Source organism: Astyanax mexicanus, chromosome 11, assembly GCF_023375975.1.
Source record: "Astyanax mexicanus isolate ESR-SI-001 chromosome 11, AstMex3_surface, whole genome shotgun sequence".
In the NCBI taxonomy this organism is placed as follows: domain Eukaryota; kingdom Metazoa; phylum Chordata; class Actinopteri; order Characiformes; family Acestrorhamphidae; genus Astyanax; species Astyanax mexicanus.
Genome location: NC_064418.1, coordinates 15,918,296 through 16,048,679, shown reverse-complemented (window position 1 = coordinate 16,048,679; position 130,384 = coordinate 15,918,296). Strand labels below are relative to the sequence as shown.

General features: G+C 37.7%; 5 protein-coding genes across 9 annotated transcripts; 3 read left to right on the top strand and 2 right to left on the bottom strand.

Moving 5' to 3' along the window:
- Window positions 1-9,013: 9,013 nt before the first annotated feature.
- acmsd (aminocarboxymuconate semialdehyde decarboxylase) lies at window positions 9,014-24,044 on the top strand. The gene is made up of 12 exons (XM_007232418.4): window positions 9,014-9,100; window positions 10,464-10,614; window positions 11,479-11,623; window positions 12,506-12,550; window positions 17,531-17,627; window positions 19,458-19,507; window positions 19,920-20,156; window positions 20,625-20,718; window positions 21,064-21,159; window positions 21,314-21,486; window positions 22,398-22,496; window positions 23,866-24,044. The coding sequence occupies exons 3-12, from the start codon at window positions 11,567-11,569 to the stop codon at window positions 23,926-23,928; spliced, it is 1,011 nt and encodes a 336-aa protein (XP_007232480.3). The 5' UTR covers window positions 9,014-9,100; window positions 10,464-10,614; window positions 11,479-11,566; the 3' UTR covers window positions 23,929-24,044.
- Window positions 24,045-25,532: 1,488 nt separating this feature from the next.
- Window positions 25,533-35,199, top strand: ccnt2a (cyclin T2a). 3 transcript variants are annotated; one of them, XM_007232416.4, is made up of 10 exons: window positions 25,539-25,756; window positions 26,872-26,953; window positions 27,057-27,185; window positions 28,284-28,344; window positions 29,623-29,685; window positions 29,894-29,939; window positions 32,095-32,258; window positions 32,881-32,951; window positions 33,060-34,122; window positions 34,230-35,199. In XM_007232416.4, the coding sequence occupies exons 1-10, from the start codon at window positions 25,599-25,601 to the stop codon at window positions 34,295-34,297; spliced, it is 1,905 nt and encodes a 634-aa protein (XP_007232478.2). In that variant the 5' UTR covers window positions 25,539-25,598; the 3' UTR covers window positions 34,298-35,199. The 3 variants fall into 3 exon arrangements, 2 of the variants coding, with proteins under 2 accessions (XP_007232478.2, XP_007232477.2); XM_007232415.4 differs by having other exon boundaries at window positions 33,060-35,199; XR_453012.4 differs by lacking the exons at window positions 32,881-32,951; window positions 33,060-34,122; window positions 34,230-35,199 and having other exon boundaries at window positions 25,533-25,756; window positions 29,894-30,306; window positions 32,095-32,220.
- A 3,058-nt stretch (window positions 35,200-38,257) lies between these two features.
- On the bottom strand, window positions 38,258-67,726 carry map3k19 (mitogen-activated protein kinase kinase kinase 19). 2 transcript variants are annotated; one of them, XM_049484744.1, is made up of 14 exons: window positions 67,569-67,726; window positions 61,967-62,137; window positions 57,276-57,467; window positions 55,582-55,739; window positions 55,082-55,197; window positions 52,338-52,420; window positions 51,154-51,205; window positions 49,146-49,230; window positions 46,787-47,040; window positions 46,638-46,687; window positions 43,854-45,827; window positions 43,047-43,172; window positions 41,848-42,545; window positions 38,258-39,274 (listed from the first exon to the last, which is right to left on the bottom strand). In XM_049484744.1, the coding sequence occupies exons 2-14, from the start codon at window positions 62,132-62,134 to the stop codon at window positions 39,163-39,165; spliced, it is 4,068 nt and encodes a 1,355-aa protein (XP_049340701.1). In that variant the 5' UTR covers window positions 62,135-62,137; window positions 67,569-67,726; the 3' UTR covers window positions 38,258-39,162. The 2 variants fall into 2 exon arrangements, with proteins under 2 accessions (XP_049340701.1, XP_049340702.1); XM_049484745.1 differs by lacking the exon at window positions 67,569-67,726 and adding an exon at window positions 64,075-64,315.
- A 1,488-nt stretch (window positions 67,727-69,214) lies between these two features.
- On the bottom strand, window positions 69,215-105,151 carry LOC103021980 (protein mono-ADP-ribosyltransferase PARP14-like). Of its 2 annotated transcripts, none has more exons than XM_049484973.1 (26): window positions 104,953-105,151; window positions 101,698-101,885; window positions 100,146-100,170; window positions 99,307-99,465; window positions 98,654-98,890; window positions 97,221-97,457; window positions 93,639-95,716; window positions 93,449-93,545; window positions 91,933-92,037; window positions 90,855-90,917; window positions 88,762-88,938; window positions 85,845-86,011; window positions 85,689-85,740; window positions 85,448-85,552; window positions 84,073-84,135; window positions 83,160-83,336; window positions 82,019-82,200; window positions 79,264-79,414; window positions 78,919-79,038; window positions 78,776-78,838; window positions 77,154-77,330; window positions 76,184-76,366; window positions 73,494-74,129; window positions 72,672-72,823; window positions 71,131-71,305; window positions 69,215-69,944 (listed from the first exon to the last, which is right to left on the bottom strand). In XM_049484973.1, the coding sequence occupies exons 1-26, from the start codon at window positions 105,149-105,151 to the stop codon at window positions 69,649-69,651; spliced, it is 6,264 nt and encodes a 2,087-aa protein (XP_049340930.1). In that variant the 3' UTR covers window positions 69,215-69,648. The 2 variants fall into 2 exon arrangements, with proteins under 2 accessions (XP_049340930.1, XP_007232471.3); XM_007232409.4 differs by having other exon boundaries at window positions 79,264-79,411.
- On the top strand, window positions 104,881-121,070 carry nmi (N-myc (and STAT) interactor). The gene is made up of 10 exons (XM_007232410.4): window positions 104,881-105,191; window positions 105,338-105,534; window positions 108,075-108,122; window positions 108,230-108,388; window positions 109,672-109,788; window positions 110,066-110,237; window positions 111,417-111,523; window positions 111,639-111,825; window positions 118,040-118,143; window positions 119,383-121,070. The coding sequence occupies exons 2-10, from the start codon at window positions 105,502-105,504 to the stop codon at window positions 119,584-119,586; spliced, it is 1,131 nt and encodes a 376-aa protein (XP_007232472.3). The 5' UTR covers window positions 104,881-105,191; window positions 105,338-105,501; the 3' UTR covers window positions 119,587-121,070.
- The last annotated feature ends 9,314 nt before the right edge of the window (window positions 121,071-130,384 follow it).

Below are 130,384 nucleotides of genomic sequence, written 5' to 3'. Positions count from 1 at the left end.
AGTCAGTATACGAACATGAACTCATGGGCCTTTATTGTCTGCAATAATTTCACTCCTATTCTTCAAACATCAGTGTCTTTTATATTTATATTTAAAAGATGAACAAAAGATATTTACAAAAGTTTGAGGTATGTGTGTGTGTGTGTGTGCTTGTAAGCATATGTGCATATGTGTGTGTGTAAGTCGAATGATTCCTATGCAGGCGCAGTAGATAATCTTGCCAATAGAGGGCAGAAGTGTGGCAAAAATTGTCTTGCAAAAGTATTCATGCCTCTTGAACTTTTTAACATTTCTCACCTTACAGCCACAAACATAAACGTATTTTATTGAGATTTAAGTGATAAACCAACACAAATTAGCACATTATTTCAAATGGAACAAAAATGATACACGCTTTTCAACATTTCAATCAAATTATAATCTGAAAAATGTAATGTAAAAGTTTACAAATGAAACTGAAACTCCTAAAATAAAATCCAGAGCAATCAATTGCCTTCAGAAGTCTCTTTCTTTTTTAATTTCTAATTTATCCCATCTCTCCTCAATTACCCAACCCACTCATTAGGACTCCCCCTATCACTAGTGATGCCCCAACACACCAGGAAGTTAAAGACTAGCACATGCCACCTCCGATACATGTGAAGTCATGATTACGTGATTGGTCAGTACAACTAGGCCGCAGCAGGTATAGACCACTGCAGTCATGCATCATTTTGTAATCCATGTGTGCCCATATTTGAGTTTCCATGTCTAAGCTGCATTCTACAAATGACTTAAACAAGCAATATTGTTACTCCAGAACCACAACTTTAAACACTGTGGCACACTTTACCAGTGTAGCTGAAAGGAGTGGTTGTAATCTGTTAGTCTGTTTAATTAGAGGTCCCTGAAATGCCTCACATGCGCACATTGATACGTGTGGAAGTTATATATACAGTCATATGAAAAAGTTTGGGCACCCCTATTATGCATTTTTAGTTGTAAATATTTGGGTGTTTGCAACAGCCATTTCAGTTTGATATATCTGATAACTGATGGACACAGTAATATTTCAGGATTGAAATGAGGTTTATTGTACTAACAGAAAATGTGCAATATGCATTAAACCAAAATTTATAATTTTATTGATTTGAATACTCCTAACTACTTTTTACTGATTTACTGAAGCACAAAATTGGTTTGCTAACCTCATTGAGCTTTGAACGTCATAGCCAGGTGTATCTAGTTATGAGAAAAGGTATTTAAGGTGGCCAATTGCAGGTTGTTCTCCTATTTGAATCTCTTCTGAAGAGTGGCATCATGGGCTCATCAAAACAACCCTCAAATTATCTAAAAACAGAGATTGTTCAACATAGTTGTTCAGGGAAAAGTTGTCTCAGTTTCCACTGTGAGGAACATAGTAAGGTACTGGAAGACCATAGGGACAGAATGATGTTCTTTATCGCATTAATTCTATCTAAAACAAAGGCAAATGTACAGCAGTGAAACTGGGATACTTTGCTATATAATGTTGTAGCAAAAAAAGGGGAAATGAAACTTATAGGCAGAGTTAAAAATATCAAGAATTAACAGTGTGGCGGAAAAAATAAACTGTTGTTGAGGACAAAAGTTGTGAGTCTCTGATAAATCACAGTATTGATATACACTTTATTTGTACCTTAATGTGTATTGTATGTAAACTCCACCAGAAGCATGATAGGAAATAATCTCAGAAAGAATCTAGTTGCAGTCTTGCAGTTAGTGAACCCCCGTCTTAGCAAAATCTTAGCCTGTGACTATTCTGTGACTAAAAAGCCTGTGACGAGTTTTTAGATGTGAGAGGGTGTCAGACTGAAGTCTTTTCAAAGTCGTGTAGTGTATGGACAGCTTAAGCTAACTACTGGTATAGTGCCAAGTCATGTAGCAGGAGGGGTTTTGTATTTACCCCACCTAAATTTCTCTTAACAATAATGATGTGCAGCCGCCGCCGACTGATCGCCAATTAAATATTTTTGCATGCTAGATATCTGACACAGTCGAATGGAGAAAGAGAGAAGCACGGCTCCAAAATGCACCCCCTGCAGTACCAGAGTCGTTTATAGAGTCTGAAAACTTTCTGTCCCCCCTGTAAATGGGGTGAATACAGACATCCCAAGTTGCAAAAGTTGATTTCAGGGAGGTTACTTAGAGTATTCTGAGGTGAAATTAGTTTTATGTTTTTTTCTTTTTGGAAGGCCCTGCCTCTGCTTTCCTTTTCTTTTCTTTTTTTTGAAAAAAAAAAGCCTTTATTTGACAAAAATTGACAGTTACAAAATCATCATTCATATCATTACAATAATTATTAATATTGCCTCCGCCATGATCTGCTTTCTCTTACTCACTGAACAAATCTGAGGGGGGAAAAACACTGCCCACCCACACTAAAAACTGATTGGCTGTCTCACAGACTCTTTGCAGAGAACAGGCCAATCAGAACCCTCTCTGTTTTCTCTCTCTCCTTCCCACACGCAATTAACACAACAATAAACAATAAAACAATAAAACATCTGTGGTACTGAAACATTTAATATAGTTTTATGTTGAGGACATAAGTACATATTTCAGTATGAAACTGATCAGACGTTTATAAACTCTGATTTTGCTCAGTTGCTTCATATTAACCCGTTCATGCTGGACTCACTCCAATAGGTTATTCTCCTCTGTAGAGATTTTCTCTGGCAGGGAACCGCTAGTTCTGCTGTACATTTAGTTCAGTTGTGTTCTCGTGACGAAACGAGTTACTGGAGAGTCAGCTATTTCCCACAGTGAGAAACTGTGTAATTTGTGACCTCGTGTCACCAATCAGTGCTGCAGTGTGAAAGTCTCAGTAACTGAAAGAATTATGATTACAGCACAACCATAGAAGTCATAGTAGTGTGAACAGCACAATGACTGACGATTAAAAAAGTTATGAAGTGTGAACCTGGTATACAGTGCCAGGACTGCAGTGGTGTATTCCTGCTGCGGCCAAGTTGTACTGACCAATCACGTAAAAGGAAAATAATTACAACACCACATGTACAGCTTGTGCACCCGCTGCACATTTTCATGCATAATAACTTTTAGTTTGCAATATAAATTTCTCCTAGGGGTGGAATGTATAAAACACATGTTGTATAATGTGTTTTATACAACAGTTAGTTCTGACCTCAAAATCTGATTGGTTAAGAAGTGTTCTAAATGATACAGACAGGTAGAAATGCTCAAAAATGCGCAGCTTTCACATGAAGACGACTCTGCGGAGCAAGAGAATAAAGGTTACAAGGCTGTTATAAGGTCCTAACGTTTACTAACCCCCTTAATCCCCTAGTTTGATTTCAAGCTAACATATAAACCATACGGCATTTTATAGCTACAGTTCTGTTACAGTTCACTTGTTGTGGAACTACTTTTTGGCGGAAGGCACAGTCTGTATTACAGCATATTCATTATACATTTTTTGAGGGTCTTTTATTTTCTTTTCTTTTTCTTATTATGATTCAACTTAAAAAAATTAAAAAAAACTGTTGTACAAAAGCAATAGAATACTCGCGGTAACACAGTCTCTCTTGTGTTCTATTACTTAACCCTTGTGTGGTGTTCGGGTCTGTGGGACCCGTTTTCATTTTTCATCAAATGATACTAAAAATATATTTTTTTCTAACTCAAACTCATTGGCATTGGCTCATTTTTTGTGAAAAACATATATCAAAACACATTTTTGATAAACACACACTGTACACCCCCCCCCACACACACACACACATTTATATTACATACAGTATGTTTGGACAAGGGCTAATAAACATTGCTTCATTTGTAAATTTGAAACTAAACAAATTTTCTACTCATATCTTGAGTTAAATTCATTTTCTTTTACATTTTATTAAAAAACGAATAAAAAAAGAGTAGCACTTTTTGAAAGAAATGTAACATAAGAAAGGTAAAGGGCAAATATTAACCATGTAAGCTGTTTATATTGCTTGCAATTTAGGTGAAGCAAGCATGTGTAAAGCATTTTAATGTAAAATTGCTTAATTTTGCTGAATTAAATACAAGTAACAAAGTAAACGAGTAACAAAAATATGAACACCACACAAGGGTTAAATATTTAAGTTTCCAATAGTCTAATGGTTATTTTGAGCAAATGAAAAAGCCATATTTATCCACATGAAAGTGACTCAAATCTGGTTAGAAAAAAAAAAAAACGTTTTTGGCATGTTTACTCACACCCATAAAAAATCAGATCTAAAGCACTACTTGTTCTAAGTATTTTAGAAAGTAGAATTATGAATTTCATTATAAAACAAAGAAAACATAATGTGTATTTCAGTTCATCTACAGAAAACAGGTTTTACACTGTAAAGCACTAGTATTACTGCTAATGTGTGCTGTATCAGGCTAAAAACTGATAAAATGATCAAAAAAGTGATCAAATATTATTAGGTATGAAACATTTAATATAGCTGTGTTGAGGACATAAGCAAACTGGACAAACTGCTAGTTCTGCTGTACAATTAGTTCTGGCGTGTTCTCGTGACGAAATGAGTTACTGGAGAGTCAGCAATTTCCCACAGCAAGAAATTGCGTAATTTGTAACCCCGTGCCACCGATTAGTCCTGTACTGTGAAAGTCTCAATAACTGAAGGACTCACGATTACAGCACAACTATCCACTATCCCAGGGCTTTCCTGTCCCGCACTTCTGGGCGGGCAGCATTCAGCACAGTTAAGTTAGCTTGACTTTTGAATCGCTGCCTAACAAGGTATCTGTGGTTACCAGGTTACGTTACAATCTGATAGTGTGGCTTAAATAAACTCATCACCATGTTCGCTTGCAACTTTGCAGACTTTTATCTTTATTGCTGTTTCACTGTGTTTCTGCTGGTGCAGTTTCACTTTCAGCTTCATGGCGGCACGAGACTGAGGCTAGTTCCTTATCTTACAACATGAATCTGGTGTTCTAATGTAATTCATTCACTTCTTAAGTAAGACATATCCTAAATAGAGAAGCTGATTTTATATTGTAAAATTGACTGCCAACATGGCACAACTGAGAAATTGTGCAATGAAATAAAAAAAAATTATAAAGCTGATGTTCCAGTGTAATTTTAAAAAGACTTTTTCATCTTGGGTCAGAGCAATTGCACATCACATGAAGAGACTTCTAGACTCCTACTGTCAGGAATGCCAGGCACGGAGACGTGGAGGCGGATGTAATCGCAGGTAAGAGATAAATTATAGATTTATTAAATAAATAACAGATAAAGAAATAAACAGAGAACAAAAAAACAAACAAAAACAAACGTGCGAAAATAAGAGATAAACTAACAAACAGAACTGAACAAGAAACAAACAAGTAGGCTAACGAAGGAAACTAATAACTATAACTAGATAAACAAAACTAAACAGGGGTGGGTTTCCCGAAAGCTTCGTAACGCTAAGAACTTCGTTAACTCGTACTTAAGATTGATCGTTAATTAAAGAGTGTTTCCCAAACCGGTGCGTAACTAAAGTACTACGTAAACTCGCTCGCAGATTAACGAGTGCCCTGACCCAGTCGTTATTCTTAAGAGCTTCTTTAGGGGACCTCGACTTGCAGTTCAGCACCTTAAACACCAGGGACCGCCAATATTGAGGGAGAAAAAATATAATTTCCGTGGTTGAAGCAATTATATTATGTTACAATTAATTCTATAATTCTATAATTCTATAATTATTATATTATATTATATTACATTATATTATATTATATTATATTATATTATATTATATTATATTATATTATATTATATTATATTATATTATATTATATTATATTATATTATATTATATTATTTCCCGTGTCTGCGGGTGCTCCGGTTTCCTCCCACAGTCCAAAGACTTAAAAATTGCCCCTTAGGTGTGAGTGTGTGAGTGGAAGTGCCTGTGTGTATGTCTGCCCTGCGACGGATTGGCGGCCTGTCCAGGGTGTATACTGCCTTCCGCCCGATGCCGGCTGGTATAGACTCCAGCCCCCCCCCCTCCCCTCCCCTCCCCCGCGACCCTTAACAGATAAAGCGGTTGACGATGAGTGAGTAAGTGAGTGAATGATTTATTATATTATATTATATTATATTCTATTGTATTATATTATATTATAATGCCAACTTTGTCTGTGGCTTGTAATCTAACTGGGCACATTGGAATTGACCAATCAAACCCACGAATAAATAATTAAAATCCAGATTCCTGCGGATGATGTTCACGGTCTAAGCAAAGCTGCAAAGTCACCAAGTCTGTGGATTCTGTAATCAGGCTGTTACTGTGCCATACACACACTTATATACACTTCCAACCAGGGAATTACAGCACAACACAATATATTTCCATGATATTGGTAAAATTCCTGGTACTGTAGGTCCGGTGCAGGGGACGCCTGCGGTGTCTTTAATCACACCTACACATATTGTAAAGGGTATCGGTGAATGTGCAGGTAATTTAATATTATTCCTTAATCAGGTGCTTCTAACCAACATTGTGGCCGTTCATCTGGGCAAACTCTGGGGTGTGTCAGCTCATAAATACCAATCAAAAGTTGGACACATTCAATGTTTTTATTAATTTTTTTTTTATTGTCGATTAATATTAAAACCATGAAAACTATTAATTGACGCATATGGAATAATCTAGTAAACAAAAAGGTGCATGGCCTTCACAATCCCCTGACCTAAACCCAACTGAGATGGTGATTTAGGATGAGCTGGAGCTTTACAGAGTGTATAAAGTATAATAAAACATACTCCTTTTGGTTTTATATATATATATATATATATATATATATATATATATATATATATATATATATATATATATATATATATATTATTATATTATTTTTATATTATTAATAATTATAATAATAAATTAATATTACTATCAATATTACTATTAATAATATTAGTATAACATCTATTAATATAATATATATTAACAATAATATTTTTAAAAAAGTAAAAAAAAGTTTAATGTTTTAAAATAGATTAGATTTTCGAGTATTTATTTAGTCATATGTATCTTTAGGAGTATTTTATTAATGCCAAAGTACATCCTTTTGTAATTTAAATTTCAGAATATGTATAATGTTGATGATTACAACACATTTCTACGTTTTTATGGTGTAATAGTGAATAAATACTGCATATTGGCAGTGTTGAATCGATATTTGTGGATCGATTAAGTGCGCTGTTTCGGGGGAGGAGTCAACAAAGACGTTCTTTAACCTCCTTCGTTAATTTTCACTTTGCGAAGCTCTTTGGGAAACACTCGCAGAACTGGCTCGTTCTTTACTCACGTCATTCGTTAGTTCGTTCGTTATTCGCTAAGGTTGATCGTTTTCGGGAAACCCACCCCAGGGCAGGGATATATATACAAGGAAATACAAAGGAAACTAGAAAATAACAAGGATAAACAAGAAAATAAACAAGGAGGGATAAACACAGAAATAGACAAGGAATAAACAATGTCAATAGGTACGAGAAAGCGAACGCGGGAAAGACAAACAACAGGGGTTAGTGCAAAGACCGACGAGGACAAAGTGGCACAGGGGGACTATTTATACAAACAGGAAACACACACTGAACACTAACACTTGGGGAAAGGGCGGAGCTACAAATGAGACACAAGTGGTGGAAAATTACTGTGAAGAGACACAGAGGAGCACAGGTCACGTGGGGATAACACACAGAGACATGAGAAGGGACCAAAGACAGGGCCAGGACATGACACCTACTGTTAAGAAAATCTTGGCAGCTCAAGACAGGATAAGACTTTTCCTATGTACACAAAAGGCAATTTTCTCTCTAATTTTGTTCACAATTGGGTACAAACCTGTGTTAGTGAGCCCTTCTCTTTTGCTGAGATAAACCATTCACCAAGATGCTGATTAGACGCAGTGAATATTACACAATTGTACAGTTGCAAGAAATTATTAAGTATGTGAACCCTTTGGGATTATTTAGATTTCTGTATAAATTGGTCATTACATGCGTTCTGATCTTTATCTATGTCACAGCAATAGACAAACACAGTCTACATAAACTAATACCACACATAAATTATATGTTTGCATGGTTTTATTGAACACAACATGTTAACATTCACAGTGCAGGAACTCAACACATACTCGGAACTAACCAGACTCTTCAACAAGATAAAATCTGGGGTCAGCGAAGCTGCTGACTTCAGGATATTTCTGAACAGAATCTCAATGAAAGCAGAGATTGCTTTTGCTGTAGTGTAATTTTTGAGGGGACAAATCTAACTGTTTCTCATATTGGATGGGACACACATCCCCCCCACCCCCATTTGCCCTATTCCTAAGCCAATGGTAACTAGCATTATAGTATTTTAAAATATAAATACAGTATTGTATAAATGTATCAATACATATCAGCTTCATTCTGTCTTGGTCTGCCAAGATTCCAGTTAATTTTACAGTATAACATCAGCTCAAGCCAGGCTAATTCCAGGTTTTCCTTAAAGTAGGAGACTAGAGCTCTTCATCTCATATGTAATTGTTCTGACCCAAGATGAAAAAGCCCTTTAAAATTATTCTTTTTTTTGCACAATGGCTGTTATGCTATTTTGCAAGTTCATTTTACAATATTAAATTAGCTTCTTTCCATAAAGTAGAATATTGACCTCTATTAAGAATATGTCTCACTTAAGAATTTAATTAATTACACTAGAACAACAGATTTATGATGTAATTAAAACTGGAGAAAATACGTGATTGAACATTGTGTACAAAATATTATATTTAATGACAAATTGTACATTAAACAGCTCTACTGCTTTCCCTTATTATATCTAATTCAGTATTAGTCCATGAGGTGTTTATTTTAATCTGAGCAGCAGTTGCATTGGTGTGAACACTTCCTTTAGTTCATGGCCATTCAGTGAACCTGTAGCTGCAAAGAAGGAGCCAAATGAATGGAGGCTGTGAATAAGGAACTAACTTTAGCCTCGTGATAGCAGCTGTGTTGCTCCTCTGTAGCAGCGCACCATTGTCTGCTGTCTGCATTCTAACCCTTGCTGTGGGGAAAACTGCATGCTGTACGCTGGTAGGTATAGGAGATATATTAATTCTCAAATTAAATATTTTACATTTCTAGTTTTTGAGTATTTTATAGTTTTTTGTTTTTTTGCCCAGACTGGGCTGATTTATTTAAAGCTTCTCCCAGTGCTGCTGTTTTGTCTCCTTATTTTTTGTTTGTCTCTTAATTTTTAATTAATTTATTTATTTTTAATTAGGTTTGGGAATTTTGGTTAATCTTCTTTTGTTACATTTTCTTTCATGATTTTGAGTTTTCTCATTGACTAAGTTTTTTTTTTCTTTTACTTTCAGAATTTGTTTTCATTATAATTTGAGATTTTTTTTTTTTAACAATTTTGTGGGATTATTTTGATTTTGATGATAACTGCAGTCAGTCGGCTACATTCTCTTGATTTTCTTGTGTCTGGGTTGCTTTAGTAATTTGGTTGAAATTTGGTTATTTTTCTGTTCAGCGGAGCAGTTACGTGTGTGTGTTTGTGTTTTGTGTGTTTGTACAACGGTGTGGTAAAAAGGGGCTGCGAGAACTCAAGACTTTGAGTGAGATAAGTGCTTTTTCTCTTTTATAGAGAAAAATGCAGAATGTTCTATCTAACGAAAGATTTCTCAGCTGTGCTGATCGTTGCAGTCTATTTTCCTTCGAGCTCCAATAGCAACATCAGGAGTGAAGCACTGTATGAACTGTACCAGCACAATAGCCAACATCACCAAGTGCACTGATGATGTAATAGACCTCAGGACCATCACTGTTTGGGCTAATCAGAAGCCATGGCTGACAGGAGAGGTCTGCAGGAGCTGGGGTCCCCATCCCTATCATGAGCACCTTTTGCAGCGGGGCAATCGAGATCATCCTTCTGCTGGACCCTTCAGCGCATCGTGAGAGCAGCTGAGAAGATCGTTGGCACCTCTTTCACCTCCCTTGAAGACTTGTAATGCTCCCTCCTCAGGAGATCCCTCCCACCCACTACTCAGTTTATTCAGCCTGCGGAGTCTCGGGGCAAGAACCAGCAGACTGAGGGACAGCTTCATCCACTCGGCTGTGAGGATGCTCAACTCCCTCCCTACTTTGCCACCTTACACTTCTGCCCCCAGCGCACACATACTCAGCATTGTGACCAACTCAACAACACTTCCCTCCAATTGGCAATAGTTGTACTTTACTATTTTTGCTATAACTTTGGGTGGGAGAGTAACGCGATTTCAGTCCTATGTATGTCCATATGCAGTATTGACTATAAAACTACTTGACTTGACTTGGAAATAATTGTGTTTTTACATTTCAATATAGTTAAGGTAAAATAAAAGGTGATTGTTGGTCTCTCCCCTCCACCACCAGTTTTATTTTACTGCTTGTCTTTCTCTTGGCTGAATAGGAGCTGTTGGCTAAAGTGATAAACCTTTGGGTGTGGAATACCTTTCACCGTTCTGTAGTGTAGAGCACTTTGGTTTTTGAGATGTGCAGTGCAGTCACCGGTGGTGTGAAGTGTAGGTGACGTCTTTCTTCCCCTGCTTTCTTCTACCGTGGTAAGTCCTCAGCCTAGTTTCTTGCTATGTGTTTTAAATATATTATATTGTGCTAGTTGTCTTGTCACTTGTTGGTGTCAAAAGTGATTCTGGGTGTGCCATTTTAAAAAGACTAACTTTGCAGCAGACTTAGAGAAAGGTTTCTTTAGTGTAGGTGTTTTATTCAGGATTAGTTTGTGGATCATGTTTTAGATAGGGCTCTTCATATAGAGTTAAATCAGTTTGTCCACGGGCAGCTTACTGATACTGCTACTGCTTAAGGTGTGTAGGGAAGCCATTCAATGGAAGAGGGAGGTTGTACCAGGGGGTGCTAGCGGGTGTAGTTTTTCCCTGCCGACGGCTTATGATTCACAGTATGGTGTACAGTGAGGTTCCTGTCTGGCCTCTTCAGGTGTCTCTCACCCATCAGAATTGGGGAAGTAGAAGGAAATATTGAAGCATCAGCAAGAGCAGCTTAAACAGTTAACTTAAACTGTTGCTTCTCTGCAGACCTCCTCTTGGTCTAGTGAGCCCACTCACCAGGGACATGTGTAGGTGTAGTGTAGAAGATTTATTTCTTCTGCCATGGTAAGCCCCTAGCCTAGTTCCTTGCTATGAGTTTTAAATCTATTAAATTGTGCTGGTTTTCTTATTACTTGTTGGTGTCAAAAGTGATTCTGAGTGTAAAACATTTTCAAATAATTGCCAATAAACTTGCTTTTTTAGTTTGGAAACCACATCTCTGGTCTCAAAGTGTTTGGAACCTGTGTGTCTTTCTATGTTTGGCTATAATTCAAAGTCCCAGTTGTATTTGCCAAGGGTAAAATTCCCTTAGGTGGCGTAGTCGTGCTCTGTAACTTTTCTTCACTACTCTCTCTGGCACAGTTGCAAAGTTGCAAGGGTCAGTGTTGACGCATTGGACAGTCTGAGTCTGCTGTGCAACGTGCTGAAGCAGTTTTAATCAGTGATCAGGATGAAGATTGATATCCATACTCATATTCTGCCCAGGGAATGGCCCAATCTGAAAGAGGTAGGGTTAAGGAAAGTAATGAAATGCTTTACACAGTAGGGTATTGTACCGTTTTTGCTGTATTTAATGCACAAGAAAGGTTTAGTTGTATAATCTAACTGTATAATATCTGATCATGCTTTATTTCAAGCAAATCAGCATGGCTATATTCAACAGGCATTAGCTCTTAGTAATCTTAGTCTTCACTGACATTCTTACGCTTTTATTGTTTAATGTATTAATGATTAAAACAGACTAATTGCAGAGTGTAAAATTTACTCCTAAGTTCTCAGCACTAGTCAAACATTAATCTGAACCTTTGCCTCTCTTGTTTGTCTATCTGTGTCAACCGAACAAACCTGGGGTAATGATTCAACTGTAGACGTATAGCTTTCTGTACCATTAACATTACAATAAATTACACAGTCCAGTAAGAATATTATTATTGCATTCTTGTTTCTATTGACACTGTTCATTTTCAGCTCTACAAAAGTTTACAACTAGGCTATTTGTAAAGATTTATAAAGATTTGTTGGAATTGTGTTTTAGGTCTTTAGGCCCTATCTTACACCCTGCACACGGCACATTGTGATGCTCATTGCTATCTTGCAACCCAACAATACACTTCCGCCTGCACCAATTAAATAGTAATGACTATTTATTGTCTAAAATTAGTCTGTATAAACATATATCTGTGTATGTTCAAAGATTTGGCCCAAAAAGTCTCTCTTATTATAAACAATATCTACATTAAGCTACATTTTAATGAATGGTCAATATACATGGGTATTATGTATTGACCAGAAATGTAAAGTTTATCTCTTTTTAAGCAGTGTATGTTTTGTTATATAAAAGTAATCCAGCACACATTAATGACCTGTTTTTGATTCCTGCCCCCTCTAGAGGTATGGATATGATGGATTTGTCCAGCTGCACCACCACTGTAAAGTGAGTACGAATAATATCATATTTCCATATCCATATACTCATCATAGATGCACCCATGGAGTGATCACACTTTTTCTGGGTGAAGATGACCAACTAATGCATGTATGGAGACTTTGTGGTCTATGTTGTGAGGTTTAATTTGGTATGGTGCCAGATTACTTTTGTTCTTCAATACAAGCAACACTGTGAGCTCAACATTACATTAATGATGTTCCCAAACCAGTGACCCAACGTTTTTCAAATGCAGACTAAAATGCACTATTCCAACAGGACAATGCTTGTCCACATACTGCTGTTGTCTCAAGAGCTTGCCTTTAAGACGCAGATGCAAGAAATAGTATGTGAACCCTGGGATTACTTGGATTTCTGCATAAATTGGTCATTAAATGTGTTACAACAATAGACTACAGTCTGCTTGAACTAATACCACAGCTTCAGTTGGTGGACAGATGGTCTTAAGTTTTTCTGCAAAATGTCTTGGTAAACTTTCATTTTTCTGTTGATGACGGCAATCCGTCCAGACCCTAAGGCAGCAAAGCAGCCCCAAACCATGATGCCCCCTCCAACATATTTCACAGTTGGGATGAGGTTTTGATGATGGTTTGCTGTGCCTTTTTTCTCCACACATAGCGTTGTGTGTTCCTTCCAAAAACTCAATTTTGTTTTTATCTATCCACAGTATATTTAGCTGGTGCTCTTTTGCAAACTTCAAACATGCATATTTTTTTTTGTTGGACAGCAGTGACTTCCTCCATGGTGTCCTCCCATGAACTTCATTCTTGTTTAATGTTTTTCTTATAGTTGATTTGTCAACAAAAATGTTAGCATGTGCCAGAGATTTCTGTAAGTCTTTACCTGACACTCTAGGATTCTTCTTCACCTCATTGATCATTCTGCGCTGTGCTCTTGCAGTCATCTTTACAGCAGACTGTGTTTATCTATTGTTGTGACTTAGATGAAGATCAGAACACATTTAATGACCAATTTATGCAGAAATCCCAAATGGTTCACATACTTTTTCTTGCAACTAAAGTTTTAAACACCTTAGTTTTAAACACCTCAGTGTCAGTGCTTGCTGAAAACAGTCACCAACAGCATCCTGTGGGCAGTGTCTTATGAGCACTAGTGAAGGACTAGAGGATGACCAACCAATTTAAAACTTCTGTCTCTAATATCTACAAGGTCTACACCTCTGCATCAACAGGGTGGAGCAGCTGTAGGTAAGAGTGTCTAATAGAGTGAAGGACAGTGATTGAACACAGTGTTTAAAAACTTCAGCAGCAATGCTGTATCTGATCCACTCATACCAGCTCAGCACACACCTCAGACACCATTACCATGCTAATAAGTATCACTGCAGTGCTGGGTGATACAGTGCTGGTGGCAGTATAATCCAAATAATAAATAATTTAGGTTTTCTCTTCTATGGGATCCTGACCATCAAAGATCATGGTCAAATTAGATTAGCAGAGAAACAGATACATGACTACAGTCTGTAATTATATAAATACAGTGTGTATGTTTGTAAAAACAAGGAGGTGTTTATAATGTTATGCTTGATCAGTGTATGCACACACATATGTGTGTGTGTGTGTGTCTGTACAGTGTCTCAGCACAGTCACAGAAGCAGCTCCTCTGTAACATATTGCAATGAAATGGTCTAATGGTCAGCATGCAGAACGTATGGTGGATATGTAGTTGGATGGAGCGTGTGTTGGCTCTCGGATCTGCCCAGCTTCCCGAGAGCACACTGACCCCTATGAAGAATGAGTGGGCAGCACAGGAAAAGCAGGGTCTGACTGAGGCCAGCTAGGCTACTGGTCAGGATATCCAGCCAGATGATGATAGAAGATACAGAAGTTACAGCATTATTAGACCTTTCACCTGTTTCAGGCCGAAATTAGATCTTCTAGCTGATGTTTGAAAACTGGGGTCAAAACTACACAGGTTTTACTATACAATATATCCGTAACCCACATTCATTTAGCTTCTTCTGAAGTGTATTAGTAAGAGTATTAAACAATATTTATCCTCTACTGTCCAGGGAGAACTGTGTTCTCTGAAGTGATTTTAAATGGTATGAGTTGGGTAATTGGTGATGAAGTGGGGTGGTGATCATCCAACATCCAGACTCACTAATGCTCTTATTGCTGAATGCAATCAAATCCTCATAGCAATTCTCTCCAAAATCTACTAGAAAACCTTACCTACAGAGTAGAGACATTTACTTCAACAAAAGCAGGATAAACTACAGTGGTATGAAAAAGTTTGGGCACCCCTGATAATTGTTTTGATTTTCCTTTATAAATCATTGGTTGTTTGGATCAGCAATTTCAGATAAATATATTATATAGCAGATGAACACAGTGATATTTGAGAAATGAAATGAAGTTTATAGAATTAACAGAAAGTGTGCAATAATTCTTTAAACAAAATTAGGTAGGTGCTAAATTTGGGAACCCTTGTCGTTGTATTGATTTGAATACCTTTAGCACTAATTATTGGAACACAAAATTTGTTTGGTAAGCTCATTGACCTTTGACCTACATACACAGGTGAATCTAATTATGAGAAAGCGTTAAGGTGACCAATTGCACTTTTTTCTCCTCTTTGCATCTTCTCTGAAGAGTGGCAACATGGGAGCCTCAAAACAAAACTCTCAAATTACCTGAAAACAAAGATTGTTCAACATCTTGGTTTAGAGGAAGGATACAAAAAGCTATCTCAGAGATTTCAGCTGTCAGTTTCCACTGTGAGGAACATAGTAAGGAAATGAAAGACCACAGGCACAGTTCTAGTTGAGGCCTTGGACTTGGCAGACCAAGAAAAATCTCAGAAAAGCAGAGGAGAAGGATGGTGAGAAAAGTCATAGTGTCATGGCCATAGCGGTGTTTCCATCTTGCTGTGGGTCTTTGTGATCAGTACAGGTACTGGGAATCTTGTTTAAGTTGAGGGTGGCATGGATTTCAATCAAAAAAAACTTTTTCATACCACTGTTTTTTTAGTAGCCTTAATTTCAAAAGAAACAGAAGGAACAGTAAATGAGCAGGTGTCCCAATAGTTTTATCTATATAGTGTAGTTAATTAGCCACGTCAACCTCATAGCTCCAGAGCAAATCTTAGAAAACTAAACATGGCTGATTGACAACATTTTTAGCAATATATAGGGGAAACCTGTCTCACACAATGCTAAGAGGTGCTAATAGCGTTTCCTAGCTAATAATAAGGACATGTGAAGGCTTGTGTGCTGCTGCCACTCAACTGAACGTAATGCATAACTGTCAGAAAGTAACTTTTTGAAAAAAAAAAAAAAAACTCGCATATAAAAGCATGAATTCTGCCATTGGAGCTGATATTAGTGACAGTGAATCATCTCCAGCATGGGGAAGGTGTGCCAGCAGAGCAGAGAAGAAACGCAGGCCAAACGGAGATACAGTGAAGCCAACTCAGCCTGCCTGCAGCTCAGTCCCAAAACTGAGAGCACTTCTTACAAGGGCTTTATGTTAGTGAGCACCAGCAGTGCAGGGTGTGTGTGTGTGTGTGTGTGTGTGTGTGTGCGTGTGAGTAAGAGGGAGAACAGCAGGCCCTACCTGAGTCCTGCTGTGTGAACAGCCGCAGTGCTCACCATAGGGTATACCGTCACAGAACATCACCACACATACCTACACACATAAACTTAAACACACACACACACACACACACACACACTCCCATACACACTGCTCTAGCTATACTTGGTCCAGGAGTCCAGGATAAAGATACATAACTTGATTATACATTTAACCAAATACATGGCAATTCATTAACACCACCACCTTGTTTTTACACTCATTTTATCAGCTCCACTGATCATATAGGAACTATACTCTGTAGTTCTATAATAATTACAGAGTGTAGTTCTGTATCTGTTTCTCTGCACACAATTACTATGACCCCACAGGAGAGACCACCACAGAGCAGATATTATTATTTGAGTGGTGGATCATTTATTCTCAGCACTGAGTCAGTGATTAGCATGATGGTGGTGTATAACGTGTTAGTGTGTGGATCAGAGATACAGCAGTGCTGCTGGAGTTTTTAAGCACCTCATTGTCACAGCTGGACCGAGAACAGACCACCAACCAGAAATATCCAGTCAATAGTGTGCTGTGAGCAGGTCCTATGGGCAGCCTCCTGTGGGTAGAGGTCACTTGGGTGGTGTCTCGTGGGCAGCGCCCCCTGGGGAGCGTCCTATGAGTAAAGATCAGGTGGGCAGCATTCTGTGTGCTACATCCTGTGGGTTGAGGTCCTGTGGACTTGCATCCTGTGGGTATAGGTGCCATGGACGGCGTCTTGTGGGCAAAGGTCTCTTGGGCTGTGGGTATAGATGAGGTGGGCGGCATCCTGTGGGCAGCATCCTGTGGGTAGAGGTCTTGTGGGCGGCCTACCGTGGGTGCTAACACCTCATACACTATCACCATGCCAGTATCACTTTTTTCTGCTTCATCACATCAACTTTAAAAACTCCCAGTTCACTTTGTGCCTACTATGGTCCACCTCTCATGAGGTGCCACCAAAACCAGATCATCAGTGTTATTCATTTTAGCTGGTTTCAGTGGTTTTAATGATATGGTGGATCAATGTAGTAGTTCACAGAGTATTTATTCTGAAATGGCCCTTAACTTCGTTTCTCAGTATTAACATTTTTTTAGGTTAATGTCATCAGCATAATAAAAAGTCCACTGCACTTTCTGTTAAGCTTAGCTGCCCCCTTGTGTTTTTAAGTTGCAAAAGCAGCTTGAGTCTGACTGGAATTCTGTGCTGGTGGTATTTTGCCAGTGCAATTTTTGGCAAGAACACAAATCATATCTAACCTAGGATGGCACAGAGAATTTTAGTGTCAAACACAAATGTTTTCATTCTACAGCAGGAATAAAGGCATTGGCCTTGCACTGTATGTGTATATATATTGCCTTAAATCCCTGAATATATTTACTTTAGGGAGAAGCAAAAATGATGAAGGATGGGAAATTGTTCCGTGTGATTCAGGAGAACTGCTGGGATGCTGAAGCTCGGATACGGGACATGGATAAGCATGGTACAGACTATTTTTTTTATTTATTTTTATTTATTTTTTTACACTTTTCTTAGATATCCTAACTATATGAACATGTTTAGCTTCAATAGGAAGATGTATGTATGTATATGGTACCAGTTTGGATCTTCTCATTACTTTTTTATAGATTTTTCTACATTGTAAATGAATACTGAAGTACACCCAGACTATGAAGGAACACATAAGGAATCATGTAGTAACTTAACTGAGTTAAACAAAAAAACAAAAAAAAACTTGTACCACTTTAAAATAAGACTACCTTTATAAAGGGTTTATGAATGGTTTACAATTAGTTTATTAATGGGTACTAATTAGGTTGCAAATGCCTTAAAATCATTAATAATCAGTTATAACACATATGTAGAAAGGGCAACAATGACCTGTTGTTTGCCAAATAGTGAACCCACAGCCATCTATATTGTTAGCCTTTCTACATATGTCTTATAACTTATTATTAATGATTTTTAAGGCATTTACAGCCTAATTAGTAACCATTAATGAACTAATTGCAAACCATTTATAAACTCTTTATAAAGGTAGTCTTATTTTAAAGTGGTACCAAAAAACTAAACTAAAAAAAACTCTACCAAACCAAAATAAATGTCTATTCTCTGGGTAACTTGTGGTTTCTGAGGCTGGTAACTCTGATAAACTTATCCTGCACAACAAAGATTTTTTTTTGGTCTTCCTTTCCTGGGGTGCTCCTGATGAGAGCCAGTTTCATCATAATGTTTTTGGTGGTCTTTGTGACTGCACTTGAGGATAACTCTTGATAAGTTCAGCACAGCTGTTAACTGCAAGTCATTCCAGGTGACTCATAAAGCTGACTGAGAAAATCCAGCCAAGCTGGCCGAGAAAGCCCAACACACTGAAAAGAGCTGCAAAAGCACAAAACACATCCATCAAAATGACAACACAGGCGCTGCAAATAGAGAAACATGCTGCATATACAGCTACAACACAACAGAAGTGATTCCCCCCGGGGGACCCCAACAGATGCTGTACCCCTAAACTACGTCTTCATTAACGTTCGGTGAAGCAGCACTTTTAATATGCATACAACCGTGGCTATCACAATTACCTACATAACTGTTTTGTTGCCACTAATACATAATACAACAATACATGATAATGGTGTCGTTTACGGGGTACATCATCTTTTAGGGCCCCCCGGGGAAGTTCTGTTATGTTGTTGCTCTATTTGCAGCTTGTTTCTCTATTTGCAGTGCCTGTGTTGTCATTTGATGGATGTGTTTTGTTTGTTTTTGGGATCTTCCAGTTCTTTTCAATTTGCACTGCATTGGGCTTTCTCAGCCACCGTACCAAACCCTGGCTATGCCATTCTGTTGACTTCCTTGGTGTACTGCAGACAATTGGCAGCTGAAACATAGCAAAATATTGCTAAATACATGCTTAACTTAAACCCGCAGATTGAAGATGGCCTCCACCTTTAAACCATCTGTGCAGTGAACACACACACACACACACACACACACCCTGATTACACAGGATTTTTAATTCAATCCAGATTTAGTCAATCAGCCAAGACATGTTTGATATGAAATGTATGCTTCTTTTGTTTAAAATGCTAGGAGATGCTAGGCTAACATTAATAACAAACACTAGACTGTCACCACTCTCAACTAACAAATACTTAAATAAATGTTAATTTATTTGCTACAACATTTATTTAAAAGGAACTTTAGACTTTTTTTTACTATTTTGATGAAGTATTTCCTTAGTAAATATGACTTATAATTTAGAGCTAACACAGAAATTGTTTATTGTTCAATTGTTTGTTTGTTTTTTCAGGTGTAACAGTACAAGCCCTCTCTACAGTACCTGTAATGTTCAGTTATTGGGTAAGCAGGACCTCTAAAGCTCTTGTGTGTGATGGTGTGTATTGAGTGGATGCAGATCAGGAAAAAATTCTATAAAATTCTATAAAAATCTTCTTTAAAAACTCCTGTAAAAATACAGAGATGAAGAGGTGAGCCAGGGCACAGTTCACTTGGACTCGGGCATGGTATGCATGAAGTGTGAGCGCAATAATGTTAGCGATGCGATGTTCCTGTAAACAAACATTGCGGCCTTGTTTAAATTTCAGCACCGCAGTCAGAAAAAGCACTACCTTTTTTAAAGAAACAGCATTTTGTTTTGCTGGTTAAGAACCTGTGACAGTACACAGCAGGATTAGCTAGCCTTGCAATTACTTTTGGGACAATATATTGTTGACAAGCCAAGCTTACATCATCTGTCCTCTGTTTCTAAAAGGCCAAACCTCAGGACACTCTGGATCTGTGTGGGATCCTAAACGATGACCTCGCAGCCACAGTCCGGCGGTACCCTAAGCGCTTCGTTGGGTTGGGAACGCTGCCCATGCAGGCTCCTGAGCTGGCTGTGCAGGAGATGAGACGCTGTGTGAAGGAATTGGGGTTTCCTGGAGTGCAGATTGGATCACACGTCAACACCTGGGACCTTAACGCTCCTGAGCTTTATCCTATCTATGCTGTGAGTGTGAGCTTATGCCAGAAAGTACAGAAAAAGTACATTAAATACATAAAACCTCCTTCGCTTTAGCCTTTTTACGTGTTTTCTATTTAGTATGTAATAAGTGGGGCTGTCAACACTCTAAACCAAACACACCACTGTTTTTTTTTTGTACCTGCATAAAAAAACATTATTTAATCTATGATTAATCTGCACTGAGCATAGCCAAAATGCACCACAATGCATGTTTTTTAAAAGTACTTTTCATTACTTTTCAGCATGCTCAGCGCAATTTCACACTCTCACCAAAAACATAGAAACTGCAGACATGGCAAAAAGTACGTTCATGTGTTTAATAATGTGTTTATACAGAGTAATCCTTGTATTATATAAAATGTACACAGTTACACAGTGTTTGTATAAAATAACACAAAAGGCACAAATTAAATTGATATTGACTCTTACATATTGTATCTGTACTGGCGTCAGGCTGCTGAGGAGCTAAACTGTGCTATATTTGTTCATCCCTGGGACATGAAGACAGACGAACGAATGGCCAAGTACTGGCTGCCGTGGCTAGTCGGTGGGTGTGAGCTGGATTACCCATATGTGTGTAATGAAGTCACAAAGTCAACCCAGTTATTAATAACTGATTTTATGCCAGGTTCACACAACATGATTTTTAGCCCAGTTTTTTAGTCGCAGACAGTTTTTCTCTGATCATCGACAAAAAATGTCTTCACTCTCTCAGTCATGTAGAGTGAACAGCACAACGACTCACAAGTTGTGTAGTGTGAACCTGGCATTAGCAATTACATTTTTTTTCTAATCCATTGTAACACTGAACTCTGTACCACAAAACAGACAGACCACCACCATTACAACAGCACTGCTTAAACTACATTTAAATACTGTGTCTGTTCTACAGGTATGCCCTCAGAAACTACAATAGCAATCTGCTCTATGATATTCGGGGGGATTTTTGAGAGATTTCCTAAACTAAGGGTGTGCTTTGCTCATGGAGGTAAGTAGGACTCGATTTCAAAATAATCATATTTCTCTATGGCACAACCACTAACAAGATGCTGGCTTCCATTTTGGCCATCATTTGGCTACAAAATGTCACATTGGAAGTTATATTAAATGCGTGGTGTCACTTCTGCTTAATTTTGCTTTAGGTGGTGCTTTTCCCTACACTATTGGTCGAATTGAGCATGGCTTTAATGTGAGGCCTGATCTGTGTGCCACAGACAATAAAATCAATCCTCGTAAATACCTCAGATCTTTTTACACCGATTCACTGGTTCACGACCCCCTCGCTCTTCAATTGCTCATTGATGTCATTGGACAGGTATGATATTATATTTTTTGTTTTACTATAAAACATTCACTGCAGGCACGTAACAGTATTAGACGTTATTCTAACGTAAAATGTTTGTCATCTGATGTCATGACCAACATTAAACCTGAAATTAACGCTGGGTTAGTTTGCACTGGCCCTGTTTTTAGGGGATGTTGGGTTCAATCTGTGATGATGCCATTGCTAGCCCTAAGATCATAACAAGACCCTCCATTGTTAGTTAATGTAATGGTAATAGGCAGTCAGTGTTCTCCTCCAAGCATGTTGATGTATGTTAGTGGAAGGACATACTTTCAGCTGTGTAGAATTGTGTGAACTGTACAGTGAAGAAAATAGTTATTTAATCCCTTGCTGATTTTGTAAGTTTGCCCACTGACGAAGACGTGAACAGTATATCATTTTTAAGGGTAGGTTAATTGCAAAGTATCTCAAAAGTAATGCCACCACAGGTCTAGCACCCCTGCTGGCTGGTTGCAGTATGATATGTAACTGTCTCTATTGTCTAATTCATCAGTACATCGGTTTTTCCTGAGCTTATATTGTTATATATTTTTTATTTTCCCATAAAGTTTTTAAACCATATACTGCTATATCGTAAGATGGTGAGGTTACAGTAAGGAATGGAGTGATTGACAAGCAGCCTTGGCTGTAACAGACCATCTGCATTACATGGAGTTGCTAAGTTTTGTAGTTGAGCTGTCAGATAACTAGCTAGTTAATCATGATGTGTGCACTGTAAACTCAATGAAGGCAGTTTAAGACATGCTTGGTCTGGGAAAAGGGGGTGGGTCTACCAATTGTGTAGGTATGTATGGCCCCATATATTCTACAGTCATTGATGCAAACAGAAATAAAGGCAGTGATTGTGAATACTGTATGTGATTTGCTTTCTTTCACTACAGGATAAAGTAATTTTAGGAACAGATTACCCATTTCCACTTGGGGAACTGGAGCCAGGAACACTGATAGAATCAATGAGTGGATTTGACAGCACACTAAAGGTAACATACCTCATCAAACTCACACGGCGGTCCAGTCAAAAAGATCAGCTTAATGCTGCTAGGAAAATCCATGCAAATCTGTTTTTAGCTCAAACACTAACTTGTTCTTGTCATAATTTGGATTAGAACATTACTGCAATAGGGCTATTCACAGTATACCAACTCTACCTCTTCACAACTTTACAACTGATGCTCTCAAACACATTAAAAGACAAGAAATTCAAGTATTTAACTATTGATAAGTTCAGCACAGCTGTTAACTGAAAGCCATTCCAGGTGACTCTACCTCATAAATCTGACTGAGAAAATCCAGCCAAGATGTGCAAATCTGTCCAATCCAAGCAAGAGGTGCTACTTTGAAGAATCAAACATATAAAACATATTCTGGTTTGTTTAACATTTTTTGTTTACAAAAAAATCCATATATTGTATTCATAGTTGGGTTGAGTTTAGTATTAATCTACAATGCAGAACATTTTATAATGACGAAAAAAGACACTGCATTTAAGATATGTCCAAACTTTTGACTGATACTGTATTTTTTTTAGTATTGTTGTTTAATATATATTTTTAGGTAATCTACTATGGCATTTTTTGGTCCCGATATTTAATTTACCAAAGCAAGTGACCTCATGCAGACTGGTTTATATTTATGTGGTGAGTTTTAGAGAAGCAGAGGCACATAGTTACAATCATTTGCACTCAAAAGTTGCATTCATTTAAAATATATTGTTTATTATATTATAATGATCTATATCAAACTTTGATTAAATGTTACTAGTGCATCTAAAAAAACTGAATACCATAGAAAAATTACTTTATTTTAATAATTTAGAATACATTAACATTTATTTATTTTATTGTTGATGATTATGGCTTACAGCCAATGAAAACACAAAATCAGTGTCTGAGAAAATTTGAATATTATATAAGACCAATTGGTACTTTTGGCAGTGTGGGCAGTGTGCCAAGTCCTGCTGGAAAATGAAATCTGCGTCTCCATAAAAGTTGTCAGCAGAGGGAAGCATGAAGTGCTGTAAGATTTCTTAATAAAACAATGCACTGACTTTAGACTTGATATAACACAGTGGACCAATGCCAGCAAATGACGGAAGCCATAATCATCAACAAAAAAGAAGTAAACATTTAAAATAGATCATAATACATCTATAATAGATCATAATACATACATATATATATATATATATATATATATATATATATATATATATATATATATATATATATATATATATATATATATAATGTATGAGTTTCACATTTTGAACAGAATTACTAAAATAATTAGATTTGTATGGAATTATGACTGCTTTAAAAGTTCTTTGTATTTTTCTCCTTCTTTTTTTAGGATAATCTTCTGGCTGGAAATGCTCTTGAATTTTTAGGTCTTCAGAGGGAACAGTTTGAGTAATATCCAAAGTATTCTGCTGCCTTCCTGATGGAGGAATGCTGGATCAGCAAATAAAGACGGCAGAGGAATGTTGCTGCTGATAGAACTGATTAAATGTGATATTTTCTGACAACAAAGACATTTTTCCCCTCAGTTACTTTGTGTGATCTCAGGCAATTATAGACAGAGAACACAAGTATGTGTTCCGTACATCAAAAGATTCATTGATTCCCAATTTTAAAATCCAGATACATTATTTTAGCTTGTTAATTAATCTATGTATTATAGATATTAGTTAGCTATGTTAGTTTGCTCTAAGTTAGCTTTTTCTTAGTGTTTACAGGGACTTACTAAGTGTCTGGACTGAAAATTGTGATCAGCTGGTTAACAATTTAAAAATTAAGCTAGTGTAAATTTCTCTTGAGTTGTTTAGGTTATTATTGCTGATCTCTTGGCGTAAAGCATGGTACCCCTAATGCTTCAGAATTGTAGCATATAATAGTAATTCATACTGATACAGAACAGTGAGGATAAGAGTAATAGAAGTACTAATAATATGAAATAGTGCAGCTATATTTTAGAAGTCAGTAGTCTCTGTACAGCTTGTATAACTGTAAACTTGCTGTGATCTCAAAATAACTCAACACAGCCAGTGGCACCCCGAAGTAAAAATGGCCAAATTTTGGAGTTTTCCAACATTATGACGACCTCACATCTGAAAGTACTGTGTGTATAAACATCATTTATAAATTGTCTCATTAACGTTTTAAAAGTCAAAGCCCTCTCAATTCTACCAACGAATATTTCTGTGAGATTTCTTTGCATGGGCAATACTATGCCTCTATCGCTAGCAATGTAAGCCTGTGAAAAGTGTCCACAGCAGTAGCTGTAGCAGTAGCTGCTTAAGTAAATACGATACAACTTAAATTTAAATTTAAAATAAATGGATCGGATATTGTAACACAAATGCAGTAGAAACAAATTCTTGAAAGTGGATGTGGCAGAATAAGATGGATACAGCTCTGGAAAAATTAAGAGATCACAGTCTAGCCTGGCATTATTATTGAATAATTATATAAAAAAAAAATGTTTATTACAATGTCTAACCTAAACCTAAACAAAAAAACATCAATGTTCATTTTACTCAAACATATACCCATACATAGCAAAATCAGAGAAACTGAAGTGATTCCTATGAACTCTTATTTTTTTTCCAGAGCTGTATTTGTGGCACTCCTGCCTAATAAATAAAAAAGTAGGCTATATCAATCATTAATCTCAAAAACTCACATACATATTCTTAGTATTTCGGGAGATAAGGGGAAGTTTGGTGTCAATTAAATAACACTAAGGGAATATACAGTTAAGGAGCTTTATGCAAAATCATGTAAGGTAACATAAATTTAAAGGGGTATGACTATACCCCTATAGAAAGCCCTTTGACAACACCTGGGGCATTATTTCAGCAACACAGCTATTTTAAGGTATTGTTAAAGGCAATCTTAATAGAATAAAATAACTTAAAATGTTTGATGCAAGTGGGCACTGATGCCTTTTCAAAGATCGAGAGAAAACTACATTTCCCGTGTACGGACTGCTCCGCGCGTGACGTATAATCCGTCGAGCGGTGCGCGCGCGCGGTGACGCCATCACGCTCTGTGCGCCATTTTTTGTTCGGTTGGAGAAGCGCGATGGCGGCAAGCCGGGGATCCTCTACTAGGTGGTTCTTTACCCGCGAGCAGCTGGATAACACGCCCTCGCGGCGCTGCGGAGTGGAGGCGGACAGGGAGCTGTCCTACAGACAACAGGCCGCCAACCTTATCCAGGACATGGGCCAGAGACTCAATGTGTATCCTTCTAGCTAATGCTAATGCTAACGCTCTGTACTATGGCTTACCCAGCTATAGGCGGCTTAGCTAAGCTAGTTACCAGACTAGCCTAGCCTAGAGGGGTGAGTTCGAGCTGTGTAGGTTAGCGCACTTCTTTATTTACTACGTTAACAAGCTAATTTACTGCTCTAGTAACTAACCTAGCCAGTGGTTTAGTATATGTCAGCTAGTTTGTTAAACATCCTAGCTAACCTACCTATTCAAGCTGCCCTAGCTAGCTAGCTAACTAACTAACTAGCTTACGCACTTTTGGACTGGCGGAGCGCTCTTCTGCGCATGCCTGGGAGAGAGGAGTACTCTGTACTCCTGCACTTTGTAGGCCGCTGTTTTTCTCTGTCTCGCTCAAACCCGTATATAACACACTAGTCCTCATTTAGAAACGCTTTACTCGCTTCCAAACGTCGCCATGGATCAGAACCAGCACCGTTTTATCACATAAAGCAGCGCCTAACGCTGCTGCAGTGCCCGGGAACCGGCCGGTCAGCCCGTTAGCCTGGCTAGCAGCAACTAGTGCGAACTGGTTTGTGTAGTGGAATGCAGAGCTGGGCTCCTCTGGTTCTGTAGAAATCAATATTCATTTATAAACCATTTCACAGCTCCTATTTAGCGGTCTGAACACAGTGGCAAGCAGTTTTAGCTTAAAATAACACCAGTCACACCAGTCCTAACTCTATATCTAACTCAGTCATGTAGTTTTTCATAGGAAGAATTCTCATTTCAGAGACCAAAAAGATTTTCGTCAGTAATCCACATGTCTTTCTATCCATTCTGACCAGTCATATTATAGGGCCGATTTACTTGCTGACAATGTATCTTGCGGTACACAATATTATTGTAATTTTAAGACCATTAGAGGCCACTCACATAATAGAATAACAAACCAATTATACCAACAGTTTTACTACAACTTGAGACTAAAATTACTTGCCATACCAGCAGCATAATAAACACAGTATAGTAAGTGTAGTAATGTTTTTTTAATAAGATTGTATTTTGTGTATGTGTTTATGTTTATTTAATTAAACTGAATAATAATTAAGTCATTTGCCAGTTAAAACCTTAACGTTTGCTTTAGCTCTCAGCTCACAATAAACACTGCAATTGTTTACATGCACAGGTTCTATATGTACCACTCTTTCACCAAATTCCACAGAAATGTGAGTATAGTGTCTTAATTTGGTATAATCTTAATGCTTAAAGACTTTATGTACTTTCTCCTCTTACCTCAACTGTCTGTTTCTCTCATGTTTCTCGTACCAGATCATCTCTCCAACCACATTATTCCTGGCTGCAAAAGTTGAGGAGCAACCACGTAAACTTGAACATGTCATTAAAGTGGCACATGCATGTCTAAACCCTCAAGAACCTCCTTTAGATGCAAAGAGTAATGTAAGTGTGGGTAAATCTGGGTATTGTAGTTTTTTCCCCTCTTTCTTCATTACAAATTTCCACTGTTCCTGCTCCTGAACTCTTAACAAATAAAAGCTCAGTGCTTTCCTCAAGCATCTTAGTTCAATGATTCAGGGATCATTCACTTTTTAACCTGTGTTCACACTGGCAGGCAACCAATCCCTTATCTTGTCCAAAGTTGGCTAATGGCACATTGATTTTTCCATAACTCAACACATTACACAATCCTAATTTTAAAAGCATAAAAACTAGCCTGAGATGATATAATACAATAAAAATGCAGGGAATTGCAAGCATTTAATGAAATTGAATCATGATTAATCATACAATATTGTGGTGACTCAATAAAGTATTTTTTTTATTGATTGAAAATAATTATTACAATTAAATTTTTCAATTGAACACTAATCCTTTTATTTACATTTCAACATCCATTGTTAAAAGCTTATGAAAATGTTCTAGGCCACATGGGTTACACATACACGCACTTTTTGATATTGCACTGGTTTTAAGTAAATATAAAATTGGCCTTAAGTAGACAGTTTCCATTAATGTGGTAAGTGGGGCTTTGCAAAAAACAAATAGCTCAATAGGTAGGTTGCTAGATTAGCCAGCATGGTAACTGACTATACTGATACAGACCCACATGGGACAGTGTGAGCTGCCTTGTCACTTACCAGTGTGAACACATGGCCAAAGCATAAAAAAAACACTCGTAGAGAGACTTATGTTCTTTACACTAAGATGCTTTTGGTAAACTGGGCCCAGTTCATGTACTGCTAGCTGTAATGGCAACCCCTAACATTTAAATTGAGGTGCTGTGTGATGAACTGACAAACTATTGTCTCATAATGATAATAATAATAATAATAATAATAATAATAATAATAATAATTGTTTGTGGGGTCTACGTAACCTCCTGTTCACCCAATCAGTCATTATTGGCTCATAGAAGGCATACATCAGCTGCCTGAACTGTCAACCCATAAACAAGTGTGGTTGAAGATATTGTGGGTTTTAGTTTATGAGAAAAGACACATTACAGGCATCATGTAATGATTGTCTATTGAACTTCAGGCATACCTCCAGCAAGCTCAAGAGCTGGTGATACTTGAAACCATAGTGCTGCAAACCTTAGGTAAGTGTGTGACTGTCTAAGGGTATGAACTATGTTGAAAATATCCATTGCACTCAGAAGAATGACAGCTGTGTGAGCTCTGGAATGTGCTAAACCCCACACCCACATAGTAGCTCTTTCACTGGGCATTTAAATGAATCCTCTGTTCTGATAATTATGATGCTGTATGTGGCAATTTGCAATCTTCTGAAACCAGCTGAATATTTTTGATGTTACATGACCTTACATGTATGAGTCTATCTACACCTGGCATTAACCTGCATTTTGTATACTGGCAATTTATATGATTTAGTGCATACAGTGGTGTAAAAATGTTCATTCTTCCCCCTTCAGCTGACCACTCCTGTGTTTTTTGTTTTTGCAGTTTGTGGATAATGACTCGCTGTGTTTTGCCGGAGTCTCAAAACATTAAAAATGGCTTCATAACATTTTCTAGACTGATAAATACTTTCTCATTTGTTTCTGAATTTATTTGGGTATTGGCATTATGTGTAGCTTTTGAGTATCTTTTGGTCTACGTCAGGCAGGTACTATTTAAGTGATTTTTTTCCCGTTGAGAACAGGCGTGACAGTAATCAGGCCTGGGTGTGGATAGAGAAATTGAACTCCGGTGTGATTAACCACAGTTATTTATTAATTAACTAGACGGGGCGAACACTTTGTCAGTATTGTCAGTAGTGATATGTATTGATGTTGCGGGGCTCTAGACTAACTTTTTTTTACAACAGTCCCAGAAACCCAGAATCGTCCAAGAGCTTTCTGTCAGCCTCACTTTTTCTGCTTATCTTTGCTACTTTTGACTCTCCACAATTGACTGACACGATGATCCAATAAACGTAATTATTTTTTAGGGGCTTTACCTAAGCCTATGTTGAAAGGTGGAACTTATTCAAAATCTGCTTATAACCTGATTCACTGCATGAAAATTTCCTGAAAGAGCTTTAATCTGCTCCCCTATGTTGTTATAGTCCCTGGGACTGTGGGGCACTGTAGTCTGAAACCCCAATTTTGAATTATTACAACCATAATCAAAATATATATTGCATAACAATAAAATATCAAATACCAATATTGCCACCACATGCGCATTTTAATGCCAGGGGTATACAGGCTCTCTTTTTTTAAGGCTATCAGCTATATTCCCCTGCTTTTCAGTATCTAAAGCTTCAAGAAGCTTCGGTGGTTTATTGCATTCAATCTTTCTGTTTGACAAATATTAGCCAAGATTGTTGAAATGTTTTGGGGTCATGTATGATGCTGATGTACTTTCTGTTGCAGGATTTGAAATAACTATTGAACATCCTCATACTGATGTTGTGAAATGTTCCCAGCTAGTGCGAGGTAGAGTCTTCATTCATTAAATGTTTGTTGTTTTAAAATCTACACTCCTCCACATTTTTTTTGTGTGTGACAAAGTGTTGATCTTAAAGCTATGGCTAAGCATGAAGTACAGTACAAGAGGTAATTCATGTATTAAGTACAGTATTCGGTATTTATAGCTTTACAGTGATTCTAATGTGTACTCCTTTCTTTCTTTTCTGCTCCACAGCAAGCAAGGATCTGGCACAGACATCCTATTTCATGGCTACCAACAGGTTGTTATCCTGAACCTCATTTGTTGCACTGTGACTGCACACTATAGCTTCCTTTACTGCAGGTTCCCCTTACAGTGTCCAGCACCCTCTTTGCGCCGGTGGCTACTGGGACGCCTCTCCCTCTCCGCACGTCCTCATATATGGGGGCCAGGGGAGGGAGCCCAGGGCGGTACCGGCCCCGGTCGCAGTGCGGTGTATTGTACGAGGGGTCACTGTTGGCACAGAGGGGTCGAATGCACATTGTGAAGTGTAGTGGTCCTCACGTTTGCTCGGTTACAGAAGTGCATTTGTCTAAAAAAGACTCTTTGGTAGCCTGAATTCAAGCTAAAGATTACACAGATGTAAACTTTACATATAAGTCCTCAAGGTAAGTACCTAGAGCTCGTCAATATTTTTTTTATTATTGTTGTTATTTATTTTTTTTTTTTTAAGCTTTTTTTGTATTAATTGAGCATTTGCCTGATAGTTTGCCTGATTTTTGTACGTATATTCCCGCTTTTTTAGTAATTTGGAACTCTATAAATGTGAATTATTTTTGGAAAACCCCTTAAGGACCTATTTTACAAGTCAAAACTACTAATTCTCAATTAAAAGGAGGTTGGACATTGGTATGATTGGGTTTTTATCACTGCACACCTGTTATTAAAGTACATAATGAATGAATGAATGAATAAACAAGTAATGCTAAGGAATGTGCTTTAGAAGTGAAAGGGTCCTCAAAGGGTTTGTTGTAGTGTTTTCCTCTGGTGGATGTGTGCATTATTATTTTCCAGCAGAGGGCAGTGTGCTATTAATTTTTGTTTAAAATGATAGAATTTTCTACTTAAAATTTGAAGGCTAATTTAATTAAAAACAGGGCTTTATCACATCTGAATATTTGTTTTTCGAGAATCACAATGTTTGGATGCGGGACTTTCAAACACTGTAGTTTGTGTATATGTACTTTAGAATTAAGTGTCAAACTGAAGTTTAATTCTTTATTTAGTTTAGTTTTACTGACCTATTTATGTAAATTTAATTTTCTCACAGAATTAGTACCCATCATTTAGGAAAAGAAAAGTCCTTGACAGTTGGTGAAAATGCATATGGTTGTGTAGACTAGATAATGCTCTAGTCCCAGTTCCAAACATTGAACTTATTTTATGGCACATGGTTACCATCCAACATTTACCATCATGTTTTGTAATAATTTTGTCTAGTTTGTGAAGCAGGATGAGTGAGAGGGAGGTTAATAATTTAGATTTAGCACAGTGGCAGTGTGTGTCAACAGTTTGAATAATCACCCAATTTTTTTTTGCCATGTTTATGTGCGTTTAATGCAAAGTATTAAAATCGGGCACCAATTTTTTATATTTATATATACATATACTTTTTCTTACTCTGTAGTACAGGGATATTTTGGTTATTGCTTTTTTGATATTGAATTTCGATACCCAGCCCTACCACTGAGTTAACTGACCTACCTATATGGACTTTGCTTAACTTAATGCTAGCTAGTTTAATCAATCAGTGCACTTGGGTGCCCCATTGTATTAAAGCTTTGCTGAGAGTACAAAAAGCCACAGTAGATCACACCCCGATATTCCTATAGGCAACACTGATGTGTAAAATTATTGTTTCTGTAAAACATCGAGCCGGGAAAAAGATAAATCTGTTAATATAAATCATTTGCTGTTGGTGAATAATGGATGGTAACCTAATGATGTCTGTACTGTCCAGTCTCTTAACTTGTAAACCTTTTTGTCCCTTTCAGGGCAGCAGCTGCATGATATGTTTACCCTTGATTTTATGTGGCAAGCTCATCATTTTACTTGTAAATAACAAAAATGAGTAGACTGGTTGTCACACTGTGATTTGTGTGTAATGTCAGATCATTGATCATCTCAGATGAAGTTTTAACTTTGTTTCTGGTTCCTCAGTTCAGTTTACTTAGAAGTGATTCTGGCCATGCAGTAATAGTTTGGTCAGAGTGGTCAAGTAGGGACCTGCTGTAGTGCTATGCATGGAAGCCATAGACTGACTTCTCCCAGCAGCATTTTTGAGTAAATTTGTACTGCTCTTGGCCTTGCAGGTTTGTGAATGTGTTGGCACACGTGTTACATGGTGGCTAATGAATGCTTGCCCTCTTTTTGTTGTTCTTTTCTCCTCCATGCAGCCTTCACCTCACCACCTTCTGTCTGCAGTACAAGCCCACAGTCATAGCCTGTGTCTGCATCCACCTGGTCTGCAAGTGGTCTAAACGGGAGATCCCTCTATCCACTGATGGCAAATCCTGGTGGGAATACGTAGACAACTCAGTCACGATTGAGTTACTCGATGGTAAGTCATGTGTTCTCTGTTCAGTTTTAAAAAGCAAAACTAGTAAAATTATTAGTCTGCAGATACAGAGAGGCAAGTGTGCGTGTTGAAAAATGATGAGAAATATTGTGCTGTTTTATGCTTGTGAGATGTCTGGGCACAATCTCTTTCATTTACTTAAGAAAAAATATGGCAAATTCCATTTTTTTGTTAATATTGCTAAGAATATCATATAAATCATCAAAATATAGCAATGTCTTTTTATCCCAATATTGTGCTGTCATGAAGAACTGTGCAAGAGGAGGCAGAAGCATGGCAAGCATTCCGGTATACACAGTAATTGCTAATTGCTAACCGTTAGCTGTTACCTGCTGGTTGTTAACTTTTAAAGTGGCTAATGTTAATTTGGTTATTAACAAACGTTTACTGGGGTGAAACCTGTTTTTTAAAACAAGTAACACTCTAAAATTTGCATAGTGGTATGACTCTGAAGAGAGCGTGGGAAAGGAGGTTAAGCTAATAGAGGCAGCTAGTGTTGCCTTTTAAATCAGGACTTATTTGTTGTTTCAATGGAAACTTTCCTTGTGCTGGTGTCCTTTACACATTAAAACGTGTTTAAGATTTGTAACATTTGCTCTTGCAGAACTGACGACTGAATTTCTGCAGATTTTGGAGAAGACTCCCAGTAGGCTGAAAAAGATTAGGCACTGGAGGGTAATGCTTAAAGTTACCAAAGTTCGAGTCATTAATTTGTGCTGTCATTATTTTTATGGTGGTTGTTGATGGGCATTTAAAATATATTGTCATTCTTGTTGTTCTCAGGCAACACAAGCTGCCAAGAAACTCAAAACGGACGGCCAGTCATCGGAGACCGGCTCATTTACGGGCTCCCAAGACCAGTCAATCTTGGATGCCGCTCCTGGGGTGTCTGCCAGCGCAGCCTTCCCCAAAGCCTCCACGTCGTTCTCAGTTCCTCTGCCTGGCAACCAAGGCAGTGCCTTTTCTTTGGAGTCTGTCGCCAACATGCAGGGCACCTCCTACACCTTCACTGCCCCGTCTGACTGGCCTCAGGACCAGGGACGCTCAGACTCGTACTCTCTCAAACAGCTTCCCCTCCACTCCTCGCTCGTGTCTCACCCGCACCGGCCTGAGAAGAGTGCAGAGTTCAACCCTGTCAAACACGAGCACAAGGCCAACAGCGGCGGGAAGCATCAGGCTCCTGTTTTCCCTCCTTCTGCACCTCAGACGCAGAAAATGTCTCTGGAGAAGTACAAGGAGAAACATGCTGCTGAGCTGGCAGCTCAGAAACAGCTGCATCAGCAGCAGCAACAACACCAGGTCACAGAGGTAGAGGGCAGGGATGCATATGCAAGCTCTGGCCAGAGTGAGCACCGCAAGCACCCTCAACCCAACGCTCAGGGGTCTGGCGGCAGCAGCACGTCCGCTACCAACTCCCCGCTTAAGATGAAGCTACCCCTGCCAGCCCTGGACAAGTCCCAGACAGATAAACGCGAGAAGGGAAGCTCGTTAAAACTCCGCATTCCTGTCCCCGCCTCTGTCCCCTCGTCTGAGAAAGGGGCAGCGAGCAAGGATGAACTGAAGATGAAGATCAAAGTTTCCTCCGAGCGCCACAGCTCCTCAGACGAGAGCGGTGGCAAGAGCAAACATTCCAGTCCAGTGGTGAGCAAGGAGAAGCACCGGGACCACTCTGCCCACCGGCACCACAAGCACGGGCACACTCCTGGCGGCGACGGCCGGAGCCCTGCGGCGGTCCTCGGAAGCGACGCGGCAAGCTCTGGCTCTTCGCGCAAGAGGGTGCACGCCGACCCCAGCCATAACCACCACGCCACCTCCAAAAAAAGCAAAAGCTCCAAGAGCAGCGCAGGTAGTTCCTCTCATTGTTCCTCTGTTCAGCAGTGTGTGTCGTCTCGCAGCTCTGTTCTTAACCCACCCTTCCCCCCTCCTCCTCCTCCCCCTCCTGTCGCACACCAGGTGGGCTTCGGACATCTCAACACCCTAGTGAAACAGGACAAGAAGCCAGTGGAGAGCCACGGCCTTGAGGGTGCGGCTCAGACCCCTAGCACTAATGGCGTTCACGCGGACTATATCGACTCTTTCGATATGCTTGATTCGCTGTTAAGTGCTCAAGGGATGAACTTGTGATCTTGTAGAGAAGGAGAATTTTGAATAAATGCAAAAAAGACAGTATTGGGTATCATCCTTAAAAGGAGGAAAGAATATGAATATATGAATAAGTATGGGAATGAGGGCGCAAGAGTGAGATAAGAGAGATGGGGAATTAATAAAATGCTTCCTGATCTTCAGAGTTCTTGGCAGTTCAGTTCAGTCCTGCCTGTTCCTGTATAAGTAACTGCTGCTGTGTCCTTCACATTTTCAAAGTGTGTGTGTGAGCGAGAGTGCGTGCGCCAGTGTGTGAGTGAAGAGATGGGGCCATCCTCTTGAAAATAAATGTTTTCTTTATTTCTCCACAAGATAAAAAGTATTACTAATGCTGTAAGGCATGAAAGGTGCATTTTTTTTCTTCCCTCTTCTCCCCTTTATAATAATTTAAGTGCTGTTTCTGTAAGACACTGAAGAAATGCTACATCCTACCTCCCTATCCCAACACCAAACGTGACCCGATTTGATTGGATGTGTTTGTTTTGTTTGGATTAGGGGTTAGAAGTAGATTATTTTTTTTTGGTTGTTTAGTTTTGTTGCGTAGTTTTGAACATGCTACATTTTTTTTTATTTTCTCTGTTCAGAAATAATTTTTGTTGTGTATGTAGGATGTGCATGTTTCAACTGTCAAAGGGATGAAGTAGAATGCTGTTTACAGAAAGTGGAGATAAATGTACATACATTTTTGTATGTTAAAAGCTATACCATAAATACTCAGGTTTGGAGCTGCTTGTATTATTCCATATATATATATAAATATTAAAGGAGGCGTGTGGGCGAATGGCATTAGTGAATCGCTATGCTGACTGCAGCATTACAGTGACGTTTGTTTGAGAGCCTGTATTCTGTATGGCTGCCAGGAGGGGGCACAATTCCACACTACCCTGGTTGATCTAGACCCAGCCAACCAATCACTTGGCATGTTGTCAGAGGCTGTGTGATTTGTACTTATTTTATTTTTTATTTTTTGTTGGAACTCCAAGATGACCTTAAGCTGGACGCCAAAGGCTGTGCCTAAAAAATATATATATATATAGTACTATGACGTTTACATAACCATTGCTGTGAAGTGCATTTAAAAATTCCCTGGCTTGTTTCTGTAGCCTACATGTATCAAGTGATGTTAGATCATTAATGTTAATAAGAAAGGCGAATAGAATTGTTCTCAGTGGGTGTCCTGCCCTGTCATGTTCACCGGTCAGTTTCTTCCACCCTTTATTAATTTTGTACATTACCCTCCCAGCAAATGCAAATTCAGCGATAACTGAAGCCAACAGTCTGAAGGGTACAATGCAGATCTAGACCCCTAGTTTCTTTTCATTCACCCTCTTATTTCATTTGGAGGCTAGCAATAAATCCAAGATTTCTATTACCTTAACATAATCCTGTCTGTCTTTAGTGGTTTGACAATAGTTGATTATGCACTCATTTACATTATTGTGTTTGCCAGTTTATAATCAGTCTTGGTGTACTTTTTGAGCACATGCTGTCCTATTTTATTCCCATTAATATTTCAGTCAGTTTAATACACTGACAGGTCGTAAGTCACAGGATAGCAGTGTGATAAAGGAGAAATCCAGTGTGAAATGGGCTTGAGTTGTAGTGAAACATAAGTGCAAATTTTTGTTGAAGGGTCCACCTCCATTCACCCCCAGCATTCTTAAATATAGTGCTTCTAGCATGTGTTCACAACAGGCTTACAATGCTAGCAATAGGGGCATGGAGTTGACAATGCATAGAAATCTCTATTTTACACTATTAACAATTCAAAGTAGCTCCACACTTCATTGGTAGAATTCAGAGGGCCCTGACATTTAAAACAAGGCACTAAGAACTTTGAATAACTAACTGAGTCATGATTAGTAGACTGACGAGAACAGATAAGTAGGGTAGGGGAGCAGACTGCAAAATGTATTGTGTAGAAATGCATGAATACTATTGAGATATTTTCAGCAACGACTTGACTTTTTAAAATGGATTTCCACTGAACTTTGTAATTTGTTCCATTATCCTACCTATTTGTTTAGTTATCATGATTTAAATTAAAGATAGCAGCACTTTGAGAAATACCTAAAGGTACTGTGTGTATAAACAGTGTATTTAAGTAACTATGTGTGCGATTTCTAAGTTCTCAGCACCTAGTTTTAAATGTCAGTGGCCTCAGAATTCTACTAATAAAGCTTGGAGCTACGTTGAGCTTGTTAATGGTAAAAAAAAACAAAAAAACAACAACAGTGATTTCTTTGCATCACTAGCATTGTAAGCCTGTTGGGAGCATCCCCTTTAGTTTCCCCCAGAAACAGCTTTGGGAAACAGTAGACCTGACTTGAAAAACACATTATTGACTTATTGTAAAATATAAGGACTTGGAACTTAATGATTTTTTTGCTGACTTTATTGCCCATGATTTAAAAATGAGCTGGCATGTTGACTTTGTTTTTTTTTATTTATGTTTTATTATTATGGGGTATTTAAAAAAATACAAGATATTCCAATTTCAGTGTCTGAATATTCTATTCTACTACCAAATGTCTATTGCTCTTTAAAAGGATGTAATTTCATTACCATTGTTATTATACACCACTTGGATTTAACAAAGCTAAAACGTATCTCCCCCTCCGTTGGATGATCACTGTATGTGTGATTATGTTGCAGCTGGCAACAAGTTGGCAACAATTTAACCCCAACTGATGCAGTGTAGAGTAGCTTTTCATTTGTTGAACAACCATGTGAAACGACATCATGTGGTCATGGAAAAAAATATGAATGATATAAAAGGGTCAAATTATTTTCATGCCTTAGTTAGAGAAAACATCTAAGGAGATTACTGGAACTACTATAATCTGGTTAAGAACTGTCCAGCGCATTATTTAAAAGTGGAAAAACATCTTTCAGGAAGGAATGTGATCAGAAAAAAAAATTGTTTAGGTGATTGGTGATCACAAACATTTGGTGAAATTAAATTGTGGGAAAACACTAGAACTAGAAGGGATATGTTTAATAGTGAATGTAAGAGCTTTTCCACATGCACAATACAAAGGGAACTCAAGGAACTGGTGATAAACAGCTGTGTAGCTTTAAGAAAACCACTTGTCAGTGAGGCTAACCAGTAAAAACAGCTTCAATATGCTAGGGAACATAAAGATCATGTGGTCGGATCACTCCAGATTTACCCTGTTCCAGAGTGATAGAGCATCAGGGTAAGAAGAGAGGAGCTGAAGTGATTCTCCCGTCATGCCTAGTACCTACCAGGTTATTCCATCACTAGACTTTTTCTTCCCTGATGACATGGGCATATTCCAAGGTGACAATGCTAGGATTAATAGGGCTGGAATTGTGAAAGAGTGGTTCAGGGAGCATGAGATCATTTTCACACATGGATTGGCCCAGACCATAACCCCATTGAGAATCTTTGGGATGTGCTAGAGAAGGCTTTGTGCAGTGCTCCAAATCTCCCATTATGAACACAAGTTCTTGGAGAAAAAATAAGTGCAACTCTGGACAGAAATAAATCTTGTGACAGTGCAGAAGCTTGTGGAAATGATGCCACAGCGAATTTGAGCCATAATCAAAACTGAAGGCATTTCAAAGAGTGTGTGTGCGCGAGTGGCAGTGAATATACATTTTTCATTTGTGATATGTTTGATTGAATGTGGTGTTAGATGTCGGTATTTTCTTAAAGGAAACCTATTTGCTATGAACTGTGATAAAATTAATGCATTTATTACATTAATTCTAAATGTAATAAAAGTAATAAAATAAAAGTAATAGTCTTCTAAAAGACTATTAATGTCAAAAATACTGGTGCTGTCCCACAAAACACAAACCTTAATTGGAAGTCAATGTAGAATGCTTTTATTATATTCATATATTATGTTTAATCACATTGTGAAAAGTGAGCAACTGTATACAAAATGAAAGTCTTATATGAATGGTTTTATTAAAGCAGTAACATAAGTGGTACAATTACTGAAGATGGAATTTCATGGTAAATTAACGTTTTCTTAAGTAACAGAATTATATTAAATTATATTAATTAATTTAGACTTTTAACATAGCTGATCAGTGTCCCACATTAGGAAATTATTGTCTTAGAAAACTTGGCACCATTAGCACAGATATGTCTGTCATTTCTATTGTGAGAGAGATCTGCGTTTCCTCTTTTAGTTACATTAAACCAGTCAGTGTAATGTTTATCAGTTCAGTTGTCTGACAGTTTGAGTCTAAATACCAAAAATAGAATTTCCCATAGAGGGTAGTAAAGAATTGAGTTTTTATTCATTTTTTTTATTATCTTGTTTTTCATTTCTACCCCTCACAATAAAAAATGTAGGGAAAATCAATCTCTTGACCATGTATTTTTGTATTTCGTAACAATATTAGGATGGAATTTTTCCTTTAGGCTTGGGGAGAAAATACAAAAATTGAATAAAGATAACTTTTTTTTTAACTTAAAGTTGGATTGTATGGGGCACATATAAAAAAACAGAAAATTATAAAAATGAATGAAAAACTTTTTTTGTTACTATATCAAATGGGGGGGGGGAAATGAAACACTAAGATTTTAGACATATTTTCAAATTTTAAACAGCCTCAAATGGACAGCAATTTCACCTGATAAGTGTTACACTGACTGAGTTTTTCAGCATGCTACTTTTTGGAGGTTTAATAATATATTAGCTTCACATTGCAGTTTATTCCAGAAATCTGAAAGGCACTAGGCTAATTATTATAATGGTAACAGTTAGTTGGAGTGGTTTGGGTGTAAACTGGGCTTGCTGCTCTTGGGCTGCCTGAGGTGAGAGATGAATGGATGCCTTAAGAGGTCTGCTGCTGATGGTCTCTGCTTTTGGTTGCTGCAAAAAAGAGAAAAAGAAATGGTTAAAAATCTCATGGTCGTACACCGATTTACCATAGTTTTTGCACTCTTAAGGCGAAAATGACACTAGACACTATAAGGAACTTCTATTTTAGTAGGTCTCACAGCTGGGTGGTGCTTGTGGTGGTGGGAAGCTATCTTCTTTAAGTATTGCTAAGTAAACCAAACTGTAATAAAAAAAGACTTTCTTTTAAAGTCAAACAAGCACTGGATGTTAATCCACACATATTTCTCTCCTGAAAACTGTTTCTTTGGGTGAGTAAAGTGCTTTAGTTTATTTATAGTAAATTTAGATTACTGAATTTCTCCAGCACTAAGGCTAGACCATTAGCATTAGCAGCTAACTGCTCCAGCAGTGCTAGCCAGGTTTAGGAGCAGACTACAGGCTGATAATACTCACTTCTGAACAAGGGAAATATCGGTTAGCGGCTAATGCTACTTCAGCCCCAGTACTGCAGATCTAAACTGAAACTCCTGTATAATCCTGTACTTCAAGGTGCACTGGATTAAAAGGTGCACTGACGATTTTTGGAAAAATTTAAGGATTTTAGGTGTGCATTATATTGTGAACATTGTAACCCATCCAAGGGTCCTGCTGTAGAGTAGTGTCCTGGAGGCTGGTCTGTACATTTTAGTGGTTTCCCTAATCTAAAGCATCTCCTGTGACACTAATACTTGTTAAAGATCTGGTCAGTTGAATCAGGTGTGTTAGGCTGTGTTCAGACTGCAATAACTATTTTTGTGTGGGTAATATAGTGTTTCATTTTAGGACCATTTTATATCATAAAATAGCATAATAATTTAATTGCACCTTTTGGGAATTAAAAAAAAATTCAGACACTGGAAAAACTGGAATATAGCTCATATGACTGTTGATGAGTGCAAGGTTTTCAGATGTAGAATACCTTTTATATGTGTGGATGATGGATTGAACAGTGCTCTTTGGGATGCTCAGAGTTAGGAATATGTTTTTATAACCAAACCCTGCTTTAAACTTCACAACTTTATCTCTGACCTGTCTGGTGAGTTCCTTGGTCTGTATAATGCTGTTTATTCACTAGTGTTCTCTAAAAAACCCACAAACCACTAAAGGTATGTATCCACTAGCACTTTTCTCTAGCACATACTGCCATGCCAGATCTCTTGGCTCACTGTGTGGGCATGTCTGTGACGTTTTTGAAATCACATGAAGCAACAGAAGTAGGCAATCATAAGTTTAAGATTTAAAATTTTGAATGAACCTCATTGTAATATATAGATTTGTAAATTCATAGTATATAGTTTTCAGCTTGTCCTATGTGGTTAAAAAACGCCTGTTCTGTGGGCATGTTATGCTTGTGTGCATGTGACATGTTTCCCGATTGGTTGGACGCAGCGTCAAGGTTTAAGTGCTAGTGGACTCTCACCGTAAGGCCTTCACAAAACACATTATACATGGGTGTATTTATACTAAGACTAAATCACACACAGCAGAACTCTATTAACTAATTGATTCATTTTATTTAGGGGTTTCAGAGTAAAGGAGGCAGAATACTTTTATACATCACACTTCTCAGATTTTTAGGATAAAAATTGAGTTCCACTTTTTCCTCCACCTGACATGTGCTGCTTTGTGTTGGTTTATCACTTAGAATCTCAAGGGGTATGAATACTTATGCAAGCCACTGTACAGACCATATTTTTTGCACTATAAGGTGCACTGGATTATAAGGTGCATTTTAAGAGACGCTATGAGGAATTTCTACTTTGCAGGTCTCGCTGCTGGATGGTGAGCGGTGCTATCTAAGTTAAGTAAAGCTATGCTAAGTAAACAAAACTGTAATAAAACAAGACTTCTTTTAAAGTCAAACGAGTGCTGGATGTTAATCTACACAGATTTCTCTACTAACAACAGTAAACTTAGCATATGCGGCTAACCGCTCCAGTAGTGCTAGTAATACTCCCCTCTGAATGGGGAAATAGCGAGCATGGTTAGCAGGTAATGCTAAAGCTACTCCAGCAGTGCTGGCCAGGGTTAGAAGCAGACTACATGCCGATAATACTCCCCATCTGAACGGGGAAATAGCAGTTAGCGGCTAATGCTAATGCTACTCCAGCCCCGGTGCTGGAGAACTAAACTAAAACTCCTGAATAACACTGCAATTTGGTGGAATGGCTTCACTAGCTTACTGACAGATAAAATTCATACATACACACTGGATTAAAAAGCACACATTTTTATTTCTTAATAGAATGTTTAATACATGTTTGCCTGCAACACATACACAGAATTTGAGCAAGGCATTGTGAGCCTGCACTCGAAGAGTCAAATTCTGGCAATAATGCAGAATTCAGCACAACACCTGGAAAGTCAATTCGCTGAACTACCGAAATTTTAAAACCAATCAATGTAAAGTATAGGGAGATGCCGTGATGTAGGGGATTTAGTTAAGTTCTTTTAAGAGCTCTGTCACTAAACTGCAGTGTGAAACCAAAACTAAATGGACTAAATGTACAGAATACAATTTAACAAACACAGCAAAAAGGAAAATAAGCACCAAAATAACTTACCTGATCAAGCACGCTTTCACAAAGCTCTTTGCCTCCTCAGAGAAATCATCAGGCAGTGGCGGCATCAACCCCTTCCGAGCCCCTATGTAGAAAAGAGCCGCCATCTTGCCCATGTGTGCCAGCGGGGGCTTTCCTGTAGCCATCTCGAACACAGTGCACCCGATGCTCCAGATGTCTGATTTCTTCCCATGGCCTGTTTCGTTAATCACTTCCGGAGCCATCCAGTATGGGGTTCCGTGCACAGACTTTAAGAGATCGCTGTTTCCTCCACTGTGCGTCAGACGATTCAGGCGACGGGCACAACCGAAGTCTATCAGCTTTACAACACCAGTGGGCATCAACATGAGGTTGTTCCCTTTCAGGTCCCTGTGAATGACCCGATTTTCATGCAGATAAGCCACGCCCTCCAAGACCTGTCTGGTGTAAAGGGTGAACACCTTCTCTGGCAAGGGCCCGAAGCGATTGAGGACGCTGGAGATGGAGCCTCCGGGTACGTATTCCATGAAGATGCTTATTACGTTATCAGTCAGAGCCGTGCCCAGGAATCCTACTATATTTGGATGTTCGAGGTTCTTTAGAAGATCCACCTCCCTCTCCAGACGACTGTACTCCCTTTCTGCTGTTTCTGAGGTTGAGACGTCCAGCAGCACCTGTTTAACAGCAATCAGCTGGCCTTGGCTGGTGAGCCCACAATACACCTGCATTTTCAAAATATATTTGAATACAATGTAATATTATAGGAAGAATAAGAATGAACAAATTACAGGTTTTCCAGCTTTTTCAAGTAAAAAAGAGTGATACACCAAAAGATCAATAATTCAAAGATGACAAAGCAGTTGAAAACTGCAGCTGTTCTTACATTTACTTTGAGTTTTATTTGATTGCAGACAGTATAAATTTAACCATATAGTTTTATCTGTTCCAACTTCAATTCACTTATTAATAAACATCCATTCCTGCATTTCAGGAACACATTCCAAAAAGAGTTGGGACAGAACCGAATTAGGGCTAGTAATCAGCTGATGGCAAGCTGCATGACCGGGATTCAAACCAACAATCTCCACACTCCATGCCCCAAGACTCCGTATTACTCCGTATCCTCCTCTTACTATCGACATTTTCTAATGCTACTCTATTTTCTTTTCTCATTTTTATTAATTCCACCCACACTATCAAAGAGAACAGATTAGTGCACTTACAGTTCCGTAAGCTCCTCTGCCCAGAACCTCTCCTTTGGCCCATGTGATGGTGTCATCTTTGCAGGATCTCTCAGTGCGAGGCTGTTTGTCAGAAGATGAAGTTTTCTTTGTAGACCATGTGGGATCCTGTCGAAATATACATCTTATTTGAGAAATAGGATAAGGTATATGCTATGGGTTGGTTTCCCAAGCAGTGATTAGGCCTAATTCTACAATACGTGCAGTACCAGTCAAAAGTTTGGACACATCACTTCTCATTCAATGTGTTTTCTTTCTTTTTCATGATTATTTACACTGTAATTTGATTTAATATTGAAGACATTAAAGCTACATTGAAACACATATAGGATTATTTTGTAAAGAAAGTGTTAAACAAACCAGAATATGTTTTTGGATTGTTCTAAGAAGGCTCATGTAGCTCTTATGACAGATTTGCACACTCTTGAAGTCACCTGGAATAGTTTTCTCAGTTTTTTGAAGGAGTTCATGGAGGTGCTGAACATTACGTAATTCCATATGTGTCTGTTAATTGTTTATGTCTTTAACATTAATTTACAATTTAGAAAAGACATGAAATAAAGAAAAACTGTAAAAGAGAAGGTGTGTTTAAACTTTTGACTGGTACAGTATATCTCTCAATAGAGAATCTCCATTCACAGTGCTCTAGAGTCCACGTCTATGCTTAATCTCTCTTTCTGGGAAACTGCACCTATATGTGTACGATTATGTGCAGAATGCCAGCCCAAATTCATTTTTTGGCATATCTAGATTGTATCTAAAAACCAGATGACATACTTGGTGTTTTACCTCATTGATCGCGCTCTTGACTGTTGGCTCAGGATCAGTTATGATCACGTTGTTCTCCGTGTGTTCAGACCTCAGTGTTTCCACTTCTTTCTCCTCCAGTGATATTAATTCTTCTGCTAAACATCTCAGCAAATCATCTGTAACTGGCCCCTCACCCACTTCATCCAGAAACTTTTGATACACAGGTGACCTTGTTCTGCTGCTTGTCCACGTGTTGATCAAGGGCTCTGCTGGGAACTTGTCCAAAACTACATCCTCAGTCTTGTTTGAGACATCCTGGTTATCTTTATGTTCGTCTGATGTTTGAATAAAGATACGAGGATGCAAGGCTGATTGGTAGGAAGTGGCGGAATCCCTCTGCTCGTGATGGATGGATGCCACTGTTGAAAGAACCTCTTTGATGACTGACAGAATTGGACCTTCATTTTCCATTTTTGTAATAAAAACATCACCTTTGTCACTTTCATTTCTTAGTATCTGGCAATTCCCATCAGGACTAGTGATTTCAACTGCATTGTCTTTATTTATGTCAAAAGACTGATTGATCTTGTGTGACCTGCTTGGTTGGGAATCTCTTCTCTTGCGTGGTTTGCTTTTAGTGATGCTGCACTTCTGTGTCTGTTTCCTTCTGTTACCGTCCATACATTTTTGAACTCTCTGTCCATTTAAGGGTCTCTTAACTTGAGTAGGTGGCTGCACTTGCAAGGTCTTCTCGGCACAACGCCCTTCTCTGAGATTTTCATATAGTGGAGTGGCAAACATCTCGAAGATGGCCGGCCCTTTATCTTCCTCCTTATGGATTTGCATGAACATGTCGCTGTAACTGACAGAGTCCAGAGCTGATTTTGCTCTTACAGTACCTATATTTCCTGGCTTTTTAGGCTGCCTTGCAGTCTTTAATTCCCGATTGTGAAGTTCCTTTGGAGTGTGGCACTTATTTAATGTCTTTTTATCTCCATTTATTTGAATTTCACATTGAAGTTCTGCTGCCTTTCTCTGAGACAACGGAGCAACTTTTTTGAGTTTTTGACTTTGTTTTGCAGACGGCATGCTTGGACAGTTAGGTTTTCTGGTGGCTTCCCCCTTAACAATGTGATCTTGAGAGTTAATCTCTTTGGTTTTTGCTTGAGTTGAAGTAGAAGAATGCCTTCTGTGACGTTTGGGCTGAACAATACCCCAGTTTGTATTTCTGTGCGCCAAGATGTTGAAAGATTGATTGGTATGAAAGAGAAGGCATTTTTTTCCCTTGCTTTTTGTTGTCTTATGTTTGGCGTTTTCCTCTGAAGCTGGATACAATGTTGTGGCATTCTCAGGTAAAAACTGGTATTGGTTAAGGTATTTTCTGGGCAATGGTCTGGGCACAATCTCTGAACCCCTTGGTACATCAAGATCAGGTAAAGAGGTCTCTACAGATTCAGCAGTTTTGTCCTTTTTTAAAAAGTCTACAGAATGTCTGTCCTCATTTTGATTCATAGATTCATGGCTCATCAATGCTTCAACCTCTTGACTCCTCTTGAATTGAGCTCTGATTAGCGTATCCTTATCATCTGAATGATTGTCTTCAACAATGTCAGTTCTTCCCAAATTCTCCAGTTGTTCTGAAGATAAGGGAGACTCTAGGATATGCTGAGATTGTCTTCTTAATAAGGTGCTTAACATCTGCTGCAACTCCTGAGGGCCACTTCCTTCCTCCTCCTCCTCCTCTTCCTCATCCAAGTCCACAGAGCTTTCACTGCTACAGCTGCTGCTGGAAGCACTCTCTGCACTTCCTCTTCGGGCACCTCTTGACCCTCTCATGGTCTGCCTAGAGAACCTTCCTCCGTGATGCCTGGTGACGGAGACAGCAGGTGAGCTGCTGATCGGCTTAAGCACCAATGGACGCGGGATTCTGGAGAACGCTGGGCAATCCCGGTATTTTCTATCAAGTGGAGCCAAGTGTTTTGGAGTCCTTGTAGAGAGAATGGGAGGTGGAGCCTAAAGAGGTGTATAGAAGTATAAGTATAAGTATAGAAGGTATTTAGTGTTTAGCAAAGGCACAATTCCATTTCTCATTTGTACCCCTACCATCTTCCATGTTACATGAATGAATGAAGTTCAACTTATAAAGTGCCTTTCTAGAAACCCAAGGACACTTTACAATGAACACGTTTTACACACAAGCACATTACACATCAACACTCTTCCACACAACGGTGAGAAGCAGTTACCCAGGATAGAGTGCCAATCCACATCTGGGCACAGTCATACATACATTTACACACACTTACACACACACAAACTTACATACATACCACATACTTTACACATACACACCAGATCCATTTAGAGAGTGTCCAATTTACCAAATCAATTTAGAGCATTCAATTTTCTGGGCAATTTAGATAATCTATATTTGGGCAATTTAGAATATCCAATTTACCTGATCTCCATATTTTTGGACTGTGGGAGGAAACCGGAGTCCCCAGAGGAAACCCACGCAGACACGGTGAGAACATGGAAACTCCACCCAGATAGGGACTTGAACCCAAGACCCCGGTGCTAGGAGGCGAACGTGCTAACCACTAAGCCACCGTACTGCCAAATGAAGAAGTGCTGGGAATTTAAGACATTATTAATGAGGAGACCTACTGGTGTGTAGTACCTCCCAATCCACTCAATTAGCCTATAATGTCTGCAGTGCTGAAACAAAGGGCAAAGTGGTAGGGGTAGTGGGGGAAATGGGATTGGGCTATAAATAGATCTTTATTTTTTTTATATATCTAAAGGATCCCTAGACATTGTTACCTTTTGTCGATTATTGTCACTGTCTGTTTCATCACTCAGCCCACTCAGCCCTGTAATAGATTGAGAATTGAATTTATATAAAAATTATATATATATTTACTTGAAACATATGTTTCCCATTGCCTTTATATAGGCTACTGTATACTCACTGTTGTATATATTCTCCCGTACTTGTAGAAGAACACTTGCATCGAGGAGAGCCAAGCTTGGAGCAGACTGGCTAAGGTAAGTGAGATGAGGGACTACAGGACTCTCTGTGATGTTTTTACTCTTCTTTGCAAGTCTTGGGGGTACGGGTATTAAAGATGATTTAAGAGGAGCCTCTGATGGTGATGAGTGTTGTGTGTCAAGTTTGTCCCAACATTTGCTTCTGTCCTGCAGGTTTGGCAGCGACGATGTCCAACTGAGGAAAAATAAGAGTTTTATATTATATTCTGTATTATATCACAGACAATATAAAATTAGTCAAGATCAATATACCATTCATATAGCAAAATAACATTTTGCCAAATAATTGTATACTGGAACTTTCATGCAAATCTGACTTGGTCATACAGATTTCTCCTGTACAACATCCGAATAATTCGACCTCTTCAGTCATGTGACTCCTTTGCTGCGTTCCCTCCACTGGCTTCCTGTTGCCGCCCGCATCCGATTCAAAACCCTAACTCTGGCCTACAAGGCAAAAAACGGACCAGCTCCTTCATACTTGATGGCGATGGTCAAAGTCAGATCTGCACCAAGAGCTCTTAGAGCTTCCAGTATGGCTCGGCTCGAACCTCCATCCCTCAAAACCCACAGGAAACAGACATCTAGACTCTTCTCTGTGCTGGAGCACCAAGATGGCGGAATGAACTTCCACTGGTTGTCAGAACAGCAGAGTCACTAGCGGTCTTCAAACGTCGACTTTTCAAAGAGTTTCTAAACTAATCAAAAAAAAAAAAAAAAAAAGGTGCCTAGGGTTCTAAACATGATCAAGCTCTGTGTATCTTTTGATCCTAGTCTACAAACTAGCTTTGGATATTTGAAGTAACATCAAAGCACTGTTATAAGTGGCTCTGGATAAGGGCATCTGCTAAATACCTTAAATGTAAATGTACTCGCAATAAACACACAGAGAAATGTTACCCTTAAATTTAAATAACTTCTTGTATATTTATACTGTTTTCTTTGATGTGGGAGGTGTTTTCTATGCCATGCCCACAGTGCTGCCTAATGAGGCTGAAATATTTTTAAGTCATTAAATAAAACTTTTAACTTTTAAATAAAAAAGTTTTACTACTACTACTAACTATTTATATAGTCCTAAGTATATATACCAGTAAAAAAAAAGTTTGGACACACCTTCTCATCCAATGTTTTTATTTTTATATGCTTTTTTTAAATACTGAATTCATCTAGACCATGAAGGATCCACATAAAGCTGACTGAGAAAATCCAGCCAAGCTGCCATCTAAACAAAAGGTTCTACTTTGAGGAACTTAGAAAAATAAACATATTTTGGTTTGTTTAACATTTTTAAATAACGATAAAACACTGAATTTAACATGTGTCATACTTTTGATGGGAATATATACTGTAATCTTGACTATATAAATAGCTTAATTTTTTGAAAGAAATTAATGAATAATCATAATTTTTAAAACTTGTGTTATTTATTGACTTAAAAGAATATATGTTTCCAGGAATTACCACTGACATCACAGCCTTCACACTGTTTAATTTTGTGTAATTTTAGCTGCTGAATGTTCAATAATTCATATATTAATATTAAATGATAATCTCAATACTACATAAAGCTTAAACTATCCACGCTGTCCTGGTAAAATATAAGGGTAATTAATGTAATTTCAGAAAATAAGAATGTATCTTTGAAACAGATCAAGAACACTATAGCAGCACTATATCAACCATGTTTTCATCAAATGACAAGTTTCACTAAGATTGTTCACCCTGTTGTTCAGCTTGCTGAAAAAAATTGATTAAAAATTAATTAATTAAAAAATGATAAATATTCTTATCTGAATAGTCTGATGTCTTGCTAAATATGATAAATAGTCAAAAGAAAGTAATTTTATGTCAAGTCAAGTTGTGGTAAGGTTAAATTTATCATAAAACAATGCACATTTCTGGTCAATAGTACAGCAAAGTGTCCTCACACTGTCCTCTCCTCCTCCTCCCTGTTCGCTCTGTGATAATGGCAGGACCTGGAAGCATGGTGTTCTGCTGACAGGTGGCTGATCCTGTAACAGTATTCCTCAGTGCAGGCTTTGTGTGGATGTGAGAGCCGGCTGCTGAATGTACAGGAGGAAGCACGGCTTTCTGGAGAATACTGTGGCCTTGTTTACACTAGTTAGTCTCAGTGTGCACAGTTGCTACTGTTTGGGATGTATTTGTATTTAACTATGAGGTTGTTTGTTCACTAACAACTGGCATACTCAGTTTATTTGAATGATAATTGAAGAGTCAAATTGGCTTAGTTTGAGTGTATGTGCTCAGCTGGCTCACCCGGGTGTCCTGCTCAGCTGTGAGGGACCTGACCTTGTGCTTCTCTTGGGCTCCATAGAAGAGTGGAAAAAGAGGGTGATCTTATCTGCAGACAAACAATAAAAATAAGGTCAATAGATTATCAATAGATTATCTATACAGCTACAGTAAGCTCCATCAGAATACTATGTCTTTTGTCTTTCAAAGCTTGCCAAAAACACAAGATTTTTTAACTATTTTGACTATTTTAACTATTTTATCATTTTTCATGTTTATAAGACTTTAGACTACACAGAAATCATATTTTTCAGCATAAAGGAACAATCAGTAAAAAATGAGAGTGAGTGTGTGAAATGGAGTCTAATTTCCAAACACTGGATAGAGTGCTTCTCCTCAGATGTCAATCTGACCCTGGTTGCCAGATTGACACACAGTGGCAAGTGACGAATCTTACTCTGTAATCAGTGAATACATATGTTTTAATCATAGACTGTGTATAGCTGGACAGAGTATCGTCTCTCCAAAGTGAAGCCACCACAGGTTGGGCACCCCCTGCTGTTCGGTTGCAGAAAGCTGTGTAACCCCACCCATCCCCATAGATTTCAATGGCAAAACAGACAACTTTCAATCATGTTTTTGAAAATTTACAGTCTCTGGTTTCAATGTCCAAAATGCCCGTCTTTGGTACACTAGTAGCATTAGCTGCTAACTGCGCTAGCTCTTTCCCCGTTCAGAGGTGAGTAATTAGGCCTGTAGCCTGCGCATTTACTGTGTTAAAACAAGCTACGTGGGACGGACCTGTTGCCAAATATTGCCCTGGCTTACCGGAACACTCAGGATTCCTCAGTGTAGCGCTGTTGGGCAGCATTAGCCACTAATTCCAACTAATGATGGAAATCTGAAAATCTAGGCTTACTGTAAATAAACCGAAGTGCTTTACTCGCCCGAAGGTTGTGGGTTGTGATGTCACTAATGTCACAAAAGAATACTTTCTAAAAGGGGCGGGGTTATCCCAAGAGGACAGGGTGGACAGGAATCTTAAAGATATTTAAATAGCTTAATATTTTTTATGAAAATATATAAATGAATATTTGAAAAACCCTTATGCCTAAAAATGTGTTATTTAACTAGGATTATACTTTTAAAAATATGAATTCAACTAATCTGGCTGCACTGCAGACATGGCACATAAAAACACCCTGCATGAAAAAAAAAGTATATTTTTTTTGTTATATAATAAATATTATATAGTATAAAAGAACAGTGTTATTATGAACAATGTGTTATTATGTGTTTCTTCAGAGTAAATCTTGAAAATTAGATCGAATTGTTACACAGTGTTTGCATAAAATGTAAAAAATTAAAAATGTAATACTGTCAGTAAGCATATTCAGTTTATTAACACATTTCCTAGAGTGAACCTTGAAGTCAACTTGCATAAATAACCTACATCAAGCTAAATAATCTAATCCAATCTAATAAAGGTTTGTGCAAATGTGACAATACGATCCATTTAAAAATGATCCATATTAATGACTCAAATGCTACTTGAGTCTAAGCAAGATCCATTAGCAATACAAAGTAAAGAATTAAAACACATTAAATATCAGTCTTGCCTGTTTAGAAGATGAACGAATATTACGTTTCCTCATTGCAAAAGGTCTGTTTTCTTCATGCAGGGTATTTCAAGCATCTTCTTCTGAGAATTGTCTCTTTTAGTGATGAGCAGTCTTTAAAATGATGTGCTCCGTGATGTGTTCAGGCTGTATGAGGAGTCACTTGGCACAGAATCGCTCAGTCAGCTCAGTCAGACACACCCCCTTCTATTGTCATGGTTTCTGTATGGGATGGGCTGGCTCTCTGAGTATCGGTGTGTGTTGATAGGCTAATCTAGGTGTGTTTCCCGCAGCGGAGAGAGTGCTGCCTCGAGGGAGGCACAGACAGAGCTCTACTGTATTTGTTGAGGCGCTGCACAGTTGTATCTTTTGCATGTTGTCATCAGTGTTTTGAGGGAATAGTGTTAACTTACCTTTATTGAAATATCCGTGGCTCTCTCTGACTTTAGTGCACTCCAGAACACTCTGCGGAGTGAGAAAGTAAATTCTTGTTTTCACTTTTATTGTATTATAAGTATTTACTATATGTTAACACAATGTATGGTAGTGGAAACCCGTCTAATGAATGCATTCAGCCACCTTTTAGCCCACCAGCTCTAATTCAGTTCTAATTTTGTGCTTCTTTGGTTTATCATCAGGTTGCTCAGGTAACCAACAAAAGCTGTCGAGGCCTGAAAAACTCCCAAGGAAACCTACCAGACCACTCTTTTCCAGCTCAATCCCAATCCATTTCTGGTGAAGCCTTTGTACTTTTGTTCATGAAGGCCTCTGTGAACAGTAAATTGTAATATCTTCACTCTTGCCCTCTGGAGGTTGTTGCTGATGACAACTATCAGTTGTTTTAGGGTGTTTCTTTACGGTACTCAACAGTGTTTCTGTCATCAACTGCTGTTATTTTTTCTTTGGTCACCTGATATTTAGTACACCAGTGACGACTTTCTTCTTCAAGTCATTCCAACAGTTGTACAAGCTATGGCCAATATTTGTGCAATGGCTCTAACTGATTTACCATCTTCTCTCAGCTAAATACATGTTAGACAGTTCTCTGGTTTTCATGTTAGTTACTTTTCAAACTATGAATGCTCAGTCTGCATAGGCAAAACCCAAATCTGAAACCGAGTGTACTTAAAAAAAAAGTGAACAGCAACAACACTTTAAAGTGAAGGATAACATTCCCATATATTTGTAATAATGTGTAATAATGCAATTATAAACTATTATTAAAAAAATGTACTACGGCTTTTTAACTAAATTAAGACTCAGAGTGAGCCTGCATACAGACCCCTTAGGGCTTAAGTAGCTAATTAGCATTTTCTGTGTGAATGGGCTTTAACCACAGTTAAGAGATACATTTCAGGCATCCCAGCTGGCAGGTACCTAGCGAGCTCACCGATTGGCTAGATGTGCTCCAGATGGTCTGCACTGAAAAGGCTGCATCGCCAACTCAATCACAGGGGTGTCCTAGTGCAAACGTCTGCAGATAGCTGATACTGTACAGATAAGGGTTCTGTTCTCTTCAGTTCTGTTTCTAATGTTGAGATACGGGTGTGGGTACTTAGATGTGGATTACGTCATGAGTGGTGTGTAAACATCTTACCCCTGCTGGAGGAGGAGAGCGGCTGAGGGAATTAGTACAGCAGTCTGTAGGGAAATGACACTGTGGTTCCACATGTGTGGGCACTGTTTATCAGAAAAGACAAGACAAAAGGGAAGGGATGAGTCAGCAGCTGAAAGGACCAGTGCACAGTTGCATAAAGGAAAATCATCATCATTTATTAATATATTAACTTATAATTACATACAGCTCTGGAAAAAAATAAGAGACCACTTAATTATGATGTTTTTCCTTGATTTTACCAAATTGAACACCTCTAGAATATAATCAAGAGGAAGATGGATGATCACAAGCCATCAAACCAAACTGCTTGAATTTTTGCACCAGGAGTGGCGTAAAGTTATCCAAAATCAGTGTGTAAGACTAGTGGAGGAGAACATGCCAAGATGCATGAAAACCAGGGTTATTCCACCAACTATTGATTTCTGAATTCTTAAAACTTTATGAATATGAACTTGTTTTCTTGGCATTATTTAAGGTCTAAAAGCTCTGCATCTTTTTTGTTATTTCAGCCATTTCTTAATTTCTGCAAATAAATGCTCTAACTTTTATTTGGAGAAATGTTGTCTGTGGTTTATAGAATAAAATAACATTTATTTTAAGACAAAATCAGAGAAACTGATTTATAAATATTTATATTAATATTTATAAATATAAATATTTAGTGGTCTCTTTTCCAGAGCTGTATATCCAAATGATGTATTTGTGTGATAATAATGTACCAGTCAAAAGTTTGAAAACACCTTAAATTAAGACTTTTTTTAATATTATTTAAACATGTTCCGCATTGTAGATCAATACTAATTGCACAGGATAAGTTCATCTGAGTTACCAGCCTCAGAAACCGCAAGTTAGCAGCACCCCAGATAAGAGCACTTAAATGCTTCAGAGAGTATTTTTGGTTTGTTTTACACTTTTAAGTTACTACATGATTCCTTATGTGTTCCTTCATAGTCTGAATGACTTCAGTATTTATTTACAATGTAAGAAAAAAAAAAACACTCTTGATGTAGGAATATATGGAATATATTGGAATATATGGCATACATTGCATTTTTGTGTGGGAAGGTACATAAAACCACACTTAAACACTAATTTTTATTTAAAAAATAATAAAAATAAAACAGAGAATCAGAAATAAACTAAGCGTAAAGTAGGAGGAAACATCACTGTTTGTGCTTTTACATCTGAGTGAGCGCAGTAAGGGGGGGTGGTTGCGCCTTTCACACATGGTTGATTTGCACAATTGTCTTCTGTAAATGGTTAGAGGGATCTTTAAAGTTGGTATACATAGCAACAAATCAGCAACAAAGTTAGCAACAGTGGCTCTCAAACAGCACTGTTCAGAGAATGTTTATTTCAGTGGTAACACTTACAAGAAGGATACATTAATTAACAGTACTTATGGCGGACTGTCTCAACTAATTATTAATTGAAACTACTCAAGGCGTTTTTAATCATTACAAAATATTTAATGTCTATATTTAGTCATTATTATTTACAACGTTTGTAAGCATTGAACAAATTAATTTTTAATAAATTCTAGAAAACCATTTAACAATGGTTATTTCTGTCGTAAGTAGTGTTTATTGTGACCCCTACAGTAACCAGTTACCAGTGTTGTGCGTGAACGAGTTCAAAAGAATGCGTTCATTAAACACAGAAAAGCTGTGAAATGGCACAACACTGCCAGTTACCATTTAAGCAGATGAGTTATTGTTGTGGCTAAAGTGAAACCCCTTACCTTTTCCCCTACCTTTTTGTAGGGATTTTATGCAGCACACTTATGTAAGGTGTTTTATGCAATGTGCTCTACCTTTAGTAGAGGCAGATTCAGGATGTTTAAAGGGCAAGGGCATTTACTGCATGATACTGTTCCACACCAGTGCTATTTTAACGGTGTAATGCTTCTGCGCTTCTCAGAAGAGGAAACTGCTTAATGGGTGTGGCTAAAACTGAAAAGTTAATGAACTAGATGGAATTGACCATATTTTTCACTCTATAAAGCCACACCGGATTAAGGCACATGCAACACTAGTAAAGAACAGGGGTGTCGCCATGTTTTCCTTCTAATTCAGCAGGTGGTGGTGGGGGGGAAGGGGTAACTTAAGTAAAGCTAAGCTAAGTAAACAAAACTGTAACTCTCAAAAAAAAAAAAATCATTTTAAACTGAAATGAGCACTGGATGTTAATCTACACAGATTTATTTCCTGAAAACTGTTTATTTGGATTAGCAAAGCTAAAGATTCCCAGATTTCCACTAAGGCTGGGTGCAGCAGCATTAGCATTAGTAAACCACATCATATTTTCCACACTGAAGAGGCAATCATTCTCACACCTGTACAAGAACACAATTTAGCACCATGTTCCTTTTTCTTTACTAAAAAGAGCACCTTTGGGACACTGTCTAGTAGGGGTGGCATAGAAGGCACTTTATTATGGCACCTTTTCCTATAGATGGCACTCATTAAGACACATTATCAAATTTTCTTGATCCAGAGGCACCCTGTAAGAGAAGGCACCCTAGCAAGCACTCGATCATTTTTTTTTCCCCAAAAGAAGGACAGTCCATAGAGCATAAGAGAGTCTCTTTTTTGCCATTTTAGGGGCATTTTAGCAGGCCTAAATGAGCTATGCCACAGTGTTTATTTTCTTTTTAAATTTCATGCTGTGGTACAAACAGCAATCTGAGCACAGTTTTAACATTTATAGGCAAGTTATCTCACCTGATTGTGAAGGTGAATTTGAAATATTCTGCAGAATCTCATTTTTGATGGGAGTCCTAATCTGAGAGGCGTAGTGAAGAACCGTGTAGCCCCTTTGATCCTGTATCTCTAAGCTCCTGGAGAAAGAACAGTAGACCCCATCTAAAAAAGATCCATCTTTTTTAGTCTTAAATTAAAAGTACAACATTTTTGCTAGATGGTATTTATTAAAAAAATTATGAGGAAATGTCAGAATGTAGCCGAGTTGGCAATAATATGATATTATTATCATGAGATATATGTTGTCACTGCCCCACACAAAATAAATAAAAAAAACTTGTATCAATATTTAATATAAGAACATTTCCTTCCAAGACATAATGGAGCATACACTTTTGGTTTATATTTTATCATAAAATAAGAAGGGTTAACAAATGTCACAACACTTTAAGATGTTTGACAACAGTCTGCTGTATCTATTGATTTAAAGTCAAATGAAGCTTAATTAAAGGTTTGCCTACGCAGATAGAGCTAACAGTGCCTTCACTGTTTCAGTGGGGTTGTAGTCCCAGGGTATGATGTCCTTCAGCCCTTCAAACAGGTCCACTTCCCTCACCGCCAGCATCAGTGCAGTGAGTCCATCCCGGTTCTGAGTGTTGACATCTACCAAGTTGTCTGTCTGTGAATTAAATACATATTTGTGTCAAATAAATCTGTTTATGTGGCTTGTTAGAAAAAAAATAGTCTTTGACAGCATTTTGAATGTAGGGTTTTTTGCAGGTATGGGAAAATAAATTGAAGACTTTTTAAGACTTCATATCATTTCATTTTCAAAAAATTAAAATCAGAATTGTATTAACTGTCTGCAGTATTTTCAACACCTGTGGGATTTAAGACATTTTAAGGTTACTGTAACCATTTCAGCCTACTGTAATGGAAAGCAGAGCAAATTTATTTATTTTTTTACTACTTATGCAAAATAGTATTTTATATTTTCCACACTTTCCACATACCAATCTATGCTATGAAACAAAACTGGTACCCCAAAATGCATGTAACATAAAGGGGTGGGTGGGGGGTTGGGGGGGCGGTGGAGATACGTTCTGTCATTAATAGCCCACCACGCTCCGCAAAATCAGCAAGCTGATTGGCTGTTTCTCCTGAAAGAAAATTTATTTGGGGCTTTCATTTGGCGCACCCTTTAGTGCAGCGCCCCTATGCATCGCATAGACAGCATACCCCCTTTTTAAGTTGAATGTCTGGCTGCATTTTGGCTCCAGTGGAAACAATAAACGGTAACAGAGTGACCAACAAGACACAAACCATATATAAATACTGTAAGTAAATCCTACATGTGACTGTTTCATAGGCAGTTGTACTAATACCTTAGCTCTGTACTGTATTAAAAAAAAATCTGTCTCTGTTTCACTTCAAGCATAATCTTAATATGACTGGTTATGGTTATGCATAGTTAAATTACAAGAGATTTAGGAGAAAAAAAACACAAACAATAGGCTTAATATGACTGGTTATGGTTTGCACTTATTGTTTGCTCTATATAAGTTATATTATTATTTTTATTTTTTATTCTTATTTCTTATAAAAATCAATGTGTAAGAGAAACCAGTCTGTTAAGTTTGTGTTTTATGATTTTGTCAAATAAAACTCTAGTTTTCAAACCATTTTGAATTTTTGAAGTTTAAGTTTAATTTTTAAATCTCGTCTCGTTATCGTGAACCCAGTATCGTGTCTCGTCTCGTCTCGTGATATTAGTGTCTCGTCACACCCCTAATAATGTATGTAGCCTCTGTATACTGCTATGTTTGTATTGTGTTGGTCTGAATTAGTTTATTGTTAGCTTTTGTTTATTTAATTAGTTTTTACTTTTAAAGTTCCGTTTCCCTGCTTTCCTTGCAAATTTCAATAATAGTTTAATAAAAAACATCTTGCATCTACATCCTGCCTTCTCTGTTGCAATCATGCCCCAGCATGTCGCTGCTCATAAAGGTTCAGGATCATCTGTTCTTTTTGTTGTTTTTCAGTTTTTAACTTCTGTCGTCCCTGGCAGTGAAAGGTAAGGTACCTTTTCCCTGAAGTGTAATCACAATGGTGGAAGTCCTATTCCCAGTCTGTCTGAACTTCACTGTGTGGGCCTGAAGGACAGCATCTGACTGTGGTGTCACATTTCCTACCTGTCACCGTCTGGCCCACTTACCAGCAGGTGCTCTAGGGCACTAATGTCTCCCCTCCAGGCAGCCCCTAACAGTTGGCCTTTGTGGGATAAAGGTCTCACTATGGCTGCCAACAGCTCCTCCTGCAGGTCTGGAGAACTGACATGAAGCGCCGTCTGGCTGCTGTGGTTACAGAGTGTCGCATCTGCTCCCCTTTCCAGAAGAAAATGCATGACCTGCAACAATAACAACGTAATATGAGAACAGGGAAGTACAAGAACCTGTTTTTTGAGGGTTGTAGAGGTTGTGGTTGATAAAAACAATGGCAACTGAGCAAAACATTCAGTACACTTGAAGCCAAACATTTTAAATCAATAGTTACATCAATCTGAATGGAAATTTGTTTCACAATTTAAAGATGATTTTCACCTATTAAAAGAGAAATTCATTCATCCATTGTTCATTAAAGTTAATTAAACTTATTTTCTCCATTGTTTTCAATACTTGAAAACAGTGATTTAATGTGAAATATTAAACTTAAACAACACAAGGAAAATTTATCCATTATTTAGTATCTAAACCCGGCAGTGATCCTACATGTCATACAGTCATGTGATAAAATTAGGAACCCCTTATAAAAACCCTTTCATAAAAGCCATTGGAGCTTCTTTAGAACTGTATTCAGAGATGGAACTTATATAACATATCACACATAAAACTGAAGAAATTACTTTTAAAACATAATTTCTAAAATGTGAGCTAATAGCTGGTTTTCCTCCCTTTGAAATAACCTTAGTTAGAACTTTCCTATAACAATCTACCTGACTCTCCCACTCCTCCATGCAGAATTCTTTCAGCCTGTGTGATGCTTCATCTTTATTGTTTACTTAGATGGTTTCCCTCAAGCAACGTCTGTCCTAACTATTTGCTATGAGGAAAATTGACATTTTACATCTTATGTTTAAAAGTAAATGTCTTCAGTTATATTTGTTAATTTGTACAAGCTATATAAAGAACTATTTTCTTATTGAAATATAGATGCCCCTCAGTTTGACTTAATAAAATTACTGCTAATCAAAAGAAAGGGGTAAACCTATGGTGAAGAATATTGGTTGTCATATTCTGTAAAACTGTTTTTTGCTTATTTAGTTGTATTTTATCCTTCTAAGTAACACAGATGATCACACAATAGATCAACATCTGTTTTAAAATTTGTTAATCTAACTTTTCCAAAGCACCCAATGTACACATTTTAACTGGATAAGATTATATTTAGCGCAGACTTAAAGATCATTCTTTTGTTGTTTTTTGAATGCGATAGAGACAGACTAGATACAGAGAAAATTAGTTTATACAATTTGGATAATGGCAAATAAGGGAAACTTGTAAATGTACTTTTAAAGCCAGTTAAACTTAACATGATGTCAAAATTTCAATAGGTCTCAACAGTTTGTTGATTGTAGGTACAGATCCAGAGTGCACTCCACCTAATTGTGATCTCTGTAGGAAAACAGAACTACAGAATATTCCATTAGAACACATTAGTACACCTGTTGTGTTGATTGTTGGCAAATTGTTTAAACTGAAACTGAAATATTTGTACATCATATTGACCAAAACACCATTGAATGGGTACGAAAAGATGCCACATGGTGGTGGCAGAAACGTGCTATAGGTGTTTTTCAGCTGCAGGAACAGGACGACTGGTTGCAATTGAAGGAAAGATGAATGCGGCCAAGTACTGAGATATCCTGGAAGAAAACCTCTTCCATAGAGCTCTGGACCTTAAGTTCACCTTCCAACAAGACAATGACCCTAGGCCCCATGGGCGTGGTAGTGGGGGGAAAAGTGGACCTGACTACCCAGGGCCCGAGTAGGGAGAGGGGCCCATGAAAATCCAGATTTTTATTTTTTCGCTCATGTTCCTTGTGTACTGGCATGGATAGAGGCCCACTGACTTTGAGAGTGTAGCGGGCCCTGAATTTGTTGCTACACCCCTGCTAGGCCCACAGCTAAAATAACAAAGAAGTGGCTTCGGAACAACTCTGTGACTATTCTTGACTGGTTTAGGGCTTTGCCCTGACCTAAACCCAATTGAGCGTCTCTGGAAAGACCTGAAAATGGCTGCCCACCAACGTTCACCATTAAACTGGATGGAATTGGAGAGGATCTGCAAGGAAGAATAGCGGAGGGTCCCAAAATCCAGGTGTGAAAAACTTGTTGCGTCATTCCCAAGAAGACTCATAGCTGAACTAGCTGCTTCTACTCAATACTGAGCAAAGGGTCTGAATACTTATCACCATGTGATATTTCTGTTAATAAATTTGCGAAAATATTTTATTTCTCTTTTTTCTGTCAATATGGGGTGCTGAAAAATGTAAAGGGGTCTGATTACTTTCCATACCCACTGTATACCTGTGCCTGGATTAGCAGCCTTCAACCACATTGACCATTAAAGACCAGCTTGTCCACCTGAAACCTGCTTCCAGCAAAAGCTGGTACAGAGCTGGATTTGTCAGTAGGGTATTTTTGGCCTGTTATGTTTACAGCACTCAGAGCAATCAGAATCAAATTAATTGGTCATGTAATTTTAAGAATCATATGGGACTGAGAAAAGCCCATCTCACACCGGATCTCACACAGTAGCTGGAGGTCAAGTGCTTGTTTTGAATTTCCTGCTTAATATCATGAAAGTTCATTATATAAAGATGGTGATGAAACAGGATTCATAATTAGCCCAGGATGTGTCCCACAAATTCCCACAGATGACTTTTAATAACACAGGGACCTGTGGTGCAGGAGGAACCACTGCACTGGGTCACATGGTACAAGGAAAGGATCGGTTTTATTTGCCAGTTAAAAACTGTGTGCTGTTTGTTTCATTTGGATCGAGAGTCATTATCAGAATACTGCTCTTCTCTTTGGCATTTAGGACAAAAGCTTCACCACATCAAAGACTGTGTCCTGTAGAGCACTAAACCCCCCAACCCCAGCCATAATGGCTATAATGGTATATTTAAATGGTTATGTTGAAAATTTGGGGAGCACTAGGCTTCCTGTTTCAACTGCATATGTACTCATTTATAATGTAAGCAAATATATTAAAGGAGCTTAGTTGGACATTTGTCTCAAGTTCTCTTGAGTCTCTGCATGGATTGTCTTCATACTAGGCTACATACGCAAGCTTTATTCTTGCTAGAGTGTGACACGATGTAAAGGTGAGTTGAATCTTGTATAAACCAATAGGGTGTTGGAATGATATACGTTTATAGTTTTCACCCAACATTAATCAAATCCACTCTATCTGGATGGAGAGATTTATCTGGAAAGGATTTTTTGGAATGATGAGAAGCTGGAATGAAAACAAGCTGTAGAAAGTTCAGATAATTGTGTGAAAATGTAAGGAGTAGAAGTAGAAATTCGACAAAAAAAAATATACAAGTGTAGATAACCAACATTTCTACCTAAATAACAAAGTATTTGTACTTTGGACACTTCTGGTGGTCCAAAGTCAATCATATTCTAAAGTGGCTAATTGAGATTGCACAGTGCAAGAGGCGTCATTTCAAAAATGTCTAAAAAATGTTGGAAAATTTCCTCTCTTGGCAGGACCAGTCTCTTCTTTGCAAACCTGAAGAGGGAATGGAATATTACTTAACTAAAGAAAATCATTATTGCCAGACTTTCCATGAAGCTACATCCAGGCAGGAAAATATAGTAACCACACAAATGTATTATGTATTGTTTCTTCCTAAATCAAGAGTATTAAAAAAGAGTTTATCCTGTTTCTGTTGAAGTAACTGTCTCTACTGTCTAGGAAATATATACTACTAGATGTTGGAACAGTGCTGTGAGAATTTGATTGCAAATCATGAGCATTAGTGAGATCAGGGTGTTGAATGATCACCAACTCATCCCCAACACATTCCAAAAGTATTGACTGGAGCGCCATCATTCCAGAGAAGCTGATATTAGGCATGGTGCAGAAAGCCAGTTAATTTCTCTTTTGAATGGAGCTACATTTGTAAGACACATACATTTGTGGAATGAGCAGCAGAGCTGAGTATGTGGGTTGCATGCGCCCATAAAAAATTGGCCAGATTCTCTCTGCCATTGCCAAACAGCTTATTTTGCCATTGACTTGTTCGGTGTTCGATGATCTTGGGGTTTCACCTTTTTGGAATGCCCACTTCACGGCCTGTCTCCAACATCCCCCGTTATACGGAAATTGGCCTTCAGTTTGGAGATAATGGTGCCAGAGCTCACTCTGACCACTGTAGCAGAACCAATGCTCACAGGAACTGCTAATCAGGTGCCAATAAGTTACCAATCAGGCAGCACCTGGGGATACCAGACGCTCAAACAAGTGTCAATAGCAACAGCAAAATAAGCTATTTGGCAGAGAAGATGGGCACCAACAACATACTCAGCTCTACTGCTCATCCCGAAATGCATGTTCTTTAAAAATACCTTTTAGGGAAATTATCAGGCTTTCTATTCGTACAAGATTTATTGCAATGAAGCATTGTTACAACAAATAAATAATCTACCAAACACAATTTCCTTATTTTTTTGTGCTATGTTTATGTGGAAATACAGTGTAGTATTAAATGGCTAATTGTTGTTTAATTCTTATCTCTAACACTCAGAGTAGAAAAATAAACCCCACAGTGAAACGATCCTTTTTTATAGCATTATAGCACAACCAAAATCCACCCATGAAGCATTACCTTACCGTTTTGAGGCCCATCTTGCAAGCGCTGATAAGGGGAGTGGAGCCATCAGAGTTGTGTGGCAGGTCCAGCTCATCCAAGGAGAAAAGTCCCTGCTCCAGCCCCAAAGCCACTGCTCCCAAATCCCCCTCCAGCAGTAGATCTGATAACCCCTGTCTGCACTCCTCCATTACCTACAAGAACCCAGAGACACTGTAAAAAGGACACTGTAAAAGGTATGATAATTTGCTAGCAGCAATTAGCAATTACATTGCTGAAGTACAAGGGTGAGACAGTGAAACTGAAACACCTGCTTTTAGACCACAATAATTTACTGTCCCGATGGACAGTTCTGGTGGAATGGAGTTGAGGTGCACATTGAATCCTGCCGTGATTTGGGCAGCCGTGGTTTTATGCTTTTTTGGATACAATCCGGGTAAGCACCCAAACATCGCTTTCAGACAGCTTCCTCTTGCGTCCACAGTTAATCCAGTTGGATGTGGTTCATCCTTCTTGGCAGTATGCTGACATTACCTTGGATACCGTGGCTCTTGGTACATCACAAAGACTTGTTGTCTTGGTCACAGATGTGCCAGCAAGACGTGCACCAACAATTTGTCCTCTTTTGAACTCTGGTATGTCTCCCATAATGGTGTGTGCATTGCAATATTTTGAGCAAAACTGTGCTCTTACCCTGCTAATTGAACCTTAACACTCTGCTCTTACTGGTGCAATGTGCAATTAATGAAGATTGACCACCAGGCTGCTCCAATTTAGCCATGAAACCTCCCACACTAAAATGACAGGTATTTCAGTTTCAGTTTCATTGTCCAACCCCTGTACATATAAAGCATTACTGTAATTATCAATAGGCTGCTGTATTTTCATCATAGCTAAGTCAAAGACATTACTGCATTCATTTTATTACTGTAAATTATGAATAGTTAAATAATTACATACTGTAAAATAATGTAAACATAACAACTAAAATGACCATGCCTGTATTGCTGTCTGGTTAATTTGATTAATTGTTTTAAAGAGGATAAAAACTTTTAAGGATAATATTATATGATGTTTTTAATAATTTAGACATTTCCATTATTGTGTCAATTTAAAAAGTTTTAAACCCTGGTTCATCCTCATTTTTCATGTATGACAATTTTTATTGTGATTCTTGAGTTGGAAAATATGATTTCTGTGTAGTCTGAAGTCTTGTAAATATGAAAAATAGTAATTAAGTATGCTATTTTCGTTTTTTTTAAAGGTTTGAAGGCCAGAGGGGACCCAGGTAACATTTTGCTAACTATTTAACATTATACTTTGTAATACAACAACATTGCTATCCTTAACCTAAAATTAAACATGTATAGAAACATTTCAGTATGTAAAGAACATAAATAAGCTGAAAACAATAAAATAAGTGAAGAGCTTATTAATTTAAAACCAAAAAGTTAGCTGGCTAGCTAGCTAGTGTTAGCTGGCTAGTGTACCAACGCACATAGCTAACAGCTAGCTAGCAATATCATTTGTTGACATTCACTTGTGTTTACTTTACATAACACCACCAAAGTGGCATTTTTAAGTTAAGTGTTACTGTGAGCAGTGCAGTGAATGAAAAATGAAAAGCAAATTTAAAGAGAATTTAAAGCAATAATACAGGAGAAAATGAAGAAAAGTGAGGAAACAGTAAAGTTACCTACAGACCAGCTGAGCGAGGACACCAGAGACTCTTCTTTGGATTAATTATCATCTGTTAACAATACTGATAAATACGTCCTGACTACAAGCTGAAATGCTATTTCTGCTGAATCCAGCCTATTTTAGTAATGATGTGCTTACTTAGCTAAGGAAGGCGCTCCTCTCCAGTATTTATCATCTTTCAGTGTAGTGTAGCTAACCTTAGCTATAAGCTAGCACAGCAGCAGCAATACACAGCAGAGCTAATAAATGCTTTACATTTTAAGTTAATTAATACATTGTACTTACATAACCTGAAGGAAATAACATTAAAGCTTTCAATGTCACATTTATTGCTTTGGTATTAGTTACCAAATCTACACAGACATAGACTGAATTAAAAAATATGAGCTAAAAACGGTTAGCTTAGCATTAGCAAGCTAAAATAACCCACCTCCAGGCCAAAGCCTGTCTAAGGGAGTTTTCACACCAGCAATATTTGGTCCGGTTAAAACCGACTCTGGTTCATCGCATTCAGGTGCGGATCTAAACAACTGGACCGAGAACAGCTAGAGAAGGTTTCGGTCTCAAATGAACTCTGGAGCAGTTCACTTGTGGTGAGAATGTGATCCAGTCTTGATCCAACCCAACTATTAAATACATTTAGAACACGCGACTCCGTGTTCTATGTGTACATCTGCACTGCACGTCCAATCTTCTCGCTACATTTACTTTTTTGCTCCAGCGCCAGACAGATTTGACCAATCAGAGGAAACAATGTGCGTGAGTGGTTTATTGGTGCGCATTTTGGTGCGTTTAGGTTTATGCCTGTGTGAAACCAAACCAAACAGAGGGAGAAAACGCTCCAAGTATAAAAAAAACTCATCAACTGATTCAGACCACAGAAACAAACTACAGGTGTAAAAACACCCTAAAACCCACCATTCAGAGACCCAAACTATCTGAAAATCTAAGGTTGTCACAGATGTGTACAGGCTCATCATTCTTTTGGTCTGGTTCTTCAGGTTGTCATGTGGCCCCCTAGGGGAAATACTTCTCTCTCGTCGTTATGTTCTCCTTTTTTCAAATACTTGTAATTAATCTTCTTTAGTGTTCCTATTGTTCGCTTGAGTTTGTCAGTCAGGACCACGCTTTGCCTCTGTCTCTCAGCTGTAACCTACTGAATATTTTCAACCTCTCCTAGTGTCGTCAGCTATTTAACACCTGCATCAGTTCACTTGACTTGAAGAAAGTTCATTTTCATTTTGAATGATTTACAATGAAGGCTTTTTGAAGTAGCCTGAAAAAAAACATACTCAACAACCTTTGAATCTGGCCCGCAATAATATTTTCAAAAAAGCCGAATTTGTCTGGAAAAATGGCAACAAACCTAGCGACTTTGCTGACCACTAGCATGCTTTTCTTGAGTTAAAAGACTGGCTCTCTTTCTCTCTACATTTCAGCGAGATAACATCTAACATTCTGTAGCTCTCTGTTTCTTAGGCCAGTAAATAAGTCCAAAACCACTCAAGCATGGAATCCACAAGGTGCCCTAGGGCCGTGGTCCGCAACCAGCGGACCTCGGTCCGGATACGGACCCATATGCCATCCCATCCGGACCCGGAATAAATTGTTAAAACATTTTTTAAATTATTTTATTAAAATATTATTTTAATTTTGACGGGAGAATTAATTTTAAACCGGAGCGTTTATTTTTTCCCTATCTGACTCAAGTGCTTTTACCAGCACTGCACTGAGCAAGGATTGGAAGCTACAAACCAATCGCGTGCGAGTCATACTAACCACGTGGTTCAACTAGCGAATCAAATCGCCAGCTTGAACTCAGAGCGAGTTGTATGAACAAACCGAAGCCGAGGTTTGTAGCGAGGCACAGACATCCACGCAGTGTGATATAAGGAAGAGAAGGTGAAAGGCGAGCGAAAAGCGATTAAAGCGAGAAACGCAGGGAGATGATACAGATGACAGGACGTGAATTACAGTCAGAAGAGGTGCAAACACTATGGCGCTTTCAAAAAAGAGAAAAGTAGACGCCGAAAACCGAGCGTTCAACAGGGAATGGACTGATGCATACATGTTCATTCTTCCACCCGCGAGCACGAAACCGAAGAACCGAATGTTGACAGGGCAAGCCAAAGCTCAATTCTCACACTGAGCAGGGGAAATTGGGGGAAGACAGATGTAAGAGAAATAGTTCAGGTGTTTTGAGAGTTGTTTTGTTGAGGAGAAATATTGAGATATAATTTAGTTTTTTTTTTACTGCAGCCACACAATGTTATCCTGTGTTTCAGTGCTAATAAACTTCTTTCAAATGATTTTAACCTGTATTATTATTTTATAACACAATTTATTCAGATATCGTCATACTGCAAATAGACGATGTTGTGGACTTTTGCTTGAGGAAATCTATTTGAACTGGACCTCCTCACAGTTTTCTTGAATACCCCTGCCCTAGGGCATATGGGACTTTATAGTTCCAGCCTGGATTTGTTGGATTTGTTGGATTAAGATCTAGAAAATAACATCTCAAATTGTTCATCTTGTGCCCTGTTCAGGAATTGTCTACTGCCATTAGGGCATACCATAAGGTGGGGGAGGAGCAAGCCTGCAACAATGGTTAGGTAGGTACCATAATTGTATATAAGTGGCCTGGATGATAGCAGTTAAATAGTGAAGCACAAACAACTCTTATGCCCTCTATTGACTGACTGTAGTACGAAATTTAACCTCACCCAGTCCTGTTAAAGAAACTGCTAAGCACTCTCTTGACAGCGGAGCTTCAGCCAATATGTTCCTTTTGAATTGTCCATTTTGGAAAATAAATCTATTTTTGTTTTAGCTCTAAATGAAGACCTTTATTCACTTTGAAACACAACACCCAACACCCTCAGAAACAACATAAATGTGCCAGAATTCAGATTCGCCACACAAGCATGTCTGTGACATTTGTTAAATCAAACGAGGAAACAAAATAGTTTTGGAGAAAACAGTCATAACTATAAGATTTTTATTTAAATAATAAATATGGTTTGTATAGTTCAGTAAAACCAGACTGTTGTGTGCGATGGATTAGCTTCTTTTCCTTGTTTTCAAGGCATTAGTTCTATATGTGATGCTTGAGCCTACTCTTTCCTGATTGGCTAGATACTAATTAGCAAAACGTTTAGCTCTGCTGAACTTTTTAACCATATGGTGAGTCTACATTCAATGCAATGCAACCTCACAGTTCCAGCAAAAGGAATTCTTGTTGCTCCATCATACCAAGAGATTTTTTGACAATTTCATGCTCTCAACTTTGTGAAAACTGTTTTGGGACGACCACTTTCTTTTTTAACATGACTAAACACCAGTGCACAAATTAAGATCCCTAAAGACATTAATGAGCGAGTTTGGTGCAGAAGAACTTGACTGGCCTGCACAGAGTTTTGACCTCAACCCAATAGATGAATTTGAGTGGAGACTGTGAGCCAGACCTTCTCATCCAACATCAGTGTCTGACCTCACAAATGAGCTTCTGAAACAATGAATTTCACATAAACACACTCCTAAACCTTGTGGAAAGCCTTCCCAGAAGAGATGAAGCTGTTACAGCTGCAAATGTTATAGCTGTATGGATTAAGAATGGGATGTCATTCAAGTTCATGTGTGTGTAAAAACAGTTGAATGAACACTGTCAACAATATAGTGTATTTCTTTCTACTCGTATGCTTTGTTTAAAAGGGTAGCAAGGAATTATTTTGGGTTAATAAGTCACTCTTATGAGATTGTTCCACACACATGAAAAACTGTGGCACTTTTTGAACATACAGAGCATCTGTACTTTCTTATGAATACTCACAATCTTATTTTTTTACATGAGCCAAACCTTATTGAAGGTACATTGAAGAAAAAGTACAGAAGTTCTTACTAAGCATTGAAATCACCACTTACCCCAGTCTCAAGTAGGCTTCTGCTTCTTCACGGTGAAGAAATGATGCTTGCAGAAAAACAAAATAAAAGTATGTTTATGGTGGAGGCCCACATGACCCCTCACCAAAGTGTTATTATTCTTCTATTGCTCCCCTGGGTCTGCCTCGCCCTGCGTAGAGGAGCTCTGAGTTTACAGCCTGTTGCTTAGGAGACCAAGGGTGAGCTGAACGCTGATCTTTGTTTCAGTCCGATAAGCAGCAGTGTGTGTGTGTGTGTGTGTGTGAAAGAGAAGCAAGGTTTATCAGGCTTGAGCAGTTTTGGGGGTGTTTTTGAATCATAATTTTGAATAACTTACTGAAAGGTTAGATTTTACTTATATAAGTAAATGCCTCAATAGATTATAGATTATATTAGATTAGATTATAAAGAGACAATAATACTGGTAAATAAACACATACAATAGAGAAAATTTGATAGTATTTGATACACTACTGATTTCGCACGTTTTTCCACCTACAAAGAATGGAGAGATCTGTCATTTTTATCATAGGTACATTTCAACTGTGAGAGACAGAATCTAAAAACAAAAATCCAGAAAATTGCATTTTAAGATATTTAAATAATAATCAATTTGCAAAAATGTTAGAGTTTTAATTAGCAGTCATCTCCTTAGACACCAGCACATGTGGGCTATGCTATGCTACTCTTTTTTGGGATTCACAAAGTTATGTTATTGATTGTGATGAAATGTGGAACTTTTCTTAAAAAAAAAAAACTTAAAGGTCTCATTCATCCTTTTTTCATTAATTTTAAAATGTGTAGTTTGTGGTCTTTAGTATGAATGAATTCCATGTGAGCTATTTTTTTTAAGTGCTTAGGTGTTTCTATTTAGCCCTGTTTTAGATCACTGAATTCTCTGAGGTCTCTGAAGAAAGACAGAAATTGGCTCCACCCCTCCCCGTGGCCCCCCGCCCTCCTACTCCCCACGGCCACGCGGATACATCCTCCCCCCACCCCCCCATCTACACCCTGCGGCCTGTCTATAGGCGATCCTGAGCCGAGGTGGGCGACGCCATGGTTGATATAGATCTCCGAGCCTTTCCTGATCTTCTCATTTTTTCTGAGGATTTTCTTTTCTTAGCTACTGCAGACAAGGGAGCCTGAGGAAAAGTTTCATATGCAGCATACATATACAACTCAGAAAGACCTATAGTATTTCACAAAGAACAAGAAAAATTGGATTTTAATGGAAGGAGACCTTTAAAAGGGCCTTTATAATTAAAATTAACTAAATTTTCCAATGCATTTACTATGACCCTACACATTGGGATGCATAAGGATGATCAAAAATAAAGTCGCTACCTGGATTTAATTAAACAAATGATCTGGTGTTGCTGCAGTTGATCAGGTCTAGGTTCAGCAACAGTATGTGATCAAAGAATGAGGTCAGCTGACTACCTGAATATACTGAATATAGATGAGGTTATTCCATCAAAATGGGCATGTTCCAAGATGACAATGCCCGGATTAATGGGGCTGGAATTGTTAAAGAGTGGTTCAGGAAGCATCAAATCATCATTTTCACATCATTTGACTGGACACCACAAAGTCCAGACCTTAACCTCTTTGAGAATCTTTGGGCAGCAGTCAGACTCATCAATGCAAGCTCTTGGTGAAAAATTGGGGCAGCATTTTTATTAACTTGTTTAAACTTCTTAAAAGGCAATCATTCAGTATCAAAACAATTAGAAAACAACACACAACATGAATCAAAATCTGAGTCTGCATCACTATTAGATAAGGCACGAACAGTATTGATTAAATCACTTGATTTCTTAAAATGTGTTGCATTATTAATAACAATAGAACACTACAAAGCGTATAAAGGCCTGTAGCTTTCCACACATTGTAACCATAATTTGCATTAAAATATATTATTAAGAGATTATTGACTGAAGATTATTACTGAAGTGGAAAAGAGATCCCCCTTTTTTATTTTCAATTATTTGGTTATTAATAAGTATCGATTTAAATGTACTTGCAATTTAACTATGCAACACAAAAACAATAAAAGTACTGCAAAGCTACAAACGGTCTTGGGTCAGACACTCTTAAAGGTGATGAGATAATCTGGGTAAGCTCCTGCATCACAGAACACCACAAAGATGAACGGGTTCTGCAGATTATCCACAGCACAGTTGTGGAGACCAGCCTGGTGGTTGTTTGGGTCCAGAGGGTCCGGCTCCTTCATTCCTTTTCGGCTTTTGCATGGTGACCCCGTCACGACCCTGGCTCTGTAGATGTACTTGAGTCCATTTGGATCTGGGTTGGAGTATTGGTCCTGGCAGGAGTACCATGCGTCTTTAGCAAAGTAGGTGCCTTCGCCATGAACAACAGCTTGAAAAAAGGATATAGCAAGATGTATTTATATATTTAACATTATATCTAGCAGTAAGCTGAATGAGTCTAGGTCATTATCTCTGCTTTAGTCAGTTTAGTCCGTTATAAAATGAAACATGCAGTTGGTCAGGTTTCTTTGGCTCCTTTAGTAGATAGATGGGGCACTGGACAGATGGGGGCCCTGGCCCAAAATATTTTGCAGTGTCTATCAACATTTATGATACAATGTATTTTTATTTCCGAGGGCCCTCTGTTTTAAAGATTCTCTCACTATTAGGCACTTCTACCCCAGGGCCTCTTGGGGGCCCTAGCCATGCTTTTGGGGGCTCTAGCCATGCTTTTGGACCCCTTATGAAAATATATGAAGCGTTGTGGCGCTGTTCTGACTTTGACTTCTGGCCATAAGGGGTCTTAGGAAAGAGGGGTGCATATTTTTAGAGGGTCCTGGTTATAAGAGCCGTTACCAGGGGGCCCTAGAAAAGAGAAAGGGCCCCTGCTATGGGTCCCTTGACTTCCATAGAAGTCGTTTACCATGGCTCCTTGACTTTCTATGAACCTACAAATTGGCAGGCAAGCTTTCATATTTCATGTTTTGTTGCAAATATGCGATTCAGACCCTTACCTAAAGTTACTGCATTTGTATTGTTTTAAAATGATTGTTACATTTCTCTTAAGCACAGAGACACACATTAATTTAGTAATTTAGCATTTTATTTTTAATTAAGACAAGCAATTTGTCTGATAAATGCTATCTTTGACACATTTTAAACTGAGTGAATTTGGCCAAGCATGTGATTTCACTTATGTAAAAAAAACAAGCAATTTGACTAGTTTCATGTTTCCCCTTTAATAAACAACAGTAAAGAGACCAGTGGTCACTCTAGCTCTGAAGGAGGCCCAGGCTGTCCTTAATCCTTATACGATGAACACAGTCAATTGACTTCCAAGGCAAAAGCCAGTGTTATGGGACATTATACTAGTTCATGTCTCCACACATTTGCAATGTCAGTGCATAGGAGGTAAGGTTGGAAGGAAGTTTTCAGGCATGTTTCTCTTTTTAAAATTCTGTAAATCCACATTGTGTTAGTATTTACCCTGATATATAAGGATCGTATTAACTCCCCTTACTCAGAAGTAAAAAAAAAAATACTACATTTGGATATTAAAAAGCACATGAACTTACCATTTCTCCCGCAGAAGCTCCGATTAAAACCGTTCTTATTTATTTTCTGGCAGATTTCAAGAGTAGTGCCATGATAGAGAACCCGCTCGTTTGTCTGCTTGGGGTATTTCTTGTCCACCTCCTGCTTTAGTACGCAGTACCTCTGCCACAGCCCTTTATTCTGAATTCTGTGGATCTGAAAATCATTTGAATTATAGAAAACACGCAGTCTAATGAGGGAGGAAAAATTAGAGATGCTTTTCTTGTAAATTTCAGCAGTTAATTCCAACCTTATAAAGACTGCCTTTAATTTAATATTATAATAGTGATACTTTACACAATTCTCTGTTACTCTGTTAGTATCACTTAGGGGTGGAAAATATGGACAAAAACGTTATATAGTGTAATCCCAATATTGATGTGAAACATGATTTAAGCTCCTCAAAGTTGTTTATTGTGTGCAACCAGTATGAACCTCTGCCTTACTCTAACTCATTCTGCATCATTCTATCTGGCTCTTCCATGCTCTACCTCGCTCTACCTCCAGCCTCGTTATGTGACTTGAGCACAGTCTGCAGTGTAAAGAGCTCCCACTGTTGATGCACATGGGTAATGCTATTGCAGGTCTTTTGGTATGTTTATTGTAAAAAATCATATTGAGATATTGATAAAAATATGATTTATCTCTCTGGTACCTTTCCTTTTTTTATCCAACAGCAGCAAGCAGCAAAGTCTACTGTAAATGAAAAATGTATGTGCCTGTCAAGAACAAATATAATGGATATACAGTAGGGCTCTACACACTAGAGGTTGCTGAAGCTTCAGAAATGCAGTGTATTTCATTGGAATGCTAGAAATGTGCCTGAATGTGGAAAAAGATGCTTTACTGACGATTGTGACACGGAGGCACATTAACCAACAGAAACAAAGATTGCTGCACACAGGCAGATGGAAGAAAATCTAAGATGGAGGTCGATAACACATACTCTTTCCTGTGTCAAAGAATGTGTTTAATGCCAGATTGACAGAATATAAAGTTTCACTTCATTGTTTGGCAGTTTGGCACAGTGAGACTTTTGAAAGTTTTCTTTCGATGGTCCATATTTGTCTACCAAATAGACAAGGGATGCATGGGATACATTCTGCTCCTTCTGTAACATTATTCATACTGTACGACATTCACTCTGGAGACAAAACAGCATCCAAATGCCAATGTCTTAGTCTGCTGAGCTGTTGATGATTATCTGATTATCTTTAAGCAAATATATCCCGATACACAAACAGTAGCTTGCAAAAGTATTCATATTTCTTTGACATTTTGCACATTTTGTCACCTCACAACCAAAATTTAAATGCATTATATTGAGATTTTAAGTGATAGACCAACACAAAGTAGCACATAATTGTGAAGTGGAATGAAACAAAAACACATTTAGGTTTGTGAAAATTTGAAAATTGTCAAGGGGTCAGAACAATTTTGCAAGCCACCGTATGATAAATATCACTGTGCATCCCTCACAATGTCACAATATGTTAAAAAAAAGTATATAAACGTAGCCTACCTCCACAACCTGCACAGGTGCCACATCTGCGTGTTTACTGCAGTTTATAAAGTCCTGCTCTATTTTTTTGTACTCGTCTGATTTTGAAAGGGCTACTATTTCCAGGTCTTTTCCACCCATTTTGGTCCATGTTGGCGGAGGGTGAATGATGGCTGAAAATGAAAAGAGAGTACATAACTTTTTTTACTTATTATTTTTTACAGTCTGACCAGTCGTTTTATTTGGTAATTGTCTTTTATCATGAACGAATGACTGCATGATATAATTGTCTCCTTTTTTCTTTACTCACTGTCAATTTTCTATTTTTAAATCAACAGACCACTTAGAAACACTTTGTAAGACTTTAATTAGAGACTGTTTCCACAGAACGCTACCCATAGGATATTTCTGCTTGGTGGGCTATTCTCATTTGAGTGACACTGAGGTGTTTAAAAACTCCAGCAGCACTGCTGTGTCTGATCTGCTTGTACCATCACAACACACACTAACACCTCATACACCACCACCGTGCTACTCGGTGCTAATCACTGTAGTGCTGAGAATAATGACACACCTCCCAAATAATTTTTCTCTCCTGTGGGGGCCTGAGATCAGAGTAAAAGGAGGATAATAATAAAGTATGCAGAGAAACAGATACAAGACTACAGTCTGTAATTATAGAACTACAAAATGCTCCTATATGATCAGTGGAGCTGAAAAATTGAGTATAATGAGTATAGAAAAAAATGTGTTCAGTGTATATGAATTAATTGTTTTAACTAATAAAAATGCACCAAAATGAAAAATTCCATTGTTTGGGATGTAAATGTAACTGTTGGCTACCTGTTTCTGCATCTCCGAGAAGAGTCCTCTTGACGTTACAAGACTGTCCCTTGCTGTTAACTCTCTTCAAGTCCTTGAAGTCCACAGTGTAGGTCTCCCCTTTCTCCTGGTAACTGTAGTTCTGATCTTTCCGGTAAAAGGCTAACTCCAGTTGGTAGCTAATGCTGGAGTCCAGCGGCACCCACTTCTCTCTGTCTGCCACCTCCCATCGTAGCGTCTTGCTCAGTCTCTTCTCCTCTACTTTCAGCAGCTCCCGTTCCTTGGCTGCCTGGAGGAAGCTGTTGATCTTCAGTACAGCTTCGTAAACATCATCCTTCTTCCCTGATACGGTCAGCTTGTCCACAGCCAACACATGCACCTGCACTTCATTGCTTTGGCTGAGAGACACAATGGTCTCCTTGTCAGCTTCAGGAAGGCTGGGCAGATGTTCTGATGAAATGTCTGTGGTGATGCACTCTTCATTAACGAGATTATCCAGGAATGTCTTGACTTTAGCAAGATCGGCGCGAGAGGTCCCATATACTTCTACTTTCATTACGGGGAAAGTGACTCCAGCTGTCTCAGTCGAAAGGCACAGTGGTGCTTTGGATGGCTTGGTTACAGGTAGGGTTTGCTTTACTGGTTTGGGCTTGGACACTGCATGAAACAAAATGGATACAGTTAAGTTCTTCCTCAGACAATTGAAACACTGCCATCATTCAAAGCATAGTCGCCTCCTCTATAATAGTGTGGTACAGAAATTCAAGACATTCATTCTCGCAAAAAATACAAAGTATAATATATAAATCCTTAAAAAAAATCAGAGGACACACCCTCCCATCCATTGACACCTTGTATTACAGACGTATGACACAACAAGCTATAAAAACAGTCCAGACCCCTCCCATCCTGCATATCATCAGTTCACACTCATGCCTTCTAGAAGACACTAGGGCTGCGTCCAGAAACCCCAAAGTGTCTCCTTTTTCCTACCAATCCTTCTCCTCTCCTCAGTGACCCAGAAACTGATTTCATGGAACGCCATCTTGCTGCCTGTCCGAATACCGTAGGACACGAAATAATTATTTTATTGGAATATCTGATTATTTAGTTTGTGTTATAGTACTGTTCCATTGATGCTGTTTAAACTAATATTTTTTCACTTCAACATCTATGCAAAATATAATACTTATTATTATATGTATTATTTATTAATATTTGTTATTTGTTTTATTACATTCAATGAAATCATATTTCACTATTAAAATAGTTTAATATTTACATATGCAACCTTCATCAATGGCTAATCAGGTTGTACTTTGAAGCTTAATATGCTTGTCAAGGTTACGATCTCTAGAATTTGGAATTGTGTTTATCGATTTCTTTTTTGTATGCAGAGCTCTATCCAGAAGCTGTGATTGGCTGGGCAGTATCTGGCATGTGCTGAAAGTGAGCGTTGTGATTGGCTCAGTTCATCGGTAGTCAACATCCTATCTAAAGGAGATCAGCTGTCCCATTTCCCCAATTACAGCTCCTCTCCTCGATTCCTCCACCTTCTTCCGGGGTAGGAGAAAAGGAGGAGTAGGAGAGGAGGAGAAAGAGAGGAGGAGTAGGAGAGGAGAAGTAGGAGAGGAGGAGCAGCAAAAGTTTCTGGTCGCAGCCTATAGGTCACTGCCAACAAAATCAGTTAGATTCAAAAATAGCTTTTTCCCAACTACTGTATATGTACTAAATCAAGTTTAACAGTTTTTTTTGTATGTATTTGTCTATTCATTGTTTGTGTTTTTGTTGTCTGTTTTAACACTGAGATGTGAGCATGTTATATTATTCTGTACCGTAAATAAGTAAGTTTCACCAACTTGTTGTGTGGTCATTAATCAATAATTGAAGGGAAGTTAATAAAAGGGTCAATATCAAAATAAAATGCCTTTTGTGTTGCAGCTAAGTTTAAATTCCATACAAACATTGTGTTGCAATACATTATACATAACAATATATGCACTATTGAACATAAAGAGGAATTTTAACCTTTAGTACATTTTACACAGGTTTCTTTAACGTGGGAGGAAATTGGGCTTTTGCCATGTCCACAGTGCTGCCTGTTTAAGTTGGATACTTATTTTAAGAGGTTAAATAACACTTTTAAAAGTATGTTTTCTTACCGTTTTAAATATGTTTGTAAATTATTTAGAATTCTTAATTATTCATTTAGCTATTTTCATAAAAATATCAAGGTTTATGTACTCTACTCACACTGTTGTATTGGGATAATCCCCTTTGAGAAAGTAACCACTGACATCAGTGACATCTCAAAATTCACACTGTATAGGGACTGAAGACATGTTCAATGTTCAACAATTAATTATATTAATATCATATTGACTCCATAGCTAATTTAAATAATTTTAGAAAATCAGAATGTATCTTAAAAACAGAACAGGCATGCCATAAATAATTCAACATGTGTGCAACTGTAGATCAATCATGTTTCTATCAAACTGCAATTTTTTACTAAAAATTTCCACCCTGTCATGCAGCTTGCCATAACAGGTTGAAAAAATACATGCAAGTTTTAATAAAAAAATAGGGGGAGGATATATGATTTTGATTATGATTTTTGACAATTCTGAGGCAAAAAAACACAATATACTGATACTGACACTTAAAATGTATGTAATGGTTTATGTATGGCTAGGATTTGGCAGTGTTACCTGGGGAGGGCTTTGGAGAGATCTTCTTGAATGTCTTCAGAGCACCTTCAAAGTCAGGCAACATTTTGGCTTGAAAAATGACAATATGGACGGTTTTTAAAAAAGCTGGTGAGTCAATTGCAAAATTTGCCACAGAATCAAGCATGGCTTTCGCCACCTGACCTGCTGCCAGGTTTCCTGCTCCTGTAAGAAAAAAAAAAACAAACGACACATATCTTTAATATGCAATTTAGTGGTGATGATAATCCTAATAATAGTCATAGGGCTGGGTTTATGTGATTGATTTGCATTAGGCCTGTCATGATGCTTACATTATCTTTTAATATATGAACATGACCTTGCTCTTTCTCTTTTTGGGGTGGCTTCTGATGAGAGCCAGTTTCATCATAATGTTTTTTGATGGTCTTTGCGACTTAATTTGAGGATACTTTTAAAGTTCTTGAATTTTTTTGGGGTACTGAATGATTTTTCTTTGCTTATTTGAGCAATTCTTGCCATAATATGGATTAGAACATTACTCAAGTAGGGCTATTCACTGTATTCCTGTAACTCTACCTCTTCACAACTTTACAACTGATGCTCTCAAACACATTAAGAAACAAGAAATTCAAGTAATTAACTCTTGACAAGTTTAGCACAGCTGTTAACTGAAAGCCATTTCAGGTGACTCAACTTAATAAATAAGTGAAAAAAAATAAGAGACCACTTAATTTCTTAAACAGTTTCTCTGATTTTGCTATTTATATGTATATGTTTGAGTAAAATGAACATAATTGTTTTATTATATAACTACTGACAATATTTCTCCTTAATTCCAAATAAAATATTGTAATTTAGAGCATTTATTTGCAGAAAATAAGAAATGCCCGAAATAAAAAAAAGATGTAGAGCTCAATTTTTTTTCCAGAGCTGTATGTATATAGCAAAACAAAAAAAAAAACTCTATATAATGTAATATGAACATGCTTACCCGTTCCAAGTGCAGGAAATGAAACAGACTGGATCTTGTTCTCTTCGCACTTCTTCAGAACATTATACATGCAGCGTGTAATCTCCTTCTCACTGGTCTGACCAACCATGTGGACAATGTTCTTAAAGGGAAGGTTTCCAGCTTTTGTCAGGACCACACCATCACTGGGTTGAGGACCTTTATTCAGGGATGGAAAGATTGGAACCACAATAATAAGTAAATAACATGCAACTTTGGGCTTTTTCACACCTGGAAGTAGAGACCAGAGTCTACACCAAGGTTTATATAGGTTTCATACTGCAGTTTAAAGAATTTGACTACATCTTGGTGCTATCAGATACGTGTGGGAAGTCTTTCTATACTTTATATTAAGTGGTCTGTAAAATTTTGTTAGTTGCTTTTGCAGATGTTGTGCTAAATCTTTCCTTTTTGGGGCATGTGCACCAAAGATTCCTTTTTGCTTTTGAATAAGGGGTAATCTACAGTTGCAGTAGATATAGGAATCACCAATTTAAGCACTTTCATCCATACTGCTTTGTGATGCGCCTGCATGCCAAGGGGAGTCAGACTTCAGCACAACACTGGTTCTTTTTTCTATAATTCGCTTTAAGCTTGATAATAACCTGCCTCAACTTTCTGTAATTGTTTTTTTTTTTTTTTTTTTTTTTTTTTTTGCAGTGTTTTTACACTGCAGATAATCAGATCCATGTTTTAGTAGATCCTGACACAAATGGTTTGCCATACAAGGTAGGTGTAAACAGGCCTGATGCAACAAGGCAAGCAAACCAATTAACTGCCTAGGGCCCTGAGCTGGCCTGAGGCCCCAGACAGTGACCAGGGTTCGTACAGTCATGAAAAACCTGAAAAAGTCATGGAATTTGAAAATAGCAATTTCCAGGCCTGGAAAAAATTTGGAAAAATAAAAATACCCAGAAAGTTTTGGAAAGGTCATGAAAATTAGGTCTACAAATCTTGTAGATTCTGTGTTTCTGTTTATTGATGGAGAAAATCTATTTTGAGTTAAAAAAAAGTCAGCTCAGAGTTAATTCAGTAATTTAACCCTGCACAATGGAGCTCTCAGAATCTTACACACGTTTTATTATTAAAGATTGTGTGTCAGCATTTTCATAAGATTCATTTTAGGCCTAATATAATACATTTTGATTATAGTTTTATTTTTATATTATATTATAGTTTGTTTTATTGTTCAAGTCTGCACTAAAGTTTTAGTCATGAAAAAAATCATAGAAATTCATTGGTTAAAAATTGTATGAACCCTGATAATTTCTGTGATGGTCAGTGCAGAGATGTACAACACTGTTATCAGAATCCTCCCGCAACACTATTTGCTGACAGTGGCCATACAGCCAGGTTAATGATTCCTGCAGCTGGCAAAATATGAAACTTCCACCATCATGAAGCAGAGGAGTTGTCCATCCCAAAAAACCCAAAAAAGAAAGAAGGAAATAAAAGGAAGAGGAAGTAAAGAAAAAAGGCCTTACAGTCTAGTATCAAAGTTAGCACAACTAGTTAGCACAACTTTTTTCGAACGGGCTGATAATATGGCTATGTTTTATTCACATAATGAAAACCCACATCTTTTCCAGATAGAGAAATCATACCGAGTTTCTTGCACTCGTCCACGACAGTCTGTCCTGCAGCTTTGAGAATGGCTCCTGAAACCCCTGAGAGCAGGTAAACAGAGAGTTAGACATAAAAACACTATGCATGAAAAAGAATAAAGATAAGTAACATCCATACTTACCTGAGCTTAGATTAAGGTTGGTATTAGTGCTGCTGACGATGGCCTCTGTGGTGTCTTTCGTGATGTCCCCACAAATCACTTTAACCTTAATGCGTCCAATGATTGCTTCTGTGGTCGTTCCTGTGTTCACACAAAAATATACAAAATCAGAAAGTGGATTGAGTGTTTTACAAAATGTAAAATGGTTCACTGAGATATATTGCAACTACAGTCTTAATATATGATTAATCCTCACAGTTCCTGCTTACGTTTACATTCCTCCTCAACCTAAAATAAACTCAAATTAATTTTAAAATAATATTTTATCCCAAATGTTAGCATCTATGACTGAAACAATAATGTTACCACTTATGTGATCATCTTCTTCTTCTTCCTCTTCTTCTTCCTCCTCCTCATATTCTTCATCTTCTCCTGAAGCAATAAGTGATTCCTCATCCTCCCACTCATCACTATCGTCACCACATACAGACCCCTCAGATTCCTCATCACTGTCCTGCTGAAGACATTACATTAACATTTACCTTCATGGTATTTAGCTGACCCTCCAAAGCAGCTAACAAGGTTTTTCCTATTACAGAGGTGGGCCAATATAGTGTTGGGAGTAGGGCTGCACAATATATAATATATGTGCGCATGCGCAATAGCCACATCCCAGGACGTGCAATGTCACCTAAGGCAATTAATTCAAACACATCTTGCTGCAATGTTTTCATTCTTGACACAAGAAGTAGATACACAGCGCTGTCTCTGTGTCTGTCTGAGTGACAGGCTTCTGCTGCCTGAGAAGCGCGAGGGGGAGGGGGCGTTGGCGTAAACACAAGGTAACCGCATAGCCTCCACATGGTTGGGCACGTGCTTGTAAACACAGCTGCTGACAGCTTGTCGAAAGATGTGCACCTCAGTCCAGCACAGTTTTGCACAGTTTCTTTTCCAGTTACAGCTGAAATCATGTTTTTAATCCCAGAAAAACGCTCTTATTTACCTTTAAAAAGACTATTTATATGCCTGATTGAAGGCCGATTATTGTTGTTTTGCTGTTCTCCTCAGCTTTTGAGTGCTTGGCTAACTCTAAAGCGCTGACTCAGCTCTTGGATGGTCTGGATCTCTGACAAGAGACAACGCATGGGTGGGGACGGAGCTGGTCATACCACGTGTCCTGCATTGTTTAATATCGCAATATGTATCGTCGATAAAAAAAAAAAAAACACATTGCAGTGTATATTTTTTTCAATATCTTGCCCAAGGCCCCTTTTGATGTATCACAATATAATCACCCAGACCAGAAATTAAACCCCGGTCCCCTGCATGATGTGGTAGCTCACTGGCAGGTGGTGATGTTATCCACTGCACCACACCAGCCAAATTACATTATTCAATATATTACAGTATTTAGAGAAAAAATGATGTGCATCACATCCTTTCTGAAACATGCTTTTTTTTATCTTATTATTAATTCACCTTTAGCCGGCAGCTGTGGTAGTAGTGTATGCTCTGTGCTTTCTTTTTTCGGTAGAGGTTATTTAGGGATGTTTACGTTGATATGTGTGGGTTTAATTTTTGTTGTGGTAGCTCCGCAGGCAGAGCATTATTCATCCTCTTGAGTTTGGGGCAGAGGGTGGATAAGAGTCTACACTGGCAAAGCCACTATTGAGGAAGAGAGTCTTAGAAAGTCAGCTTGTTTTTGAGTGTGTCAGTGTGTCCTTGCTATCATAATGACAGGAAAAGTACACCTTGTGCTCAAAGTGCGCAAAAGGCGTGTTCTAATTCTCTTAATTATTGATTGCTGTGTTTTTGGCGTAATGTGAAATAAACAGTGATGGTATAGTTACTTTGAAAAAGTAATCCGATTACTGATTACTGATTACTCCTTTAAAAAGTAACTTAGTTACTTTATGGATTACTTGATTTTAAAAGTAACTAAGTTACTTTACAAGTTACTTTATTAGTTACTTTCAGCAACTGCAGAAACATTATAACCAGTTTTGCCAATACTCCCTTTATTGGAAAATGCAATTTTAACAGCAACAATTTATCTCTATTAAGTTGAACTATTTCCTAAAAAAATAAGTTTTTTTTTATAAAAATAAAAAAAATAACTTAACATAAATATTTTTTTAAATAAAAAATAAAATATGGTCTTTCTTGATTTTACTAAACATAAATACTTGTTTTTATAAAAAATATATAAAATAAAGAAAGTCTTTCTTGACCTGACATATTTAACACTGTAAAACTGAACATTAAACCTGTTGTTCTCTGCAGGGCAGCAAGGAGTGGTTTTATAAAACAGAACCGTGTATATGGTCTAGACCAGGGATCACATATTTGCAGCCTGCGGTCCGGGTCCGGACCCAGACGTTGTCCAATACGGACCCATACCGGACCCAACTACTGAGAAGGATTTAATTCTGACAGTGTTCATTTAAAGCACCGGAACTTTTCTTGTCTTTACGGTATGTGCGCTCTGCGAGAACTGGCGAAAAACGAAAACGGGCGGAAACTAAAGACACGCCGAGCGCGAGAGAGAGAGAGAGACAGGGGAGAAAGCGAGACGCGTGTGATTGGGGAAGAGCGGAGGGGGAATGGGTAAGGGAGCGGTGTGTGTGTGTGTGTGTGGAGGAGATGAGGTGGAGAGAGAGAGAGTAACGCACAGTGACTTAAATAAGTAACTTTAATCTGATTACTGAATTGGAAATAGTAACGCGTTAGATTACTCGTTACTGAAAAAAAGGGTCAGATTAGAGTAACGCGTTACTAAGTAACGCGTTACTGACATCACTGGAAATAAACCAGTGTGTCACTTGCCATTCCCTTTAAGGTCCATGTGTGCTCTAACTTTGGTGAAGTGTATTTTAATGGAGTTACTGTTTACAAGGAGATCAAAGTATATAGATTGAATTTATGTAACTATATCCATACTAAATACATGATGTGTTTGAGTTTTGTCATCAGGAATATTGCTATTACACAAATATCCTGACATTCTGAGATATTATTTTTGGGCCATATTGCCCTCCCCCCTGGGAGCTCTAATGTACTCTGGTACAGATTATAATCCATCAATAAATAAATAGATATATAAATACTGATGTGCACTGACCATTTCTATCTTGGTTTTTGAGGTCCACTGTTTCAGTCCTTGCAGAAACTCATTCAGAACTTCATCACGGTCTACAACAACATAGATGAGTTTAATGGCAGTAGAGGTACGTTGAGATAAATGGTCTTCAAAGCCTTGCAGGATAGCAGTAATGGCCTCTGCTCCCTTAACCCCGCCTCCACCTGTAAAGAGGGAAAAAAGTAAAGTTACAATGTAAAAAAGTTCAACCTAATAAAGTGTGAATGACTATTTTTATCAAGTCATTTGAGTAAAAACCTTGAAAATCTGAGCAACATTAAGTTTTACGTTGAGTCAACAGGAACACATTTGGTAACCAAGGGGAACATTTGGTACCAAGTGTTGCACAACCTGCTTTTACTTTTTAATTGTACTGGTTAGACCTGAAACTGTCATTGAAACCCTTTGTTCTACTATTGGGAGAAATATTTCTTTATTTACTATCTAAACTTGAACAAAAAAATCAAGCTTAACAAAGTTTGAATGGGTACGTTTATCACTTTAATTGAACAAAAAAGTAGACAAAATCTAATCAACAATGAATGAGGTATCCAGACAAGAATTAAGCCTAGTAGTAGATTAAATTTTAATGAAGTTCTATGAAGTTCAAGACTAGGCTTAATCCCTGTCTGGAAATGTGTTACAAAGATTTTTTTTTTGTGCAACCTAAACATTGTTACAGTATATGTGAACAATGCTAATTATGTTATATTTAGGGGCTGTGCATACATAATTATATACAATATATGGGTTGAAAAAATATAAATATATATAACAATACTGTACCATGAAAAAAGTTGAACTTAAAATTGGCTAAACAAATCCAAAGATATAAATACAAGAATAATGTAGAGAAATCACAAGTTATGATAAACATTACTGTACCATTCTTTTCCAAATTTAATCAGGTTTGTGTTTTTTCTACTTGTTCTAAGGCTTTTTTCCTTAACATTCATTACCCTTAGTTCACAGTGCAGCCGTCCTCCACTTGGTAGTGAAATTCAAGACCATCAGCCCACTGATAAATTTGTTGTCTTATTTTAGTCCTGAAACTTCCACTAATCTTTAATTTTGTAAACAAGCTTCTTATTCAGATTAAAGTATGAACTCTGTATATTCATACCTGTTCCAACAGCTGGGAAGGAAACGGTGCTGATTTGCTTCTCTTCACATCGTTCCAGAACTTTCCTCACCCGTAACTGCGCCTCAGCAGCGGAGTGCGGCCCCATCATGTGGATGATAAAATCACACTGCATGTTTCCAGCGCTGGTCACTGCGACTGTGTCACTCTGAAGTGGACCTTCAAGGACATCAAAAAAGGCCTTAAATTAAATGCTTGTGATTGTTGGTTACCATAAATGGTATTACATATTATAGTGGGCTTTAGTTAGAATAGGTCTATGGGCTATACAGAACATGTTCATGAAGTTATGTAAACCAGCTCTATCTTACCAGTTTCAGTCTCTTTCAGAATGAACTGTTTAAAGGCTCTGTCACTTTTATGCAAACAAGCTATTGCTGGCCACGCCCCATGTATACACTGAGTGTTTACCACACATTAATGTTAGCTTGTGCTCAATGGCAAAACAAAAAATGCTTAACTGTAATAGTCTGCCACGGACTGTAGGTACAGATCCCTCCTTCAGATGAAGTCCTGCTATGTACTGTCTTTGAGGGTCTCAACCAGTAGATCAAAATGGTAGATCTTCATCTAATCTAGTGGGTGGGGTTCTGGTGATGGCTGACGAGTAAGAATCCAAAGGACTCGTAGAAGCATATGATTTCTGACACCAAACTCTTGTAATTAATTTACAGAAAATTATGGATGATTTTTTTCACAGTTTCAATTCTTTCACAGAAAATAAATGGATGGATTTTTTTCACACTTGGAGTTTTTATAGAGGCAGTCAAACCCAAGTGGAAATACAAAAGCATGCATGTTTAATTATTGTTGATTAATAATTATTTAAAGTTGGCAAACCATTCAGCTATTTGCTCATCACCTATGGGGCCTGTTTAGATTGTCAGGTGCTTACCGTGGTTTTGACACTCCTGCTGAACTGAAGGTCCTGCTGCCTTGAATATGGCCCCTGAAACACCTGGAAAATAAGGTAAGAAAGACAAAATGGTTAAAAATGTGATTACATATTAAAAACAACAGCAAGCTTAACACAATAATAACAAATTATTTAACTACATGTTTACTTTCATACAGAACAGCACAACAGAACCTTTAGGGCCCTATTTTAGCGTTCTATAGGCGAGCCGCCAACGACGCATCGCACAGCTGGAATTAGGGCATGTCTTTGTGTCTTTGGTATCAGGAGGATACAAAAAGCGCACCTTGCAAACGCATAAAAGGTATATATTAAATCTCTTTATTAATCATGGGGGTGTTTTGGGCAAAAAACAATCAATGCATCACTTGCCATTTCCTTTAAGAGATAGGTGTGCTCTGACTTTGGCTCGTTGGTATCTTAACAGCGCAGTGCTTTACACGTCTCAGCAGAGGAAACTGATCTGCTCATTTATATTGTGATGGTAAGCGAGCAGGTCATTTATGGGAACAACAATGTTATTCTATTCTGTATTCTGTTTAGGGATAGATATGGACAGGTGACTAATGACTGTTGTCAGGGTTTAAATTGGTCAATGGAGCATTTGTGTTTTCCACCGCCAAAATAGCAACATGCCAAAAATTTACCTGAACACACCTCACTTCCAGACCACCACACCCATCAGAGTAGATTTATTCCTAAACTCTGCCGCTATTTTAATGGCATGGGTGCAAGGCGTGAAAATAGATTGTTGATGGGGTGTAAGATAGTAAAGAGCATCACAACGTGCCTTATGCAGGGTGTACGATAGACACCAAGGCATAGTTTCTATGCCTTGTAATGGAAAAAAAAATCTGGAAATCTCTTCCAATCATGCTTTAAAGAACATTGTTTTTGAACATTTCAATACTATTCTTAGGCATCATTATCTGTCTGTTCCTCAAAGACTCTACATTTCCCCTGAATTTAGCCCTAAATGTCTTTCTCCACAACTTTTTTGGAATGTGTTACAGGCTTATAATGCATGAATGGATGTATTTTGATAAATTAATTAAGTTTATATCATGTGTTTATACTGTCTGAGTAAAGTTTAGAGACACTGTACTGTACTTAATTCATTAAATTGGATCAGGAGATCCATATTACCATTCATACCAATGTAAAAAAAGACAAATAATGTAAAATGTCGTCAGTGATGCTTACGTTGTGTGAAATGGACTTCCTCATTTGTAAAGTGAGTAAAGGGAGTATAAATAGGCTCTAATTGTGTGAAATTACTCTTATGATAAGGCAGTTTACAATTATGTGATAACTGGTCTACAAAATAAAAAATATACTGCTTAATAAATCATACCACTTGTCAGGTTCATTTGGTTGTTAGTGGTGTTCACGATGCCGCGGACAGTTTCATTAGTGATGTTTCCTTTCTTCACCTCAATCCTCACCCCTGCGACTTTAACTATGGACCGAGAAAAAACACAAACACATTTTTACTGAATGAAAAATATGATTGTGTAGAAAAATACAGAAAAATAACTTTTTTATGATGTGTTTCCCAAGGTTAAACAAAATGCCCTATATTTTAATAAAGAGACCTTGATTGTCAGGCATCTTGGTATGGGCTGTCTGAGCAACTATTAGAGAGGGCTAGAAATACAGAAAGAACAGAAAGAAACATCTCAGTAAGTAAAGTATTGTATAAAAATATTACTCTACATGACTGTAAGGATTCTAATAATACTATTACAGACCTTCTTGTTTCTCTCTTTGAAATAATCGCAGTAGGAGTCATAAACCTTCTGCTCAAATGCGACCACAGTTATCTCATTAAGGCAGGATGTCTGGACCTGAGCCATATGATTTTCCAGTCCGGTGATGATAGCTTTGATAGAGTCTTTAGTTCCAATCCCACCCCTCCCTGTAAAAAAATAAATACACATATATTAGTGTCATTATCAGACTACACAAGAATTATATTTCTTCAGATTAATCATTTTATATTTTCTGTCATGCATGTGTTCACCCTGTTATGGCAAGCTACACGTCAATGTGGACATTTGTAGTAAAAATGGCCATTTTATAAAACTGTTCTAAGACTCTAAGAATGGAGATAGTATGAGAAATGTGGAAATTAAGTGATTATTATTATTAATTGTTGGAAATGCAGCAGCAAGTTCCTCCAGTCCATTAAAAGTGCAAGTTATCATTCCTCTATATCTGCAATAATTTGTCCAGTCAGAGTAAATCCTGAAAAATGCATTGTTACTATAGATGCATAGATACCAGTTTTTTTCCCAACCAAACTCAAGTATGTGCATTTTTGTACTTGCTTAACCCTTTAATGGGCAACATGGGTCAAAAGGGACTCGGCTGATTTTTATTTTCTATATCTTTGCAATAAATTAAATAAATAATTCGTTATTTAAAGCATTCCTCAACTAACTTGTTTTTAATTATCATACATCCTTATTTTATTTTTACATTTCTTTTCTTTTTGAATAAAATACATTTTTGTATCACTACTGGCTGAGAGTTTCTTCGGCACAAATCTTCATTTTTCTTTTCTTTTCTTCCTTTATGAATGACCTTTTATATTTCTACATCAGACGTGTGCAATGCAACAGTTCATATGCCATTTTTTTATTTATTTGATTCATCTTTCTAAACATTTCCAGACAAAAATATTTTCAAGAAACTATGAAATTATGCTTAGATAAAAATAAATTTTAGTTTCACTCTATGGACATGACCATGCATTTGATGTATGAACTCTTTGATATAAAGGTGGACTAATGAAGGCTAGAAGGAGTGCTTCATGAATTTGCTGAACTGCTGAGATTTAACGTTTAGAACATTGTCTCCCCAACTCTCTCTCTCTCTCTCTCTCTCTCTCTCTCTCACTCTCACACACTCACTGTTATTCTCTCATTTGTGCCATCTTCTATGCTGGGGATCTGGGACTGAATACATATAATTTGTACTTGAATGATGAAGTTGTTTGTAAGCACCTGTAAGATTGTTTGTGAGCTTGTCTAGTTTTCTTTTATCCACATGTTATCTTATAATATACTATTAAAGAATAATAAGTAATTTAATCTGTATTTACTTTAAGCATTATACAGTATATTCAGTTTGCTATAAAATTCTTGATCCAGGGTTAAGACTGATCTTTCAGTAGCTGTGAAAGAAACAGTCAGCCTATAATTTCGTCCTAGAAGGAACATTACATGCTGTACATCACAAAGATATTCAAACATGCAATGAATGCTCTAGGTACTTTTTAAATAATCTTTTTAGAGGACAGGTGGAACAAAAATATCCACAGATGAGAAAGACACTGCTGGTCTGTGATTGGTAGAATGATATGGACAGAGAGGCCCAACATCTTTAAAAAATAAAAGTCCTCATTGGCCATTTTTTTTGACTGAGCTGAAGACAAACATGGTATGGGTGAATCTATGTTTAGTCCCCCGCCATGGAGCTCACTCTCTTTTGATATCTATTTAGATATGTTTTAGTTTCTTTAAAGTGGCAGTCTGTATTATTTTGTTTCTAAACTGAAAGCAGAAGCATTTCTGAGTGGAGAAGGGATAAAATATTGTGTTTAATGGTACCAGTGTGCTGAAACAACCATTCTTGCTAAGCCTGATACAGTATATATTTATTCCAAAAACTGGGTCTCGGGTTTCTTTTTGCGTCTTTACGTACTTACGTCACACGTACAGCCTCTAAAAGAGGATCCAGCTCAGTTTTACTGAACGCGAGTGGCTGGTGGAGCATTGGAGACTTCAGAAGGGGAAACTCAGAGCTCAGTAGCTCATTCACTCATAGTAAAAACAAAGTGTGTAGTTGAAGTGAAGTTTCTGACTGAGCACTCTCTCTCTCTCTCTCTTTCTTACTGAACATAACCTGGAATCGGATTCATCCGCTCTGAAAGCAGACCGCATCAAACCCGCCCAGTTTAAAATGATTGTTCTGCATGCTTGGTGCAATTACCCATTCTCACCAGAGAGGGCCCTAAATCCCAAACCTTACGGACATCAGCTTTAAAATAGCATCTCTTGCTTACATGACAGTTCTGCACATCATGGCTGGATTTTCTCAGTCAGCTTTATGAGGTAAAATCACCTGGAATGGCTTTCAGTTAACAGCTGTGCTGGACTTGTCAACTGTTAGTTATTGAATTTCTTGTCTCTTAATGTGTTTGAGAGCATCAGTTGTGAAGAGGTAGAGTTGGTATACAGTGAATAGCTCTATTTAAATAAGGTTCTAATCCATATTATGGCAAAAACTACTCTACTCTACTACTAAGTAAAAAAATATATAGTATCCTCAAGTGCAGCCACAAAGACTATAAAAAATGTTATGATGAAACTGGCTCTCAACAGGACCACCCCAGGTAAGGAAGAGCAAAAGTTACCTATGTTGAATAGGATAAGTTAATTCAAGTTATCAGCCTCAGAAAACACCCTAAATGCTTCACTGAGTATTTTGGTTTGTTTAACACGTTTACATGATTCTTTATGTGTTCTTTCATAGTCTGGATGACTTAAGTATTCATTTATAATATAAGAAAAAATAGAAACTGTGAATTAGAAAGTGTGAACAAACTTTTGATGCTTTTGGCTCCGTAAGCTAGTAACTGACCGCAGTACACTGTGGTCTCACCTGTCCCGATTGCAGGGATGGCCACTGTGGCAGCTGTCTGACCTTCACACAGTTTCAGGACCTTCTCAATAGACAAGGTGATATCAGCAGCATTGTTCGGCCCAACCATCTGAGCGATGTGTTTACAGGACAGGTTTCCTCCACCTGTCAGAACCACCCCGTCTGCTTTCTGAGGACCTGTGAAGTATTACAACAATATAGTACAATAACACTGCATCTTATCTAGACACTGTAAAATGACCTGCTGCTAATTGCATTACATTTACAGTAATGCCCCGTGTTAACCATAAATGCCTGTAAAAATGAACAAAATTGTTCAAATTGTATATCTCTATCGTTATTAATATAGTCCTAAAATGAAAGTCTGGCACTTTACTTAAAACACACAAAGACCTGTTATAATACATTATAATTGACTATAACTAATATAATATTCAATACAAGAATACTTTATGAGTGGTTAAAAATATATTTATAGGATTACTGAGGGTGTGTTTATGAGTTGGAAGCTTTTTTAGTCATAAACCAATCTGTAAGCTGGGACTGAGTTTCTTGGTATTGATGAATAATATGTTATAAACACAGCTATTAATGCATTATAATCACAGTTCATGATGCATAATAAACCTGGCTATGATGAATTATACATTTTTGTAAATACGTATAGCCATGTTTATAATGCCTTATGAATGCATTATAATGTTATGAGTATGTTTATAGAGTCTTATAGAGATGACATTCATAGAAAGTGTTACCAAAAAGTGTATGGCCCGAGTGTTTCTATGATACAGCTCTGGAAAAGAATAAGACGACTTAAAAATGATGAGTTTCTTTGATTTTACCAAATTGAAAACCTCTAGAATATAATCAAGAGGAAGATGGATGATCACAAGCCTTCAAACCAACCTGAACTGCTTGAATTTTTGCACCAGGAGTGGCATAAAGTTATCCAAAAGCAGTGTATAAGGCTGGTGGAGGAGAACATGCCAAGGTGCATGAAAACTGTGATTAAAAAAACTGGATATTTTATCAAATTTGACCAACTTTATAAATATGAACGTGTTTTCTTTGCATTATTTGAAGTCTGAAAGCTGGCACCTGCTCCTCACGGCCTTGTCTGTGTTTGTATTTAAGTCAGTTCTGTTCATTATTAGTCTTACAAAGTATGTCTTGGTGTTCTGTAGTTTTTGGGTAGTCGTCATAACCATATTCTTAAGCTGTCTTTTCCTGTTTTCCCTATTTGGCTTTTTTTGTTCCCAGGAAATGACATGTATGTGTGCACACAAAATAACTTAGAAAATATTTAAAACACTGAAAAAATAGCATTTGTTACCTGTCCCCACTCTCTAACTATAAACTTCTAAAATATGAAAAATAATTATTAAAATCCTTCAGAGATTTTAAGATTTTTGCATTGCATTGTGACTTCAACTCCCATCTATGCTTTAAAAATATTAAAAAATAATAAATCCATAATATTTAAGTTCAAATCTTGACAAGTACTTGTTTTGAATAGTTAAATATATGTTATTAGATTCACAGTTGATAAAAAGATACATACAAATAAGTTTAATTTGGAGTTACAACAAGCAAATGGCGCCCATTCTGTGAAATGGCCCATTTGGCATTGTTCTTCCGTTTTCTGTTTTTGGATCTTACCTATACCTGGTTATCTTAAAGATGCTTCCTTTAAAGTCCCTCTGTGGTGTCTGCATTTGGGTTCACCAAGTGTTTTTTTTTTTCCACTCACTGATAAAATAACTACTTAAAACTAATGATTACAGTATTCATTTACTTTATTTTATATCACACTTAAACTAATAGATAGTAATTTACCCATTGGTGTAAGTTTGATGTCATCATATAAAAACTATTTTTGCTTATAAAGTATTAAAGTAAAAAGGAAAATAATAATCAGTGATAATCAAAAACAAGATATTTACCATAGTTAATGTAATTTAAAATCATAAAATAAATTGATTCAAAAGATGGCTAAAAAAATGATTAAAATATATGGCTAATTACTCAGACAATAGCAGCAGTTTTTATCAGTTAGTACCTTTGAATGAATAGGAAATAAAAACAAATATTACCATGCTTTTTGCATTCATCCACAACTGACTGCCCAGCTGCTGCCAGAATCGCACCAGAAACTCCTAAACCAAAAATGAAAACAAGAATAAAGAACAGAATTACAACAACCTGCATGATTCATGAGCCTATCTTGCACCCTGTGCAAGGTGTGTTGTGATGCTCATTGCTATATTACACCCTGCCAACAGTCTATTTTCACAGCTTCCAACTGCATCGTTTAAATAGCAACGGCACTTGTGAATATATCTATGCTGATGGGTGTGGTGGTCTGGAAATTAAGAGTGCTCAGGTAAATTCCAGGTGTATTACTATCTTGGAAATGGGAAAAACAGGTGCTCCACTGATAAAAAAGAAAAACCTAGACAGACATCAAACATCAACAGACGTTCACTGCTATCTTGGCAGTGAATCTGTCAACACAGACGCATCCCCAACACACAAACACCCCCGCTTGTTACGCACTTATGAGCATGTGGCAGTGTACAAACCCAAAGCACATGCCTGTTGGCAGCTATGCACACCTTTACATCAACAATAAACAGAATACAAAATAAAAATAATATATATCAACATCATTATATTCTTCAGCCTACACCATTATTTCAACCTGCTGCATATAGCATAACATGAGAATATAGCAAAATATTTTCTTCTTTACAGTATAATAACTTAATATAATAAATTACATTTGTACAATACGTTTTAAATGAAAATAAACACACTACTCACTACTTCAAGAAGCAGTTTGTTTAATTTGCAAGCTTAAAGCTCTCTTTATCAAACTTTAACGGTGAGATCCAATATTATAAAACAGCAAGTTTCATTCTTTTTTTCAGAGAACTAAAACCATTCCACTAACCTGCCAGTCAGATCTACCTCTTTTCAATGTTCCATAATGATCACAATAACTGAATTCAACGTCTTTAGGACACTTACAATATCTTGAAGTGCTGTTTAGCAGAATAGCTAAAAACCAGACAGCAATACAGTTATAGGTACAGTATAAAATAAAATAAAAAACATCAAAGTGGTTAAAATACTGGTTTAAATACTGCAAATCATTCAAGAATTACTCACCAGTGTTGAGATCTAATGCACTGTTGTTGGAATTGACAATGACATCCACTGTCTCTTTGGTGATGTCTCCTTTTTTGAGTGACACTAGCACTCCATGAACAGTCACTGTTTGCATGTGTCCAGATGTGTGAAAACAAAAGTAGAATGAAACATTACATTGTAGTTAGGTAAATGAATTTTAGCATGTAGTCGTGTACAGTTTTGATTATTTTCCATGGCATTGATACGTACACTCTTTGACTCTACTACTACCACACACACCAGGAAGGCCAGCCATGGTCAGTCCCAGCTGGCTCTCGTTGGACTGATTATATAATATATATATATATATATATATATATATATATATATATATTAGGGGTGTCACGATTCTCTAAGTCCTCAAATCGATTTTATTTCTGATTTTAAGGTCACAATTCAATTGGGTTTTCGATTTATTTATTTATTTATTTTTTACAGCAGAGAGGCCTATGCCAGTTTTAGATTAGTCTATGGTCAGTCATTGGTTTGATTCATCAAATTTACAATATCTTATTTCAAAAAGGTGCACTTGATATAAGTGATGCAAAGTGATACAAGTGATCTGTAATACACCACATTAGGCACTAATGGTCAAATTTAAATAATTTAAATAAGATATATATGTAATGCTATCTATCTTTTTTGGTAGCAGCAGTGTGCACTATTAAAACAGCAATGTGCAACATAACAAAATAAATAATAATAAAATACAGGAACAGTCATGTACAAAATAATAGAACAATTAGAGCCTTAACAAACTGAACTCTATCCTACTATAACAGTTAAACATGAAAAATAAGACTTTAAGACTTCTTCAGTCCCTGAGAATGACAAGTTTTTTTCCTCCACAAAGATATATTATTAACTTTATCTGAGAGAAAGATGCTCCTTCAGGTACCAAAACTATTAACATATTTGAGGCTAGACAAAACAACTGTTATTTTTATATTTTCAAGTTTTTCCTTAAGAAGATGAGAATGTCCACATTCTCTGGAGAAAGGGCTGCTCTTTGAGCAGTCACAATGTCTGCGGCGTCGGTTACAGTGTGCTGCGCCATTTGCGTAGCGTGCGTGTGCTTGCGTAGCTTAGAGGGACGGATCGTCGATCCTGTTTTTGACTTCGAGGCTCGAGACCATGACATAATTTTGATCGATTTCGATCGTGAAACCCCTAATATATATATTACTCACATTACTCCAGTGATTTAAAAAATGTTCTAACCGAGTTTAAAGGATACTATTTAAGTAAAAAAATGTATTACTCTTCTGTTGCATCGTATAGACTGATAATTCTCTTTATCCAATCAGCACTCTACATGAATTACTTATCATGTTTCAATCAATGTTCAGCTTTCTTGGAAGAAAATAGTACCATTTTCCTTATTATATACCACCTTTAAAGTCTGAGTAGTATTAAGCAGAGCAGTGTGGGAACCATGCAGTGGAAAAAAACGCTATTAGTTACATAGTGTATAAATTTACTTAAGATTATGTACCTTCTGTATCTGATCCTGGTTTAGGTTTCACAGGTTTTAAAGGACTCATTGAGGTAGTCTTTGCAAAACTGGTCGATGCAGATACATTAGGGAAACCCTAATAATAAGTTGTAAAAAAAATAAGGTTGAAAACAATGTATTAAACAATAAGTCATCAATAACTATTTTGAAAAATAATAATAATTCATACCAGTTGAGAAATGAGATTGTTGAACTCCTCCACTACGTCAGGATTAGAGTCCACCACCAATATGTCCTTTATACTGCTTGGGGAATGTTGATGACAACTGCTGAACTTAAGTATTGCTTTCCTGATGGCCATGCAACTGTCTTTAACAGAAAACCCGAAAGGTCCACAGCCTATTACTGGCATCGCAACAGAGGCACTTTTACTGGTTTCTGCTTTCTGGAGACTATCGTGAATGGCTGACTCCATGTAACAAGTGCTCAGTGATTGGTCACTCTGGGGCAGGACTGCATAAATGAGGGTCTTGGCATTGAGAAGTCCAGTTTCACTGATGACGGTATCTCCAGCGAGTAAACTTTGTTTTTCCTTCTGGACTTTGCTGCAGATTGCCTGAATCTGAGGACCTGCGACTTGAAGGAACTTCTGAGCAACTGGATTATCAAAGATTAGTTTGCTGTTCATTGGACAAACGTAAGCTTCAGCTGTGTGCTTCAGCAAATCACCATCTGCTATTGTTAAAGAGAGACAGTTGCTTATTTTATGGGTGTAACTCTTTGTGGGAGTAGTACTGCTTGCTTTCTCTATTGATAGGTAGGCCTGGCAGTTCCATTCCTTGGCTTTGGCCTTCACGTTAGCTTCATGCTTGTGTATGACCTTAGACTCTCCTGCTTTAGAATAAGCCAGAGTCTCCACAGCAATGGATGACACATGCTTCATCACCACGCTTTTGGCATCTTGGATGTTTTCCTTTGCTGCTGTAACCTTCAAACAAGGAGTAACATCTGTCCTGCAAGCCAGTACTGTAACACCAAGGTCACGGATTTCTGGAACTTCTGATAAATTCACACAGGAGTCGACAAATTCCAATTCTCGCAAAGATTTCAGTTGGATTTCTGCAGTTTCTGGTGTTTTGTTCTCCAGATAATCCCTTACTTTATGTGAGAGGTCTGCCACCACTGGAGCAAATCCACAGATCACAATCTCCTTCTCAGAAGGTGTAATGGTGACTCGATGTGCATTATGGCTAAATTTCACTTCCGCCTCAAGTGTTTTCAAGAAGTTCAGCCAGTTTTCACTGGTTTTCACTGCTGTTAAATCAGATGTAACATGGATGACCTCTTCTTTAAGGAGCTCTTTTAATTTGTCTTCTGCTTTTGTGATGTTTTCTGTCTCTACAAGAATCCCAAGATGATCTCCATCTCTCTGAAAATAAGCTGCGATATGGCTTGAGGCGAAATGGTCCTGCTCGAATTTCTTAAGATCTAAGGATTTCAGAAACTGAAGGAGATGTGGGGAGAACCTCAAATCATGAAGGACGATGCTGTGCTTTACCAGATTGATGACCTTCTCATCAGCGCTGACGACATCTTTTAAACCTTTAAGACGAAAGGTCAGGCTACTTTCATCTGTGGAAAAAACTTCACTGCTAATTTTGGAATGTACTCGTTCTGCTACCAACTCAAACACCTCTTTCGAATTCAGCTGAATCACTCTATCAACAGTGTTCATCTCTACTTCTAATTCTGTAGCTGCTTCCTTAAGAAGGTTCTGTACCTTGGTCGAAAGGGTACTGACCACCTCTTTCAGACCTACTAGGACAATCCTGCCTTTAGTTTCCTCAAAGGAGATGTCGACATCAGAGCTGATGAGCTGGTGACAGTCCTCCTTTATCCTTTTCCACAACTCAACCTCAGCTGCCAGCTCCGCTGTACTGTACTTCATCAAAAAGGCATCTGCTTGTCTTCTGGCCGTACCCTCCCAGGCTGGACCAAGATGCAGCACAGCTAAAGACTCCATGTCCACGTCCATCTCCAGCTTTATCTCTTGAGTAGATGGGATTTTGTCGAAAACTAAGTTAGCATGGACCTTCTTGAGTTGATCCTGAAACTCGTTTTTGTGCTTTTCATTTGTTTCAATAAATCCGAGCACCTCCTTACAAACAGGAAAGCTGAACTTTGTGGTGATTTCGGACAAATCAGGTGACTTCCCTCTCAGAGCCTTCTGCAGACTTGGGTAAAAGAGCATAGCACTAAGATCTGTGTCACTTATGTGGTGGGTCCTCTCAACAACATGCTGTGCAACTGTTGAAAAGAAGAGAAATCTGTAAATATATTTTATTTTATTCATTTGAACTTTCTTAAACATTAACACACTAAAAGACTCAAGAGGGGAAGACTGGCCAACTGATTAAAAAAGAGTTTCAAAAGTGCCCTCTTTGTCAAAATGAGAAAAAATGACAAAGTGACCTATTAGCTGCCCCTTTTGTTGGAAAAAGTAATCAAGTGCCAGCTAGGGTGATCCTTCTTGCTTCTTCTAAATCAGATGATGTGCTCTATAAATCAAGACATTTTGATAATGTGTCTTAGGGCACATTCACACCTTTACTCATACTCTTTTTTTTTCTTTCAGACCCAGCAGCGCTCGCTCTACGAGTTTGATACGTTTCTTTTTGAGTTCGAAAGCTGTTTTTCAGTCCAGAACCAGTCCAGAGTACCGATCTCTGGTCTCCCAGAAATAGGTGGTCTGAAATTTGCTTCAAGCAGTCCCTGTTGTGGTATACTGTAGATATAGAAGCTATCCGCTCCTGGTGCTAAGTGTGAGGTTGTGTGATTGGTTTAATTTGTAACATGATGCTTTGCTCATACCGTTATTTTATTTTACAAGATCAGCTGCTAGTTTGGAGGAGAAGCTTCTGGACTGTAAAATGCTGAGCATCCCAAAAGCTCTGTTTCTCACCGCTCAAGTTTTTGTATGCAGTATAAATGTTTAAAAAGCATCAAACCGGCAAAGCTTTTGTGAACTACACAGAGAAAAGTGACGCATGGAATTGAGCAATCCAGTGATAAAGATATGTGTAAAATTCCCTTAATCAGTGCTCATCTTTGCATTAATATGGCTACATACAGGGGTTGGACAATGAAACTAAAACACCTGTTTTTAGACCACAATAATTTATTGTCCCGATGGACAGTTCTGGTGGAAACAGGAGAGTTGAGGTGCACATTGAATTCTGCCGTGATTTGAGCAGCCGTGGTTTTGTGTTTTTTGGATACAATCCGGGTTAGCACCCGAACATCCCTTTCAGACAGCTTCCTCTTGTGTACACAGTTAATCCTGTTGGATGTGGTTCATCCTTCTTGGTGGTATGCTGACATTACCCTGGATACTGTGGCTCTTGATGCATCACAAAGACTTGCTGTCTTGGTCACAGATGCGCCAGCAAGACGTGCACCAACAATTTGTCCTCTTTTGAACTCTGGTATGTCACCCATAATGTTGTGTGCATTGCAATATTTTGAGCAAAACTGTGCTCTTACCCTGCTAATTGAACCTTCACACTCTGCTCTTACTGGTGCAATGTGCAATTAATGAAGGTGTTTCAGTTTCATTGTCCAACCACTGTTTTATAATTTCAGTTAGTTCAATTAGTTATTTTGTTTACTAAAATAACTGTATAATTATTTTGCCTTCATGAATGAATAAACGTGCTGTTTTATGGTCAACCTGTAACATATTAACTATAAAATGATTATTGTGCACTATCATCTCAACTCAACTCCCAAGATTTATAATATGAAAACATACCACGACAGTCTTCAAAGGATATGACCACACTTTTCAGCTTGTTGACCCACGTCACAGACTTGATATCACCTCCACCGCTCCTCTTGTTGTTGCTGAAGTAGAGGGTGAGGAACTCTTCCTTTATTCTGCTCATATCTCCCTGCACCAGAACTGAGTCTGTAAGCTCCAGCTGAGCAGCTCCAAGGTCCATATCCTTCCACTTCTTGGTGGTGCACTTTGTCAGGAATGTTTTTGCATCTGAAGACATTCAATTATTGATTATTTTATAAGAATGCAGTGTAGTTGTGAAGTGCAGTATCTGTATGCACAGTACTGTGCATTAACAGAATTACACTAAATCTCTACCAGTTATTCACTTTCTTTACACAAGTGTTTTACATTATTATTATTTTTTTCCTACACAGTCAAGTGATTTTCACACCTTAAAAGTAGTTTTTTGCATTGTAGCTTAATACTAAAGTCATCTAAACTATAAAGAAAAACTAATTTAAAATAATTGACTTTAATAAACAAAAAAAGTGGAAAACAAACCAGAATACGTTTTATATTTTAGATTCTACAAAGTACACGCTCTTGTTTAGATGACAGCTTTGCATATCTTGGCTGGATTTCCTCAGTCAGTTTTATGAGGTATTTAGCTGGAATGGCTTTCAGTTAACAGCTGTGCTGAACTTATCAAGAGTTAATTACTTAAATTTCTTGACCTTCTTTTGCCCTATCGTACAATCTTCGCAAGGCGCGTTGCGATGCTCTTTGCTATCTTACACCCTGTGAAATAGTCTTTTTTTCTGATAAACAGTAATAAGCAGAATAAAGAATTATATGACATTGCTGTTCCCTTAATTGAGCTACTGGAGTATCTTCACAGTGTGAACGCTCACAGTATCCTCTGCTGAGACGCACAAAGCACTGCGCTGTTAAGATACCAACGCGCTAAAGTCACCTGCCTGTACCTGCCTCTTGGCAGGACTGGCACACTGATTGGTTTATTTCACATTACACCCAAAACATGCAGTATCCTCAAGTGCAGTCGCAAAGACCATCAAAAACATTATGATGAAACTGGCTCTCATCAGGACTGCCACAGAAAAGTAAAACGGAGAGTTTTCTCTGTTGCACAGGATAAGTTCATCAATGTTTCCAGCCTCAGAAACCACAAATTAACAGCACCCCAGATAAGAGCACCTAAATACTTCAGAGAGTATTTTGGTTTCTTTAACAGTTTTAAGTTACTACATGATTCCTTATGTGTTGCTTCATAGTCTGGATGATTTCAGTATTCATTTACAATGTAGGAAAAAGAAATTAGAAGATATATCTATACTTTTGAATGGTACTGTATATTAAACAAAATGTGTTTTTATTTTTATTTTTTTACCAGAGCAACAAAGCTAAAACTGCTACGACCCAATGAATAAAGCTTCTGAACTCACCAATGTTTTCTTTGAAGGTGACCACAATCCTGTCTTCATCCACAAGCTCCCAGCTATGCTCTGCTTTTTGACAACAGCTGCTAATAAACATTTCTATATATTTGCATTTGTATTTGCCACTGCACCCTGTTAAGATGAAGCGCCGAGGATCGCAGAACTCCGAGATACTTTGTTCTTTATACACCTCCACAGAAAGGCCGAAATCATGCTCCTTCTGCACCAGAATCCTCTCTACATCTGAAAGACCATATAAGACCATTATTACATCACATTATTTTAAATTATTACATAAGATTAATATATACACCATGACAAATAATGGAGTGCAAATTAAGATATCAGTAGCTTTTCATTTCAGGCATGAACTAACTTTAATAACACCATGTATTATTAGGGCTGTGCATTTGCAAGAACTTATCATGGTATGTATCACAATACAGTGGCTGCGATAGTTTAAATCAAATTTTAGGAAAACTGTCATAGGATAAAAAACATTATATTTAAAAAACTGAATGAAATAAAAGTTTTCTTTTTATCCAATCAGAACCGTGGGATCTAACGACAAATTACAACACTGTCTGACACCAATCTTTTCATATATACTAATAATATTTTTTAAAAAATCAATACACTATATGTTACATAATATTTACCTGACTGGGAGGCTACTTTTAGGATCCAGCTGTTTTTCCCATGTTTTGTGAGGTCTGCTTTTTCTGTGAACTGCTCAAAATATATTTCCAGAGTATCTTTATCATTCATGTCAGTGGTGCTGACCAGCAAGTCCTGCTTACTGGAGCTTTCTTCCGCTTCTGGAATAGAAAAAAAACCTGTATAACTCAAATTCAGCTTAAGGGCATTTTTATATTTGAGACAAATAATACAGTAAGTGTATAGCAAATGTGCTACTGTGAAATTATAAATGTGCATCATCATAAGTGGGCATTTATTTTTTAAATATTATTTATATTTTATAATTGAGCTCATACAACAAATGACCATATATCATATTTTTATTTTTATTCTGAAACTTTTTTTACATTAAGAGTCTAAAATGTTCTGTATTTATATATACATTTTCTTTATTTCATTTCTATTCATTAAGGCACAGAAAATAAGATAACTTAAAACAGTAAATGAAAACTGAATATAATAACTTTATACATTGCAGAATTTATTTTTGTATGAAACAGAATAAAAAAAGGTAAAAAAAACAGAACATAGGGTTTAGAGTACAGCATACTATAAGTATATAATATAAATCACTATAAAATGTACAGATTTATACCAGTCTAAACGGTAAAACTGCATATAAACCAAACATGAACAGTATAACATTTGTAGTCTAAATAATATATTTTTAAACAAATTCTAAACTGAATAAATTGTATATAAAATATTATATTAAGTATATAAAGTATACATTTATTTGCATTACAAATACAACAGTAATACATTGAGAGTACGCTGAGCATAATAAGCATAATAATACCTTCAGGAATTTCAGAGACAGACTCCTTTACAGCAAATCCATGTAAAAGACAAAGAGATTAAACAAATTGATCAGGAATATACTCTATACAGTACTGTGCTAAACATCTAGGGTTTCATTATATTTGTTTAAAGCTGCTTCAGGGTTTCTTAGCAATAAATGTGTTTTTGCCAGAAAAATACTACGGATGCAATGAATATAAAAATTATTTGGCCAAAAAACAAACAAAAAAAAAAACATGTAGCACAATAAAACTTGTATATATGTTTTTTAAGAAAGCATACAGCTCACTTCAACCTTATCAGCAGTTTCAGTCAAAGAAAAATTTTAAATCTGAAAATCTACAGAGATTTCCTCTAGCGGGCTTACCTTAGCCCTAGCCTAGAGTAGCACTGCTGAGATAAATTCAAAATGGAATATGAGAATAGCATTTATGCGGTAAATTTATGATCAGAAAAGCACAAATGGCATAAATTCATAATAAGAATAGAACTGCTGAGGTAAACTCATGATCAGAATAGCACAAACAAAGTCAATTCATAACAAGAATACCTCTACTGAGGTGAATTCATGATCAGAATAGCACAAATAAAGTAAATTCATAACAAGAATACCTCTACTGAGGTGAATTTATGATCAGAATAGCACAAATAAGATAAACTCATAATAAGAATATAACTACTGAGGGAAATTCATAATCAGAATAGCACTAATTAGATAAATTCATAATAAAAATAGCACTGCTGAGGTAAATTCATAGTCAAAATAGCACTAATGAAGTAAATTCATAATAACAATAGTAATGCTGAGGTAGATTCATAATCAGAATAGCACTAATGAAGTAAATTCATAATAAAAATAGCACTGCTAGGGTACATTTGTGAACAGAATAGATAAGTATGCTGAGATATATAAAACAAAACGTTAAAATGTTTTGTTTTATAATAGTTTTTTTCTTTACAATACAACTAAAAGTATATTTAGGCATCTTTTATTCATTCAATGGTGAATTATTGAAACATTATTTAAAACTGTAAAAAAAAACATCCCCTTTATTGGTCAATTGTTTGATATTGTTGAATTACTGTTTTGGACAAAAAAAAACATATCAACTCATCCCTAGCCTTTAGTTACTGATATGTTGTGTGAAAAAACACACATTTTGTTCTTAATTGTGTTACAGGTTTAACTATAAAAATAATAGACATTGTTTTTTGGCTTTTCTTGTTCTTTCTAAAATGCAAAAACAAGAATGTGAAACATTCAAACACATAAATCTATTGCTGTGTTGTTTATGAAGGTCTGATCTGAATGGAAGGCTTATCATATATTTAATCTGAGTCATGGTTTTATACTTCCTTATTAACGTCATGATCAGCATTGCTTAAATGCTTTCATTTTCAGATTCCCCATTGTCTTGTCGTTTCTAATAAATCAGGAAAATAAAGTTTATTTGATTAATGAAACGTCAGGTTGGACTTCCCCTAGAAAAACGAGCTCCTCCGGCAGGTGTAACAGTGTTTTGCAACAAAGATAAAAACAGAGAAGTCACCTGGACGTCAGCGGCTTGTGCTGATTTGCTGAGTTCAAGTTTTTCCAGTTTGGGTTTGGGTAAAATAGGAGGTTTCATTTTTTTTAAGGCTGAGCTCTCGTCCTCCAGACGTTTCACCGTCACGTCAACAAGTCCCCGTCCTTTAAAAGCCACTTGGTGAACTCTCTTCTCCAGTACTTTATTTAATTCTGAGGATTAGACAATGATAATGCATTATTTGACACGGTTCAGACTTACAATTTATAAATACGACACAATAAAATTATTAACTAACACTGATCCACCATAACATTAGTACCACTGACAGTTGAAGTAAAAAACATTTCTCCCAAATTCCAAATATAATTATTGTCATTTAGAGCATTTATTTGCAGAAAATGAGAAATGGCTGAAATAAAAAAAAAAACATGCAGAGTTTTCAGACCTCAAATAATGCAAAGAAATTAGGGTTTATATTCATAAAGTTCAGAAATCAATATTTGGTGTAATCACAGTTTTTATGCATCTTGGCATGTGCTCCTCCACCAGTCTTACACACTGCTTTTGGATAACTTTATGCCGCTCCTGGTGCAAAAATTCAAGCAGTTCAGCTTGGATTGATGGCTTGTGATCATCCATCTTCCTCTTGATTATATTGCAGAGGTTTTCAATTTGGTAAAATCAAAGAAAAATCTGAATTTTAAGTGGTCACTTATTTTTTCCAGAGCTGTATATGGACATGTGCATTAAACGCTGAAATGCAGTCATACATTTTACACTTACCATTTATCTCCAAAAGTGCCCAAACACAACAGATTCCATATTTACTCACTAAATATCAGTATTTTCCACATTAAAGGACATTTATATTGAATGTTTAGCGTGTTTTTTATTTTAAAGCAATTGACTCCTAATTGTTGACTAACTGACTAACTTAAAAAAATCATCATATTTGTCTACCAAAATAATCATTATTTGCAGCCCTAAATAATAATAATAATAATAATTTTAGTTGACCTCAATATTATCTGTAATGTTTTTGTGAGCAGGAAAGCCCATTAATATGAATGAGCTGATATTTGGCTTTTTTACATTTTATTTATTTATGATATTTCTTAAATTACATTCCTATCCCAATGAAATTTAAGAGATATCCAATATTCCAATTCCAATATTCTTAGCTGTTAAAAGTTCCATCTTCTTTAAAATGATGTAATTGTATTGTTATACAATTATACAATACCTAAAATATTGGCATAAAAATGGTTGTTAAAAGATTATTAGTATTAATAGCTATTGTGATAAGACTAACATATGATAGTGTAAGCAACTGAGTCAGGACATCAAAATATTAGGCAGGTCACGTGGGGTGTTCCTGGTATGCAGTGATGACTGAACAAGTAACGCCTCATACATTACAACTTAAAGAACATAAAGGATCTGCTGCTAATGTTAGTCTTAGTGCCAGATACCACAGGCCTCCTCTTTTAGTTTTTTTTTTTTGGAGTTTAAATGGTTTTTGCCTTAAATGGTCAGATCTGTTGTTGTAGATCAAGGGGAACCTACTCAGTATTAGGCAGCTGGTAATAATATTATGGCTGACTGGTATGTACAAATTACACAAGAAAAGTCTCTGGGTGCCACCATGTTGAAAATAATTTTAAACTAACAATTTTTAAATCATTTTATGAATGAAAGGTTAGAATAGGGGAACATATTGCAGAATTAATTCTGTGTAAATGCATGAAATTGAGCTGTTGCTAAAAAAAACAGATCTATAATAGTCATGCATTTAAATGAATAACTACCTGAAGGTACTGTGTGTATAAACAGTGTTTTTAATAAACTACCTGCTCACTTTCGAAGTTCTCCGTGCCTCATTTTAAAATCGGGGCCTTCAGTGTGGAGCCACTTTGAGCTAGTTATTGTTGTAAAAATAGCAATTTCTTTGCTGTATTTTGGAATGCTGGAGAAAAACAGTGCTGGGCTATTTGACAAAAGTTTATACTCATTATCATGTTTCACTACACCTCAAGTCCATTTCAAACTGTATTTCTCCTTTAAGATACACAGCAAATTTGGCAGTGGTAAATCAACACTTTAAGGGGGGTCAGTTCTCCAGACAGGGATTAAGCCTAGTCTCTGACTACACACTATTTCACTGAAGATTTTCCATTGAAAGGAAAACATAATATACGAATAGACTAAATTTCACAGTCTGGAATACTGCCCTTAGTGTTAAACTATTGTCTAACAATGTTCATTTAACCCTTTTAGACCTGAATTATGTTCTCGGGATGGAAAAATATAGGAAGACTGTTTTGTGTCTGTAAAGCACACAAAAAACTATTATCGACACTAGTATCCTAATATAAAATCCATATAAAATAAATCCAACTAACCCAGATTTTTAAACATGATACAAAGTGTTCTAAGTCTCTTGTACTACTTTGCCTCATTGGTTCTATAGTGCTGACATGCCCTAATGTCCAAGTTGCTGTTTTTTATTTTTTTCAGTGCAGTGGGTGGGGCTAAGCTACTGTTTCACTGGCTGGTTTATGATCTTTTCTGATGGACAGGTGAACAGGTCTCAATTAATGTTCTGTTCTGTTCTAAAAAAAAAAAAATACATTTGGAAAGAGAAACTACATGATGTCCATTGTAACTGATGCAGGGTCTGAAAGGGTTCAATCTAGCAGTCGCATTGTTGATTTAACACTGACAAGTTTTGATTACACACTAAAAAAACTAGATAAAAAAGTTACACATTTCATAATTGTACCCTCAAAGGTATAATATTGGTCTTTACAGGATCAGATGTGTTCCGTCTGAAGTACAAAGTCTTTTCTAACAGCAGGAAGTAGAGATTTTTACCAGTTAACCAGCTTAAAAGTACATTCTGTATTCTGAATCACTGTACCAATAAATAATATATATTTTAATTATACATTTTTATCATCAAGTCCTTGACACATGTTCAATTGATGATAATGTTTATAATTTTTATAATCTTTACTGGTAACGTTACAAAAACATGTTTACAAAAAAGTCTTTCAGTTAAAGATACTCTGTTGTACCTCAATATAAGGTACTGCCCCAGCAACAAGTACATTTTTTTCTTAGTAGGTATGTCAAATCAAATCAAAATATTTCTAAATAATTTGGAGTATTACCCTAGTCAAGAAAAGAGGGTACACCTCCAACGACTCCAAAATTAGTTTAGTCCCATTTACTCTTCTCTGAGAGAAAATAGTAGTTTTGGCTTTATGAACGTACCTCCTTCATCCATGTAGATAAGTCGAGCTTTCCTCTGATCTTCTGGATGCTCCTGGATCTCCAGGATCTCTCCTCCAGACCGTCTCTTGTTCTTGAAGTACAGTTCTAGTTTGGACTTCACACGGTGAAAATCATCTGGAAGACCCTCCAGCTCCAGTGTTTTCTCATCCTGACTCTGTTTTCTTTTGGCGGTCTCCATCTCGACGTTTAGAATCTCAGATAAACTCACAGAAATCTCAGTAAGAACTTTAAAAATAACTAAAGTAAAGTTGAAGACAGTCTCCTGAACTGTCCATTTCAGACAGCTGTCGGAGGAGCTCGCTGAAGCCCGTCCGAACTGTACTGTACTGTACTTTACTTTACTTTACTTTCACTTTTACTTCAGGACACTCGCCTGCTTTTCCAGGAAGAGAGACACAACCCGAACACAACCACAAACAGCGGGGAGCTACGCCAGATAAATCCCATTTTTACTCGTTATTCGCGCATTTATTTGCGTTTCTTGTGATTTTAAAGGGGAGACCAGACCTCGGCAGAAATCTGTTAGAGATGACGGATACAGGGGAGCAAGTGAACGGCGAGGTAAGCGTGTTTTGCTCGTCTCGGGATTCGCCCCATTTAAAAAAAAAAAAAAAAAAAGAAAAGCTACGAGCAATAGTCGTTAATCATATACCAGTTTATTAAAACGTGTAGCAATTGATTTATTTTTATCATACGCTCAATGCGATTTTAGATACGATTAGATACTGTCGCGCTTTGTAACGTCTTTATAGCCTGTGTTCTGTCGAGTTGTGCTACCCTGTCAAATCGTGCTACCTTAGTGTATATTTAAACGTAAAAATACACAAATAGGCACTGTTTAAGAAATATGCTTCCAAAGGTATGCTTCCATAAGCTTTATCTAACTCACTGTATGAAAAAAAAAAAAAGTTACGGCAATGAGACCTGATTAGATTTTTAATCATAAGATTTTAATCATAAGATTAATCATAAGATTTTTAATAATAAGATTTTTGTATAGCTTATTATTGGTATTTTTTATTCATTTTTGCTATTTATACTTGTCTATCACTTAAACAAAGAATAACAGTGAGTTGACGTTAAAAGAAAAATCATAAATCATAAAAAACCGTGGAAACATTACAAAAAATGTGAGTCCGCGCAGGCGCACTGGAGAAAAGAAGCATATATCGATGGGAAGCACAACTCGACAGGACACCCCCCGGTTAGAAATGTCGGCGAGAGAAGACCGAGTGAGCTACGTGAGAGTAGCTACGTGAAATACTGTATCCAGTTTCTTAAAACGTGTAGCATTTTTTATTATGCGCTCAATGCGATTTTTGATACTCTCGCGCTCCATAACGTCTTTAGAACGTATAGCTCGTTTCACATCAAAAAAGGGTCAAATTCTTAACTCTCAGGTGTGGGTTTTCCCAGTATATTATTTAGATTTTCCGGTCCACCTTAAAAAGTCGAAATACCAATAATGCGCCAGTAGAGAGCGGGATTGGGCCAAGACAAATTTGGCATTTAAGAAATATACAGCTCTAGAAAAATTGATTGATTGATTTTAGCAAATTGAAAGCCTCTGGAATATAATCAAACCATCAAACCAAGCTGAACTACTTAATATTTTGCACCAGAAGTGGCACAAAGTTATCCAAAAGCAGTGTGTAAGACTGGTTGAGGAGAACATGCCAAGCTGCATTAAAACTGTGATTAAAAACCAGGGTTATTCCACCAAATACTGATTTCTGAAGTGATTAATTATAAAAATGAACTTGTTTTCTTTGCATTATTTGAGGTCTAAAGCTCTGAATCTTTTTTGTTATTTCAGCCATTTCTATTTTTTTTTTTTGCAAATAAATGCTCTAAATGACAATATTTTTATTTGGAATTTGGAAGAAATGTTGTCCGTAGTTAATAGAATAAAACAACAATGTACATTTTAATCAAAACATATACCTATAAATTGCGAAACTGAGGCTGAAGTGGTCTTTTAATTTTTTTCAATACATTCAGAGAATAAATGGCCTGTTCTGCGGATTTCCAGTTGCCCTAATTCCAAATGACTAAATAATCTGATAAAGGTAACACCAAATTATAATAATATAACTATTACACTGTAAATATCCTAAAGGACAATGAATATTATTGAACAATATTTTTTATTATTATTATGACCCTCTGAACTTTAGCATTAGATGCCAAAGTTGTCTTGCTTGGCCCAATCCCGCTCTCTACTGGCACAACATTGTTATTTCTACTTTTTAAGGTGGACTTCAAAATCCGAATAAGAAGCTAACTTCAGTCTCCTGGTTTTACAAAAGCTGCTGAGCAAATACCTAAGTCTTAGATGGATGAGCGAGCATTACACTGAAGACTCCATGTTTATAGGATTTACTTAATGCTAAGATACTTCTGGAAACCTGGGTCCAGTTCAGTAAAAGTCAGTGTGCAATTTTGGAACACTTCTGTTGGTCAGTGGTCAAGATGTTGATTGACAATCTGAGAAATATGGAGATTTTTAAACTTCATGAGTTTTGACTGACTTTTAGTTGTTCTCCTTCTTTTTTCAGAATAATAGATAATGGCTATAGTGGTTTTAACAATATTTTTTATCTATTTTGTAGAACTAATAACATCAAGTTATATCAAGTTTGTCTTATTTTATAGAAATAATAAATTGAACTTGTTTTCTTATCATTTTTGACATTCTTTTTGGAAATAATTGTTTACCTAAATATTAACATTCTTTTGTCGATTTACTTTATATAAAAATGACTATTTATTAATCCTTGTGAAATAAAAAAAAACTTTTCTGTATATTTAAATAATTTTCTCATGATTTAAAGTCTTATTTATAATACTTTTCTATTTTCACTGAAAATGAGGCACCTGTGGTTTTGTATATATTATCTGAATAATTTCTGAATCAAAGACAAAAGTAAGCAGCATTTGGTTGTAAGAGGTTAATAAGTATACATGTATCAGCTTAAGGTGCATCTATGTGTTATATCAACATTATATATTAAGTTGGAATTGACTGTGGATTTTTAAGGATGTTTTTAATTTTAATTATATCTTTTTAACACAGTGTTTTTGATGTTTCTATCATATAGCAGTTGCAGCAGATTGCTGACGCTAGGGAAGAGCTGGAGAAATGGAAGGTAATGGAAGCTAACAACACTTGGCCTGTATTCTGTAAGCTGAACAATATTTACTCATGGATCTGATTTGGTCAGGTATTTGTTTAATACGCTTGTGCTCCTATCAGAAATTTGTGGAAGCTGCAGATACAGAGAGGTCCAGGTTGATGCTGGAAAAGATGGACTCAGAATCTATGAAGAAACAAGCCCAGCAAGAAACAACAGAACTGTGGAATGCTACAGAGCAGCTCACAGACAAGTTCGACAAAACAGTGCAAGACATACAGGTATGCTGTGATCAGGTATTAACTATTAAATGCTGTCAATGTTAATGCATTAACGCACACAATTAATCTGGAAACTTTAACAGATTTATTGTTAAGTTACGCATTAATCACATGACCAAATTTACAAAGCCTGGTGATGTATTAGAGGTTTTATTTGACCATATAACAGCTTACTGTCGAGTTCAGAGGATAGATTACTTTTTATTTACGCTGAAATATGGATTAAATATCATAACTCCCTCTTTCTCTTATTGCACACACAAACACACACACACACACAATTTTTTCGGTTCACTCTCAAAAATAAATCCCAAAATATTTTACATAAATAATATTAATAATGGTTATTTACAAAATATTGTTGTGATTAATACAATTCAGTTTTTAACCAATTTACCATACTAATATAAATCTAATTCTATTTAGCCAATCTTACATTTATCATTTCATTTACATCAAGTATTTATTATTATGAAGAATAACAATTGCAATTAATCTTGATTAATTATTAAAATCCAAATATATATACTTTAAATTGATTGACATCAATAGCATAAACATACAGCTCTTACCAAATTGAAAACCTCTGGAATATAATCACGAAGAAGACAGATGATCACAATCATCAAACTAAGATGAACTGCTTGAATTTTTGCACCAGAAGTGGCATAAAAGTATCCAAAAGCAGTGGGTAAAACTGGTGGAGAACATGCCAAGTTGCATGAAAACTGTGATTAAAAATCAAGGTTATTCCACCAATTATTGATTTCTGAACTTTTAAAACTTTATGTATACAAACGTTTTTTTTTTTTGTTTTGTTTTTTTTTGCATTATTTGAGGTCTGAAAGCTCTGCATCTTTTTGTTATTTCAGCCATTTCTCATTTTGCAAATAAATGCTCTAAATGGCAATATTTTTATTTGAAATTTGGGAGAAATGCTGTCTGTAGTTTATAGAATAAAACAACAAGGTTCATTTTACTCAAGCATATACTTATAAATAGCAAAATCAGAGAAACTGATTTAGAAACTGAAGTGTTCTCGTATTTTTTCAGAGCTTTATATACACAATCTGGTATACTTGGTAAACTGCAAGGACAAGATAAAGCCTTGACCCCACACATGATATGGCCATATAGAGTGTTTTATTACTTATATTGTCCTTACTAGTTAAATAAAGCTATGAGCAAAAATCAGTTTAAAAGAACACAGTAATGAAGAGATTATGGATTTTATCAATTTCTGAACAAAATGATTTTTTTATTAACAATCATTTGTATTGCAGGATGAAATTAGCAATTTTGATAAAACTAATCAGGATCTGAGGAAGAAACTACAGGGTATTTCGGAGCAGCTCAAGATCAAGAAGGCTGAGTCGGACTCTTTGCAGCAGAGATTTAAGGTAGGGCTGCACAGTATACATATAATCACCAGAGTGTGGCACACTTGTGTGGGATTTTTTTTGCCAATATAATGTTATGAACAGTAAAAACACAAGAGGGCGCCAAAGGCTTGCACATTTTCCCTTAATGTCTGTTGGTCTGTATGACTCCAAGTCAAGAAATCTTTGCGTAACTGTAATAATACAATCATTAAAAAAAACTGTAGCATTCCTCCAAATATAATTCCATAATTCTCAAATCCTTCTCATCTTTCTCACAACAACTTTCCCTTTTCAGATCAAAGCCCAAATCCCTGCCAAAAAAATGAAGTTCACCCACGTGGCGACAGATGAAGAGAGTGATGAGTATGTGGATGTTCTGAACACCAGGGCAGTGTTCACCATCATCCAGCGGCCTTCTGTCCTGCTGAAAGGTGGCCAAGCTCTCATCACATTTGAGGAAGAGAAAGGTAGGTCAAAATTAGTACATTTGTCCTTTCCTTGTTTACATTTTCAAAGCAGAGGTTACCAGTGTGCTGCAGACTTTTAAACAGACTGAACTACATGGTAGGCATTGCTAAAGAATGAATAATGTCAGATGAGCAGGGCTGTTTTAAGGCATTTGGGGGCCCCAAGCAAAATGGACCCCAGCACTTGCAAGCGCAGTTTTGGAAATAAGAAATGAAAAGAGAAAAGCACTTTGACTGAACATATATATTTTTATTTATTTCACTTTGCAATTATTAAACTGAATAAAAAAAACATCAATGCTACTGCAGTCTTGCACCGTGCTGCTGCAGATGCGTGAGCATTTTACTGAAATGTTAAGTTGTTGTTTGACCAAGATTGAGGCAACGTACGCTGCCTCTTGTCTCTTTTACAGCACGCGAACTGAGTTCAGACAGAGTGCGACTAAAAATATAACCTTATAGGGGGGGCGAGTGGTCCAGCGGTCTAATGCGCTGCCAATATGAGTGGGAGGTCACAGGCTCGAATCCCATTCATGTAGCTCTACCATCAGCTACTGGTCCCAGGTGGGTAGGTGGCGCTCTCTCCCCATCATGCTTAAAGGCGTCTGTGTGCTGATGTATCGGAACCTAGCCACTGCGCTTTCCTCAGAGCGCGCTAGCCGCTCAGGCAATGATGCATCGGCACCAGCTCAAAAAAAGGTGTGTCGGAGGAGGCATGTGCTCCTGCATCCTGCTAGGGTTGCAGGTGCCATTGGTTACGGGGACGTTATGGGGACAGATTTTTTTTTTTTCTATGGTTAAAAGGTCTGAACTTTCAAGCTATCCAATTTATCATTCAGACTCTGTGAAGTTATGCTGTTCTGATGCACTATGTGGTTTAGCACTGTCCTGCTGAAATACAGTTTAGAAGGCTTTCCCTTAAAAAAGGTAACTGGGAAAACAATGTAGCTGGGAACTGTGATTTCTAGAATGATGGTGCTCCATCCAATTCTTACTGGAAGAATTGGGGAGTTGGAAAACTCTTGTTACTAAATGAAACCAAATCCTCACAGTAGTGCTCTAAAATCTAGCTTAACGCTTTTACTGGACAGTAGTTACTGTAACTTCAAAGTATAGGCAATTTAAAAATATATATTTTTTTGCAACTTACAACATTCTCTTCCACATTCTTTTCTGAAGTGGCGGATCAAATCCTCAGACTGGCGAAGTGCTCTGTGACCTGCGACAACTCCAAGGTTGACGTGAAGCCGTATCCCTTGTCTCTAGATCCCTCTGTGAAATTTGAGGTACTATAATACTATACTAAAATGATATGAGAGTATATGTACCTTTTTTTTACAGTAGCTGCTGTTCTTTGTCTTTTTCAAGTAAGCTTTAAAAAAATCTGATCTCTGTCTGCAGGTGCATATTACAGTGTCCAAGAAAACCATCAAGTTCTCCAACGCTCTTTCTGTTGTGCCTGATGACCGGATGCGGGACCGGCTGGAGTTGAGCTTCTCCAAGCCCAGCCGTGGTGGAGGAGAGGTGGAGACAGTGGACTACGACCCGAAGACTGGAACAGGGCGCATCACATTCTGCAATACTGGAGGTCTGTCTGTTTTTACAGTATAATAATGTAAACAGATTCATTTGAATGTAATGTAAGTAGATTTAATGTACTTGAACAAAGCAAATCTGGTATTCTGTGCAGTTTTTCCATGGTCAGTAGGTCTGTTAAAAAACAGTGCAGTCAGTAAAGTGAGCTGGACGTGGACCTTTTAAAGGAGAACTCTGGTGTAAAATTGACTTTTGGTGTAATATGATAAAGCGTACTAACCTTTGTTAAATAGCACTCCTCCATTCTCCGCAGCTTTCCAAGATCCAGTAATGTTTTACAGTCTGTCTAAACATGCTTTAAAATGGAAGATATGGGGCATATTTTGCCCCTGCAGATAAGTAGCTTATTGGTAGAATCCAGAGAGTTCTGACATTGTTCTGTTCCGACCGTTGTGTGAGTGCTGGACAAAAGGCACAAAATTACTGTATCTGAGGAAGCTGTAGGAGAGCGGCGATGTGCTATTCAACAAATGTAAGTACTTTTTTATCATGTTTTATTACACCAAAAGTCAATTTTACAATGAAGTTCTCCTTTAACTAATACTCTTCTAATATTGTTTGAGTTAACTTAACTTAGTTTAGACCAAGGTTCCACTAACTCACATATTTTAGTTTTTCATCATTTAGATCAGTAATTGATCAGTAGTTCACCTTAAATTGAGCTTTCATTAAATACTAATTTTTTTTTGTGGTGATTTTGGTTAGTTCTTGACTTTGAGACCTTTGAAACCAAGCTAGGTGGGGACAATGTACACTGGGGGCAATATATATATTTGCCCGAATTAAAACTTTTTCACTGCAGGGCCAAATGTTTAATAAGGCCATGCCTTACCCAGATAGCATAAAAAACTGTCTGAACTCGGCTGATGTGTGGCAGCATCGGCTGAGACTCAGAATTGGGCAGATTGTCGTTTATACTTAGCAGGTGGGGTGTTGGCACAAGCAAATCTAGGGTGTTGGCACATGTGTCACAGGCCGCTTGTCGTATTATATTTGGCAACCGGGGTGTTGGTACATGCAGCATTCTGGCCAGATGTGAGCCAAGCATTTGGCTCAGAATTGAGAATCAGGAGTCAAGTCGATGCAACTTAGACTCAGCATACTATTCCGCCAGGAAATGTCCTGAGTAAATTTTGCTATCTGGGTATTGTTCTGCACCAGATTTGTCCTTTTAGACTGCCTATGATTTCTTTTTCTATTTGCTGTGTTTGTAAATATCAATAATTTCTCACTATTGTTGTCGTTGGATGTGTCTCCTCTCATTTGCCCTACCCTGATTTAATTCTAAGTTTGCTAAGTGCGGACCACGCCTAAAGAAGTAGAGAAAGAAGGAAAAAGGGGAGGGAACTCAGGGAAATTTGGGCTGGAGTTCTGAACTGCGTGCTTGAAGAAGCGTGCAGTTATATCCCCCCCTTTTTTATTTAATGAGAAGTGGAAGAGTAGAAAAAGGGGGTTGTTGGGGAGGAGGTGGGTTGCGAACTTTCGTCACGAGAGATAGTTAGTTAGGGGAGGTATTTATAGGACGGTTGATTGATACGGGGTGGAGTTAGAACGTAGAGTTCGGGCGTGGTCCTTCTCCCAAACTTTTGTTATTACATAACATCATTTTGCTAAGTGCGGACCACGCCTAAAGAAGTAGAGAAAGAAGGAAAAAGGGGAGGGAACTCAGGGAAATTTGGGCTGGAGTTCTGAACTGCGTGCTTGAAGAAGCGTGCAGTTATATCCCCAAAATTGGAGCTTGTGTGGAAGCTAGTTTGGAATGAGCCTGTCTCAAACCGTCTGGTTGAGAACGGATGTATAGGTTATAAGCTTGGGAAGACCACCGGCCGGGGAGCTTGATCGTGTGCTCGGAGATTCCTTGTCTGGAGGCGTTGGATGCTGCACGATGTAAACTGAGTGGGCGGAGAATTGATCTGGTGAGTAACTACTGGGAGAAAGGATGCGACGGAGATGTGTTGGAACCAGTGCTTTGAGATTATACTACTAGATTCCATTGTGAACAGAGGATCTAAAAGGTGATGCTTGTTGAAAGAGGCGGAGATTAAGTGGTGGACGAGTGGTTCGTACGGGCTGAGGGGTGAGTCGAGTTTGAATAGATAGAGGATCGTGGTTTGCCAATTTGGTCCGTTTGCTTCATTCTTGAAGGTAAGGGTATCTGCGTCAAGGATGATGAGATCTGAAATTAGGGGCTGAGAAGGAGTTGTGGGAGATTTTAAGGGAAGTAAATTCTGAGCATCTTAGGAATCTAAGTAGAAGGACGGCTGAAAGGATGGTTTGTTGAGCTTGGAAGATCAGTTCGTTTACACGGGGGTTAGGTGAAGTGTAGTTTGTGAAAATGAAGGTACCGAGGTTGGGTTGCATTTGCATGCGGAGCCAAGGATCTGAATTTCTGTAACTGAAAACGAAAAAGAATAGAATTAAATTCTATCAGCGATAGAATTAAATGGACCTGAGGTGTGAACAGCTTTAGTGGTGAACTGATGCCTAATGGAGTGCCAAGTGAGACGACGGATAAAAGGCAAGATTTCTAGCGATTTGGAGTAACTTTTTTTTTTTTTTTTTATGTGGACTGCGGCGAGATTGATCAGAGTGGAGTAGAATAGATTTTGACCATTCATGTCCCCAAAGGAGGGCAGCGACGAGGACCGCATATAAGTCCAGAGAGCGCAGAAGAATCGCACGGCTGCGCGGCGGAGCAGATGAAGTTCTCCGGCCAAGCAGAAGCGACCAGAGGAAGGAGCGGCATCTATGAAGAGCTTAATATCAAAAGAGCCGGAAGCTGCGTTGGCGTAGAAGAAAAACCCGTTCGATTGCAGAGGAGGCACAGCCAGAAATGGAGCTCTGACGTGCAGTATCAGTTGAGCATAACGAATGGTGGAGGGCTCGGACGAAAAAGTCAAGCGGAGGAGGCGGGAAATGAAAGAACGACCCTGGGTTCGATTTTGGGTTGTGAATAAAGTGGCCGAGGGGGGAAAGACGGTGCTAGGTACGGGCGGGGAGACTTGAAAGGAGGCGGAGTCCAGAAAGATCCCAAGAAACTCGAGAGATGTGGAGGGACCAACGGAGTACTCAGACGGCGGGGTAGGGAGGCGAGTGAAAGCGCTGGTCATGGCTTCAAGACCCATCGAGAGGGGCGAGGAAGGAGGACCGATGACGAAGTTACCCAGGAGGTGGAGCACGAACTGGGGCCCGTGTTAAGCAAATCCAGCAGAGCGCCTTAGCAAAGGAGTCAAAGCTTGGGGTTACTTTCGCACCCGAAAGCAAGGTGAACTGAAAAACGGACTCTGAAAAGGTGCCAGGTGTCAGGATGGAGAGGGAGGATTTTGAAAGCCGAAACCACGTCAGCCTTAGACAGCCAGGCCCATCGCGGGATGGGGAGCTTCGTCCCGCAAACACACGTCAATGAAGTTCCAGATCCGGGGCGTCTTGGAATGTAGCAGGGTTCCAGTGTTGGAGATGAGCCGCAGCGTGAGCTGAGAGGGGGCGGCGCTGTAGATGGAGAATGAAGGTCAGGAAGCTCCAGCAAGGAGCTGAGCGGGTGCTGCAGCCCGGTGAGAAACGGCGAGAGAGGAGGCGGGGAGAGAATTGACGGAGTAAAGGAAGGAGAAAGGCTGGCTGGAAGGGACGGGTTGGAGAATAGTGTTGCCAACTGCTCAGTAAGGAAAGTAGCCATTGGCTGCAATTTGCGATTAAAAACCCCTTAAATGTTAGAAATGTTACAAATGAACTCTAACAAATGAACTACGTCTGTTGCTTTTATAAATAGGCAGAGACTTCTGAAAATAACTCCATTTTAACGTAAATTACATGATTTTTTTATTTATTTATTTATTTATTTATTTTATTTTTTTTTTTTTTTGGACAGTCAGCGGCGGCTTTAGGTATGCGCAGTTCGTTGCAGCGTGTTTGAAGAGCGGTGTGAGTGTGTGGTCCGACTGAGACTGCGCTGTGAGTGTCGTGGGCGGGGCTCGCGGCAGCACCTGCTGCTCGCTGAGGAGAAACTGAAGAGCATGCGTGTTCATTTAAACTCTCAATAACAAACAAAAACTACGTTGGCAAGTTGGCAACACTGTTGGAGAACAGCAGGAGGAACGCAGAAATGGAGAAGGAGGATGACAGAGAGGGGGTTCGAACGACTGAGGGGAAGAGGGAAACGAGAGAGACGAGGCGCCGAGGCGAAGTTGGTGCCGCGCCAGGGGTGCGGTTTGGACGACTGAGGGAGGGGGAGTTGGACGACTGAGGGAGGGGGAGTTGGACGACAGAGGGAGGGGGAGTTGGACGACAGAGGGAGGGGGAGTTGGACGACAGAGGGAGGGGCAGTTGGACGACTGAGGGGAAGAGGGACGAGGCGCTGAGGCGAAGTTGGAGCCGCGCCAGGGGCGCGAGAGCTGCAGCGGCGGCGAGTTGAGCGGGTGACGTCATCAGGCCGCGACGCCGGTGCGGCTCATGTGCGCTGTTCAGAGGTTCAGTGAAAAGTTCCGCTTTTGGAGCAGAACGGGGGAAAGGGACGCCGCGGCCCTTCAAAAACCCGCTGCAGCTTAACAACAGTCCAATCGGACATGCGAGGAGGCTGGGACTTACTAGGAGAGAGGGGCCCAGGGCCGGCGAGGCCGGCCGAGGAAGACGGGCGTCCGGAGCGGCGAGCCCGCGCAGGAGGAGTAGGGGAAGGGGGAGAAGAGCGGCGGGAGTGCCGAGATCCGGGGGTGCACTGGCGAGGACGACCAACCCGGGAGGAAGAATAAGCAGTAGTCGGAGTAAAACCAGGAGTAGCCGGAGTAGAACCAGGAGTAGCCGGAGTAGAACCAGGAGTAGCCGGAGTAGAACCAGGAGTAGCCGGAGTAAAACCAGGAGTAGCCGGAGTAGAACCAGGAGTAGCCGGAATGGAGATTACGGAATTCAGACGACGAGCCCGGCGAGGTGGAGTAGGGGAAGGGGGAGAAGAGCGGCGGGAGTGCCGAGATCCGGGGGTGCACTGGTGAGGACGACCGACCCGGGAGGAAGAATAAGCAGTAGCCGGAGTAGAACCAGGAGTAGCCGGAATGGAGATTACGGAATTCAGACGACGAGCCCGGCGAGGTGGAGTAGGGGAAGGGGGAGAAGGGCGGCGGGAGTGCCGAGATCCGGGGGTGCACTAGTGAGGACGACCGACCCGGGAGGAAGAATAAGCAGTAGCCGGAATAGAACCAGGAGTAGCCGGAATGGAGATTACGGAATTCAGACGACGAGCCCGGCGAGGTGGAGCAGGAGTGGAGACAGGCTGGCTAGGAGGGAAGAGGTCCTCGTCGGAGGCGGTGAGTTAAAGGTCCATGACAGAGAACAAGCTAATGCTAGCAGGCGGGTGCGGCAGATTCGACTGGTGCGAACTTTCGTCACGAGAGATAGTTAGTTAGGGGAGGTATTTATAGGACGGTTGATTGATACGGGGTGGAGTTAGAACGTAGAGTTCGGGCGTGGTCCTTCTCCCAAACTTTTGTTATTACATAACATCATTTAAGAAAGGAAACATACTAAATGCTAAATTACTAAATTATTTTTTTGTGTAGCATGCCAAATGAACACAGCAAAAAGCTAGTGTGCCATCCAAGATACCAAGATATGATCTCTGCCATTTTTTTTATTGTAAATATAAAGACCTCAGACCCTGCAGCACAAAGTTGATGCAAATGTGGAACCTATTGTCTGATCCTGACATCATTAAGTACTAATTGATTCTGCAGTTTAGTCTAAAACCAGTCTCAGTCTGATGTTCTGAACTCCTTTTTGTGTGGAAAAGCCACCATTCCTAGAAACGCTTGGTCCAGCTGTCCTATGTTATTATAAAATTCAAAATTTAACATAAACTTGTTTTTTTTTTGTTGTTTTTTTAAATACTTTGCACTGTTATGTGTAAGTGCCTGTATGCATGTTTGTTTTTATGCACTATACATTTTGTCTATGGCTGTGTTGTTAAGCGCTTTGAGTTTTTAGGAAAGGCGCTATATAAATAAAATATTATTATTATTATTATTATTATTATTATTATTATTATTATTATATAATTGTATGAGTTTGTTTAAATGGTAAAGTAAAAGAGAAAGTAAAAACTCTTGGTTTCTCAGGGTTTTTTTTTACAGTGTCTGCTTACATAAACATACCCAAACAGTAACCTTCTTCAGTGGAATCCTGTTGCATCTACAATAACATGCACTGTTTTCTTTCACTTTCAGTTGCAGAGAATTTGGTCGCTAAGCAAAACTTCTACGTAGATATTGGTCGTGGCATGGAAGTCACTGTGGAACCGCTTTATGAATTTCAGTTGAAGAAGTTTCAGGTGAGTGTTCAAGTGAAAAAAAAAAAAAACAATATTTGAGATACTATATGTGTGTTGTATTAATGGGAGGCTCTGGAAGCTCAAAAGTGCATAACATCACTGTGCCCAATGCCCCGCTATTGGGATGTGAAGCTGTGACAGAGCTCCCATCAGTACCTTTAATCCAGTCAGTTAATAAGATGGTCAAACATCTAGGTCTAGAATAGGGCTGCACAATGCTGGGAAAAAAATGGACATTGTGGTATTTTGTTGTTCTGAAATATACATAATATTATAATTTTAAGAAATAAAGGAAATACATTTTGCTAGATGTACATGATTCATCATTCCATAATGTTAATAGTGCTTCTGTGTATCAGTGATTGGAGTAAAATAAATTATATTTGGTAGATATAATCATTAATCTGGTAGACTGACATGCAAATAAAAAAAAAACAAAACAAAACAGTGTGAATTGTTTCCTGGTATCAAGCAGCAAAACAATTTGTGATGTTGATGCTGAAACGATATATTGTGCAGTCCTAGTGTAGAACTTGTAGAAGAATAACTGCTGCAAAGTGGGAACAAACTCTTTATTAACAAACTTAATAGTTCAAAAATAATAATAATAAAACAACTTTATTTGTTAGAAATTTGGGTACCACTTTAAAATAATCTATTATAATCTTTATAATATCTTTATAAAGGGTTTATAAATGGTTTACATTTAGTTTATTAATGGTTGCTAATTAGGTTGTACATGCCTTAAAAATTAATATTCAGTACCACTTTAAAATAAGATTACCTTTATTAAGGGTTTATAAATGGTTTGCAATTAGTTTATTAATGCTTACTAATTAGATAATTAATTAATGCCTTAAAAGTCATTAATAATCCGTTATAACACATATGTAGAAAGGGCAACAATATAGATGGCTGTGGGTTCACTATTTGACAAACAACAAGTCATTGTTGCCCTTTCTACGTATGTGTTATAACTGATTATTAATGATAATTTTAAGGCATTTACAACCTAATTGGTAAGCATTAATAAATTAATTGTAAACCGTTTATAAACCCTTAATAAAGCTAGTCTTATTTTAAAGTGGTACCGAAATTTGTTATAAACTGATAATGAATGATCAAATTTGCAGTGCAAAAGATTCTATAATAAAGATTCTAGGAAACCGTGGTGTTCTCTGTACAGTGTGCCTCTGTTTTATAAGTGTTATTAACCACTCGGCATGCTACCCACTCCAGACGTTCTCCGGGGTGTCGAAGCGCACTGTGCTGCTGAAGGGTATTCAGGATGTGACAGATGAGGAGGATCTGCAAGACCATCTGGAGATCCACTTCCAGAAGCCCAGCAATTACGGCGGAGAGGTGGAGACCATTAAGTATGTGTCTGCTGGAAAGGAGCTGAAGGCCTTCTTCATTGAGGACTCTCCTGAAGTGGAAGTTTAATAAGCTGGACTTCTGTCAGGCTGAATGCAGTTCGTCTCTCTAAACTCAGAAAGCCAATCAGGTTCTACGCCGTGACTGCATTTCTAAAAAGATTTGAATTTTCCTGTATTATGGTTTCTGTATCAATGTTTAATCATTAGGCTAATAAGGACCTTCGATTGGAGCATAAGCTTTTCTCCATTGATGTGATGCTGATGAACTGCTGATGCTGTCTGGGCTTGCCATTTGTTGTTTTTCATGAAGTTTTAGCATTCAGGATTGTAGCCAGATGTTCAAAATTTGAACTTGAATCTGGATTTTAATTTCCAAGCCATTCCCTCATGTAACATACAAACTGCTGTCCCATGATTTTTACCATGTCAGTGTATATTCAAATACTTCACAAATCTGGTGTAAAAATACATTTAAATCATGAGATTTATAGGTCTGATATAAATTAGTATTTATAATCACTGTCCTACAAATAAACATATTTAAATGTATTTACACATTTACTATATTATATAATTTGAAAAAAAGTTGTGGACCTAATGAACAGAGCAATAGAATTGTGGCTGAAAGTCAGAAAAAAGGTATAAAAAATATATACATATAAGGTGAGAAAAAATACTAATATACATTTTTTTTGATTGTTGATTTAATCAACAAATACAATGCACATTAATCATCATCATTATTACATATTATGAATGTGCCAAATTTAGCCAAATGAACTTTTTTTATCTGCATCTAAGAGGAACCGTCCCACAAAGCATTTGATTACAACATATAATTAAAACGATTAATAAGCTACACTGAAATATAACATTATAACAGAATGTGAATGAATTTCCATGATTTTTACCCAGAGAACACATAATTACCAACATGTGAGAGCAACATTAACTGCATGTTCCAACCAATTATTGAATAGATTATATATATCATACTCAGTCAGTCAGGCCTTGCTTCAATTCCTGTAATTAATGTTGCCTTGCCATGAGCACTCTGTCCAGAGCTCAACTTTGCTCACAAGGTATCCCCTTACAAGTTATACACTTGTAGTTTTTTGTAGTACATGACCAAATTTAAGCACAATAAAACAACTGCACAAAAGAATGAACTAATTAACACATCCATGCAATAATTGGGCTTATTCTTGGGATTAATCATTTATAAATATTTATGTTTACATGTCTTCAGATATTTTGGCTAATCGTTATTAATAGCCTTTAAAAAGTGCCTAAATTGACTTTCATTCCATTAATTTTAAGGTACCATTTGATTTTCTAGGTTATTGAGTGGAGGTTAATAGTAAAATCTATTAGTTTGTCTCTTAGTATATTGGATTTTAGTCCAGATTTTAAATCTGTGTTTAAAGGCTTTAGCATCAGTAACACACCTGTCTTGGTTTCTTGATAGTGTTGCTTTGCCTTGATTTTACCTTCTGTCTTCTTTAATATGTATGAATCTATAATGTATCTATTAAAGCTGCTCATGTATGACCTGGCTCTGTGTTTAAATAATAATGAGCTTGATTGTATGTTACTTCCACAAGATGGCAGTGCTCAGCTGTAACTGACAGTGTCAGCATATACTCATCAATATACTCATCACCAGAAACCAATGTATGTTGTGGTGTCTGTTAAAGACCTTTCAACTACACTATTCTTCAAAACTACTGAATTAAGCATACCAACATCAGACATTTTTTATTTTGAAGCCACCCACAATATAACAATCCAGTAATAATTAGGTGCACTAAATTCTGGTTGCATTATGTTAGACAACAAACATAAAATTCATCAACAAAAAAATGAATATCAATAACTGCTTATTTACTGGTTTAAGCTAGACTTCTATAGTCTGGTTTATAAGGGCTGATATTTGTGACAGTAAAAACAACAAAATCAGTTGAATAAAAACAGCTTTGTTTCCAGGAATTAACTGTACAGTGTGGGAAGTTTACATTTTGAATAACATCCAACATTTGGAAAATGATGCTGAATCGTCCTGGGAACAGTTATTTTTGGTTCCCTTTTCATATCCCAGGTTTACTTTGCAGTAACTTTCTCCTAACATTTACATTAGAAACCTTTAGGAAACCTTGTAATAACACATGGAAAATAAAACCTTCAAATATCATTTAGTTAATGTTCTTTGTTTTTGTTTTTTTTTTCTAAATCTAAAGGTTAATAGTGCCCAGAACATTCCAGAAACAGTGATGACTTTTTTAATCAATTGAAATGTATTTATCTATCACTATTTACAGCTGATGTTGTCACAAAGCAGCTTTACAGAAATGTGGTAGCAGGACAAAGAATGTATCGTGTACTATCACATCTACTTTCAAGGGTAATTTATAAGAGGGGACCCATCCTCCTCTTGTCAGACAACTTATATATAAATGTTAAAAAGTCATTATACATCCAATATATTCAGGTGAATAGCCACACCAACAGTGAAAGCAGTTTAAAAAATGTTAGTTTATGTAAACTTGGATGTAATCGGTAGTGGAGAGTGAGCAAGAAGTCTGAGGCGGTTGGCATAAACTGGACAGTGGGCAGCAAACCTGTGGTGGGTGATGAAGAAGCCTGACTTCCAGAGACTTCCATCAGTCTGGCCGGACAGGAGACAGGAGAACCTGAGGTTCCAACATCCATCTGTATCAGGTTGGACAGGTGGGCAGTCAATAACTCGGAGAAAGGCAGAATGATGGAATTCGTTTTGACTGTATTTATAGAGAACAGACAATATGCAAAAGTATCAGAGTATATATAGTATATATAGCTGACTCTGGCCGATCTGAATAAAACAGCCAAACTAAAGGGAGAAAGCCAGAAGGTAACATAGACACGGAGGCACCCTGAAACACCAGCATCCACCCACTCCACCGTCCACAAACCTGAGTGATTGTGCACAGTGGGTTGTTCACCACCATTCCCTATGTCCATGAACCCCTGGCCATCTTCAGCCTTTATCTAAGGGGGGGGGGGGGTGTTTTAAGTCTAGACTTTAAGATTGAACATGTTTGGGAAGATTATTCCAGTGTTTGGGGGAAAGCTCTTCCCCCTGCTGAACTCCTCTGAATTCTGGGAATTAATAGGAAACCAGCACCCGGTGATCTGTATTCATAATGGTGTAAAATAGAATAAAAATAGAATGTTGCGAGATAAAAACTCTTCTATTTAGAAAATAGAGCCTCTTTAATGATGTCAAACTCTACAAAAAAATATGTGCATTGTTCAGTGGGTGGGCTGAGTTGCTTATAGAGACCGGAATAGAATCACAACCGTGATAAAGGGCTAATCAAAAACAAGTTACTCCCCTTTTAATCATGACGGAGAATCCAAAAACACAGCGAATAAAGCAGCTCAAATGAGAAGACAAATTCATTGCATGAATTATTTACCTCCCTCACAGCCATTCAAAAAAGATTAACAGCCCACGATTGTGAATAATTCATGACTTTCGCCGTTAGGAGGCAAATTCAGTTCGACACGCCCCGGAAAACAATATCAGGCAGTTGGAAAATTGGTGCCTATACCTAAAAGGGTCCCGGCACTGCTTTGGGGGGTGAGGGGGTGTAGAGGGGGATTAAGCAAGATCAGATCTCTTACACTGTCATGGAAACGTACGTCTCTGAGGTGGAGAGGAAGTCCCTCGGTACGGGCCATACGCTCTTTACCAGACAAAACCGATGATTGATGCAAGACAACAAAGAGCAAAAGGAACCCAGGAGGAGACCATTTAAGTCGATGTTCTGAAAGGGAGCTCTGGGGAACTGCCTCGGTCATCCACATCCTGGAGTCTCAGCGTTCATAAGTGACCTTTATCTCTGGGTGGGTCGATTATCATCCCTTATCCCCCATTGCTCAGGTGCTAGGCTAAAAGCTAACCCTACTAGATCCTGCTATAATTCTGCCAACTGGGATCTAGGAAACCTAGAGAGGACTGCAACTCCCAGCTAACAGAAACGTTAAAAGAACACTTAGCGGCATTCTATAAAGGTTCCAGGAAAGTTAGCCTGTAAGAGTACAGAAATAATGTTCTGAAAAATAATGGTTTGTACCACAAAGTTATTACAACGTTTCTCACATAACGTTCCACATTAGACAAATAATAAAACATTATGGAAATTTTATAAGTAACATTAAAAAAAAGTGACATTGCAGCTGCATCACCAGAATATTTTTAAATGTTACATTAAAAACACTCTAAGAAAATCCAGAAAAATTGACAGATTGAAGAACACTGACTGTAATGTTCAGAAACCGTTCTGCTAACTAAAAAAAGTGTTGTTCAGGCAATGCTTAGCAATGCTAGGCTAAGCTATGTTACTCTGCGATTTGACAAAAAAACAGCAGTGCACTGAACCTCATTCTCCCATTCACAAGAATAATCTCACTAAGTAGACTCTGCTAGCAACAGGCTAATAAAGAAGAGTAAATTCTGTAGCAAAATGGCCATTTAACCCGAGGCTACAGGGACTAATATGTGCACAATGTGTGAGGGACCTCACAATGTTCATTACTATCTTACACCTCGTGAACAATCTATTTTCTCTGCAGCTATGTTGTTTATATAACAATTATATAATGTATTGGTATCTTGGCAACGCAAAACACAGGTGTGCCACTGACTAAATGCAACCTAGACAGACATCAACAGACAGATGCTCATTTCTGTCTTCAACAATCTCAAACAATTTACATCAACAATAAACAGAATATTAAATAAAATAACATTACTGTTTCTGTAAATTACATGCTTGTGCACCTTTACAGCATGAACATACAGGTCAGGTAAGGTCTGCTGAGAAGTGCAGAAGCTCTGCGCCATTAAAATAGCAATCCACTAAAGTCAGAGCTCACCTCGCTCTTAAAAGGTAATGATACATTGATTGGTTTACTTCAGGTTACGCCCAAAACAAACACATGATTAAATTAAGAGAATTAGTACATGCCTTTTGTGAGTTTTAAGCCACGCAAGCCATACTTTTCCTGTCGTTACGATAGCAAAGACACACTGACACAATCTAAATCAAGCTGCAGAGTGTGCCATTGACAGCCCATCTGTAGCCAGGGCCCTAAAAGTGTTTTCAGACCTGAAAAAGTTTACATTTGCTTATCTCCTAACATCATCACCAACGTGGGCTGCTATACTTTACCTGAATTGGTTTGTAGAATGTTGTCAGTTCGGCAAGTTAATCTACAGTTACAGTAGATACAAGCATCTTTAGCCCACCAGTGGATAAAAGTTTAACCTCTTGAGACCGCCCATGATACTTATTTTTTTTTAAATGTTGATCATTTGGCCTCATATGAAGACACTGCCCCATCATCTAGTGGTCATGTGACATACAGTAAAGTTAATTGATTGGAAATAGGATGGTTGGAATCTCAGTCAGAAGTTTCTATAGCCAGTCCAGACAGAAACATGGGCCAGGTAAAAATCCAATCCATCCAATTTTATGTTCAAAACTAAATTATTTATGTGCAATAACATCTCTAGCTTCATGTGGCATGTATTGTTGACACATTTTACAATAATAGGAAGCTACGTTGCCATGTAGGTCAGCCAGACCTCTTCCTCTACAAGTTTTCTCTAGTTTCCAGGAGACTTTTGAAGGTGTAGAAAACAGTACTCACTGGCTTCATTTTTTGTTGTTGTTATTTGTGTGCTGTTGGACAAATGAATTTCCCCATTGGGGATTAATAAAGTATCTATCTATCTATCTATCTATCTATCTATCTATCTATCTATCTATCTATCTATCTATCTATCTATCTATCTATCTATCTATCTATCTATCTGTAATTTGGCTAAAGAAAAGAAAAAGAAATTTATTCTTTTAATAGTTACTGCATTTTCTGTGTTTCTGGGTCTTTTTTCTAAAAAAAAAAAAAATGGGGGTGTCCTAAACCTTACCAGTAGTGTAGTTACAGCACAGTACAAAAATGACACTGTTTCAGATTGATGGTTTGAATCCTGGATCAAGGCATTGCTAGTGAATGTGCACATTAAAACACAGTTTAAGATGCCTGTGCAAGGGCGTAGGAGCGGGCTTGATATTGGGGGGGACACATTTGCCAATATGAACCTAAGCCCACCCTATAGTTTCCTAGAACAACATTTGTGGAAATTACTTTTAATTAAAAGTAAATTATTATTATAAGGTGATTTTACAATCTAAACATGTTACTCCATGTTACGGTTACTGTGGTTAGAAAAAATTATGCATGCAATGTCTGAATTATATACATATGACAATAATGATCAGTTATCACCTAATATTTAAAATAATACAGATTTGGTTTTTATTATTATTATGTATTGGCATGTCAATTCTGTCGTATATTTACATTTTCTCTTGCGCATAACAGAAGTCATGTTACAGCTGTGTTTCTCAACCCTGTTCTTACATATTCTACTGCATATTAACACTGTTCTGTGTTGTGTATTCTGCATATTCTACAGCTTCCTCTGCTTTAATGGCACTTCATAGAGTAAGTGGTGGAATGATGTGTCTAATAAACTGCTGGATATACATGATTAATTTAGGATCCATAGGGGGCTAAAGGGTTTTAACAGGTAAACTCAGTAAATGACTGTTTATTAGCTGATCAGCTGGATCAGGTGGAAAACACAGATTTAGGGCAGTGATCAGGGTTAAGAAACTGCTTTAAACTACCAACTTAAAGTACTGTACTAAATTCTGGCTATCCACTACATGCAGCTTCTAGATAACTAGTTAGCTAAATGAATTTTCGTTCATTATAGCTCACAGTAAGTCCTGTAATACTAAATTAATAAACAAAGTTTGAAAATGAAATAATGATTAGCTGATCAGGTACAGGGCAAGTTGAACATTATATATATAGTTTTTTTTTCTTTAACCCTGACTCCCAATCTAGCTCATTCCAAAGTTAAGCTAACTCACTAACACAGCTGCAGTTCATTAATCACAGTGGGTTTAAACTGTGTGTTTTTATTCAGAGACGTGTCTTTTTTTTAACCAGCTATCAGAAACATATCATCACAGTTTACGTGGTTAGCCTACCGTTACCTTTCTTTTAGTAAAATCTCCGTATATCCATCTCTGTTTTAAAATCAGCTGAAGCTGCTGCAGCCCGATCCCGCTGCTAAATCTCACAGCGAGGGGGCGGGGCTTCCCCAACAGCAAACTGCCTCTCCTCCGCGCGCCGCAAAACCAGCAAGATTGGCTGTTTCTGCCAATCTACTGAGAGGCGGGACTTAATACCTGAACAGGCTCCGTGATTGGTCTGGTCTGTCTCCTCATTAATAGTACAGCTGATCTGAGTGAAACGATATAATTTTTGGGGGGGACAAATCGACCTGTTTCTAATATTCTAATGTCCCACCCATCCCCCCCGGTTCCTACGCCAATGTGCCTGTGAATAGTAACTGTACTACAAGTAATGATTAAAACGTATATATAATACTCAGAAGGTTGTACTGTGGTGTACTTGCTAATCTCTCCACAGATAAATGTCAGATAAATAAATAATAATAATAAATAAAAGCTACACGCTTTCTGAAGCAGCACAAGAATACAAATCATAAACATGGTCCCAGCTACATTTATAAATGTGGCAGTTGTCATGACAACAGCTGTAAAAGTCAGACAAGGCTACGCCTCTGAGAATCAGTCTACATATGAAGTAACTTCTGCGAGAGAGGTTCTGAGAGACGCGCAGGCTCTGCAGCTTTGTACTTCTGAGAGGCCGACGAAATGAATGAAACTAAACACCTAGGCACTCTACACAGATTTCTGCATTAACTTCAGCTTTAATCAGCATCAGAAGGCGCTCTGAGGTCACATAAATGAAGCATTACAGACCTTTAGACTTTTAGCAGCACGGCTTATTCAGCCAGACCTAAAGAGCAGAATATTTAAAAAGTGTCTTCAAATGGCTGAGAAAAATGTCAAGTTTTTGCACAACATGCCCATGTCTTTTTGGATTACAGCCAGGATCAGTGCTCGGGCAAAGTGAGATTGAGGGTGGCTGTTAGAAATTTCCTGAGGGGAGGTGATTATTTAATAAAAACCTATTTTGCCACCTCTTACAGTAATCCAGGGTAATGTCAGCATACCACCAAGAAGGACCAACCACATCCAACAGGATCAACTGTGGATGCAAGAGGAAGCTATCTGAAAGGGATGTTCGGGTGCTTACACGGATTGTATCCAAAAAACATACAACCAAGGCTGCCCAAATCGGGACAATAAATTATTGTGGTTTAAAGCCAGGTGTTTCAGTTTCATTGTCCATACCCCTGTATGTGATCAGCCAAAACTGCAAGTATATTTTAGGTGATCGACAAATTTGTATGACAGTTATCAACCTTATTTTACTGCAAAGTGTTTGGGCAAACAGAGCTGTGAAAAACACTACTAAACTACTAAACACTACTAAAACAGCACCCCATCTAAAACATCTAAAACATTCTACAAGTCACATCTACAACAGGAAGTTACATCAGCTGAAATTCCCCAAAGTTCCCTCAATTATTTTTCTGTATATTTGATTTTATTGTAACTACTGTATGTCTGAGGGGGTCAATCTCAACACTCATTCCTTTTAACTAAACTAATTCTTAAATCTTACTTGTTTTTAAATTTTTTAAATACAAATTTTGGGAAATATGGTGATCGCTGGTTCAAATTCCATAGCTTGCCATCGGCTACCGGAGCCCTAAGACAGCCTTGCTCTCTCTGGGTGGGTAGATGGCACTCTCTCCCCTCATCACTCCAAAGGGTGATCAGCACAAGGTATCTGTGAGCTGATGTATCAGATCCAAGTTGCTGCTCTATTTTATTTGAGTGCGCTGTGATGCTACAAGGCAATGCTGCATCAGCAGCAGTTCAAAAAAAAGTGGTGGCTGACTTCACATCGGAGGTGTGTACTAGTCTTCATCATCCTGGTGTTGGGGCATTACTAGAGATAGGGGGAGTCCTAATGAATGGGTTCAGTAATTGGCCATGTAAATTGAAGAGAAAATGAGAAGTTAAAAAAAATGCTTTTTAAATGTCACATGAGTTTTGTAACCATCTTTGGCTTACAAACCTTGTAATACATGTTTTGTACATAGTTAAATATATGTTTTATTAGATGTAGAGTTGACAACAAGCAAATGGCACCCATTCAGTGGAATGGCCCATAACCTCCAGAAACTGGAACTTCACTGGCTCTCCTGCAGATATTTGTCACTCTGCGGGTTCCTCGCAGTGCTTGTTGTTCACATGAAATTGGGCCCCTTATTCAAGTCAACCTTATGGAAAAGCCTTGGCCCACACCCTCCAACAGATGTTTATGGGTCCGATGAGACAGCGCCGTCGCTGGGAAAGGCGGCCGTTAGGCACTGGGTTGTCGGAGCGTTATTGCATGCGACTGTGCCGTCCAATAAGACCTGAGCTGGAGGTCTTTGACTACTTGGCGGGTTCATTTTAGAATAACAGTGACTTCACTGAATGGGCCAGGCAAATGTGGCCAGTGCCAAAGGGAGTTTTTCAAACACTGTCTGGATTAATGGATCAAAAATGAGGTTGGCGCCATAGAACTGGCGTTCTGCTAGCATTAGCACGCTGGAAAATACTACCAAGAGTGTCATAAATAGTCTATCTGCAGTAAAAGAGAGAACAGGTTTTGGATTTTACTAAGATTAAAATAATATTAATAATTCTGGAAACATTTTAATGAAGGGATTATTACAATGCTATAATGTTATAAGACTCTTATTAAGCCAAAATTAACTTCACAAACATAAATTAATTGACCAGGTTTATTTAGAATCACCTAGAGCCCAGTTTCTGAAAAGCATCCTTACATTAAGAACATCACAACATGTAGAGAGAGAGATAGAGCTCAGTATGACACTTATTAGGCCATCTCAAATTCATATTTGCATTAAAAAGATTGTTGTAAGTTTTTATTCTGTGTCACTTTTCTTCCTGTTTGCAGTTTATTTATATATGCAAACTAAAACTTCATGTGTCAGGGTCCCCAAACTTGGAGGATTTTGAAAGTGAAGTTCTGAACCCTTTACTGAGATCTTCCACACTTAGTGAGTAGCAGTTAGGCCGCAGGGCCACCGTAGGCATTACATTAATTACAAACACTCTGAGCTCACTCTGAGTTTTTGTTATTTCTTGGACACAGAAATAATGTACTTCACTGGTCTCAGGTGGCACAACTGTCTAACTGCCTGTTTGTCAATAAATAGTAGATAAGAAAGATAGAAAGTTCAAAATCGGCTCAGTGTTCTATTGTCAGGGATCGAAAAATGTCTCCCTCAATGTGACAGAAAGACTTCTAACCTCCTGATGGAAATGAAGGCCAAACAAAGTGAGGGGGAGGAGCCATAGACTCAACATCTTACATATTATTTAAATAGTTTCAGCTATTTAAATAGAGCTATACAGTGTTCCTAATAGGGGTGTACAATATGTACAAAAAATGTGATAAATGCTGTTGTATATTGCGATATAAAACACAATAAATTAAGATTGTAATTTAGTTTAAGCTCTTTAAAGTTTTTTTCGGCATTTGGCTTGGCAGAACTATTTAATTCCAGGCTATATACTAGTTTGTTGTGCGTTCTCTTCGAACGTACATAACTTTACCTCACTCCACTTACTGTACCTCGTTGTAACTCACTGTAGTTACTCAACCTCACTTTATGTTCTCTACTTCACTCTACCTCACTCCACTTTGTTCTGCTTACTCTCCCACTCCACCTCTCTCTACCTCACTCTACTAATGCTACCTCACTATACTTACTCTACATCACTCTA

Coding starts and splice junctions, on each gene's coding strand:
- acmsd (XM_007232418.4), top strand. CDS start 11,567: ATGAAGATTGATATCCATACTCATATTCTGCCCAGGGAATGGCCCAAT. Junction 17,628..19,457: donor ACGGGACATGGATAAGCATG/GTACAGACTATT, acceptor TTGTTTTTTCAG/GTGTAACAGTACAAGCCCTC. Junction 21,160..21,313: donor GGTGTGCTTTGCTCATGGAG/GTAAGTAGGACT, acceptor ATTTTGCTTTAG/GTGGTGCTTTTCCCTACACT.
- ccnt2a (XM_007232415.4), top strand. CDS start 25,599: ATGGCGGCAAGCCGGGGATCCTCTACTAGGTGGTTCTTTACCCGCGAG. Junction 26,954..27,056: donor TCACCAAATTCCACAGAAAT/GTGAGTATAGTG, acceptor TTCTCGTACCAG/ATCATCTCTCCAACCACATT. Junction 29,686..29,893: donor ATGTTCCCAGCTAGTGCGAG/GTAGAGTCTTCA, acceptor TCTGCTCCACAG/CAAGCAAGGATCTGGCACAG.
- map3k19 (XM_049484744.1), bottom strand. CDS start 62,134: ATGGAGGAGTGCAGACAGGGGTTATCAGATCTACTGCTGGAGGGGGAT. Junction 55,740..57,275: donor GTGCCCTAGAGCACCTGCTG/GTAAGTGGGCCA, acceptor TTTAATTCACAG/ACAGACAACTTGGTAGATGT. Junction 46,688..46,786: donor ACGGGAGAATATATACAACA/GTGAGTATACAG, acceptor AATCTATTACAG/GGCTGAGTGGGCTGAGTGAT.
- LOC103021980 (XM_049484973.1), bottom strand. CDS start 105,151: ATGGAGACCGCCAAAAGAAAACAGAGTCAGGATGAGAAAACACTGGAG. Junction 100,171..101,697: donor CACAAGCCGCTGACGTCCAG/GTGACTTCTCTG, acceptor TTTGCTGTAAAG/GAGTCTGTCTCTGAAATTCC. Junction 84,136..85,447: donor CCAAATGAACCTGACAAGTG/GTATGATTTATT, acceptor CTTATTTTCCAG/GTGTTTCAGGGGCCATATTC.
- nmi (XM_007232410.4), top strand. CDS start 105,502: ATGACGGATACAGGGGAGCAAGTGAACGGCGAG. Junction 108,123..108,229: donor AAGAGCTGGAGAAATGGAAG/GTAATGGAAGCT, acceptor TGCTCCTATCAG/AAATTTGTGGAAGCTGCAGA. Junction 110,238..111,416: donor CACATTTGAGGAAGAGAAAG/GTAGGTCAAAAT, acceptor TCTTTTCTGAAG/TGGCGGATCAAATCCTCAGA.